The sequence below is a fragment of the Ascaphus truei genome, chromosome 4, assembly GCF_040206685.1.
Source record: "Ascaphus truei isolate aAscTru1 chromosome 4, aAscTru1.hap1, whole genome shotgun sequence".
In the NCBI taxonomy this organism is placed as follows: Eukaryota; Metazoa; Chordata; class Amphibia; order Anura; family Ascaphidae; genus Ascaphus; species Ascaphus truei.
This window is the reverse complement of record NC_134486.1, coordinates 295078136-295222314: the sequence shown is the minus strand read 5'-3', so window position 1 is coordinate 295222314 and position 144179 is coordinate 295078136. Positions and strand designations below refer to the sequence as shown.

The following is a 144179-nucleotide window of genomic DNA, read 5'->3' as shown; positions in this document are numbered from 1 at the left end:
ACTCGAATACTTATATTAGATATCCAAGATTTTCCCAGCGTCTCAATGTGGAAATTCATTTTAATTGCTTTTTTAAATTTTGTTGTGTCCGATAATTGATCATTTTTTTTTTAGTTTTGTCATTCTGATTAGTGGCAAATTATATGACGCCACAATACTAAATATACCAACCTTCTGCAAATTCTGACCACCAATTAGCCGAAAACATGCGTTGGGTGGATGACATGTGTGCCATTTCATCATAGAGGTGCGGTCATAGAGGAGAACATGCGGTACAAGGCTAAGACACTTTGGTTAAACATTCCTCCAAAGCACTGATCAGCAGAAGGTGGTAATGAAGGACATATGCAGATGACCATATTAATAGAAGGTGTGATACTGATCTATACAGCTCTACAAGCAGCATTTTAACTGACTAAGAGGACTGTATTTATAATTATCATCTATCTATTGCAAGACTTTTTCAGAAATATCCCCCGATATAAATACTCTTTAGAAATAGGCCAATTTATAAACAAATTGTGTAATTCTCAGCGTATAAGCAAGTATATTCAGTAATGATAATTAAAATTCTGAAGCTGGAGTACCCTTAAAGTATCAACAAATGAGGCAATCTCCTATATAACCAATCAACTGGTAGTATCCCACATGGCACTGTAGTAGGGTATACACACCATATAAAGTGTCCAGACACATATATAAAATGATATAGTGTAATGAAAGGTAACAGAGACATTTCTCATGGACTCACATGTAGTGCAGCATCATTGGGTGGTAATCCACGTCCTCAGGTACAGGTGTGCTCATGTCTTTTATTCAGATGCAGAAAAAGGAACCAAAAAAGAACAAGCGCTACTTTCCAGCAGGTAGAAATTATCAAAAAAGGAGGGAGAGCGTTGCCAAAGTGAAAAACAAAGCTAATTTATTAGCAGCATGAACAACCTACAGCATACAAAGGCAGTGTGCCCCCACCTACGTGTTTCGAGCGTTAGCTCTTTGTCAAGGTGTCACCTTAGGTGTCACGTGTAGGTGGGGGCACACTGCCTTTGTATGCTGTAGGTTGTTCCATGCTGCTAATAAATTAGCTTTGTTTTTCACTTTGGGAATGCTCTCCCTCCTTTTTTGATCATTTCTACCTGCTGGAAAGTAGCGCTTGGTCTTTTTTGGTTTCTGTTTCTTTAGAAATAGGGACTACCTGGACTGATATATGAAAAGCTTTGAAGGACCATTTTTATTCCATTATTTTTCTGAGCACTTTACTCAACTTGTATTATTCATCTGTGCATTATATAATAAGCTGGAGTTTTGAACTACACTGCTCATGCTTGATTAAATTTAAATTCATTGTACAAGGATTACTCTAGAGTAGGATGTGGACCACTATATGTCAACCACTGCTTGTCAGGTCTCCTAGACATCCTACTCCTAGCCATAGTTTCTTTCCTTGTCCACCAGGTGTGCTGCTGCTGCTGCTTTCTGTCTGCTCTGGGGTTTGTCTGTCTGTCTCCTCTTGTTGCTCCTGTTCTCTGTCCTTATAGTTCCTGCTTCCTGTTTGGGTTTTCCCTTTGCTTTGTTTCAGACTTCATGCCTATGCTCCTGCCGCAGCTTGTTCCTGTATCTATTCCTGTACCAGTCCTGTTCTGTATTCGAGTCCTGTTCATATTAAAGGCCCTTGCTATTTAACTAGATTGCCCCAGTCTGTTTCCTGCTGCAAGTCCCAGACCTGTTCCTGCTCCCCTGCCCTGTTCCTCCTCCCCTGTCTTGCTCCTGCCGCCGAACCTCTGCATGTTGCCCACAACTATCCTGCTTGCTGCCGGCCAGCGACCCCTGCTTGTCAACGACTATCCTGCTTGCTGCCTGCCACCGACTTCAGCCCGTGACCCCAACAATCTTTGCCTGCTCCCGCTGTTCCGGCCACCAAGGTCCTACCCGCTCCTGGAGTCTCCCTCGTGACAGAAAGCAAAGGCCACTTCTGGACCTCACTGGAACAGACCCTTTCCCTGCCTGCACTCTCTCCTGCCTGCTTCAGCAGACCCCTCCCACTTGCGTGGGGGGGAAGATAAGTACTTTTTGTTAATGTTTGGGACCCTGAAGTTTTTTTTTGCTGCAGAGACCAGTGTACCTTTCTTTGAGGTTTTTTTTTTTTTTGCAGTGCCTGGGTTAAGCCCTGCAGTACCTGTTATCACCATTTTAGACTGACTTTCATTCCTGGACAAGACTTGTTTTTTCTTTGCTTACCCTGGTTGGACCACTGTTTCTTTACAGGGTTACATTTCAAATCAAGATAACTCATTGCTTTATTGCTTATGTTGTGATTTCTCTGCAACCTGTGATATTTCTATGCCTGATTTCTAAAGTTTCAGATTTAACTGCAGGTTTCTCTGTCTATGACATTCCTATGCTTAATTCTAAAGTTTCAGATATAACTACAGGTTTTTCTGTCTATGTTTTTATTTGCAATTTATGATCTCATGTGACTGATGCTAAGGTCTCAAATCAAAAGGTCAGCTCTCCTATCTTTGTCTCCCTGTTGTGTCAAATATTTCTGTTGTTCATTCCAATGCTTCTGTTTAAAGACACATTTCCTCTTTACTGGTTTCTTGTGAAGTTTGGTTTCCCCATGTCTGAAGCTCTGGCTTCCACTGTAATAAATGTGAACACAGCACCACTGATTCTTTAGAACGTCTCAAAGCAAAGAGAAAGAAGAAAAGGAGAGGAGGTGTTACAGTGGAATTAAGGATGAACCTTTAACCTCAGGAAAATCTGCATTTGATGAAAGGATAGGCTGCAACTAAAGGCAACTCACAGACTTATCCCAGGAATAGTGGAAGAGAAAAAGGATGTCGTTAACCAAGGAAAAGATGCCCTAACTCAGGCTCTTCAGTCTGCATGGAGAGAGATTGATTGCCTCCATGAATGTGTAGCCCTTGTACCCCCGGGGTACTACAACTACGCGTGCTGCTGTCACCTGTGTGGCTAACAGGAGGCCTGAACCTCCGCTACTTAGAACGTGGGGTATACTTATACACGGTGCAGCGCCTCCACCGATGAGGGAGCCCAACGTGGTGGGAGTGTTCCCTCACCGGAACCAACATACACAGTAAATACACACAGTTGGATAAGAACAGAATTTACTAAGCATTGAATATAACTACTTTACATATGTTTCATTGCATCATTCCACATGTCAATCACGGCATCAACCCACATGTCCATCATTGCATCACCCTTTAATCATTGCATCACCCTTTGTCCTTTCAGTAGCAATGTGCCTGGGCACTTAACCCCTGAGTGTCCACAAAAAATAGTGTGAGTGTGAGGGATAGCGCTTCCCTGTGTTGGGGCCTGGTGGTGCACTTATAATACCTCCCTGGTCATAGTCCTGACCAGGATAATCAGCAACAATCAGCGGCTTTGCAATGGGGTCCTGCTGCGCGGAGCGCTGCTCCTTGCATGGATGATTCCACCTTCTGACTCCTCTGGGGAGGGACCCCCCCAGCCGGATGCCTCCCCCCAGCCGGATGATCCTTTGGGAACAGTCTCTACTATTGAGTCCAGATCTTCTTTCAGCTATCAAGCTGCACTGGGATTCAGACAATGTCCTGCAGCATATCTCTCTCTCTATTGCTATAGTGAAAAAAGTCCCTGTCTTAAGGCCTTTCCCTATATCATGCACATAGAACACTTCTACTGTGGCTCAGGGGACTAACTGGGCCCTAGTCCCTGGAGCACAGCTCCATGGACACTACCTGCACCTTCAGGGTCCAGGTCTTGACTGACTACTTCCTGTCCCAGCATGCAGTACTCTTTCCTGATCCTCCAGAGGAATCTTGCAGCCCTACTGGCTCCTTGGTGTCAGGTGGTGTATCTCCCCCTGAGCATCATGGGGCTTGTAGTCCTGTCTGTAGCCTATACCATTATCGGCCTTGTGCTCTCGCTCTAATGGCCGCTGCTGTGCATCTTGCACGACCCTAGTAATGGCCATTTTGATTCCCACTGCGCATGCGCGAGTCCAACGAGTGCGCGTGCAACCCAACATGGCGGCGCCCTACAGAGGGAGCCGCCAGCGAGTCAGTCGCCACGCCTGCAACACCCCCACTGTAACGAGGGTAAGAAGGGGAACGGGAGAGCGGTGGGACCAGAGGGGACCTGGCAACAAATGCTTAGATAAAGAGGAAGAGGCCAAAGCTGCATTATAAAAGTGTCTGTCCTCAGCAATTGCTAAATGCGTATTACAGGAGAAAGAAAAGCACCAGTTGGAGAGTGACCTGGTTGTCAAGTCAGGTGAGCTGGAGAGGGCATACGCTGATGCTGCCGAGGATCAGCGCCTCGCTACTAATAGTAACGTATTCCTGGAAATCTTTATGAAGGAAATTGACAGGCTTAATACAGAGCTTGAAACCTCTCAAAAGGAATTTCACGAGCTTAGCACAGAACTGGGAGTCTCTCGGGAGGAGAGATGCTGCTTGAAAACAGAGATACGTTCTGTAAGAGAGGACTTCGAAGGGTGGAAAAGTGAGTTTGAAACTATAAACCAAATGTACAAGACCCTCTCTGTCCAAGCCAGTGAAGGAGATAAGAGACTTCGTGAATTAGAAGAGGAAAAGAGACTATTCATAGAGGAAAAGTCAAGGATGCAGTTGGCACTGGAAAAAGCAGAGGGTGCCTTGGAAAAAGAAAAAGATCAGTTGGAAAGTGACAAGGTGATCTTGTCAAGTAAGCTGGAGAAGGCCTATGCTGATTCTGCCCAGTACCAGAGTTTCATGGATCAAGTTGGTGCAGCGCTAGAAGCATCTCAGAAAGAAGTTCACATGCTAAACACAGAGCTGTGAACAGAGGGATGCCTATGAGATGGTCCTAAGGGTCAGAGTCAGTAAAGCAAGAGAACATGTCTGAAGGAAGAAAGTTTCCAGACTGCTAGCAAAGTAAAAATGCTGCAAGAGCATTTGAGTACCCAGTGTGTCCCCAAAGAGCAGCATGAGGAGCTCAGGGCCACACTGAGCATAACCAGAGCCTCGCTGGAGGAGGAGCTTAGAGGCCAGGTGACTCTGTATGAGAGGGAGCACAAGGCGGTCCAGAAACTGAAGCAAGGGTTAGAGGAGCAGAGACACTACTCCATCCCTAACAGTCAGTACACCCAGGAGAAAGAGACCTGGAAAAGGCAAGCTGCTGAGACCCTAGCAAAGGAATTGGCAGAGCTCCAAGACATAATGAGGGATGCATGGAAGCAAGCTCAAAATGATCACAGTGAAGAGAGGAAAGCTCTGACGGGAAAATTGCAAAATGCACTCAACCAGGGGTCTCTCGCTGAGGAGTGGAAATTGCAGCAACACCTAAAAATGGAAGAGCTAAAGCTAGCAGCTGAACACACATCTCAGCAACTCACAGCATTGCAGGCGCAGATCACTGAGCTCAAGACACAGCTTGCCAAAAAGGAGGAGAGAGAGGAGGTGTCCATCTGTCAATTGGCTGGCCTGACACTGCGCTATGAGGTCAAAATGGCCGATGCCTGCAAATTGTGAGACCACACAGCCCGTGAGAAGGCCCGGCTGCAGCTGGACAAAGTCCAGGACGAGTACCAGCAGCTGCAGATCAGAAATAAAGAATATGAAAAACATTTAAGCTTTGCTCTGAGTCAGCTGGGAGATATGGAGTCGTGAGTCAACTCCAAAGAAGCTGAACTGACAATTGCATTGAGTGGGAAAAGAAATGCAGGAGGACAGCTTCAAGAGCTGAAAACTCCAATAGCTGGTCTTAATGAGAATTTAAGTGAAACCACAAAATGGTAGTCACAAAAAGAGACCACGGAGAGTGAACGTAATGTCCCCATTGACTCGTAGGGAGAGTCTCATGCACCCATGCCTGAGGCCCATGTTCCTGATGTCCATGCCCTGTTATTGAGTTGGTGCAGCAAGTTAACACTATGATGGTGCAGGTAAGTCTTGGCTCTGATAGAATGCCTACTTACAACAAGTAAGTGATAAAGCAGCAAAAACATGAGTTGAAATTGATGATGATTCGTGAAGACTTCCACTCCCGTTGAATTTCATAGAAGACAAGGAAAAACCATAGTGTAGATCAAAAGGTATCAGGTTTATATGTTAAAAACACATAGGAAGCGAAAAGCTTAATATGTGTCACATTGAAGGAGAACGCATATAAGGTCCTTATGCGGTGGTACCATACCCCAGCTAAATTATCTAAATTTGTCAGGGGTTATTCGCCGCTCTGCCCTAAACAGTGCGGGGAATTACCTGACCTTATACACATGCTGTGGTCGTGCCCAAGGGTGGCCCAGATTTGGGAAAAAATTCGAGACTGGCTGCAAGGGATTCTTGATTTAGAGATCCCCCTGGACCCGTGGCTGTTCCTTTTGGGCAGGCAGCCCCAGGACATGTCTAGAACGACACACAAATTGGTCATGCATTTCGCGACCGCCACCCGGTGCGAGATTGCAGCATTGTGGAAGCAGAATGAGATCCCAATTATCCCCAAAATTAGGAACCGAATTTGGCACGTTTGCCAGATGGAACAGTTGACGAGTTGGGTCAACGACTCTGGCACTAAATTTCTTAAAGTCTGGGACCCATGGCTAGAACAAACCAACATCCCAGGGTTGGACGCCGCCTCAATTTTGCACTAATAATACGAAAATGCGTTCTCCTTGGATGGGATAGACTGGACACGGACGTAGGGACACGTTAATTAGAGCCACCCAACAGTTACACTGAGCAGCAGGTACATTAGAGAGAATACCCAGCCACTCGAGGTCGCTTAGACCCTCCTCCAGAGCCTCGCAAGATCACCCTCCCCTCTCCCCCCCCCCACCATATGTGTCCCCCCCCCCAGTCCTGTAAGTCGCGTACGTCTTGTCTTAAGTCCCTTTATGTGGTTCGTCTGGTGCTGTTAGTGTCGACAGCTGTTTAACACAAAAAAGTGGACTGACTGTAATGTACGCCCATGGGTGGTGCGTTTCTGTAGATCTGATTTCCACAAATAAAAATGAAAGTTGAAAAAAAAAAAACACATAGGAAATGTACTCACAATATGTACATAGAACGAATTCACATAAGGATTTACTTGAGGCAGTAGATTAGTCTGCAATCAGATGGTAAGTTTGCAGCCACTTCAGAGTTCCCCTCAAGAGTTCCCCCTCGTCAGATCGCGATGGAGAGCGTCTGACGTCACGTCCGGGCAGGGACTGACGACTTCCAGTTTGAGCGAACCAGGAAGTGGACGGCAAAAACACAAGGCAGACTCGGTGCCTTCAGTTGTGGAACAGCAACGAGACTGTAGTACAGCTCTGCTGTGAGAGGCTCTACGCGTTTCGCTGTACTACGACAGCTTCCTCAGGAGCAGTATCACGCCCCTAGTGGGTTCGCACTATAAATAGTGTGTGAGATTACGTAATCAATAAAAGTCAATAAACAAATCAATAAACTAATCAGTTTAACACAGGTTCTTCCCCTTAAAGGGTACATAACACTGCGATCAAACATGCGGCGCACTAATTAAAATAAATAGAATAATTAAACATAATGATCATAAAAAAAGGGACAAAACATAGGACAGTATAAGTCAATTGGCTAATGATTATGGGAGAGCGAGAGAAAGAATATATCAATTAGTAAATAACATTACAACAAGATCAGAGAACGTATATTAGATAATATAACAAAAAAATCATAGTAGGGGATAAGTCAGATCTTATAGGACATGGTATTAAAGTTACAATTAGATAAACATAATTAGATCAGTAGCATAATGTGGGGCTAAAGGAATGGTGTCACTTCAAAATCGGCATTTAAGCCGTTTGGTATAAGGGTGTTCAATCTATGTATCCAGTACATCTCCCTTTTGCTTAGATCCAAATCCCTACTACGACCTCTCCAGTGCTGTGTTACATTCTCAATTGCAGTAGACATCAAACCTCTAGTGCTGGACGTTTGCAAAGTATTTAGAACATTTAAGCAACATTAGACGAGGTGTATTAACACATAGTGTTTCTAAACACTTTGCAAACTTTCACAATTCCAAGACAATATTACAAGACAACTTGACAAGACAATATTACCTAATATACGTTCTCTGATCTTGTTGTAATGTTATTTACTAATTGATATTTTCTTTCTCTCTCTCTCCCATAATCGTGAGCCAATTGACTTATACTGTCCTATGTTTTGTCCCTTTTTTTATGATCATTATGTTTAATTATTCTATTTATTTTAATTAGTGCGCCGCATGTTTGATCGCAGTGTTATGTACCCTCTAAGGGGGAGAACCTGTGTTAATCTGATTAGTTTATTGATTTGTTCATTGACTTTTTGATTACGTAATCTCACACACTATTTATAGTGCGAACCCACTAGGGGCGTGATACTGCTCCTGAGGAAGCTGTCGTAGTACAGCGAAATGCGTAGAGCCTCTCATAGCAGAGCTGTACTACAGTCTCATTGCTGTTTCACAACTGAAGGCACCGAGTCTGCCTTGTGTTTTTGCCGTCCACTTCCTGGTCCGTTCAAACCGGAAGTCGTCAGTCCCTGCCCGGACGTGACGTCAGACGCTCTCCATCGCGATCCGACGAGGGGGGACTCTCGAGGGGGAACTCTGAAGTGGCTGCAAACTTACTATCTGATTGCAGACTAACCTACTGCCTCAAGTAAATCCTTATGTGAATTCGTTATTGTGAGTACATTTCCTATGTGTTTTTAACGTATAAACCTGATACCTTTTGATCTACACTATGGTTTTTCCTTGTCCTCTATGAAATTCAACGTGAGTGGAAGTCTTCACGAATCATCATCAATTTCAACTCCTGTTTTTGCTGTTTTATCACTTACTTGTTGTAAATAGGCATTCTTTTAGAGCCAAGACTTACCTGCACCTTTATAGTGTTAACTTGCTGCACCATCATTGTTTATTCTTCTTTTTTGGGTGTTCCTGATACCATCACTCCCTTCCTACCCTGGATCCTAACTACTTGTAAGGGAATCTGTACATATTCCCTGTTAAGGTTGAGAATCCTTTCAGTTATACCTTATATTTCACTTTTATTTATTTATTTGCACTATCACTGTTGTTTAGCGCTGTTCTAAGTCAGTGGGATTCATAACTGTTATTGAGTTGAACATACCCATTGGGAAGTTCTTCATTCCAAAACTAAAAGAGGTATGTTGGTCACAAAAAGTGACCACGGAAAGTAAACTATATGTCCCCACTGACGCATGTAAAGAGCCTGAGTATCCATTCCCGATGTGCATGCCCCTGCTATGATGTTAGACGGACCCCTTGTGAAGTTCCTTGCAATGCCTAATGTACCTGATGCTGATGCCTACGTTCCTGTGATGAGGATAAATGCACCTCTCACAGATTTCCCATCAGCACTTGACATACACATTAAGTTAGCCTTCCATCAAGGTTTCCCTGAAGAGCCTGGTGTGTTGTCCAGAGTCGTCACTGATTCCTATGTTCCTGCAAAACATGGAGTGTTTTCCGAAAGCCATCGTGATTCGGCTTCCCATCAGGGACACCCCGCTAAACCTGGAGGGGTGTCAGGAGGATCTACTGGCTCCTCTGCTCCCGTTGTGAAGACAAGCGCACGTTCTTCCATTTATCTACAAGTATTTGATGCGTCCCCTGCTGAGCCTGGGACTTACTCTGCAAAATCAAGCTTACTGCTCACAGATTCGCTTTGGGTTGATGCATCCTGACATTCAACTGTTCCGAGAGAGAATTGAATTTCTGTCGGTTTTCTGATGGACTTTTTCAGTCTGTACCTGTGGTATACCCTCTACCCGCTGACAAACCATCAGAGGTGGGTCTCCTTGAGTCCACTTTTCATCAAGGCCTCCGGGAAGAGCCTGGAGGATTGTCCGGAGAACGCTCTTGAGAGGGGGGAGTCTCCTAGACATAATGCTCCTAGCCATAGTTCCTTCCCTTGTCCACCGGGTGTGCTACTGCTTTCTGTCTGCTCTGGGGTTTTTCTGTCTGTCTCCTGTTGTTGCTCCTGTTCTCTGTCCTTATAGTTCCTGCTTCCTGTTTGGGTTTTGCCTTTGCTTTGTGTCAGACTCCATGCCTATGCTTCTGCCGCAGCTTGTATCTGTTCCTGTACCAGTCCTGTTCTGTATTGGAGTCTGTGACAGAGTGAAGTCAACTCCTATCAGTTACGCCTGGGAGACATATGTCTGAGTGCTTCATCCAGCACTCATAAGGGTTAACTCAGGTGGAAGTTAGGTAGTCAGGATGTAATCTGACACCTGAGAGCCAGCAAGGTAGAAAAGGATGTTGTTACTAGCAGTAGCTGGCTCTCTCAGACCAGAGCACATGGATAGATGTGCTGCTAGACAGACGGATACAGCACACTACTTACTGCAGCCAAAGTAAGATGTGTTTCATTTGTTTCATGACTGCTTAAAAGACTCTGAAGGTTTGGTTATGGTTTAGCCAGCCAGCCTGCTAGATAGGTCTGCTGTGTTAGTTAGTTTTTCTCCCAACATGGAGCAGGATTTATTTGTTTAAAGGGACAGTGTACCCGCATGTTATGTTGTAATGGAGAAATAAAGCCATTGAACATTTTTCATTATCCTGAAACTACACGTGTGGACTGTTCCCTGACCTCGGCTACAGGCAGTCCTGCCACAAGTGGTGTCAGAAGTGGGATGTCGGACGGCCCCTGTATCTGAAGGGCCACACAGAAAAAAAAATGGTGACAATTTTTTCTCAGTTCCTTGAGCAACAGCTCCAGCTAGCAGAGAAGCAAGCTGAGCGACAAGCCCAGCAAGATGAGCAACAGGCCCGGCAACAGGAAAAGCTACTCCAATTGCTGGCCGAAGGCCCAGCCCCAGGCAGACCAGGGATTCCAAATAACCCACCGGTGATGCTGCCTAAATTGAAGCCAACCGAAGACCCAGAGGCATTTCTACTCACTTTTGAAAGGGTAGCCACAGCCGGACAGTTGATCGCTGGGTAACGACTCTGGCTCCACTCCTCATAGGGTAAGCTCAAGCAGCCTACCAGGCTCTTCCAGTGGACGAGGCCATGGACTATCAGAAACTAAAGGCTGCTATTCTGGATCGCCTAGGCCTCACGCCAGAGACCTATCGACAGCGGTTCCAGACAGTCAAATATACAAACAGAGACAGACCCCGGGTCGTAGCCCACCGCTTAGTAGACTTATGTACCAGGTGGATACAACCGGAGAAGCATACCAAGGCAGAAATCCTTGAACAGTTTGTGCTCGAACAGTTCATACAGATACTGCCCCCCTCCTCCCGCTCCTGGGTAAAAAGACACGCTGCATTTTCCCTGGAGTCAGCAGTCCGCTTAGTGGAAAACTTCCTGGGCGACGACACCCAACAGGATAGCTGGGAACGGCCGGTGCAAACACCAGTTGCTTCCGGTGATGCTAGAGGCAGGAGAGCAGACAATCGAGGGGTCTACAACCCGCCAGCTCGAGAGATCCAGTCAACCCGATCGGAATACCCTTTCCCATCTCGGAGGGTTCCTGGTACAAACTCCCGCAGAGACGCCCGTTCCAGGTCCGAGGCCACTGGATCACTCAAGGGAGGCCGCCACCCACAGTATTCCCAGAGAACCTGTACTCCTGTCACCCACCCGGTGGAGAGGATAACCCCACCAACCAGAAGGGAGGATCCCATCCAACAGCGGAGAGGTCCAAACACCGAGCCCCGTCGAGAGCTTCCGCTGACGACCGAGGTTGCGGACTCAAGAGATGATGAGATGGACTGTTCATATGGCAGAACCACTGCCACAGCTTGTCTCCGAGGGGACCACAATCCGTGGTTAGTCCCAGCATCTCTGGAGGGGACAAAAGTAAACGCCATGCTGGACTCAGGCTCTGGAAAAACCATGATCCTAGAGGGCCTAATTCCAAGCAATAGACTATCTTATGACTCTCCTTGGAATATCGAATGTATCCATGGGGATACAAAGAGATACCCGACGGTGAACGTTCTACTGCGTATCCAGGATCAAGAGGCTAGCCTACTAGTGGGAGTTGCTCCCTGGCTATCTACTCCTGTTCTACTTGGCCGAGACTGGCCCAACCACGAAACATTGTTGGCTCCTACTCCTACGGAGCCTACTTCTCTGGTACCGGAGAAGCCCGGAGACTTGTTCCCTTTTTCCCCAGAGATTTTTTCCCGTAGACACCATGTCCCAAAGACACGTAAACAGAGACGTGCGGAAAAAGAGGACTGGTTAAGAAAGACTGGGACTCTTGGTAGCATTAGTCAGCCCAAAGGACTGCAGGTCATGGCCGGGGATGACCAGGGTGGTGAACAGATAGATACGGGAATGTTGCCAGACCTGGATTTTCCTGCCTTCCGTCAGAGGCAGAGGGAGGACCCAGCTCTGGCTAGACAATATGAAAAGGTTGTACAGGTCAACAACAAGATAATGGATGAACAAGGTGTAAAAGTGTTCCCACATTTTGCACTGTTGAATGACATCCTATATCGTGTGAATAAGGTTACACAAACAGGGGAGGTCATTCGACAGATGCTAGTCCCTAAAGGGTTAATTAAAACAGTGTTCACCCTAGCCCATACTCTCCCATGGGGTGGTCATTTGGGCAGAGATAAGACCACGGACCGCATCTCGTCCCGGTTTTACTGGCCAGGCATATATGTTGACATCATGAAACTATGTGAGACATGTCCTGAATGCCAGTTAACTAGCCAAAAAGGACAGAAGCCGGCTCCCTTGGTTCCTCTGCCCTTGGTAGCCGTCCCATTCGAGAGAATTGGGGTAGATCTGGTCGGACCTTTAGAACCCTCTGCGAAGGGACATAAATTTATACTCGTTGTTGTAGATTATGCCACCAGATATCCTGAGGCCTTCCCTCTGAGATCAGCCACTGCTAAACAGGTTGCTCACAGGCTGTTAGAACTGTTTTCTAGGGTAGGACTTCCCCAAGTAATGTTAACTGACCAGGGAAAAAATTTCATGGCAAAGTTAATGCAGGATGTCCTGAAGTTATTGGAGGTAAAATCCATCCGGACCTCGGTCTACCATCCTCAGACTGATGGATTGGTAGAGAGGTTTAACCGTATTTTAAAAACCATGCTTAGGAAGTTTGTGGACACTGAAAAGCGAGCTTGGGATGAACTTCTCCCTTTCCTGTTTGCGGTACGAGAAGTTCCCCAATCATCCACAGGCTTCTCCCCGTTTGAGCTCCTATATGGACGCCAACCTCTGGGTATTCTCGACCTACTGAAGGAATCCTGGGAGGAGGAGCCTTCCCCCTCCAAGAATACCCTTCAGTATGTCATAGACCTTAGAAACCGCCTAGACATGATAGGTCGGTTTGCTAAGGAAAACCTCAAATCTGCCCAAGAACGTCAAGAGAGGCAGTACAACCAAAATGCTCGCTTGAGGGTCTTCCAACCTGGGGACCAAGTGATGCTACTACTACCGACATCAGAGAGTAAACTCCTTGCGAAGTGGCAGGGTCCTTTCCAAGTTCTCCGCCGCACCTGGGAGGTGAACTATGAGATCTCTCAACCAGGGTCCAGGAAGGGTAAACAAATCTACCACGTGAACCTCCTGAAACCCTGGAAAACGATGAGATCGCTATTCATTCACCCTCGGGAAGGAGAGACGGATTTGGGTCCACAGCTTCCAAAGGGTAGTACGTACAATGACCATCAGGTTCCCATGGGAAGGCAGTTAACAATGGAACAAAGGTCAGACCTACTAGAGGTATGTGACAAATTCCCAGATGTTTTTTCTGAGCTGCCAGGGCAGACTGATTTAGTGTCGCATAGGATTGAGACAGAACCTGGCGTAAAAGTACGGTCCCGTCCCTATAGATTGCCAGAGGGCCGAAAAGACCTGGTAGAGACATGTTGGAATTGGGCGTGATCGAGGAGTCCCACAGCGAATGGTGTAACCCTATCGTGTTGGTCCCTAAACCAGATGGGAAGGTGAGGTTTTGCGTCGATCTGCGAAAGGTAAATGCTGTATCCAGATTTGATGCATACCCCATGCCTAGGGTGGATGAATTGCTTGAGTCGCTTGGTAAAGCAGAGTATATCTCCACCCTAGATCTCACGAAAGGATATTGGCAGATACCTCTAGCGGAAGAATCCAAATGCAAAACTGCCTTCGCCACCACCCTCGGTTTATACCAATTCGTCACTATGCCATTTGGTTACATGGGGCTCCAGCCACGTTCTAAAGGTTAATGGACAAGGTACTACGACCCCATAGGGCATATGCCGCGGCCTACTTGGATGACATTGTCATCTATAGCAGACACTGGCAGTCGCATATAAAAAGGTTAAGGGCAGTCCTAACGTCCTTAAGAGAAGCAGGGCTCACTGCAAATCCAAAAAAATGTGCCCTGGGTAAATCCACTACAAAATACTTGGGCTATGCCGTTGGGGGAGGGATAGTAAGGCCACTAGCTAGCAAGGTGGCCGCCATAAAGGCAGTCCCCACCCCACAGACAAAGACACAGGTCAGCGCCCTTTTGGGGTTAGCAGGGTATTACAGGCGGTTTATCCCCAATTTTTCATAAATTTCTGCACCCCTAACAGATCTGACAAAAAAGAGTGCCCCGACCCAAGTTAAATGGTCTTGGGAGTGCCAAGACGCCTTTGACATGCTTAAAAAGTGCCTGTCAGAGGGCCCCACTCTTCGGAGGCCAGATTTTAAAGAGCCCTTCATCATCCAGACGGATGCCTCAGAGGTAGGACTGGGAGCAGTGCTGTCCCAGCAATTTGATGGTGTTGAACATCCCATACTGTTCATCAGCCGGAAGCTGTTCCCAAGGGAAGTGATGTATTCCGTCATTGAGAAGGAGTGCCTCGCGGTAAAATGGGCAGTCCTGTTCTGTATTGGAGTCTGTGACAGAGTGAAGTCAACTCCTATCAGTTACGCCTGGGAGACATATGTCTGAGTGCTTCATCCAGCACTCATTAGGGTTAACTCAGGTGGAAGTTAGGTAGTCAGGATGTAATCTGACACCTGAGAGCCAGCAAGGTAGAAAAGGATGTTGTTACTAGCAGTAGCTGGCTCTCTCAGACCAGAGCACATGGATAGATGTGCTGCTAGACAGACGGATACAGCACACTACTTACTGCAGCCAAAGTAATACTATATATTTCTGAGACAGCCTATTCTTAGAAATAGGGTATTTATTTTATTATATCTCTAGGGATTTTTGTTTTTGTGATTTGCGGCAAATGTGTTATAAAGTATTAATCTAAGGAGTCCACCCTGTTTATGGACTTTCATTCTCTTCCATGTGACTTAAGGAAGTTTACTATTGTTTGAATTTTAAGAAAACGCTGAGACAGTTTTAAGAAAATGACATTGGCAAACATCAGTAAAAGCCCAACCTCCCCAAAAAAATATTTTCTATTTTCTATCACTGTTGCTGTAAGAGAAAATGTTTATATAATTACACAATGAACTGTGCGATATGATGAAAAATACTTTTTCGGACAGTGAAGTGGAACTAAATCTTTATTTACAAAATGTCAATGAATATTTTTACTTTTTTAATATCAATTTGCCATATGCAACCACTAGGTGTCACAATTTCCACAAAAACAATATTTGCTGAAATGTGAAATTAGATTATAGTATGAAAAAAGTGATACAAAGCTCCAGGGCAGGGCTTTTCATCTTGCAGCTCGTAAATACAAATATACAGTAGATGATACAGATATTATATAGATTTTAAAATATTAAACATACATCTTACAAGCATCTACATTATATTTAATGGCATTACAATGCTCTTCCTATTCAGAATTTTTCTCTGAGCTGGCCCCCTTGGAAAATAAATTGAAGAGCATTGCTCTAGGGTAGACATGTCATAAAGTGTTGAATGTGGTAAATCTGGGCACGAAAAAACTGGGGTATATTAAATTAGAAGACGCGACTCTGGAGTTGGATCTAGAACTTGAACAAATAGATAAGTGGGACAAGATCCTGATTTTTTTAGATTTAGAATCAAAATTAAAGAAAAATATGAAAAAATTGACTAAAGAAATTAAAGGAAAAAAAATACCAAAATTCACAAGAGATGTAAATGACTACAAAACGGGGAAAATCTACAGAACCAATAAACAAATACTCAAAGAGTATCACGATTCCTCTATGGAATGGTAAAATTCTGATACTGATGACAATAACCACCTCAATCCCATTGGCGTAGAGAACTTCCATGGTAATCGTTCTTTTTTTAGAAACACAGAGTGGAGGACGAGGGGGAGGCCACAGCGGCGCAAGACCAGATGAAGCAAGGGAAAGGCTAAGAGACAGAGAGGTATGGGAGATACAGAGGCAGAGGGAGGCAGGAGGGGGAACCACCGGCAGTCACTACATGTGAGCAGAATGAGCTGCAGGTGGTCAACCTCACATACCCGGTCCTGACACCTGTACAAGAGACAGTCCTAAAAAAAGGCTATCCTCAACCCCATCATGTAATTTAAACCTTTTTGACTGGATCAAAGATATAAATCTTTTTGGCCACAAGCTAGGATTACATAAATTGCATAGAAGAAGAGAAGCGTTTAACACCTCCATTGGGCCTAAAAGCTGATTAACACTACAACTCAGCTCTAATACCAATATAGAGATGTTCCTTAGGTTGGTGACTAATGATCTGGAGCATCTACCTCACAGAGGAGGACAGGAAAATATGACACTCTCGTAGAGGAAAGCTCTCAAAGAACTAATTGACCTAAAGGGAATTCTTATAAAACCCTCGGACAAGGGAGGAAATATTGTCCTGTTGGATGAGGAACAGTACTGTGCAGGAAACTTGAGACTTCTAAATGACCGCTGCTGCTTTAAGGTCCTTCAAAAACACCCGACAATTACCTACAGTATTTTAAGATCCTTCAGTCAATCCTAAAAAATGGACTATTGAAAAAGGTCATTTCAGAGCAGGAGTTCAAGTTCATGCTAGTGGAGAAACCCAAAGTAGCCACATTCTATAGCATACCTAAATTGCACAATAATGACCAGCACCAATATTATTGAGTATTGATTCCCTGAGTGAACATCGCAGCACCAACCTTGATAAAATTCGAAGACCTTTTGTGACCAGCCTACCGTCACATACAGAGGACACCACTGATGTCCTAAGGAAGATTGATGGGGTACAAGTGTCAGCTGGTATGTTTCTAGCATCATTAGACGTAGAGTCCCTGCATACGAGCATACAGCACCCAGTGGGTTTAGCGGCGGTTACCCATTTTCTACGCGCTAAGAGTATAGAACATCATGATCATAACCTGCTCTCTATAGAGTTCTTAGAATTTGTATTGATACACAACTTTTTCCTCTCTAAGGGGAACTACTACCACCAGCTACAAGGAACTGCCATGGGCACTACCTGTGCACCGACATATGCGAACATCTACTTAGGTTGGTGGAAGGAGACAAAAGTCTTTACTCCTGACATGCAGATATACACACAGCACATCGATCTTTGGTCACGCTACATCGACGAATTGCTGGTGGTATGGAATGGCACAGTACAGGAGTTCCACTCATTTGTGAATATCCTGAACTGTAACAACCATAATCTCAAATTGACCAGCGAGATTAACCAGGAAAGAATTACCTTCCTGGATTTTGAAATCTTCAAATATAATGAAGGCCATCTCCCATCTATAGTACACACCAAAGCAGCAGCAACTAATAATCTGCTATTATCTTCCAGTCATCACCCTAAATCACAGGTAGAAGGGATCCCAATAGGACAATTCCTTAGGGTCAAAAGGAATTGTTCAACTTCCCAAGACTTTGAGAAAGTCAGAGGGGAATAGATTTTCTAACCGGTGTTACAGAAGGTAGTGTAATAATAAAGCCTACAAACTTGCAAAAACCACGGACCGCAGTGCACTACTCTGACAAAAAAACTGAATCAGTAGGGACTAATCCGATTAGAATAATTGGAACGTACAATAAACAGTGGAGGGCAATCAAACGGGTACTAAATCAACACTGCCAATCCTTTTGGTTCATAGCCATTACCAGGCCCATCAATCAATTACTTGGCTATCTAACAAGACGGTAGACACTTACCGGTGTGGCACGTGCAAAGCATGCATATTTTTTAGCCCCTCAAAGGAGTTCAACAACTGGGACAAGACAAAAACATACACCATCAGGAGCTTCATCAATTGTAAGACCATTGGTGTGATATCACTAAAAGATATCTGGGGCACTCCCTCTAAAACGTGTAAATGTCAGATTTAAAAAATGTGCACTAAAAAAACAAATGGTACAATATTGGCCCGAATAGTGGATGCTGCTCAATCAAAGAAGGATCCTCCCTTGATGATGGTAAACAGTGATTAATATTACACGTGCTATTCAAAGTGAATCAGATCTCTTTTGAGAGGAGGTGATGGGGGGCACGGGGAGATGAGTGACTGATGGATGGAAATATATGTCAATGCTTTACTCACCCGGCCGTGTGCGAGAATGATGCTCAACAATGAGATCTTTATACACTTCTGTGCCTCCTTCCGTCAGCGTCTGGTTCTTTGTATCTCTATTGGGTGTATATGCAGAAGCCCAGCGTCCTCGCGATGTACCCAGAATGGATGACAGATAGCCACAGATACAATGTAAAATGATGCAATTATTTATAAACAGAGTATCGAGTTACTCACATATAGTACACTCGGCTACACGCAGCCACTCTCGGCGATTTGGGACAGTGTATTCCCGCTCCTGCCTCTGGTCAACGAGACTGTAAGTAGGGCCCATTTGGAAACTACGATGGCTGTTGACTGACAAACAAGCTCCACGTCCAAGCTCTTAACTACGCATTTCGCATTCAACAATGGTTCGTCATGTTCCTGTGGGATCGTGTCGCAGGCGTGCTTTTTATACCCTTCACTGATACATATGTTTTTCAATAAATCAATAATTTCAGTTCATTGGTGTTATATTGGCTACTTGTCGGTGTGGCATTATGTATGTTGGTAAGGCATCACGCTAACTCTGGTGCCGTATTCTAAAGCATGCCAGTGCGATCAATAACAATGTAGACGCCCTGGTAGCAAGACATATTAATCTTGTCCACAAAGGAGATGTAAACCAACTGTCCTTTCAGGGAATTGACCACATGAGCTTGGGTTATAGAGGAGGTGACCTCGACAATGCTGGGTACTTTGTTTCCAAAAGGCCTGAATGAAGGCTTTGTGTATTCTGCCTTCCACTAGCTCTTTGCTATAATAATCCCAATACACACAAAAATCTATGTAAGATTTCTATCCATTTGCCACGATTGACCTGCTAAAGTAAAATCAATGCAAAGTAGTTATAAGCTAATTGCAGTAGGCTTAATTATCAGAAATGTATTTAATGCATAGATATCCCTAACAACCTGGCTATTACTGGTATGTATGATACTGGGCATTCCCTATAATTGACTAGTGGTAGAAAGGGTTCAGAATTATCTCAAATAACCATAGACGGACACATGGGATTCTATTACACCCTTACTATTTGGCTTAATATCAATAACATAAGGGGCATGAGCAGAGTATAACTATCTGTCTGATTCTATGTACTTAAACCCAACATGCAATAATATGTATGAGTCTACAAGTATCTAGGTTACATTTACAACTGGGATGTAGAACCCGTTTTTATTACTCTTTTCTTATGTTTTGCACTTACCATTTTTTATCAGAAATATAGATTGATCGGATTACAATATCTCCTTTTTAGCTATGGGCTTACACTGCAACAGCTGTCAGTAGCTTTGTTTACATCCGCGCTGATTGGCGCGAAACTGCTAGCCAAACACAGGTTTAATTGACTTGTATATTGGTAACCATGGCAACCGCTGGAGTTAAATAGCTAATCCAAGCAGTGACCCGCCCACCCCCGAAGAAGTTCTGAGTACAGAACGAAACGCGCGTCGGGTACAGCAAGAGAAGTATCCAGCAAGGGTATCAGGGCTGTGTAACCAGTGATCGCTCAGTACTATTACAAACTAAAAAGAAAATTAGCGACACAAAGATCAGATTTATTGGGACCTTTAATGACAGGTGGCGGGATCTCCGTTTGATTCTTCAAAAACATTGGCCAATCCTGTGTACCGACGGTGAACTTAAAGACACCCTCGGGGAAAAGGTTAATCTGACAAGTAGACGCTCTCCGAATTTACGGGACCGTCTGGTTCACAGTCACTATACACCTCCTGTTAATCAGACATTCCTTCCCGTTAGAAGGAAGGGTTTTACTAAATGTGGCAGTTCTGCTTGCAGGTTCATGTTACAAACTGATATCTTTTCTACCAGTGACGGCACAAAAATTTTAAGATTGGTTACCCCTTAAACTGCAAATCCAAAGGGGTTGTTTATTGCCTGACCTGTCCTTGTAAGTTTATGTATAATCGGCACGACAAGCCGTGAACTTAGGTTCAGAATATTAGAACATTCGCAAAATATCAAATTTGCTCAACGTGATCTTGATGCTTTTAAAAGATTACGTGCGTTGCAAGGCATTATTTGAAGCATCATGGGGCAGACAATACGCTTATTACCGCATTTGCAATAGACAAAGTGTCACTGGGCATCAGAGGAGGGGACTTGGAAGAAGCCCTTCTCCAAAAGGAATGTAGATGGATTGTGCTCCTTAATACCATGCAGCCCAAGGGACTTAATGATTCATTGGGTTTTGCAATGTTCCTTTAGGTTTCTCCTTCCATTTGTCTCTTTTTCTTCATTTTTCCCTCTTTTCTGTTTTACTATTTATTGTTTTAAACTAAATATTTTTCAGTCTTTGTTTTGCTCAGTCTTATTCTATATATTTTTATCTTTTTCTCTCCCTTTTTTTCCCCTCCTCTGTTTATCTTTATTTGTATTTGAGAATATTGATTTAGTATATATTTTGTTATTGTAACAACACTAATGATATTGTGTCTTCAGCACTCTTTATTTAGAGCTGTTGCTGGATGGACACTGCTATTCTCACTCCAGCATCTTACAAAGAGAGGGGTTAAAACATCACGCTGCAGATGACGTCATCTCAGCCGTCCCGCGGCGATTCCTACAGTCTGCTAATCTATGTGCAATTGAAGAGCTGCTGTCAGCTGTGATTGGCTCTGGAGTAGTGATTTGCTATGCTCCTTTTCATTACACCTATATCTCTGGCAACTGCTTTGATGACGCCTATGCTCCGATGCAACTTTGTAATTGGCTGACAATCTAGGGAGGCAGCACTGCAACTCCTCCTGTTCCTGTATAAATATCTGCACACCTCCACTAAACTTTTTAATCACTCCGGGATGAAGCCCCCAGCTGGCCGAAACTAGTAGAGTGTGTCTCTTGGTTACCCCCATGTCACTATTTGTTGCAAGATGAACTTTTTTTGGTGCACCCCCTGTGAATTTTATTTACCATCCTGACATATGGACATTTGGAGGAAATCTCTACCATCAGGATTCCTATGGACTGATCATCTCCATGAGGAGCTGAGTATTTCCCTGCTTGTCATTAGGGGTTTTATCTTTATGGGACTGGTTTTTCCACATTCAATTTAGCACATGTTGCCATCAGTATTTCTTTTGGATCCACTCATGCACCTTCATTTGTTCATGGATATGTGTACTATGTTTCTCATGCTATGTTTGTCCAGGGTATGAGGTTTTTTTCCATCTTTTTTCTCCCCTGTGTCCCCCCCTTGGTTACATATATTTTTTCTCTGTACTATTGTAAGGAATCTGCTCCTCGGTTTACTGGTTGCCTTACCTTGCAGACAAGTGCAGTCCTGGAGCACCTCTCCTGATGTTTGCTGCAGCCTGGATTTACTCACCAAAGCAATACACACTCCCTCTGGTATCTACTACAGCTGTGCAGCCTATCACTGCGGCATAGCCTTGTGTTCACTCGTTGGAGCAGTGCCTTCACACCCCCTCCGGGGATTGGCCCGCTGGCCTTTAAGTACTGCTTTCCCACAATGCTCCCGGCCGAGCATAGTCCTTTCCGGATGTCTTTCTGTTCTGCCACAAGCTCTCGCTTGTTCTCCTGTGCTGAAGCAGAGGTTTCGCCCTGCGTCCTTCAGCTTCCTTTCTCCTGTGCTGAAGCAAAGGTATTCCCTACGTCTTCAGCTTCCTGGTTTCCTGCACTGAAGCAAAGGTATCCCCTACGTCTTCAGCTTCCTGGGTTCCTGCACTGAAGCAAAGGTATCCCCTACGTCTTCAGCTTCCTGGGTTCCTGCATTGAAGCAAAGGTATCCCCTACATCTTCAGCTTCCTGCTTTCCTGCACTGTAGCAGCTCCCTGGTTCCTGGGGTCTACTCTTTCCCTAATCTAGAGAGGCCGTGTCCTGGTTCCTGCGTTGTAACGGAGGATTCCCCTACGTCCTTCAATCTCCTGATTTCCTGCACTGAAGCGGAGGTTTCCCTGTGTATCTTCAGCTTCCTGGTTCCTGGGGCCTACTATTTCCCTAATCTAGAGAGGCCGTGTCCTGGTTCCTGCGCTGTAACGGAGGATTCGCCAGCCCGCTCAGGACTCTTGCGCTGTAGCACTGGTTCACCCGTGCAGCAAAGCGGTGTGCTACTCTGGTCTGCCTACCATCTCCTATGACCAGTACCATGGGCCATGGTCGTCGCTCGCGCAGAGGCCAACCCCGCGCTCTTAAGCTGAAGCGGGGCTCTCCTGACTACCTGTTGCCGAACTCTTGCTTGAACAATGTTTATCCTGATGTCTCCTGTCCTGACCCTGGCTTGTACAACGACGATGCTGTCTTCTCCTATCCTGATCCTGCTACGTATGACTACGAACTGCGCAATCCGGATCAGCCTGCGCGGTCTAAGGTCGGTGCTTTTACAACCCTACCTCAGCCACGCGGTCCGACCCTGGTTTGTGGCGAGCAGAACCCTGACAGTATGCTCGGCCCCACAAACTCAGACCGCCCTGTGGTGAGGGTTGGTAAGTTTCTGTCTGAAAGCCTGTCCCGGCCTGTAGACCAGTCCCAGTTTGAAAATCCATATCTGTGCAAATGCTACCCCTGATTGAAGATCAGATTGTGTTTAAAGGTTTAACTCCTCTGCAAAGTAAATGCCATAATGATCTCATGATGAAGGTTTACTGCCTCCAGGACTTAAAACAGTCTCTGGCCGCTTGTATTTGCTTTCCGGATTCCCCTTTGACCTGGGATAACGTGTACCCTTTGGAACTGGCCGACGCCCAAAAGGCACTCTCTACCCTGGCCTTGTCTTTGGGCATTTACATAGGACGAGAGGACCCTCTCTTCATGTTGGCTCACGCCCAAAAGACGCTCCATGTTCTTTCCATAACATTGGACATTTGCATAAAGGAACAGGACCCTCTCCTCGCCAACTACGCTGTCGCTTGGCTATCTCCCTGTGCTGCCAGTCCTGTCGGTAAATCTGGGGACGTATCTTCCTCTCCAGGAAATGACCAGACTGAACCACTATCACCGTTCCCCAACGTAGTAACTGCCACGGTCCCTAGCCCTGATTGTATGCCCGGGGTCCCTGACACCAATGATATGTCTACATTAACCCCTGTCGATCAGGTCTGTGAGGCTCCTCTGGAGTATACGTATGTTTCTCTAACCAACACTAAGGTTCTAGTATCTGAGAATAAGTCCCTTAGTCCCTCTATTTCTAACTCTGAATCCCTCACTCTAGCCCTTGAGGGTTTTCCAGCTTTAACCCCTGCTTGTCAGTCCTGGGAGCTTTCTCCATCAGAGAGGGAATCCCTTTTACCTCCACATTCTAAGTTTGAATTCCTAAGTTCTGTTCCCTGGGTCATTTCTGTATTAACCCCTGTGGGGCAGCTCTGAGTCTCCTTTGATAATTCCCTGTTCTCTGCCAGCCATGGTCATGCCCCTAGCTCCAGAGGAGAAATCCCTTGTCTCCCCCAATTCAGAGAGAAGACTCCCTATGTTCTACTCTCAGGCACTGTCTGCATTAACCCCTGTAAATTCTTGCTGTCTCCAAGTTAATGCCTTCGTTTTAGCCTCAGAGAATGAGTCCCCAAGTCAGACAGCAGAGGTTGCATTGAAGGATTCCCCTAACCTTACAGAGTCTGTAGAAATTCTTTGCTATAAATCCCCTGCTTCAGCTCAAGTTTCCGCAGTTTCGCCTCCGGAGACTTCGGCTAAAGTTCTGGTTCCTGCTAAATGTATTAAGGAGTCAGGTTTTTCCCTAAGCTTGGTCGCAGAGTTCCTTCTCCCAGGTATTTCACTGAACCAGCCTGTCGCCCAGAGAGCGGTGATCCCTGCTTCAGCGCATAGTTCCCACATTATGGAATCTGCAGTCATTTCTGGTTTCCCAGACATTCCTTATCAAATACCTACTTCAGAGACCAGTACAGTTATGTTTAACCCCCATGTACTGTTTGAGTTCTCCTCTTCTTTAAGCTTAGGGTTAAAAGCATACAGTAGTCTGTATGTCCCTCCTGGGGTTCATGTTGTGTTCCCAGGAATGTTTGCTGACACACGGTTTTCTCTCAAAAGTGACGCTTTTTCATATAGACTAGTAAGAAGCCTACACACTGTTTTCCCTTTCGCTGAATTGTGTCTTACTGGTTTTGAGACTCTGAGAGGTAGTGATTCTCCTTCAGATTCTGAATCTCTTCCTACGATGGTTATTCTGGCTGAGGGTCTCCCTGATTTCTCTCTCCAGGTTAATCCTCCAGAGATCAGCATATCTGGGGTCACTCCCTTTGTACTGTCTGAGACCATCATGCCTATATTACAAGTCCTGGGGTTTAAATCTGAGCTATTTAGCTGTCCTGCCTTTGCTGAAACTCAGTCCCTCAGTACTGTGTCTAAATTTGCCCCAGCAACCATTGGGTTACTCTGGGAAGAAATTAAAGCTCCTGTCTTAAAGGGTATTTTTTCTCACATGTCCAGCAAATCTAGAACCTCAGTAATTGATTCTAAATCAATTATCAATACATCTGATTTTTTCACTAATCAAACCCAGACACCCTCACTACCGGTTAGGAGTCCTGTGATCAGAAATTTTGCACTAGAAAACACACCTATTCATGTTTTTGTCAGGTTAAGTACCCCTGTGGTTAGGGCTCTTGCAGTTTCAGATATGACTCCCTGTGCTCCTAAGGTGTCTGTCATTAAGAGTTTCCAGGGTTCCCACTTGCCGCTTGTTGTCTCTCAGGTCCCTGTCACTGAGGTACAGACTTCAGCTTCTGATGTTAGCTTCCCTCCCGCCACTACCCTGGCTCTGCCTTTTTCTCAAGCTCCTGATAGGAAAATCCCAAGGCCTATTCCTGATTCCCTGACAATACTATCTCCCACTGAGGATTTTCCAGTATTTGAGAGCTCCACTATTGTTTGCTTCTCTGCCCCTGCTAAACCATGTTTTTTTCCCTCAGAAAATTGGTTGCCCCTGTTATTTCCTCTCAGTTGGAAATACTCTGTATGTATCCCAAGATTTCGGTCTCTATGCCTGGTTTACTGCTTGCCTTGTCACCTTCCATACCAATACCGGGAGATGCTTCCACCCAGCCTATACCCTCATTAACCATTACCTGGGAGACTTCTGGAGGAAAAGTCCCGCGCAAATTCCAACATGCAGTGGTCAGCCAGGACTTTTTCTGTCCCGAAGTTCCTCCTGGTGTATTCAATCAACTATCAAGACCGCTTATCCTAAAGTCTGGTTCCTTTACTAAAGACTGGTAGAAAAACGGGGAAAATCCCCACGTGGAAGCTGCAAATATGGCAAGTGCTGTGTGTTCAAAGAATCATATGAACCGGCATAGAGATAAATAAATAAAGTATTGAGTGTCCCGTAATGAACCAGATGTGATGTGTGGGTCTATGAAACACCCGCTTCACCTGTAAGATGTCAGGATAACAGCCTGCATAACCGATGGTCCCCACCCCCCGAGATGATAAAAACAAAACTCCTCACTTTGGGACTGCGGTACTGGCTCCCCGGTTAACAGGACTGGCTGTTGGTAGTAGAGACCTCTGCAAGCAGAGTCTCCCGCCGCCTTACCGGGTGCACGATGGAGATGCCGCGATGTCACATCCAACGGAGTCTGGGGGGTGGTGGTCAATGTAGGAGAAACGGGGAGCAATCCAGGGCCATGGCCGCTTGTCCCCGTCAGCTGTAGTCCGTCCTGAGGCAGGTGAAGGATAAGGGTGTAGACCGCACACAGGTTCCAAGACCAGATCCTCTCTGCAGCTCCTGGAGGAAATCCTCTGATAGCATCAGCTGATCTGCAGAGATTGGTGCCGGGGCGTGCTGCAACACCACTTGAGCAGGATAGAGAAAAAAAGAAAAAAGCGGAGCACTGCCAAAAATTAAATTAAAGACTGGGGCAAAAAAAATTATGTTTAAAGATTATTTATTGGGCATAATGGCCAAAAAACAAAAACAAACACACAAGATTAAAACTCTGACGCGTTTCCCGCCGTGGAGGCGCTTTATCAAAGAGTTACTAAAGACTGGGCTTCCAGTGGGGGTTCTTCTGCCATTTCTGCTCCGGAAACCCCTGGTTCTTCACAGCTCTGGATTCCCAAGCCTTTTCACGGGGCGAGCCACGTACTAATGATGCCTCTTCCACCACTCTCATATCCTAGAACAGTACTCACCAAGGAACTGCTCGTTTACGGATCCCCTATCCACCTAAAAAAACTTTAGGAACAACTCAGTGTCCCCGAGACCCATGGATGGGCCTGTCCGGCCGCAGTTCTCACTGGGGGGGGGGTAAACAGAGGAGTGACCATGACTCTACCCCCAATCCTAGACGGTTCAGGAATAATTCCTGGTTCCCCAACTCTATGATTGGTCATGTTCGCCCGGAGGTCTCGCGTGAAGGGGGGGGGGGGGTACTGTAAGGAATCCGCTCCTCGGTTTACTGGTTGCCTTACCTTGCAGACAAGTGCAGTCCTGGAGCACCTCTCCTGATGTTTGCTGCAGCCTGGATTTACTCACCAAAGCAATACACACTCCCTCTGGTATCTACTGCAGCTGTGCAGCCTATCACTGCGGCATAGCCTTGTGTTCACTCGTTGGAGCAGTGCCTTCACACCCCCTCCGGGGATTGGCCCGCTGGCCTTTAAGTACTGCTTTCCCACAATGCTCCCGGCCGAGCATAGTCCTTTCCGGATGTCTTTCTGTTCTGCCACAAGCTCTCGCTTGTTCTCCTGTGCTGAAGCGGAGGTTTCGCCCTGCGTCCTTCAGCTTCCTTTCTCCTGTGCTGAAGCAAAGGTATTCCCTACGTCTTCAGCTTCCTGGTTTCCTGCACTGAAGCAAAGGTATCCCCTACGTCTTCAGCTTCCTGGGTTCCTGCACTGAAGCAAAGGTATCCCCTACGTCTTCAGCTTCCTGGGTTCCTGCACTGAAGCAAAGGTATCCCCTACATCTTCAGCTTCCTGCTTTCCTGCACTGTAGCAGCTCCCTGGTTCCTGGGGTCTACTCTTTCCCTAATCTAGAGAGGCCGTGTCCTGGTTCCTGCGTTGTAACGGAGGATTCCCCTACGTCCTTCAATCTCCTGATTTCCTGCACTGTAGCGGAGGTTTCCCTGTGTATCTTCAGCTTCCTGGTTCCTGGGGCCTACTCTTTCCCTAATCTAGAGAGGCCGTGTCCTGGTTCCTGCGCTGTAACGGAGGATTCGCCAGCCCGCTCAGGACTCTTGCGCTGTAGCACTGGTTCACCCGTGCAGCAAAGCGGTGTGCTACTCTGGTCTGCCTACCATCTCCTATGACCAGTACCATGGGCCATGGTCGTCGCTCGCGCAGAGGCCAACCCCGCGCTCTTAAGCTGAAGCGGGGCTCTCCTGACTACCTGTTGCCGAACTCTTGCTTGAACAATGTTTATCCTGATGTCTCCTGTCCTGACCCTGGCTTGTACAACGACGATGCTGTCTTCTCCTATCCTGATCCTGCTACGTATGACTACGAACTGCGCAATCCGGATCAGCCTGCGCGGTCTAAGGTCGGTGCTTTTACAACCCTACCTCAGCCACGCGGTCCGACCCTGGTTTGTGGCGAGCAGAACCCTGACAACTACTTTTTTAGTATATAAGTTTATTGTAATTTATATTTTTCTTCTGTTTCTACCAGTTTTTCGTGCTTTGAATATTAGTTTAGGAGTTTAGTATTTAGCTTTTCTTCTTTCTTATTTTCTGGTAGTTAGGATTATTAAGGGGTGTCTGTTCTTTTTTGGCTGATTTGTATCTTTCCATTTATTTATTGGATATTTACTGAGATGTTTTTGGCTCATTAGTTCAGGTTTTTTCTTGGCATGTGTTGATATATACTCATATCGTTTCTTGCCTTGTTATTTTTTGTTAGGTTACCATTAGTTTATGTATGTTTTTATGTTAGTGTTTCACTGCTTCTTATTAAAATCTTTGACGCATTTTCACTGCTGACTCATGGTTCCAGGTTTTTTGTTTTCTTTTTTGATTTAGTTATTGCAGGCTTATTGTCGGTCTTTTTTGCGTGTTTTCATATTATTTTTTATCCCTTAGCACCCCCAGGATTTTTACTATATTATTATTGGTTTGCTTAAGTTAATCTTTAAACATCAATATTATATTTATTTTTGGGTCCTGGGTTAGCCTTTTCTATTAATATAGTGTTAGCGACTTTTCCTTTTTGTGTGTATATATATATATATATATCAAAATGTATGACTTACAACAAACATATAAAAGAAATCTATAAGAAAAAAGAAAGATGGAAACTTTTACATATATCAAAATGTGAATGTACACATGATATATTACCTAGACAGCACATTAGCATTAACATGGTTAAAATAAACTGTTATTGTAGGTACCAAATCGATAACAACATGCTTGATCACTATCATGTTTTACATTCTAGGTCAGATGTGAATATCATAGTATACACAGAATATATTCTACATGTATCATAATGTAATATCTTTCAGGGATATGTAAAAGGGGGAGGGGGTGGAGGGGGGGGTGAGAAGGAATTAAACATATCAGTACCAAAACATTATGGGCAATCTACACATATTTAGTCCACTGAAAACAGTTGAGATCTATATAAATATCTAAACCTTTTGGACCTCTAGTCTTAAGTTTATAGATCCAAAAGGTTTCTTTCTATGACATGCATGGCCGCTGACAGGGGGGGGAGAGCCAAGACAGGTGTTCCAGGCCCTGTGGCTGCAGGGGGCCTGGCCGGAAGGTGCTGCAAGTTGGGCCCCGCTGCCAGACCTCTCGCTGCCGGGCCCCGGTTCTGCCCCAGCTGCGGGCCTCCCTCAGTCTGTCCCCCGCTGACCTTGTGAAGAAAGTGCGCGCCGGGCCTCTCTGACGTCGACATGCGGCAGAAGCAAGCTGAGCTGGGGGGTTCTTTTACATATATTTTGACGTTTCTTTAAAATATGTATTTGGTTTTTTTTTTATGTACTTTATTTGGGGAGTGTTTTTTTAAAATATGTATTTTGGGGGTGTGGTGTATATGTATTTGGGACTTTTTTTATATGTATTTTGGGGGTGGGAGAGTTCTTTTATATGTATTTTGTGGGGAGAATTGTCTGTGTCGGGTGAGGAGGGAATGAGTGTGAGGAGGGAAGATTGTGTGAGAGTGGGGTAATTGATGGAGGGGGAAGAAAGTGAGAGGAGAGTGGGTGAGTGAGGAAGAGAATGAGTGAGACGGAGGGGAGAGAAATACATGGGAAGAGGAGCGAAATTGTGGGGGCTCGTGAGGTGTGAGACTGCTGAGATGGGGGGGGGGGAGGTGTCGGCCCCAGTCGTAACTCCCGTGCCCCAGAAAATCTGTTTACGGCCCTGGTGACAAGGTTTGAGTTCTATTTCTCCCTCTTATATTTATTGGTATGTGATCAATTTCCATATACTGATGAGCCCTGCGTTAGGGTGCTCTTGCCTCGCGGGTCCTGCAGGGCCTCCCCGCTGGCGCCGCATGCATTCAAATTTCACGCGTGATTTGCCATTAAGCCGGCAAGTTTAAATGCCAGCGTAGGACAGTACACGCCACGGATGGGCACAAATGTTCCAGCAGAGATTGAACGGACTGCTTAGGGAGCATCTGTGGGGCTGATCAGAAACCCAAAGGCTGCATCTATACAATAAGCCTGTAAAATCAAAGTTGTGTTTGATCTTAAAATGTTGTGAGACACTATCAGGCCTATTCTAGTAACCTAAAAAAAATCACTACCAAATTGAAAGTTTGGCATGACCTATCTCATGGTCTAATGTATGTGTTATTACGTTATTCAGAAAGAGTTATCACAAGTCAGATACAAGTCAGAAAATGCCATAGCGCTCTGGATAGTAGTGCCTTTATCTCTGTCTTTTTCAAAGTTCTGCCCATGCGATCTGCATGCAGTCAGTAAAAGCTGCACAGAGAGCTGCATCTACCTGCACAGCTCTTACTGGCGAATGTATTGATTTTTTTTTTATTTTAATAACACAGTATTGTCAGGGGATCTCCGGTGTTGAACCGCATTGACTGTAACTCAGGAAGCAGGCGGTCCCAGGGGCTGAAATTAATGTGATACAGCTCTGGAGATCCCCGGCTTCAAAACTGCGTCATTAAAATAAAATAAAAACAGCTTCATTACCTTAGCGGCTAGCCGCTAAAAAGTAATGAAGGGGTTATACCAGAGTAACTGGTTTGTTGGGGCTAGAGGTGGTGGGTGAAGGGGGTAGTTGCCCGCCCTAACCCACCCCCCCTATCCCACAATAAACATAAAAATACAATACAACAAGCAATACTATTCAATACACCTATTGATTGACAGCGTAGTTACCTATGCCCTCAATGGGAGCAAAGATAACCCCAGTAGTAATGAATGGGCACCCTACTACCCACCTCCTCTCCCCCCCCCCCAACACATACAGTACAGTAATGATCAAAATCCCTATTATCCAGATTTGGGCATTTGGCCATTAAAAATAAAACAGTACTCAGCCATCATATAGTAAATTTAAGGTGTACTTATCTCTGCCAGGATAAAGGCCACCTCCATCCTCATCTCTGTTCTCTGCAGGCAGCAACATTACAATTAACAAACTAACTACTGTACTGGCCACTAACCCCTTAATGGTGAGTAGCCGCTATTGTTATTAAGGGGTTATCCATGCCTGCTTCCCACTCAGGAGGCAAACCACCCTCCCTGGGACAACTAGCCCCATTCCCCACCCCCTCTACCTCCATCCCCACACATACAAATGGGCAAAGGCACTAGTAGCCAAAAATGGCTAATAGAATGTTTGCCCATTTGTTAGCAAAACAAATGAAAAACACAATAAAATTACAGAAGTAACGTACAATACATTACACAGTAGCCAATAAACCCATTGATTGTGACTGTGGTAAACCATGCCCATAATGTGGCAAGGAATGGTCAACCTTAAAAAAAAAAAAAAAAAAAAATACATGACAATTTAATTAAAACAAACATTTGCTAAATAATGCATTGATTGTCAATGTGTTTATCTATATCCTGAAAGTGTCATAGATAGACACATTGCCAGTCAATGGGCATCCTAAAAAAACAATACACAATTAAATAAAAATACAAAATCGGTGTGTTTCTTAGATTTCCCGTGATGAACATTCACCATTATCCAACAGAGGCACCAATTCTTGCCCCACGATGCAATGATCCTCATCAGCATGATGCGAAGAATATATTTTGTGTATACTATGATATTAATATCTGACCTAGAATGTAATACGTGCTAGTGATCAACCATGTTATCTATTTTAACCTACAATAACAGTGTATTTTAATCATTTTAATGCTAATGTTATGTCTACGTAATATATCACGTGTACAGTACATTCTCATTTTGATATTTGCTAGATGTAGAAGTTTCCGATCTTTCTTATAGATTTTTGAAGTGAAACTTCTTTGCCGGCACCTACAGAGTTTTGATGGGAAACATCTCGTTTTGTAACAAAAATCCGTGACGAAAGTGACATCACACTACTGATGGTCACACGCGCATCATTCAGCCTTCTAAGCCAAACGGAGGTGTTAGGCAGTGCATGTACAGAAGAGGAGGTTGCGCATGCGCAGAAGCCCATATACATTATCCCATCCGCATGCTCACTAACAGTGCGGCTGGTGCCGCATACTAATAGTGCGGGACCGCCCTGAGCCGCATGCATGCTTAGGACACAAGACGTTGAGCGCAACTTCCCTGATCAGCCGCCTGGTGAACCACTTCCGATGCTGGCCTCACACCGAACTCTCTGTAGCATAGGTGGGCCCCCTCCCTCAATAATAATGTCGCTGGCACAACCTTTCCCAATGCTATACAGTCACAGACACACAGTCACATAGCGTCACACACACAGTCAACCACACAGAGAGAGACACACACACAAACACGGGAAATTCACAGTTACACAAATTGCTTGCTGGGTATCTGTGTGTTTGTTTACTTTGTCCAGCTGGTCTCAGCTGTTTTGGAGGTTAGTGGCTCCTCCCACCCAGGGTTTAAAGCTCACCCCTCCCAACTGTACAAGTAAGCAGGTTTTCTTTTCATGCAGCTGGTTGCGACAGGTTCAATGCCAGGACCATCCTTCCCCTAATTATAGGGGTAAATAAGGATTTTAATCAGTTAGTGTTAGGACCTGCGAAATTATGGTCATGCTTTGAAAGTGGCTCGCAGGCTTATACGCTTTGGCCAAAGGGTTAACTAAATTACCCTTTTTCAAGAGATATATAGGTATTTCACCGTGTATATTTGTCACACTGGATGTTGCTCTGGACTTTTTTGTTTCTTGTTTTATACCCATTTAATATACCCAGTTTTTTTGCGCCCGGATTTACCACATTGGATACTTTTTCTACAGACTTTCTGGATAGTCTGAACATTTGAAGCTACGTCTCAATGTAGGGGCTGGAAAGTATATATATTTTATCAATTTAATTTCAGGAGACAGGAGAGTGTAAGGTTCTTGCGCTTAATTTTCTGTTTTAATAAAGTGTAATTGAAAGGTACAGATGTAGCAAGATAGACTGTCTCTGGAACCGCGTCTCCAGAGACAGTGCAGCCTTGGTCTTGCAGTAGGGGTCCTTGCTTCCGAATTGGACCCCCACATATATAATTCTCTGGCACCAGGGCTGTCGCACCCACAGTTCTGTGGTTTTCCCTTGTGCCATAAACAGTAAGTCTTCCTACAGTACATCAATGTGCACACATGGGTATTTTATCATTACTGACATAGTAAATAAATCCTTAGACTACCTAAAAAAAAAAAAGTCTTGCCTCTTATTAAGCAGCTTTAATAGCTACTATTTTTTTGATTACATCATTCATTTCAATATTAATTTCTTTATTTTAAATACCCTATAAATATTTCTTTAAACATAGGAAAGGAATACTGTACATGCTTAGAAATATCAAGGACTCCTTGGAAATGCTGATGCTGGTAGAAATTAAGCTAGAGCTTGTTAGATGCTATTGCAATGTGAAGAAGATGCTGGTGTTGAGGAAAAGAGGGGGGAATATAGAAGAGATTGTGGGTACAAATTCGAGCTTTTTCAACATTTAGCCAAATAAGAGTTGGTGAAACTTTCCTACGTCTAAGACGAAAGGAAAGTTACTGGATCCACTCTCTGACCACCCCATCCCAACATGGTTTGAATGTAGCGGCTTTTATACAATAAAGGAATATTTTACAAATTGTCAGCTCTTAATATTATCATTTATATGAGAGCTGACATTTCATCACTTATACGTTCCCTTGATATTCATGTTCTTGAGAAATTTTGATTGTTAACTACATACTGCAATATATTTTAATGTCAAATTAATTATGACTATTTTTATACATTTAACTTAAATTCACTGTCCCACTGCTCATATTTCAGTTATGCACTTTAAATCATTAATGTTTGGGCAGTTGCATATCTGTGGAACATTTATGTAATTTATAAGCTTGTTCTGTTTACATATTAGATATTACAAATTCCCCTGGTAGACATACTTGAGTTCCCAAGAAAAACTGGTAGATGTTTAATTTAATAACATCTCATTTAACTTGTATTCTGTTCTGCGGTTACCCAGTACTGGATCCTGGTCCTTTTGAACATGTAGCCCATATCCCTGTCCCCCCCCCCCCCGGGACACAGATTGTACCCCTAGGGTGCAGTGAGGGCTGGCTACGGGTGTATTGGTGGTGCGTACCTGCTTGAAACAGGAGGGCCTGAGTCTCCCGCGGTGATATTGGGGACAACAGGGCCAGGCTTCTGGGGTAATTGTCTTCATCTTTAGTGGTGGTGCAGTGCCTCCATTCTCTGGCGAAACCTAGGGGGTAGGTTGGAATCTTCCCAGAGAAAGCCCTGGTCCCAGGGCGAGAGATTCCAGTGTCATACACAAGTCCTTTGATAAAACAGCAATGTCTTTATTGTCTCTTATCTCTCACACAGCAGTTCATATAGCAGCACACTTGACAGCAGTACTCCCAAATGTATGGACAGGATCTTGTCCTCTAATCTCCTTTCCTCCAGGAATGCACCCCAGCAGGATGGTCTGTGGGGGGCCTCAATACCCCAATGCCCACCTCAGAGGGTATCCTCTGGGTGGGGGTAGATTCTCCCCATCACCCCCTCAACAGGGTGAGGGGCATTGGTCCACTACAGCTGGTTCAGCTCTACGCACACTCCAAACTCTCAGGACAGTACCCTCTCAGCTCCAGCACTAGACTAGCTCTCACTCCTTCTGTTCCCAGGACAGAACTACTTGTCACTCACAGGAACAGGCAGTACTAACTTTTGTCAGCCCCACCCCTCATGATGTCAGCAGGACCTACCCTCTGTCTCAGGCCTGCAACAGAGTCAGGGGCCTACCTCTATCAATCAAGGCAGGGCTTGAAGGGGGAAAAACCCATGATTACTACTGGCGCCTGCCCTTAACAGGACTTATGTCAGTAGGAGAAAGATATGTAGTCCACTATTTCTTACAGGGGCTACATACAGTATATAGCAAAGGTGTCACGAAAACCTTTTTTTCTTTATAGACACGCACAGTTACCATAGCAAGAGTTTTGGATATTTAATGGTGGGCAAAGGAGAGGACAACCTATCCACTCTTTACCCCTGAAGAAGTGGGAGATCATACGAAACGCGAAGGGTGAGCGAGGCAAGTTTGGGTGATCTGTTAAAGTCGAAAGAGTGGTGATGTGATCATTCTCCGACTTCAAGCTTCTTTTGGAGGGTATCCCTGACGACAATATGTCAGCAAATGTCCACCACAGCAGGAGGAATCTACTGTTCTACTACTACGGCGGAACCCAGGGTGGACAACCTTTACGCCTAAATATCTTACGGACTCTGAAAAAATTGTCAGTGAGCAAGTTTAAAACGTTTGTTCTGTACAAACAAATAAATGCGTTTATTATGCCATAGGTTTTTTGCGCTCTTACATTTTAGAGATAAATATCTATATATCTTATCGTACCTTTGATAGATAAATTAGATAGACTTTATACACAGACACACAGTGTTCAGAAGAGACCACTTATTTTTTGCCATATCTTGCAGACAAATCACTACATTTTCATGAAAATATGAGCAATTATAGATCTCACAGAAGATTATTACATTAGAATCATTTCATAATATAATGTAACACCCCTATCCCCCTCCTTAAGGGATGATCTGTTGTTATTGATAGTGTCTTGGTGCTTTGGTGCTCACCTGTTGCTTCCAGGAGGTCCGAGTCTCTGCGTTGGTATGGGGAGTAGACAACAGGACAGGCTTTTAAGATGGTGCTGCGCCTCCATCCTGCAGGGCTCTGCCAGAGGCACAGACTCACCCCCACAGGAACCTTGGAAGTCATTCCAGTCCCAGACCAGGAATGGTACAACCGGATTTATTAGCAGACCGGCTCACACTTCATATTCCTTTCCATAGTCCTCCCACGCAGGAGATGTGGCATTCCCTTGACTAGGCCCCCAGGAGATTGAGGCCCTCGGGCTAGTCTTTACCCCACCCCCAGATGGGGCAGGGTAGAATCCTACCTTTTCCCTAAGGAGCAGGCTACACTGGTACAGACTAAATTTAGAAGGATGCCATGTTTTATACCAGGGAACATGTTGTGTTGGCAGATAGATCTGCATTACACAAAGCATGTAGCAAAGACGATTTGCAGGCTATTGCCTATTTGTTTGGACAGTGATTTTCTCTCAGAGCCACCAAACACACTGTTAAACTTTGTGCCTGCATAATTGGCCCAAGACTGACTTGCCACTGTCACTGCTGTCAGTTGCTTGTGTGCAGCCACCATCACTAATGCAAACCCTGTCATTCATCAAATCAGCATCATTGTTTATCTCACTGCCATTGCTAAACCAAAATAGTCAAATATGCCTCATGAATGAGCATTGTTATTTTTATTTTTTGGACCGACCAATTTAACCATGTAATGGGAACCCAACAAGCAAGCACCCAAACAGCCATGCTATGCCAGGCAGTTCCACAACATTATATCAAGGGTTGAATTTATTGCCGCCTGGCATGGTCTGCAGGCAGGCCAGCAGTCACCATTACGTAACATCTAGGTTGGCAAGTCATCATAGTGCTTGCTTGGCTTGTATAAGGTTGGTAGGTCCTAAAACAGTTACTGCTTTGTCAGTATTGTTGGCATTTGGCACTTTGGCAGCACTTTACAAAGACAGAGTTGTGTGTTGTCAGAGTGTTTAGTGCAGCTGGTGCAATTATAACCGACCACCAGACGAAACTGTCCTATTGTAGCATTGAAAGGTTCCCTTTTGTCAAGATGAATAAATGTCTGATTCCTCAGAAATATACAGCCCCTGCCAACACTACCTGTACTATAGCACTTTAAAAAGACAATGCAACAATAGCTGTTTGCCTGGCTGTCACCAGTATCAGTTCCCACCATGGCAGAGATGTAAATTAGCACACCTACAGTACTTCTATAAGTGGTGATGCTGGCCAGTGTGTGGCATTGGCAGGTTGACATTGGCCCTGCACTTGGCTTGTGTGACATCACATGCCACGAACAGCCGTGAGCGGCCAACAGCAAGGAAGCACAGGAAGTGTCTTTTCAAACAAGTCAGTGTTCAAACAGCTGATGCACAACAGATACAATAGCATGGACCATGTGTCAACAACTCCTCTGCAATGTTGTATCTCCCGTGGATCCACTACACCAGCTCCTTAGGCTTTGTCCCCGCTGGCGCTGAGCGCGCTCATGCTTGAAGAGCATGTGTGCACGCACATCGCGCGAGCAGGGACTTGTGTATATATTATATATATATACATGCAAGTCACCTCGCCAAGCGCCACCCGCTCAGCGCTAGCGGGGACGCAGCCTTAGGCCGGGGCCATAGAGGGTTCAGCAGAGCGGAGGCGCACTGACGCTGAGGCTCGCCTGCTGAAGTCAGCGCGATTCCATGGACTTGCAGGCGAGCCAGCGTGCGCGAAGGGAGCCGGGGGAAGGTGTTGGAGGCGGGGCAGTGACGTCGCTGGGCCAATCGCCCGCGACGCACTGACGTCAACGTCGCGGCGCCGACATCACGGCGCCATGACGTTGACGCTGCTTCAGGCTGATTGGATGTTTTCAGCCGACAGCGCGCTGAAAAACAGCTTGGCTGTCGTCTGAAAATTCCAAAGCCTCAGCACGCCTGCGGACGCTCGTGTGAGCCCCCTCTCGAGGCATCCTCATTGAGGATGCAGGGGCTCAGCGCGGAGCGTCCGCACGGCTCAGCACTGCTTGTCCTTCTATGGACGCAGCCTTATATGGCACATAGGCTTACCCTACTAGCAACTTTGCTAGCACAGACATCAAGAAACACTGAACGCTGCTGCCACCCTGTGGATTTATAAAAAACTGCAGAAAGATTCATTCTGCCTACTAATGTTCCTCTCTACATCTCACACTTGGATATAAAACACTGCAAACACAAGGTAAGGTGCAACAGCTACAGATGCAGTCACCAGTATTAGAACACTTGCCTTGGAAAATCTGGGGCAATCTCCCAATAAACTGCAAAATTTCTGTGAGATTTCTGCAGCCAGACTAATGGCCCATCGGATTAACATAGCAGGGGTCCCTGTAGTCCCATTCAAACGGAATGGGACTGAAGGGACCACTGCTGTGTTAATCCGATGCGCTATTAGTCTGGCAGCAGAATCTCACAGAAATGTTGAGGAATTTACTGTGAGATAAATATATAATCACTGTGCTTCTCCATATAAGGAGCATGCAGCTAGTGAAGGAATTGGCCATACAAATGTGCAAAACAAAAAGTGAATCCCTGCGCCTCTCCCTTTGGGATAGCAATCAATGGGGAATATACATATATATATATATATATATATATATATATATATATATTTATTGCAACACAAGAAAACAGTGCGTCTCTCATAGCGTAATTCTGTAAATGATTTTAATATAGGCTCAATGCTCAGATTACGGCCACTCACAATGTAGAAATAAAAACAAGCCAGGGTCTCAATTAGTCAGGAACTTCACCCGTTACTCCGTCACGAACACACCGGGTCCACGAGGTCCCAGGAAGATGTTAATGGGTATCTTCAGTACTGGCTTTGAATATTGTATGCATGTCTTTATTTATATAGCGCTATCCATGCACATAGCACTTCACAGCAGAAAGCATTAAAGTAATTATTATTACTGAATTACTCAATGCAACCGGAGACAAATGAAAAAACAAAACAAAAAAAACGCTACACACCCCAAGTACATGATGAGCAAGAGGGCGACTTAAAAAAAATAAAAGTTTATTGGATCAACAGCAGTAAGACCAACATGTTTCGAGCAGACTGCGCTTTCTCAATGTCCTTTCAAAGTTAGTCCCCGTTCCCGAGCAAAGCTGGCAAATCACGTCATCATGTGGGATACAAAATCTTTAAAAAAACATTAAATATATATTTTTTTCATTCAACAACTTTATTAACACAAACATTTAGACTAAAAGACTATGGGCCTCATGCAGAGAGCATAGAATTTTAAAAATGGCGAATTTCATAAAAAGTAGCTTTTTTGGAGAGTTTTATTCTCCATATGCAGAAAAGTGCGAATTCTGCTATGTTTAACATGGATGCGTGTGGCGAGTTTAAATTGGCGAGATGCGCGCTTCAGAAACGTGTAAAAACAAATTCGCGCCTTTTTTTTCCCCTTTACTATAGGCGGCGAGCGCCATCTTGCCATATTTTCGTGGCGCGGCAAAAATGCGAGAATCGCGCCTTTTTTGGCGCGAACAGCCGCTACTTGCCGTTCGCACCTCTCTGCATTCGGAGAGTTTTAAAAATGGCGCGATGGAGGTTCTCGCCAGCCGCGAGGCGAGTTTTAAACATAGAAATAAAAAAATGGCGCGTTTTTCGCAACTCGCCATTTTATGCCGTTTTCTGAGGGAAATTGAACAAAAAATGGCGAGTTTTGAAATAACGATGCTCTCTGCATGAGGCCCAAGATCTGCTACATCCATCCACACAGCCTTTTCTTCATTAGGATTGCGATATACTGGCTGCAATGTGGCAAGATCAAATGTTTGACGACCCAATAAAAACCTTAACGTTAGAAAAAAGGCATAACTTCATAGAACAATTGCCTTAACACACAAAAGCCCACCAATAGTATATATAAAGATAGATATAAAGGGAGATAATAACTTTGTACAATTGTTGTCATGAATATCCTCTGTATTAATTGTGCAACAATCAGGTGGACAATTGTATAGGAGGCAGATTAAGATTTCCAATATATTAATTTCTAAGGAATAAGAAAATATACATCCCCTATACTTATAACTCTAACAGTCACATTGTCCACCTGTAGAATGCACTAAATACATAATTAATAATCAATTTCATTTATGACAGAGCATTAGACCATAGGGAAATAAATAAATATACATATAAAAACACAAATTAGATCCATTATCATCAATATTAATATTAATGTGTTCAAAAGAAACCTAATATATTCAGAAAAAAATGAATCAAATGAAAAAAAGGGGAGGGATAAGGAAAGGAGGGGAATGAAAAAGAACGGGGGAGGAAGGGAAAGGGGAAAGGGATATGAATAATAACAAATAACATATTCAATAACTTATAAAAAAAATTGCTCAGATCCAAGTCTGAGTTAAGTCCCCTGGGAATTCTGGTTTGTAAAGTAAAAATCCAAAACATTTCCCTATGGTCAAGCTTATTGACCCTATTGCCACCTCTGGTCATAGGTAGGACCAGCTCGATGCCTTTGCATGTCAGTTTAGTTAATCCAGCCTGTGGACACAGACATGCTTGGACACCGGGGGGTTTTGGTCACCTTTCTTAATAAACCTCACATGCTCTTGGATGCATTGTTATAAAGACCTTATAGTCCTCCCCACATATTGCTTTCCACAGCCACAGGTCAGAAGTTAACCTACAAATTTTGTATCGCAATTAATGAATGACTTGATGCAAAAAATTCTATATGTGACTGTAGAAGCAAAACTGGGGGAGGACTGCATAATTGCACAAACGTTGCAGTGATGGCAAAGGAAAAACCTTTAGGTCTAGCTATACCACACTGTTCATCTGATACAAACAGACTAATAGAAAGGCTATTAGCAAACATCTTAATGGATGGATCTAATTGGAGTATACCCCAGTGGTTTGTTTAACAATTTTTTTGTATCAATTGTGCTTGCACACTATATTGTGTTATAAGGGGGGGCTCATTTTTGTTGTTATTCTCTTTCTTTTTTCTCTTTTTTTCTAATCAAAGTGGATGCTTTCTCCACACTGCACATCTCCTCCATTGATCTACCTAAATCAATAGATATATAACCCCTCTGTCTGAAATTTTGGTACACTTCCTGGGATTGTTTTCAACAATCTTCCTCCTTTGAGCAATTTCATTTTGCCCGAAGGCACCGACCCTTTGGGATTCCTTTAATTAATATCCTAGGGTGACAGCTGTCCGCATTAGACCGTAGGTAAATGAAGAAATATACATATAAAACACAAAAATTAGATCCATAATCATTAATATTAATGTGTTCAAAAGAAACATAATTAATTCAGAAAAAAGGAATCAAACGAAAAAAAAGGGGAGAGGGAACAGGAAAGGGGGGAAGGAAAAAGAAGGGGAGAGGAGGAAGAGAAAGTTGTTTTTGTTTTTTTAAAGACTTTGTACCCCACGTGATGACGTGATTGCCGGCTTTGCCCAGGAACGGGGGTATTTAATTGTCCCTTATGGAGGCTAACTCTGAAGGGACCTTGAGAAAGCGCAGTCTGCGCGAAACATGTCGTTCTTACTGCTGTTGATTCAATAAACTTTTTTATTTTTGAAGTCACCCTCTTGCTCATCATTTACTGGTGGTGCATTGCAGGTTATTTTTTTTTCATTTTTCTTCTAAAGCAGCCTCATCGTGGACAGCACACCAGAGGACCCCAATCCTGCACGGACAGCACACCAGAGGACCCCGATCCTGCCCGGACAGCACACCAGAGGACCCCAATCCTGCACGGACAGCACACCAGAGGACCCCGATCCTGCCCGGACAGCACACCAGAGGACCCCGATCCTGCTCAGACAGCCCACCGGAGGACCCCGATCCTGCCCGGACAGCACACCGGAGGACCCCGATCCTGCTCGGACAGCGCACCAGAGAACCCCGATCCTGCTCGGACAGCACACCAGAGGACCCCGATCCTGCTCGGACAGCGCACCAGAGAACCCCGATCCTGCTCGGACAGCACACCAGAGGACCCCGATCCTGCCCGGACAGCACACCAGAGGACCCCGATCCTGCTCGGACAGCACACCGGAGGACCCCGATCCTGCCCGGACAGCACACCAGAGGACCCCGATCCTGCCGGGACAGCACACCAGAGGACCCCGATCCTGCTCAGACAGCCCACCGGAGGACCCCGATCCTGCCCGGACAGCACACCAGAGGAACCCGATCCTGCTCGGACAGCACACCGGACGACCCCGATCCTGCACGGACAGCACACCGGAGAACCCCGATCCTGCTCAGACAGCGCACCGGAGGACCCCGATCCTGCTCAGACAGCGCACCGGAGGAACCCGATCCTGCCCGGGCAGCACACCGGAGGACCCCGATCCTGCCCGGACAGCACACCGGAGAACCCCGATCCTGCTCGGACAGCGCACCGGAGGACCCCGATCCTGCTCAGACAGCGCACCGGAGGACCCCGATCCTGCCCGGACAGCACACCGGAGGACCCCGATCCTGCCCGGACAGCACACCGGAGGACCCCGATCCTGCCCGGACAGCACACCGGAGGACCCTGAACCTGCCCGGACAGCACACCGGAGGACCCCGATCCTACATGGACAGCACACCGGAGAACCCCGATCCTGCCCGGACAGCACACCGGAGGACCCTGATCCTGCCTGGACAACACACCAGAGGACCCCGATCCTGCCCAGACAGCACACCGGAGGACCCCGATCCTGCCCGGACAGCACACCGGAGGACCCCGATCCTGCCCGGACAGCACACCAGAGGACCCGATCCTGACCGGACAGCACACCGGAGGACCCCGATCCTGCACGGACAGCACACCGGAGGACCCCGATCCTGCACGGACAGCACACCGGAGGACCCCGATCCTGCCCGGACAGCACACCGGAGGACTCCGATCCTGACCAGACAGCACACCGGAGGACCCCGATCCTGCACGGACAGCACACCAGAGGACCCTGATCCTGCCCGGACAGCACACCGGAGGACCCCGATCCTGCACGGACAGCACACCGGAGGACCCCGATCCTGTCCGGACCGCACACAAGAGGACCCCGATCCTGTCCGGACAGCACACCGGAGGACCCCGATCCTGACTGGACAGCACACCGGAGGACCCCGATCCTGCATGGACAGCACACCGGAGAACCCCGATCCTGACCGGACAGCGCACCGGAGGACCCTGATCCTGCCCGGACAGCGCACCGGAGGACCCCGATCCTGCACGGACAGCACACCGGAGGACCCTGATCCTGCACGGACAGCACAACAGAGGACCCCGATCCTGCATGGACAGCACACTGGAGGACCCCGATCCTGCACGGACAGCACACCGGAGGACCCCGATCCTGCCCGGACAGCACACCGGAGGACTCAGATCCTGACTGGACAGCAGTAGTAACTGAAATTTGTGTTTTAACCCACTTTGATTTTTTTCTTACTTTTTAATTTACTACAAGCAGCAACAATAGTTCCACTTCTGGTGATATGAATCTACAGTGTTGCTGTACATTTTCTTTAACTTTTGCCAACATGACTAAATCTTTACAAAGTCATTAAGGAATAATTAAATGTTAGGAATTATCCCACTGTCACGTGGAACTTTTAAATAAATCATCCTCAATGAATGATGCACATTATGTACACGTTCCATGTATTTATAGGACTACATTACATATTCACAAGCTGGTCTCCAACTTTGCAAACAAGTGGCATTAGTTCATATTATTAGCCCTGGAAGGCAGAAACTATTTCAACTGCATGTGCAGTTTCACTTACATAAATGGTGCATAAAGTGAAAGCAGGCATCAATTTTAACAGGTTATGAAACATGTTAGAAAGTTACAGATTAATATTTGTAATACTGGTGCTTATATATTGGCATCATAAGGTGCCTTACCAAATATACAGTAGAAGAGAATTCTACAGATACCCTCCATCGGGAACCTTCCTAGAGGAAGGGTTTTTCCAGTAGAATAACATTGGCATCATTAACATTTTAATATATACATATCTTAAAATAATAATTGTGGCTTGTAAAGTTTAATATTAATATATGTATTTTGTATGTGTAGTGAAAAGCCAAAACAAATTGTTAAAGGAGCAGGTGCCATGATTTATTTTCTTGCAATGTTTTTTTTTACTGCTCACGCATGTCAATATGAAGTCCTCCAGTAGTTTTTTTACGATGGAAAAATAAGATATTTAAATGCAATTATTGAGGTGGCAATTAAAAAGGACTGCTTATGTGCAGTCTAAACAGAGTTTTATGACTCAGCCTGGGTCACTGCCACATGGGACAGTATAATTTAGGTCCTCGTCCTCACGATCTACTAACAAACAGCAGCATGCATTTTATATACCGGAATATATGCAACTAACTGAAAGTGCCTGGCGCTGCTTGGTAATTCAAATAAATAAATAATAATGAGATTTATAAAATGGATAATTACATTTTTTAGTTACTTAAGGAATTTTTTTAAATGTATTTTTAATTATAGTGCTGTGTACAAAACATACAATTGTTTTTCCAGTTCCCACTCTGGAGCATCCAACATAAAGCCAACCCTGTGCAAAACATGGATTTTTCGAAATTCAGTCCAGCTACTTACAATCCTGACGAATTTGGTTAAAATCAGCGCAGTTTTGAAAGGTTCAGTCCGCCATCTTGATTAAAAATGCAATCCCATTGTATCTAAAGAGACAAGAAACTGGTTCCTTGATGTCAGGAACCATCATGCTAAATGTGGTTACGATACCTTAAAGAGGCAGTCTGCGCGGCACTTTAAAAATGTTTTTGTTTTAATATATGCAGCCTTTGATTGCCTTTATTGAAAATTAATTACCTAAGCTACCAATCAATTAATTCTCCTGTGATTGATCAGCAAAGATCCTGCTTCCCAGGGTACACTAAATGGCAGGTTATATCCACCCTTCAGTAAGTAATACAAGAATACATTGTAGCGGAGTTACACTAAAGGTAACATTACCTATTGTTACCGTTTGCAGCTCAAACTGCAGGGAATATTGGCAACACTATCACAAACAGGAAAGTGTTACAAATATCTTGCACTGCTGGCAAAGTCTGTTAAAACCTGCTATAGAAATCAAAAGATGCTCAGTATTTTAAAACTAATTAAAAATGGCATTAAGAGTTGAATTTTTTTTTAAGTGCTAAATATTATCTAATACTACAGAACTGATTAAAAAAAAACACGTAGGATATAGTATTGAGGTGACCAGATAATACAATATACAAACAACGTTTCAAAATATATACAGGCATACCCCGCATTAACGTACGCAATGGGACCGGAGCATGTATGTAAAGTGAAAATGTACTTACTCGCGAGTGTACTTAAAGTGAGTGTCCTTAAAGCGGGGTATGCCTGTAGTAGATTGTACTTTTTGCAGTTTAAGTTAAGAACCTAAAAACTGTCACATGAATTAATAACCTACATTTAAATACAACCACTGAAATAGCAGAGGACGTTTGAGTGAGAGGTTTTCCCTTTTTTTAAACTCCATAACATTTTAGTTTGTGGCACTAAACCTGTGGAAATACTTGGTACTTCAGACATAAAAACAGCATGAGTGAAAGTCGAATATCACAATGCTCAAAGTAATTATGTTTCATACACCTCAGCATATTTCAGGAAGACAAGTGTACCAATCCTCTATATTTAGTCTAACCCTGTAGCAGAGACATGTTACAGAACTAATCAGTACAACTTACCAAGTATGAAAAATACTGTGTATGAAATATATACAGTCAGTCATTCTTGTAGAAACCGCAGTGTTTAAAATTGCTATGTATATTGAATTGTTGCTTGTATATAGAATAAACACTTATGGAAACTCAGAGAAACAATGTAAACAACATACCATTTATTTCACAAAACGTTTTTGGTAGAAAAAGTATTTTCACTTTGAAAAATAAAAAATATACAACGATTGACTAATATTTTGGAGAAAACCCAGGAGTCTGGTGATATTTCACTGCTGGATTAACAAAGGGGAGTCAATTTAGGTGTACAGTATGTGGAAGTGGGCTATGAAGAACACTTAATTTATTTTGACCAGGAGTAGGTATGAGGTATTTTCAATACTCAAGTAAACATTCCTAGTCACTCCCTATTTTTTTTTTTCTTAGAGTTTTTCCCTTTTTGAAAAAATATATGAGCCGTCTGGATCTCTGTACTGCAGATATGACAAAATTCCCATTTTGCAAAGAAAAGCATGGGTACTTGTAACTCATTCGTTGTTGCTGGTGTGTCCTGTTTTTGCATAGATTGGCAGCCACACAGAGCCTGAGGAAGTGCCGTACTTGTTTCTAACATTGCGACTTATAACAAGATGAATACAACCACAGTAATATACAACAATCAACAGAAAGTATGGCATAGAGAAATCTTTTTCGATGCATACTCTTAGTTTTTAGAAACCGAGATAGCTGCAATGCTAACAGAACTATAAAAATGGCAATGTTTAGGATTAAAAAAAGTTTAGTGTAGGAGGCAGAAATTGATGTGGACCCACTGCGAGTTGTTAGCATGTGTGGGGGCACATATCTACTTAATGAATTGCTTTTGTGCTTTACATATGGTTCATCTACAAAATCCAAAAGGTCTTTCATTTCTTCATCTTCATTGACTGGCTGTTCACTCTGAGCACGAGCCATAGCTTTTTGGCGGGTCTGCTTCTCATTTACCTCTATTTGTGCAAAAATGTCTGGAACAGCATTAATAAACTTGTTTCTTGTTCCCTTTTTGATTTTTTTGGTCTTGCCTTGCTGCTTCTGCTGCTGAGATATGGCAAATATCTTTTCAATGGCCTCCTCTGTGTTTCTTTTATCTGAAAATCTAAGCAGCCGCTCAGCAGTCTTTCTAAAACCTGCTGTATTCCTGACATGAGATAGGATTTGTGTCTCCATTTGCTGAAAAACAGGCTTGAAGTGCTGCAGATTCTGTTCAACAATTGTGACATAGTCTTTAACTTCCATTGGTGGGGAACTCATGACTGAAGAGCTCTTATCAAACACTATTTTCTGTCTGTCTGCAACTACCGTAGCAAAGATTGATTGGCTGGGCGCTTCTCCTGTGAAGAGATAAACAGCATATGCATGCTCGCTGGTTGCAAGGTACACATCCACTTGCTGGTAATCTCCATGGACACTAAAGCTCTGAACTTCAACAGAGGGTCCAATGAAAAGATACACTGCTCTTGTGATTGGTTTCCTGAGATGGGTTGTGACATTCACATAATTGGTTCCATTGTATGGATAACCCTGTGGGTATGATCTTGATGTAATGACAGCTTTCTCACTAATGCCAGTGTCATCCATCCAGTACATTTTATACATTCCGTCTTTGTGCCTGAGAATTGCCCCATGGATACCATCAATAGCGGTCTCCTCAAAAGGCATGTCCACATTGTGGAAAAAGCTGGATGTCGCTTGCAGAGTGCTACCATGTTCTAGGTGAATATGGTCTACAAGAAGTAACAGCTGTGGGTGGAGTAGAACCAGATTTCTTTGAACACTTTTCAATTTCAAACCAAGACTGTAGGCGCCTACTCCTTCACCCCTGATAAAAACAACTCCACTTTTCTCCAAAGCTGCAACCACTCTTCCATGAGCGTCTGCAGCCTCACCATGCTTATATTTTAACCACTTAGAAGTACAGTCTTCCATAACTTGACCTTCCCATGGTGCAAAGCAGCTCTCGGATACAGATGGTGAAAACATTAAAACATTGTTTAAGAAAGTATATTTCGGTCCATACAATGCTTCTGTTATAAAAGGAAAACCATTAGGGGCAAACGTGAAGGAATTCTGATCTGGATGTTCATGCCCAGCATTGAAATTCCTCCATCCTTTGATCCAATCTTTGTACTTGTTGTTGTGAACAATGTCAAATATTGCACGTCCTCCAAGCTTTCCCGACTTGAAGGAAATAAACGGCCTGTTAATTTCAGCTGGTAGAGCACTCCCATAAGTCACCACTCCCCAGTCCTCAAAATAATGCAGTCGAGGAATGCCAAAATCTGGTGGGGGTACAGAATGCAAGGTTGCATCATACCTGTTAAAAAGAATTCAAAATTCAGCAAATATATCATAATATTCTACATATGTATGTACATAAAAACACAAGATCATCCATGCTTAATGAAAATCTGTACAAGTATAAAATATTTAATACAGTGCTCAATCATATCAAGATTATGGGCATATAAACCCTCATAGTAAGAGCGGTTTTAAGTAAACAGTGGTAACTGCCTTACAATAGCTACGCGAGCTTATGTGTTTCATAGGATTTACTAAAAAAGTGAGGTGATTTAATATAGCTCAAGTTTGCAGAAGTTTTACTGCAACGCAGGTCAAGCAATTTGAAAACCTATACGACATTGGCCTAATTGAAGTAGAAACGTTATTCAAACCAGATTTACAGTAAGCAAACCGTCTTATTTATCAAAGTTTACAACAAGTTTTCATCCTAAGAAATCTTCAACGTTCCAGTCCCATCAGGCAGCAAAATAAGCACATTTCAGAGATTAGTATCTTTTCTTTCAACCAAAAAACTAATTCTATAGTCATGTTTTACTATTTTTAAAAAAAATTATTATTAAGAAATGCATTCATCAAACTAAACATCATCGCCATTAGGTTTTCTTGCAAGTCAATCTTAAATTATTTTCTGCAAAGACTCTACTGCCATTTGTATTCATATACTAAATGATTTAGCTAGTTTATAGCCAACTTGTAAATAGAATATGATAAAATGTATTCATCTTGCTCTTCAAATTAGTTTTCCAAAGGGGCTGAATCAATAATCAGAAGGGTGACAAGCTTATTGTAATTTAATGTGTGTTGCATTACAAGACTTTTAAATTATTATATTACAAAACATTTATAAGATCTGTACATATATTTTCATTACCTTAAGTGAGCATCAGTGTGAAAATTATAAGTTAGCTACATAAGCAACTGGTATGAAGTTGACAGGGGCAAAAAGTCCAAGGGCCACATCAAGTCACTTTGCAAGCCACATTTGGCCTGCCATTTGAGTAGCCCCAGTGTATTAAAAACAGTTCCCTTTCTAATTTCTCTATCTACCCATTCTGCTCTCTGACCATCACCCCTTATCATTCACCACCTCCCATTCCACTCATTCTCCTCCTACCTATTCTACTCGCTACTTGAGACATTCGCTCCATTGCCCTCTCTGCTATGGCATCTATCCTGAACACCAACCTCTCCTTTCCGCTCTCTCTCCTTCCTCTGAACCGAACAATCTTGTCAACTCTTAGAAAACTATCCTCTCCGTCTCTCTTGATATATATTCCCCTTCTCATTTCCGACACACCATCCCTCTAACGCACAGCTGTAGCTAAATTAACAAACACGCTTCCTTTGCACTTGCACTCACTTCTCTGAACGCCTTTGGAGGATTGCTCACACTCGGGCTGATTTTCTACACTATAAATTTCTCCTCTCCCGTTTTAACTCTGCTCTCTCTAAGGCCAAACAACACTACTTTTCCTCACTCATCAACAATCACAAATCCAATCCATCTTTTTCTCTGTATTTGACTCCCTCCTCTGACCTCCTCCTATTACTTCTCCTCAGGCCTTTGCTAACCATTTGAAAGGGAAGGTGGATGTTAACCACAGGGAGATAACTTCTGTCCCCTCCCCCATCTCTCTGATTCTATCTAAACATCCAAACTCCACTCTCTTTTTCTCCTGTTACAGAGCCGGAAGTTTATAAGCTAATTTTCTTTTTTCTCTCTACCACATGCCTTTTGATCCTATCCCTCCCACCTCATCAGAACACTTGCTCCTGTCTAAGTCCCACTCATATCTTGAATTTCTCCCTGTCCCCTGGCATTTTCCCCTCCTGTAAGCATGCAGTGGTCACACCTATTCTCAAAACACCCTAGACCCTACTGTACTGTATGTGCCTAACCAACGCATCACGTCACATGACCCCGTGGCATCATTTTACGCCATGTTGCCATGGCGACGCATCGCCGAAGACCCGGCAGAGAGCAGGTAAGGGAGTTAGAGGCATTTTATTTAAATGCTTTGGGGAAGAGTGCGGGGCCTCAGTAACCGCTGCACCCCCCTTCCCTACAAATTCTCGCACCCTTGCACACTGCTGAGATAGAGAATGTGAATAGAGGATGTGTGGGTGCTTTATTAATATTTTTATTCTAAACTCCCTTAGTATCCGTAAAAAAAAAACTCTCTACTGGTTCGCATTATACCTCTCCCATTGCACATTTCCAGTCTCTGTTGCCTTCGTGTCTTTATCTTCTGTTGATGTACCTCATGTCTCTGTTCTGGGACCCCTACTATTCACTATCTGCACACTATCACTTGGTGACCTCATCAACTCTTTTGGCACATGATACGCAGATCTATCCACTCCTACACCTGTAAGAGTCCCATGTCTCTGAATGCCTCCTGACTATATCCTTGTGGGTGGCACTCTGCCACCTTAAACTTAATATGGCTAAACCTAGCCCAATATCTCCCTTTTCCCTCACCGTAAATGGTTCTACCATCTATCCCATCACCAAAGCATGTTGCCTAGGAATTACATTTGACGCCTCCCTTTCCTTCTCCATTCACGACATAGCTAAAACTGGTCGCATCCTCCTCCATAGTATTGCCAAGATTTTCCCTTTGCTGTGTCAAGCTACAGCTAAAATGCTAATGAATGACTACCCTTTCCCGTGTGGATTATTGTAACACTGCGAAAAGGCATCCCTGCCTCATAACATTCTCCTTTGCAATCTATCTAAAATTCTGCTGCTAGAATAATGAATGGCTCATTCTCCCAAAACAGTATCTGCTCATCTCCTCCTTAAATCACTCTCCTGGCTTCCCATCAAGTTTTGGATCATCCACAAAAGTTCTTCTCCTTGCCTTTAAGGCTGTCCACTCATCTGCTCCTTGCTACATATCATCTTTGATCTCTCGCTATGCCCCTGCGTTCTACCGATAACTGTTTTCTTTTCACCTTCACTGCGCTCACTCGCCTTAAAACCTTTTCCCTCACTGCTCCTTACCTGTGGAAAACCCTTCCCCTCAGCATACACCAAGCACCTTCTCTCCCCACCTTTAAGACAAACCTTAAAACTCACCTCTTAAATTAAGAGCTTCAATAGCCTGCACTCATGGCTACTCTTCCACACCTACAGTCACTTCCAACAGCCATTGTGGCCAAGCATAGCCATTTACTGCACTTATTCCCTCACCTGCTGGTAAGTCTCCCATCATACCACTTAGATTGTAAACACTGGGGACGGGATTTACTTTCCTACTGTCTGATTTTGTGTGTTGCACTATTATATTGCATATATATTGTTTTTATTACAATTCCCTGCACTGTATTGTCTCTCTTGTAAAATGCTGAGTACAGCTGTGGGCGCTATATAAAGACATACCATACAGTATGCGGTGTAGCACTGAAAACAGACAGCAGATGCAACAGCCAAGTTAATTGCTTTACAAAAAAACTATTTGAATGAATTAACATTACCAAATGTGAGTCACATTTCAGTTGAAAAATATTTATTGGTCAGAGATAATTGAAATAATTAGAATCAAATTTGTTAACTTAAATAAAAAGGACTTCACAATGATGAACAGTTGGCATTGTGTAATTATCAAATGAAACCATGAGATAGCAGCAAAACAATGATATCTAATGCAGAGAGCCACATACAGTAGATCTCCAGTTACACCTCTGATGTAAAGAGATGACACGAGCAATAAATAAAGGTTTCACTTCCTTATATGTGTAACGGGTTTTCTGAACCGGCCTGACCCACCCAATCTCATATTGGCCCCTGTGGTCTAGCCAGTCCCCATTACAGTGTGATGTCTGGTGGTGCACCTGTTGGCAACAGGACTCCTGAGTCTCCCGCATGATGGTGTGTGGGGATTGGCCAACCCAGACAGGCAGCTGAGGCAGTGTGCTGAGTCCTACCTATATCCAGTGCAGCGCCTCCACCTCATCAGGATCCCAGCGTGAGCTTGTGGATGGTCCTGGTGAGGAACTCCTCTGTGGTGCAGCCCCCTGTGTAATCACTCCACACTTACACACGAGGGTTTCTTTTATCAGCAACATCTTTATTGCACGGTGGGCAAGCTGCCCTCCACAATGGGTGTTCTTAGCCTCCCATGTTCACCGCACTTCCCTTTGAAAGGTATGTCTTCCCTTAATTGGTGGATTCCCTATCTCCCCTTAGGGAGATAGTCCCTGTGCCAGGTCCCTGGTCACAGTCTTATAAGCTGTCTCCTCCCAAGCCTGCACTCAGACTTGCTCCTTGTCTCATAGCTCTTACATAACTTTCCAACAGCTTCTGAACTCCTCCTCTAACAACTAACTTTTGAACAGTGCTGTGCCTTATGTATCCTCTGGGGGCTGACACATCTCTGACATCACTAATCATGGATGCAGAGCACGTGACCACTCCCATCCATACATAGGGCACCTCACCAGGGTGTGAGGGCAAACCTCCATACTTACTGCTGGCATGCCCATAACTTACCAGGCCTTACTGTCAGCAGGAGAGATGACTGCAGCCATTTTACAGAATGGTTACATTCTCCCCCTGGTGAATCCCACCGTCCCCGGCTGGGACCTAAATTTAAAGTACCTTTCTTCAGGAAGCACTGTAAATGAATGACACACATAATTAGTCACAACATTACAGTACATATCTTCATCATACATAATAACAGATACATCCTAACATAGATGTATAACAACCAGGATTACTCCCTTATGGAGTATCCATTAGAGGTACTACCATACCCTCTTAAGGTGGCCTACGCACAGCATGGTCCACTGGGTTTAGAGCAGCAATGCTGTAACACTCTGGGTGACATACCGGACACCCACAAACAGCCCATAACTCTGGCCTGGATGCTAGTGGACTGAGAGGATCATGCCCATACACTTCCTTAAGGCATTTCCTGGAAATGTAAGACCTCTTTTCTTGATTACACCACTTCTCATCTAACCCACCAGGATCCCAATCCTCTAGAGAGCTATCAGTATCCCAATCTTCTATGGAACTATCAGAATCCCAATTTTCTATGGAACTATCAGAATCCCAATTTTCTTCCCCCTCATCGGTACTATATCCCCTATCCTCATCAGTGGAACCCATTTCAAACTCAATTTCTCCCTCCATGAGGGGCTCAGGGACGTATGGGTATTCCAGGCCATGCGAGTGTTTGTACTTGGCTATAATAGCCCTCTCAGCCCGGCTGCTCCTAGTCAGCTCTGCGTTCCCTGCCCTCCCTGGCAACACCCATGACAGGGGCTCATCTGTGTCCACGGGGTCAGATAATATCCCAGGCCCCATAGGCTCTATATTATGCTGACATATCTGAAACCATCGTTCCTGCATCTCCCTCTTCCTCTGGGCCGGTGTAAATTCCCCCACCGCCCACCAATAGTCCACTACGTCCTCTTTCTGTAGTAAGAACCGTGTGCGGTCCATCCACCCCACGTATCCCTCAAATAAGGGAGCCCACCATCGGGTCTCCTTACGTTCCTCAGACCCCCACTCTAGTGAGTCCCCCTCCTCTGTATCCCCCCAAGAAGATACCCCAGAGGTCCATGATGAAAGAGGCCTAGACCACCTCTCTTGTTCGGAGCTATCCTGAGACTTAACTACGGCCACACTGGGTACCCATCGGGACTCGGATACTTTTCCCAACTGCCCTCCACCCCTCGACCCACCATCAGAGGCATAGCTGTTCAGTCTCTCCCCAGTCCGTTCCTCACCGATTCCCTGGGACCCTTCCGACACTCCCAAACTGGATGTGGACCCACAGGAAAAGGTGACAGGGACAGGGGCTTTAGCTAGGGCATGGGGTTGGGTATAGGGACAGGAAATGGGCATCCGCGGGGTTCCGTCCCGCTCTCTGCCTTCGGATAGTACCGTATCATTGTGCGGACGTGCCGCTGGTTGGGCCTCACCCGTCTCAGCTCTCCTCGCAGCCTGCCAGCTCTTTGTTGACACAGGTGATCGGGAAGCACTGCCCGATCGCCGAGGCGTTGTGGTTCTCTCTCTGGTCGTTCAGTTACCTCCGCCGGAAGTGACGTTATCACCGGAACCGGATACTCCGCCATCTTGCGATGGATCCCCATGCGGGATCTCTTCCTCCACAACGACATCCGCCGCCGGAAGTGATGGTTCTGCTCTCCGCTCGGGCCTGGGCTAGGCCTTCCTCCGCCGTTGCCACCACCGGCGCCTGTGGAGGGTAAGGATGTGTCTCACCGCTCCGTCGGCTCGGGATGGTTCTTCCTCCTTCCGCGCTGTAAGTCAACATGGCCGTGGGACTCCGCCGCTCCGGTTGTCTCCGCACAGGCGATCTCGGCACCTCGAGACTCCGCTCCGCTGCGACACAGGTAAGTGCTGGTTCTTTTGCAGCAACGCTGTATTGGTCCGCCGGTAGGCGCATCTCCACCGTCGTTAGAGTCGCTTGTTCCTCTTTCGAGGAGCCGAACTTCGACTCGGGGAGTGGCACTTCCGCAGGGGACCAACGGCGAGGTTCCGGGTTCTCACCGCGGTTATAGACCCCTTTCTCTCTAGGCTCCGTTGCGATCATTAGGAGCGATCCCCATTCTCCGGGATCAACTGGTTCGGTGCAGGCCGCACGCGGGGCTTCAGCCGTCAGCATGGCTGTGTCCGCTCCCGCCTTGACTACCAGGGAGCCTCCTGGCAATAAATAGGGATATACCCCAATGTCCATCTCGCTTTTGGTAGTGCTGGTTACAGGAGACACTTTGCACAGTGGTCTCTCCTGTTCACCAGCTCCTCGCAACTGTGGGACAGGAAGCTCACATCCAGCTCCTCCCTCAGACAACTCGGGTCTTGCCTGGCAGAGATAGAGACCCCTCCCCCTGGTGAATATTTGGGGAGGGTCCCACAACGGAATAGGATGCCCCGGCACAGGGGCTGAACTTTTCACAGTCCTGGGGGGCGTGGCCTCCGAATTCGCACCATTACCCCCAACAGGGTGGGGTTCCTCTTTCGCCGCCAATTCCAGATGGTTTCTTTCAGCTGCCTTGCGTGCAAAATACCCTTCCTTTTTGCACACAACTCCAGCTGCCGGAACTATTTCTGGTAATTGCACCGTCGGCTCACCAGCTCCTGGATCCACTGGACCCATGCCCACGGGGCATAACTGGAAGCCACCCCCCCTGGTTGAGATTAGGGGAGGGTCCCATAGATTTATCGGGTGACCCAGCACTGGGGCTGAATTAGTCACTGTCCATGAGGGCGCGGCTGCAGCTTTCGCGCCATACCCCCCATCAGGGCGGGGTTTCCCTGTTGGCGCCACTCCTGGCCAACTCTCTGCAAGTCCCGAATTTGCAGAATTTTCTGCAACTGGCCCACGCGGTCTCCCAGGGAGGCGGGAGCCTCCATTTTGTAAATCCTGTTCTCCAGATACAATCTCAACGTCCTCGCTACTATCATTCAGGGTAGCACCCCGCGGCCCTAGGCAGGGCCAAAACGGTGTGGCTACAGCTTTCGCTCTACTCCATAGCAGGCTTGTAAAAGACATTTCAGCAACAGCTTGCTCTTCAGTGGGACGCACGCCACGTGTGCTTTCCCCGTCAGCCTCCGGTCGCCATCTTGGACTATCTGCACCGCGTGGACCCTCCATTCTTTCGGTCGCCATTCTCTCGTAGCAGTTATCGTACATGGGGCTCCGCTCTGCGGGGCAGCCACCACACCGGTACAATAAAGATTTCCCTGATGCACCACCATGTGTACCTGATGTAGGCTGGACTCGTGTATGCACTACCTCAGGCTAGGCTCACTCTCTCAGTGTCTGCTGTATCTCCTTCCTCCCAGTCTGTGCTCCTTTCGGTAAGTGGTCTGGAATGGGCTAGAGTACTCTGGGGCTTCCATGCAGTACTGGGGCGTCTACCTGTCTTGGTAGCCTAGCGCAGACCCTCTCCAGGATTCCTGACCACGTTAACAGGCTATCCCTTCTGGCATCCTACCAACTAGCACTACCTCAAGGTGACTAGGACAGCTATAGCCTGGCTCCAAACCCCCCACTCCTTTCAGGCCCCTAGGTCATCCCTGTGAACTGACATACGCCATCAGCCCCCTGACTACCCCTAGGTCCGTCCCAACGCAGCACAGAGTGGCAGCAGACACTTCTCCCTGTTTCCTAGTGTGCCTAGCAAAAGCCTGTCCTGTTGACAGGTCATCTCAGCAGCGCCTCCAATTGTAACGGGTTTTCTGAACCGGCCTGACCCACCCAATCTCATATTGGCCCCTGTGGTCTAGCCAGTCCCCATTACAGTGTGATGTCTGGTGGTGCACCTGTTGGCAACAGGACTCCTGAGTCTCCCGAATGATGGTGTGTGGGGATTGGCCAACCCAGACAGGCAGCTGAGGTAGTGTGCTGAGTCCTACCTATATCCAGTGCAGCGCCTCCACCTCATCAGGATCCCAGCGTGAGCTTGTGGATGGTCCTGGTGAGGAACTCCTCTGTGGTGCAGCCCCCTGTGTAATCACTCCACACTTACACACAAGGGTTTCTTTTATCAGCAACATCTTTATTGCACGGTGGGCAAGCTGCCCTCCACAATGGGTGTTCTTAGCCTCCCATGTTCACCGCACTTCCCTTTGAAAGGTATGTCTTCCCTTAATTGGTGGATTCCCTATCTCCCCTTAGGAAGATAGTCCCTGTGCCAGGTCCCTGGTCACAGTCTTATAAGCTGTCTCCTCCCAAGCCTGCACTCAGACTTGCTCCTTGTCTCATAGCTCTTACATAACCTTCCAACAGCTTCTGAACTCCTCCTCTAACAACTAACTTTTGAACAGTGCTGTGCCTTATGTATCCTCTGGGGGCTGACTCATCTCTGACATCACTAATCATGGATTCAGAGCACGTGACCACTCCCATCCATACATAGGGCACCTCACCAGGGTGTGAGGGCAAACCTCCATAATTACTGCTGGCATGCCCATAACTTACCAGGCCTTACTGTCAGCAGGAGAGATGACTGCAGCTATTTTACAGCATGGTTACATATGCTTTGTTACTTAAGAAATATTAGTGATAATGAAACTCAATACAACGTTACACATTGAAAATTGAATCTACCGGGGACTAGTGAAATGACACGATAGCCATGCTCCCCTCTGGTGTGCAGCAAATTTTAAAAAGTGCTCGCTTCTCCTGCTGGCGCAATGTGTAATGTGCAATGTGTATGTCCTGCTGCATCACGCCACGGGTTGCAATAACGTTGACTACATCTGTAACAGCAAATGCATTAGAAGATCTTGGATAAAGTGATTTTCCCCAGGACTATTTGCTTGAATGGTGTCGCTTAGAAATATTGTATTATGGATTTACCATCAAACTGTTAATAACGGGCGCTACATCTCTATTCCAAATTATTTTTAGGAACAATGTTTTGTGCTACCTCCAGTTTGCCAATGTTATAGTGACATCTCGGGATGGGCAGTTGCCTACTGGAAACTGGGAAGTAATGTTTAATTTACAAAAATGGATGTAATCTTTTTGAGAATGTGCAGAAGATCTGAAAAATCAGCACTTTGATAAACGGTGGTTTATATTTAATGTGCTTTATTTATACAAAATCTTTCCTTTACTCTTTAGGTAAATGCTGATACCACGTAAATTAATTTGAGTAAATCATGAATATCCAATAGTTTAGAACAACTGAATCATAACCCAAACTGGTTGCATAGGTATTATCGAAATAATAACTGCACAGAAAGGAGACAACTAATGTCATGCTGGGATAGGACATTTCTAAGCACAAATATTAAGAAACATATTTGTAGACTATTTCAAGGAGATAGAATAGTAGAAACTTCTTTATACAGTGGAGGTACATATGGGTCGTACATTTTTAAAAGTCCTTGTCAAACAAGTTTCCAGTCTACACAAGACTAAAACCAGGGTATGACTGATTAAGAGAATGGCAAGGGTTACTTGGTGACTGGGATAGCAACTATAGGGAAAAACACTTTTTTGTACAAAAGGAAGGCGACTATAGCTTTCTTTTTGTCCCGATGTCTAAATCAGTGACTATGGTGTCTAACAGGGTTTATCAAACAGAGATTTGGATAGATCCAGTGACTGCATGTTTTTATCGGCTTAGCACCTTTTACTTGAATCCTCACACAAGCAGTTGGATTAGAGAAGTGTACATATGTTGTGCCAATTAATCATCTTCTTACCAAAGAAACTCTGTGTGGAGTGTACACCAACGCTGCCCTTTGGCTGCAGTTCCAGGCCCTTCCTGCACCCGGTTTGTTTGGATCTGTTCAGCCAGCCAGTTGCCACTTCCATTTCGCAACACAAATTTGTCCAGAAACACCAACTGGCTCTCAGGGCCATAGAACCAGTTGTAATTAGAATCTGCGATGGCTACAGATCTCTGAAACCCTAAAAATGAAGTAGAGAGAATACATGAATAGAACAGACCGGAGAACATATTAGTTAAATGAAATCAGAGTGTCACATAAATCCAGTTCTATGAATGTAATTATCTTTAAATCAATGGCCAAGTGTGATTGTAAAATATATACAGTATGATGTCTGTAGAAGTATCACTTGTGCAGGTTGATACAAAGTCCCATTATATTGTTCTTTTATGCGCATCTCTCTTAATTTTACTAATTGTAAAAGAAATGTGTAGAACGTTTAGACATACCGGCTAAGTAAGCGGAAAACCCAAACCCACTACACATACACACACTTGTATTATTTGGAGTGCTACTGGGTTTGCAACCTAATGTATACAGTACAAGAGACAAAAACGGCCCAATGCTACATCCAATGAGACACATTTAGTACATTATGTATTTTATATAGATTCATTTCCCCAATAAATATAGGTCATTTACTGTAGCTCAATACTTTGACCAAAGTATTTTAAGCCTGCAACCACGTCACGGTAAACCCATTTCAGCAGGTCCTACACTACCAATATTATACTGTCATATGTATTGTTTTCACTGCAAAGAGACTTGGAAACAAAATGCTGCAGCCAACAGCATGAGGTGCGTGACATATATGCCATGTCATAAACCCAATGCTGTTGACTGACGTATTTTGTTTCTTCTCTCTATGCAGTGGAAGAAATACATGACAGTATAAAAATAATAATAATAATAATAATAAATAGCTGAGGGCTTAAAATATTTTGGCCAACGTATTGAACTAAATGACCCATATTTATGAAGACATAGATAAAATACATAATGTACTAAATAATTTGTCATACTGGATGTAGCATTGGGGCCTTTTTTCCTCATGTGCAGAACGTGACAGAGGTGGATGAGTGAAAGCAGTCTACAAACAAAATAGCTGTAGTTCCGACATGCTCTGTTCATTGTAAACCACAAATTACTCAATCAGAATGTAAAAAATGTTTTAAATTCTGGTGTAAGTCATTTTATACAAACCATATAGGGAAAATGTATTAGGCCATACCTTGTTTCTTCCCAGATGAATGTTTTTCCCAACTAACCTTTTAAATAAGTCACAAAATGTATTTAGAACCCAATTCAGTGTTTCTGTAGGTATTTGTGAATAGTGAATGAAACCACTTGTAAGAACTGTTTCTTTTAGAAAGATGAATGAATTTTCTGGCTAGAGAGCCAGATACAACTGTGCACTTTAAAAGGTATCCTGAACAGACAACTACAGTACAAAGGTATAGTTTATCAGTCATTGAATGTGTCCACATAAACATATCAACTGTTACATTTATTTTCCAAGATGCCCAGCAAAATAAATAAAAAGGATTAAAAAAAAAAGAAAGATACACAGAAAGATAAACTTTCCACCATTCAGATCAACCTATTTTGCCTTCCAAAAACGTACTCTGCAAAGTATGGGGGAATCCACAAAAGGTGATGAATTTAATAATACAGACACAAGAATAATAATACACAATTAAATGTATTAAATGGAAGCAAAAATAAGTCATAGTTGCAAAGTCCCAAATTCTGTGAGAAATGCAGATACAGTATATATTTTTAGAATGTATAAAAAAATTAGGAAACCACATGCAGGCATATGAAGAAAAAAAATGAACGTAACTTCAAATGCAGATGGACCATTTGATTTTGCCAAAATCCCTTACCTGGCAGGACAGTTCTGTACATAAATGCAAAGTGCTGTTTCAGCCACGGGTGGTTGAAGTGATTGATGTCAAAGTGCCTTTGGACAAGAAACATGTACTGAAAGAGAGATCTGGTGGTGTAGCTGCCATAAGCCACTCCTTCATACAGGGACCCATCCGTAACATCATTTAATAGAACAATAGACTTTTCCATGATTGTTAGAACTTGTTTTGTCCAGAAGTAGGCTTCTTGCAGATATCCTAAGAAATATATACAAACATAAAACTTATGTAATCACAAATAAGGTATCACAACAAACTATAGACGTCATACAGTAGAACATTGGCATCACATCTCCCCCCCACCCCTCCTATAAATATTGCACATATTGATGTACTTACAGTCCTTTTTTATTTCTTTGATAGCGGTTCTTGATTTTATTGACGTTAGTACCTTGTTTTGCACACACAGTGGAAGAGAAACCACAATTCCACTTCTGTATTTTACATTAAGTTTGTTCCAATTGTATTTGATTGGGGATATAAAAAGGTATATTTTATGAGAGCTAGTGTGTAAATTGAGACGGTTATACAAACGATAGTATAACAAGTCACAAAAACATTTTACCAGCCTAATCGTTAAGTGGCAAATTACAAATATATTAGGAGATTGAAAAGTCTTCAAAGCATAATTTGTTACTTTGGGCTGCTAATAAATCACAACTGCTAAATATATAAAACTAATTTCTGAAATTTAAGACAGCATTGTGGTGATAAATACGGTGATAAAAATGTATCTGTTTACTTTTGTTTATAACGCACAAATTCATAATTAAGACTAGATAGACCAGCAGATTCCATCAGAGATTAAGAATGTTCATAGGAATAAAAAGAATTCTCTAGATTTATGGGTATATCATGTTATTGCAGTGTCGTCGTCTTTGTAAGGTTTTCAATAGCAGATGTGATATACTGTAATCTGAAAAGCAAGGGTCCAAAATATAAGGCCTGTGTGCAAAAAGTTTGTTGTCCGATTATACATTAAGAGGGACACGTTGAGAAATGTATAAAAGTTTACCACGTCTGAATACATTTGCTAGTATTTATTAGACATACCAAAGACCAGGAAACACAATCTATTCATAGAGTTTGAAGGCTTGTGAACTCCCTTGGCAGAGGTGGGTTGCTCTTGGTTTCCAAACAGTTAAACAAATGTTTTGTAAGGTAAAAGATTGCTACGTTTCATTTATAACTCCTTGCTTATAACAATATCTTTCAGCCTTACGTGAAACTACTTACTAATACATCTTAGAAATGGTTGTAAGAATGAACTACATTATCTGACCTAAAATATTCCCATTGGATTTCCCATTCAGCTGACTGGTCTAAAATGGATTTCACCTTTTATGTAAATCCAGCATCATGAAGAATTGAGTGGACATGAAGTGTTAGGTACTTATTCCTTTGGAAATGGCAATAATAAAAACTTATAATTCTGCTATGCAACACGTCTTTCTGCTCAGTGTCTCACTAAACAATAAGCCCTGCTGCTCACTATTTGTTGTACCAGCTGAATAAAAAAATAAAAATAAAAATTCGGGTAAAAATATAAGCTGCTGTTAAAAAAAAAAAAAAAAATCCTCTACCAACATGCATTTTTTGTTGATTGCACTGAACATGCATTTTGTATTCCAACAGAGAGATTGTTGTAGAATGTAAATGGCCATAAGGTGTCTTATGGAATGACACCTCTTTGTAAATATGATCCTCCATCTCATACGCTCCATTGGGAAAAGATGAAATATGTGTTCTATCAAGGTACAGTATCAAGGAAACACAAATCAAGTGTTTTGTGTTTCCAATATCACTGAAAACTAGGAGCTGCATTACAAAAAAATGGATAAATACAAATGTTCTGCTTACGTATATTTAAAAAAAATGAATTCAACTTTAAACTGTTTCCAGTATGAAATAATCGCAAAGAAGAATCCTAGGATTAAAGCGGAGCACAGCGAGAGGAAAAGGGACCAGCAAGTTGTGGGTTAAAAATATTATTTATTAAAGACCCTGGTATCGGGAACAAACACCCTGACGCGTTTCGGGCAAAAAAGTGACCTTTATCAAAGAGATGATTCGCGTCTCCTCCCTCTCAGTGTCTTATAGAAGGCTCCCCGCCCACATAGATTCATGACACTGCGTCAATTTGGCGCTGTAAATCAATATCATTGGTCAGATTCTCCTCCAATAGGATCACTGAATTCAGTAGGAGCGTCTCATGTGGAAGAGGAGTGACGCGTAGACCTTGCAGTCTCACGAGCAGCTCCCCGCCAACAAGCAAAGGTGACGCTGTATAAATTAGAAGTGAAAGCATATTACATAGATCTAAATAATCAGGCTCTACTCCAATCAAATCTCTGTAACCAACGAATGCGAGGAGTCCGAAAAAGGCTGGTGATAGGGGTAAAACATATAACATGAAAGAAATATAGACACAAAAACAATAAAGGAAAACAATAACAAATATTAAAAACAGATAAAATAAATCTGCGAATCGTAATCTAGAATAGGTGAGGAACAAAGAAAGAAGAAAGAATACAAAGATGAATGCAACTTATTTCATATCTAAAAAGTCACATAAATATACTTAAGGAATCAGCAATTATTGTAGATGACGCTGTCCTATATGTATCTATCTATTTCAAGTGCATCATACTGACGGAAGGATAGAGGGGGAATGCATATCAAATTGAAAATAAAAGTGATAGTCACAGTATACATTAATATCCCTGGAGAGAATGGTCAATATAAACAATTTACAGGTTAATAACCCACTTACAAATATTCCAAGCATAAAGAATATATTATATATATTATATATATATAAATATATATATATTATATATATATATATATATATATATATATATATTCAGGTATGGAGATTAGCACTCACGGTTTTGTTGCAGGAGGCAGATGCTTGTCCCATAGAGAGTATGTAGACATATGGAAACCAGGGGATCCTGATAGCCAAAAAGAAACAGCACACTGCATGTATGGTATCAAAAAAGTGTATTCAGTAACACAAGGCCGCCAACGTTTCGGTCCTCCCAACGGAAGGTCCCGTTGGGAGGACCGAAACGTTGGCGGCCTTGTGTTACTGAATACACTTTTTTGATACCATACCTGCAGTGTGCTGTCTCTTTTTGGCTATCAGGATCCCCTGGTCTCCATATGTCTACATACTCTCTATGGGGCAAGCATCTGCCTCCTGCAATCTCCATACCTGACTCATATATATATATATATATATATATATATATATATATATATATATATATATATATATATATATATATATATATATATATATATATATATATATATATATATATATATTTTTTTTTTTATATATATATATATATATTCTTTATGCTTGGAATATTTGTAAGTATATAAATACATACCATACTCATACACATACTTTTAATTGTGATTAAACTTGTGATTGTGACATAACTTTTTAATTGTGATGTTAGGGGAGATAATCTGTAATACAGATATCTGATGAGTAAGCATATATATTAAAATGGGACACTATTTCAGAAAGTGCTTAAGTTCCCAATCATGATTCATGCCCTTGGGTGCTAATGTCCCAAGGGCATAAATCCAGAACATCTCCCTACAATTCAGTAAGGCTTCCCTATCTCCTCCCCTGGGATGTATGTGTGCATATTCTATAGCACTATAGGAGAATGTAGTGAATGATCCAAAAGGGCATGTGGTAAAGTGACGTGCTACAGGAAATCGATCATCACGATTTTTAATACTACGAAAATGTTCACTTATTCTAACTTTAAGTGCTCTGATCGTCCTGCCTATATAGTCACTCCCACAAGCACATCTCAGCAAGTAAATGACAAAGTTCGTATTGCAAGTCATGAATGACTCAATACGATATATATGATTAGTATAGATATTCTTCACAGATTTTATCGGTGTTGCATATCTGCAGAGATTGCAATTCCCACACCTGAAGAATCCCTTAGGTAATATTTTCATATCTTTCGCTGAGCAGTATAAACTGGGGGATACAGGATTCCCAATGGTTTTTGCTTTCTTAAAAACCATTCTTGGGCATATTGCAAGTTAGACAGAGACCCTACGCAGTCATATCTGACGGAGATTCGCGATCTGTTGGATCTGGGCAGGGAGCTAGGAGTGCTTACGAATCAGGAATCAATTTATCTTTATAATCCGTATCCAATCGTGCCAATTTTTCACCATCTCCCAAAGATCCATAAATTTCTTGTCTGCCCTCCTGGCAGACCCATTATATTGAGGATTGGATCTTTGGGAGATGGTTTATCTAGGTACGTGGATCATTTTTTGCAGACTTTAGTTAAAACACTTCCCTCTAATTGTAGGGAGATGTTCTGGATTTATGCCCTTGGGACATTAGCACCCAAGGGCATGAATCATGATTGGGAACTTAAGCACTTTCTGAAATAGTGTCCCATTTTAATATATATGCTTACTCATCAGATATCTGTATTACAGATTATCTCCCCTAACATCACAATTAAAAAGATATTGATGAGTATGTGTATATATATATATATATGTGTATATATATATATATTCTTTATGCTTGGAATATTTGTAAGTGGGTTATTAACCTCTAAATTGATTATATTGACCATTCTCTCCAGGGATATTAATGTATACTGTGACTATCACTTTTATTTTCTATTTGATATGCATTCCCCCCTCTATCCTTCCGTCAGTATGATGCCCTTGAAATAGATAGATACATATAGGACAGCGTCATCTACAATAATGGCTGATTCCTTAAGTATATTTATGTGACTTTTTAGATATGAAATAAGTTGCATTCATCTTTGTATTCTTCTTTTTTTGTTCCTCACCTATTCTAGATTATGATTCGCAAATTTATTTTATCTGTTTTTAATATTTGTTATTGTTTTCCTTTATTGTTTTTGTGTCTCTACATTTCTTTCATGTTATATGTTTTACCCCTATCACCAGCCTTTTTCGGACTCCCCGCTCCCATGAGACGCATTCGTTGGTTACAGAGATTTGATTGGAGTAGAGCCTGATTATTTAGATCTATGTAATATGCTCTCACTTCTAATTTATACAGCGTCACCTTTGCTTGTGGGCGGGGAGCTGCTCGTAAGACTGCAAGGTCTACGCGTCACTCCTCTTCCACATGAGACGCACCTACTGAATTCAGTGATCCTATTGGAGGAGAATCTGACCTGTTCGCGCCAAATTGACGCAGCGTCATGAATCTATGTGGGCGGGGAGCCGTCTATAAGACTGTGAGAGGGAGAAGACGCGAATCATCTCTTTGATAAAGGGCACTTTTTTGCCCGAAACGCGTCAGAGTGTTTGTTCCCGATACCATGCTCTTTAATAAATAATATTTTTAACCCACAACTTGCTGGTCCCTTTTCCTCTCGCTGTGCTCCGCTTCAATCCTAGGATTCTTCTCTACAAAGACAACATCAGCGTGATGCACGCACCCCATGAAGCAGCTATTCTGTGAGTATTGTCTCTCCCCTATTATCTATGGGGAGTTGTTGACCAGCAACAGTGTAACAGTGAGAGACCCCTGTTCTGTGGAGTACTGCAAGAAACTGGTATGTTTAACCCTTTAATTGTCTCCACCATATGGACAGTTATGTGTTATTGAAGAGTCACTGTTTTTTATACACTGGGTCCAATACTCCCTTTAGCCTAATGTGCTTCTGTTTACACCATGATATGTGGACTTTGATACTTTGATATATGGATTTACATTGTGTCTGATCCGGACTGAGCACTGCTATTTGAACTTGTGTCCTAACTACCCATTTGAAATAATCGCAAGATAAAAAAAATATATATATTAGTCCATACCATGATACTATCAGTGACACAAAGACTCCCATGTATGAAAGACTAATTGCTGCAAAACTGGAGCAAAAAAAAACTGCACCATACATGATTATCAAAGCAAAATATCCCATTGCGTTCTATGGGATTCCTTTAGTTTGATCAGAGGTGAAAGTGGGACCGATATGTACCGGCATGAATTATTAGGGATTTCGGATTTTACTAACCTGCCTCTCTCTGTCGTCTCCTCTTTCTCTATATCCCTGTGGTCTCTCTGCTCTCTTCTCATGTCTACTCCAACAGAGCCTGCTCTGGTCAGTGACCAAGGATGTCCATATATGGATATGCCAATATTAGGGCATCCTACGTCAGCTCTAGAGGAGGCACGGGGAGAGGCAGAGAGAGAGAGAGGCACAAAGGAGCAGAGAGACAAGGAGTGAGAAACAAATGCACAGAGACGGAGAGGCACAGCGACACACAGGTTAGTTTTGCTATTTGTGGGGGGTATTGTGTGTAAGAGGGAGTGTGGGTCCAGGAAGAGCAAGCATGGGGGAGGAAGAGTGAAAGTGAGAGGAAATTGAGGGAGGAAGAGCGGGGGGGATGACGAGTAAGACACAGCGGGGAGAGGGGGGAATTAGAAATACATGGGAAGAGGTTAAGAGAGTGTTAAGGATGGGGGGCTCGCAAGGCATCCCTGATGAGCCCTGTATGCTTTTATGCCTTTGGCGCACAGGCGGCGTAACATACCCTTCACTGTAACACCGTCTCCAGCAGACTACTGTCAGACGTATATTCTGTGGTCAATTAGTTGTTCAGTATTATGGATCTATTTACGTGTGTGGTGTTGGTGTAAATTTGTAAAAAAAAAAATACGTTGAAACAAACCATCATTGATTTTATTTTTAGCGATAATAGATGGGCCGTTCAAAATGTCCATGCAACAATCGCTAAAAAATGTTCAAGCGTAAAACAGAGGGTACATGTGAAGTGAGTGGGACCTCCAAAAAAACGAATACTGAGTTACAGACAATGCACGAAGTCACAGAAAGGTCCAATTTGCAGCTTGAAAACAAAGGACAGACAACAGCATCACGGAATGAAAAGCATTATCCGGCTGTATGGTCAAGTACTTAATTCGATGAAATCCAAAAGAAAATAAATTGGCCGTTTGCCTTGAATGGAAAGCTTGGTTGTAAAACATGTAAAGACATTTCCAATTTAAAAGTTCACTGCAAGAGGTGTGAATTTCAAGTTACATCTTACGGAAAGAACAAGAAAACGTGGCCCTCATCACGTCGAAAAAAAATAAACTAACACAAAAAGTCACTTGCTCACACAGTGAAGCCATTAACGTTTTATAAACGGCTAAAAATATATATTTTGCTAAACATTAACGCAATGGGTGAAGAAAAAGCATTTGAAACCAATGTTCATGTGTTTAGGACAACCTATTATAGTCTGAAAATGAATCAGCCTTATGCGGACTATGAAAATCTAATTGACCTGCAAAAAACTAAACAGTACTCAGATGGGGCGATTACTTCACAGTACTAATATAATGTTACATATCAGCTGCAGCATTTCACTGACTGCAGCACAGAGTCAGAAGGTGGCCATTCAGTAAGGCACACATTCAGGATATTTACAGATTTAGAACAGGAGCACCAAACATTGCCAGCTTAGGTAAGCATGTAGAATAATACATGGTCACATGATTTACATATAAAAAGAAGAAATGTTTAAAAAAAAAAAAAAAAAAAAGAAGGGGGGGGGGGGAATATAATATTGCTGCTTTAAATGCCTGGGCGAGTATCTGTAAGTATTAAAATCTACTTTCACCACTGAGTTTGAAAAATAGGGTTCTGTTCTTTTAAACCAATTCTTCCCCAGTTTTACAGCTGGGAGACTATAGTAGACATACCCCTAGTGCAGGAGGAGTGTGCAAACTGGGGGGCACCAGATTTTTTTTTTGGGGGGGGGGAGGGGGTATGGCGGTTACAGAGGCCCCGCGCTCTTCCCCAAGGCCTTTAAATTAAATCCTGGAGGACCGCACGAGGCTTCTGTAATTCACTTACCGTGATTCAGGCGGCTTCGGGCAATACGTCACCATGGTAATGTGACGCCACAGGGTCATGTGACCCCATGTGTCATTTCATGCCTGTCGCCATTGGCAACACAGCGTCATTTCACGTAATCTCATTTGACGCCGGCACACAGGTAAGAGGGGGGGGGGGCAGAACTGGGGGAGAGGAGGCACGGTGGCGCAGCAGCAGAGGTTTGCGCACCCCTGCCCTAGTGTATTATTAATATTATTTTTAAACTCTGTATTAAAGCATTTTTTGTTTAGAGAGACTGTTTGCGATGCACGCAGAGGTTATGACAGGAGACTTGCGCATGGAAAAATAAAGTAAACGTAGGCTTTTATACAGCAACTCAAAATAGAACTCTTTCCTCAGCTCCAGCAAGTAAAGTCTATATATACAAACATAACATGGGACTGTACATCAGTCCAAGTGTCCCTCCGCAGTCCAGGAACAGCAACCTGTGGACTGGATGCCACTGCTTTTTAACACTTTACTTTCCTAGATGTGTTCATTAATCCTTCTGCCACCTCCAGCAGGGATTAACTACTTGTCAGTCGACACCCAATAGTCCTGTTGGTAGCAGGCTTGCCCCCGTTATAAGACATTGTCACATTTCTCAACAACATTCATATTTTTGTTTAGTACCATGGTTTAGTTTTTAAAAATCTATTAACACAAAATATGCAGCATAATTAGGTTTGGCACGGCCACTGGTGTTTTGGTTTAAAAAATAATTTGGTGGTATGGTTTTGCTGGAACTCTATTGGTTTTGGAGATTTAAAAAAAATAAATGGAAAAAAAAACCAGACATTTTTTTTTTAAAATCGATTTCCGAAATTAAAAAACAGAAACAAACAAAATTGTAGGAGAAGCCTTTTTTTAAAAAAGTTCATTTAGAAGTTCGACTCAAACCCGCCTATCATTAAGCGGAATCTCATATGCAATCAGAAATGATGAATGTTACCTATATGTTTTATGTTCTGCTTTAAAAAAAACCACATATTTTATAGACTGAGTACATACCTTGATTCATCATCACCAGACTTCCAGTGAGTAGGGCTACACAGTTAGTGGGCTGGTGGTTGTGCAGGTACTGAAAGCCCCATCCTCTTCTGTATGAGGTTTCATACATGATTCCTGAAGCATTGGCAATCACTTCAAGAAACCTCTCCTTTTGGTGCTTGGTAAAAGAGTCGTACAAAAAGTCATAAGCGCTAGCAAAGCCAACCAAAGAATGTGCCAAGGGGACTTCATCCCATGGAGCATCATTTACTAACCTGAGGAAAGAAGGAAGAAAATAAAGTATTTATTGTTCACCTGATCCATCAGGTTATTTTTTCCTTCTGTAAATCACGTGGATGCAGATAGCAGGTGATTGTAAAGGGGATGACCATTCATTCTTAATCTACAAATATGTATTTATATACATTTAGCAGAAAAAAGTACTGTACATTTGCCATCATTTTCAGGGAATAGCGCTGCAACAAATATATATGTCGTCTCCCTAGTAAGGAAAATGTGAGGCTTACTAAAAAAAACCTCAATGAACACAAATAGAATCAAAATTTTACAAAAGGTTCAAATATTAAATGGATTGGAAATCATAAAGTTTTAAAGATATTCTGCTACTACACACATTGGCAAGAGGCCGAGAGCATTGTTGTTTTCTTTTTTTTTAAAGGAGCAATCCACCCAACTAACCTCCATTCTATTTTACAGGATTGGAGTGGGGAGTGTCTGTGTCTTCCGGAGTTGAAGTGCACTATTTTGAGCTATGGGACCTGCCAGGTCCTGAGATATTTACTGAGGAAGTTACCGGTACTACTTCCTGGATTTTAAAAACGATTTAAACAGCCATCCCATATGAAGGACGCAACTGATGATGTTGCAGCTTTCTATTGGCCTGCGATTTGGCAGCCATTTTGTTTCCACTGAGGGAGATTTAAACTTTGTAACCATCTCTGGTACTGAGGGTTCGGTTCAGGAGGAAACCCCCCCCTCCTATTTCCCACACTGTAGAAATTATGTGGGGTAAAAATTTAAATCAAGTAGAAGGAACTGCTCTTTTAAAGATCAAATACATTTTGGTTAAACGTCTATGAAATGATATAAAAGTGTGAAATACAGCTATGTTAAAGATGCAACCTCCCCACGCCTGAAATAGCAATTGTGTGTTTACCCTGTTTAAATGCTGGAGGTCATACACAGGTCAACAGAGTTGTTCCTTGCTCCGGTAACCACCGACAGTCAGGCAATTAGACTTTTTACTTTTAGCCAGTCTCTTGATTATAAACGTTCTAAGGACTGGTTGTGACAGTGAGGGGGTAACCAGGTCAATAATAAAGCTACTATGCCTGGCTGGTTATCTCTGAGCCACATTGGGGAGTTTGAAATATCAGCTCTTGAACACAGTTATGGCATGTGCACTGTAATGTAATAAAAGATTTGTGTGTGTTTTGCCTTTCCAGGACTGCTAACCAGTGGAGATTCACAGGGTGCGAGTTTCAGGGGGGATTTTACAGTAAAAGTGTGTTGTCGGATTGTGACTAGGTAGAAGGGGACCAGACTTGCTGGCCACCCCAAAAATGTATCCGATAATCAGGTTAGATTCCCGTGGACATGTAGGCACAGACCGCCGGACAAAATCCTCCCTAGGAAGCAGTTACGCAACTCACCGCCAGGTCTCCCTGCTTCAGCACAGACCATAAAGGTAAAACGGGCACTTTCAAGGGGCCCCCAGTATAGAAAGGGTCCCCTTCAGTATATGCCCCAACCCCCAGCACCCGGTATGAGGGTTCGGAATACCTCCCACCAGCAATAAGGTGGCAAGGATGGAAATATTTTCTAATTCCGGCTCCAGTGAAAGTATAAGGAGACTGTGTCTAAGCATTTTTTGAATATATGTGGAAGAAAAGTGACCCAAGTGAAGCACTCAAGCTCACACTCTGATGATGAATGTAGTAGTTAAAATGTGATCTTTATTGAGCAACAAATGAATAAAATAATGGGTATTAAAATGACGGGCTGGAGATGTGCTGGATCTAATAACGGATTGCCATATGGGCTCAGGATCCTGTGATCGGTAGTGGGTCGGTGAACTGGTGCCAGGACTCCACTAAACAACAGTCCTTGGGGAAGATCTGTTTATGGGAAAGACGTACAGGGAATTCTCAAGCTAGTAAGCAAGACAAAGTGTGCTGTAAATCAATATTCAGATGTACCAATGAACCACACAGAAAGTTAAATAAATATGGTTTGATTTACAGCATCTGGTGTGAAAGTGATGGATCAAGACTAATCTGAATCCTCCAAATCTATGAGAGTGGGGGGCTGTCTACACAGCCACAGTAGCAGGTTTGACCTCAGATAACCTTTGTTCATGGAGTACACAGCGAGGTATCCAGACAGATAGGTAAGTACTGGAATGTGTTGTTACCACATAACTGCGTTAGCTACACTATAGTATATAGCTTGTGTGGATAAGCTGTAATAGTATGATTCCTGCTAGGGTGAACCTCTTAGTAATTGTAGGAGTGTGAAGCTGTTAGTGCAGCCACAGTAACAGGTATGATCTCTGGTGACCTATAGATCTATAGCAGAATATCTGGTGTAGATGTAGGTGGAGTACTTCATAATAAAATGAACACAGATCAACTGCACCGGTAGAACAGTACAGTATATATAGGAATGAATATATGGTCACTGGTACAGTAGCCAACAGTGTAGTGGAGCTTTCAGAGAATGTCCTATAGTAACCCTGTTAGGTCAGAGGGAATGGAGTGTAATCTCCTTTCATAATTGGAGGTAACGTATGATTGTAAAGTATTATTGATCAGCTGTATATAGGCTGGTCAAGTGGTAGGCAGATGTATTGATCGGTGATACTTAATGTACTTGCAAATAGCAGCCCCTTAGAATGAGGTGCTCACATGAAATTTTATTAACTTAATGTGTAAAGGTGCATATACAGTATTTATACATTGTTTATAAGCTGGGGAATTTCCAAGTACTTGATTCAGAGAGACCAGAGGGTCACCAAGTTGGTGCCGCCGAGTCAGCTCGTGTCCAGGACTTGAAAGTCTCAGAGATGCCCAGGTGTGAAGGCAGGCGGAGTACCAGTGTTAAAACTCAAGTACCCACGTCTTGGCTTTCAAGGGGGCTATCCGGCAACCATTTGCCCAGTCCAGACTCTGAGGAGCCCGGCACAGCAGGAGGGTTCTGCATAGCAAGTGGCAGAGGTGCCAAGTTAGCGCATGCTCATTGCAGAATCCAAATCTGTGCTTGCCCGGCTTCAGAGTGCCGGCAAATCTGTGATAGGCTGGTGAGGAAATTCCTACGTGCTGATTGGGACGGAGAATCCTGTAAGAAACCCTGCAGCCAATGAGGTTGAGAGATTCTAAGCGCCAAGACAGCAGCAGCAAATTTGAACTGACCAAATGATGATCTGAGAGAAATAGACGTGAGCCGACTTCAGAAATTTCAAGGCAGGACATTTTTTAAGTCCCTCTTTTCGGGGCCAAATTCTGAGAATAGAACATAGCGGTCGTGGCTGGAACTACAAGCCGAAAAAGAGTACCAGGACGTTTGGTACTCGCTCCCGGTAAAGGGATTTCAGCACCTCCAGGACGGAAAGAGCGGTGGCGGCAGGAACTGCATGCAGAGATCAGTTCCAGGACTTTTCGGGCTTAGTCCCGGTCATCTTAGGAATGGTTAGTTTTGTAGCCCAGACCCCCAGTAAATGTGTTTTCCTCTGTATAATTGTAATCCACTTTTATGTTTCTGTTTTAATGGAATAAATGACAATTTGTTTTACTTCTTGGTTTTGCTCAATGAATGATCCCGGTTTAAAAGGTGTAATTGCCTTGTCTCCCGTGACACTGGTACCTGCATGACATTTGTAAACATCCTCCTCCTTCCCACAGCAGGTGGGGCTTTAATTTTGACGCAACTGGCTGCATTTGCTTTTTTGGACTTGGGGGTTAGTAATTTCAGACCTCATTGGTTGTCAATGGGAAGGAGGTGCTCAGTTAGGGCAGGGATGGATAGAACGCCAAGTCCTCATCAGTCAACCTCGACATTTGAGCATGTCAAATTGTTCCCTAAACACATTGTACGTACATTTACAGAGATTGTGTTGAATCAAATCTATTTAGCAAGATCCCACAGGGACTTTTTTTAATTACACAAATATAGGGTTACCTTTGATTGACATTGGTAGCACCCTCTCTTATTAGAGTATCACCATATATGTTCCCCTACCTACCAATTAGACTGTAAGCTCCCCAGAGCAGGGACTCCTCTTCCTTAATGTTACTTTTATGTCTGAAGCACTTATTCCCATGACCTGTTAAATATATTATTTATATGATTACAACATGTAGTACTACTCTGAAGCGCTATGTACATTTATGGCGCTATATAAATAAAGACATACAATACAATATTTGTAGGAATAAAACTGCCATGGTGGTGCGGACTCTCGTGAATCAATCTAGGTAAAAAAAAAACCTGCAGTTTTAATTGGTTAGAAGATTTCCTCTGGTTTTCTGGGTACATGCCCACATGTCAGCCTGTGACAGTGATCACATGGCCACAACCAGGCCCCCAGTGAGCTAATGGAAGTGGGGTGCTGAAAGTGATCACCCCATTAACAAGCAAAATACCATACATACTGTATGACATGGGGTGAACAAAGATTTTCTTTATTTATATAGCGCCATTAATGTACATAGCGCTTCACAGCAGTAATACACATTACAATCATATAAATAACAAATAATACAAATAACACAAAAGGGGAGAAGTACTTCAGACATAAAAGTAACATTTTGGAAAAGGAGTCTCTGCTCCGAAGAGCTCACAATCTTATTGGTTAATAGGAAGAACGAACAGAGAAAGTAAGAGTGCGCAGGTAAGTAAAGGATTGGTAGAACAGCAAAATCCAAAAAATGAGCACCAGTCAACTCAATAGGTAGGTAGAAAAAAAAAAAGTTTTATTAGTTTACATATTAAAAACAAAAAACACTAAGCACAGAACAGGACAATTCTCCCACGCGTTTCAGGCTATGCAGCCCTTTCTCAAGGAGTGTAGGAGAGTGTTCTGGTAAGTGCGTCTGCAGGGGGGGCAAGGTTTATGTATGAAGTATAAATTATCAGCCATGGAGCTACTCATATGCTTCCTTAAGCAGGTGTGTTTTGAGGTGGGTCTTACAAGGTAGATAGTGTTTGCAGCATCCCTCTCCCCCTATCTACTGGACATGTTTAATTCCTTCCTGGAAGGTGAGCCAATCCCAGGTACAATCTCGGCCGCCAAGCTCGCCATCATCCATAAGGAGGGAAGGGACCGCTGCAATGCGGTAATTATAGACCGATCTCCCTACTTAATACAGACCTCAAACTTTTCAGCAAGATTTTAGCAAACAGACTGAACCCGATTCTCCCCAGACTAATTAATATAGACCAAGTGGGATTTGTGTCAGGAAGACAGGCCTCTGACAACACCTGCAAAATTATTGATATTATAGACCACGTACATCTCAACAAGATCCAAGCCATGATTCTAAGTATCGATGCCGAAAAGGCATTTGATCGAATCAAATGGTCCTTTCTCGACCAAACTATGCTTAGATTTGGTTTCTCAGGCCCATTTTTAGAGGGGGTGCGAGCCCTTTACAATAACCCCACCGCTTTTCTAAAACTCCCGGGTGGACACTCAAACCCAATCCCAATCAAAAACAGAACCAGACAGGGATGCCCACTATCCCCACTACTATTTGCCATCTCTATCGAGCCCCAGGCTGCCCGAATCAGAGCTTAACCCAGCATAAAATGCATCTCAATTGCAGATACTGAATACAAAATTTCCCTTTTCGCCGATGACATCATTCTGACCCTGGCAGACACGCATATCTCCCTCCCCAATCTACAGAAACTATTAGATCAATTCAGTCTGGTGTCCGACTACAAAATAAACGTGGATAAATCTGAAGCGCTCAATCTCTCCCTCCCAGATCCCATATGGAAACTATTATAGTCCAACTATAAATACAAATGGAATACCTCCCATATAAAATACCTAGGAATAAAAATAGCTAACTCATACAGCTCCCTATAACAAGCTAACTACCCCCCCTGTTCCGCCATATCAAGAGAGACCTGGAGGCTTGGCACGCCCACAGCTTTCCTGGTTTGGTAGAATAGTGTCCACTAAAATGAACATCCTCCCCCGTTTACTCTATTATTTCCAAACTCTTCCAGTCCCAGTCCCACTATCAGAACTACGGAACATACAGTCACATATCCTCCGTTTATATATGGAAACATCGCAGACCGATGGGTACCGAGATCAGTGTTATTATCCTCTAAGGCGAGAGGGGGTTTGGGGGCCCCGGATGTGGTCAGATTTTACCAGGCAGCCCAGCTGAGGCAGGCGGTGGTCTGGAATAACTCCCGACCTCTAACTGCTGGTTGGCGATAGAGTCCCACCATGCTGCCCCCACCCTCCTCCCGGTCTTATTATGGTCCCTGACGCACAAAGAGAGGAGACCCCAGAGATTCGAGCTTGGGGCGATGAGATGCACGTGGTCTACCCGGATTAAAACCAAAGGTAAACATGGCCTAGCTTTACCCCCATTTTCGGAAATCCGGATTTCCCGCCCGGATGCGCCCGTAACCAATTTGGTCAATTTCAGGACCTAAACATCAGAATGGTTGTGGATCTGCTGGAAAGCGATGAGGTACTGTCCTTCCGAGAGCTCAAAAGTAAAGTTTCCTCCCCCGGCCTCCCCATTTTCAAATACCTACAGATAAGGCACTTCCTGCGAGCTCTATCCCAATTCTAAATTCCCAGCCCAGACCAGATTTGAATCCCTTTGCCTGAAAGGGGAATACCAGAGAGGATTAATCTTTGAAATCTATAGAACGATTGAGGCGTCCCACCCCCCACCCCCCTTTCATACATATATGCAAAAATGGAGCGCCGACTTAAACCTACAAAATCGACCTGGAAGACTGGGAGGATGTTTGGGAAGCTGCTTCCAAAATATCAATTGCTCCATCACAAAAGAACAATATATAAAATCCTATTCCAGTGGTACCTAACCCCGAGTAGACTGAGCCAGATTTTCCCCGGCACAACAAACTTGTGCTGGAGGGGATGTGGTCAAAGGGGGGACATGACTCATATCTGGTGGTCGTGCCCAGAGATCCAGAGGTTCTGGACTAGGATCCAGAGACTCTTGATTGAAACCCTAGGACTGGAGATCCCCCTGGACCCTCTGACATACATGCTGGGAAAACCAATCGAAGACCTCCCTGCCCCATTAGCCAGACTGATCTCTGCGATCCTAACGGCTGCAAGATGCTGTGTTGCGGCGGCTTGGAAGCAACTGAAGGCTCCCTCCAGGAGAACAGTAATAAATAGAATAGACCCGGTCATGAACATGGAGAGACTCATAGCCATGCTGAAACAGAAAATGCACAATTTTTACAAAACTTTGGAGCCATGGCCAGGCTCGGGTGCTCCGTCACTACTACAAGTCCTGGTCCAGGCATAACACTCTGTGGCTCAGAAGGGACCGGAGACCCACCCAACCCATTTCTGTTCCTTTCCCCTCCCCCCCCTCTTCTTCCCCATGTCGTTCCCACCTATCCACCGGCCCCTCCCCCCCTCTTTTTCAACAAAACAGGAAAAACATTTTTTTTTTGAGTATCTCAATCCGCCTCGCAATCATGTGCCTATGACTTATTCCTACCTGTTCAGCTGTGACTGTTACTATCTGTACTTACCTTGCAAGATACCAATAAAGGAAAAAAATGGTTAAAAAAAAGGTAGATAGAGAGAGGGTCAGGCTAGTCAGATATTGGGAGGAAGGGCATTCCAGAGGTGTGGGGCAGTCATTGCAAGGTTAAAGGCAGGAGAGGGATTTAGATACAAAAGGGGTAGAGAGAAGACATCCTTGAGCAGAACGCAAGAGTTGGGATGATGTATAGCGAGAAATTAGGGCTTAGATGTAAGGAGGAGCCGAAGAGTGTAAAGCTTTAAAAGTGAGGAGGAGAATTGAATGTGTGATACGGGATTTGATGGGAAGCCAGGAGAGGGATTTCAGCAGGGGAGACGCCGAGACAGATTTTGGAAATAGTAGAGTGATTCTGGCAGCAGCATTTATGGGAGACAGGTGAGTGGCAGGAAGGCCGGACAGCAGGAGGTTACAGTAGTCGAGACGGGAGAGAATTAGGGTCTGTGTCAGAGTTTTTGTCAAGCAACAGAGGAAAGGGCATATCTTGGTAATATTGCGAAGGAAAAAACGACAGGTTTTAGCTACCTTTTGAATGCGTGAGTTTGGGTCGAGTGTGACCCCTACGCAGCGTGCTTGGGCTACTGGGTGAATGATAGTACTTCCAACAGTAATGTGGAAGGAGGTAGTAGGGCCAGGTTTGGGAGGAATTATGAGGAGCTCTGTTTTTGCCACGTTAAGTTTAAGTCGGTGCAGGGCCATGCAGGATGATATAGCAGAGAAACATTAAGAAACTTTAGTCTGTACAGCAGGTGCAGGGTCAGGGTTTGAAAAGTACATTTGTGTGTCATCAGCAGAGAGGTGATATTTGAACCCAAGAGATGTGATTAGTTCCCCTAGAGAGAGTGTGTACAGAGAAAAAAGAAGGGGTCCCAGGACAGAACCCTGGTGTACCCCCACAGAGAGATCGATAGTGGAGGAGGAGGTGTTAACAAAAGAGACACTGAAAGTATGATGGGAGATGTAAGAGGAGATCCAAAATAGAGCTTTATTACAAATACCAAGAGTATGGAGAATGTGAAGGAAAAGAGGGTGGTCCGCAGTATCAAATGCTGCAGATATGTCAGAAGAGGACTGGCATGTTGAGAAAGACAATGGTATAGCAGACCATCTTAATTATTTTTGCTCTGGCTTCATAGCTGAAGGTGAAGTGGAGGGACCACAGGTTACCGTAATATAAATGGAAAGGAGCTAGACAAAAGTACATTTACAGAGGAGAAATTCCTACTGGAATTTTAAAAACTGAAAGTTGACAAAATCAATGAGATTCCAGGTAGGAAACAGCTTAGGGGAGTTTTGGCAACACCATTAACAGAACTATTTACTAGTCACTATTAAACCAGGTCCAGTTTAGTTCCAGATGAATGGACTAGAGCAAGCGTAATCCCACTTCACAAAAATGGAAGTAGGGAAGAGGCAGCTAACAACTGGTCAGTGAGCCAGCTGCGAGTATTCAAAAAATTAATTACAAACACAACTAAAAGAATTGTTGAAAATACAAAGTCCAAGAACTTACAATATCCCAGGCAGTATGGATAACTGGGCAGAGATCACAACATACTTGAAAACGAGAAGAAATTCTCAATGTATTACTTCCTGGTAAAACATTTGATAAATAAAAAAAATGTCAAACAAAAATCGAATTCATTTTTTTGACAGGGTGATATAGGTATTAGATCAGACTGGAGCAATGGATGTAGGCTAGATTTTTAGCAAGGCCTTTGATACTGTCCCAAAGGTAAATAAGTTGCAAATCTTGTGATAGTCTACACAGTGATTGAATTGTTGGCAAATATTGTATGCTAAGGTGACATAGTAATGGAGTCAATTCAGTGACATTATATGACCAACTTAAATACATAAAAAAGGGAAACAATAAAATACAGGCAGGAAGCGTGTTTAAGAGAACTGTAAATGCTACAACAAGAGGCCATGCTCTGAAGCTGGAGGGTGGCAGGCTCGGGGAAATGTGAGGTAGTCCTTGATCATGGAAAGGGTGGCGGATTTGTGGAATAGTCACCCAACAGAGACGAGTACAAACATGCTTGTGCTAGACAGAAGACTCTTCTAAATACATGTAATCTCCTTTCGCTTGGTGGGGTTACTAAAAGCACACTAGGAGTTAACCATGGAGTAGAAGGCAAGCTCCACCCAGTGATGACAACAGTCTGTGTCGGAGGTATATAAGAAAGAAGGATGGGATTCTGGGGGAGTTCCAGAATAGCAGTAACCCAGCTCAGAGATAGGGAAGGCTTTCACCACAGTATAGTTCAGGACCCCTATTATTGTGTTCTAAGACAGGGATAGTACCCCATGAGTTATGTTTGTATATGGCCATAAATACAAGCATGTCTTACAGAAGGGAATGTAGACATGCCACTGTGGGCCATGCAAAAGGCAACAGGATGTATGAGTGATCAGCACCCACAGTTTCAGCCCTGAGGAAGTTGCAGTTCCCAAGCAGTGATGGGGGAGTAACAGTAAAGTTACACAGACAAGGCCAAGATCACAGAAGGGGACTCAAAGTAAAAGGGATTCAAGCAGATCAAGCCGTAAAAAGGGGGGGCCTGATCCACCATGTGGGTGTTACCACAGGGAGAAGATGCACCTCTCAGGTGTGTTAAAACTGCAGTTCAAGCAATATCCTACCTGTGTGGTCAATTTATACAACACATTTATTTTGTTGATCTGCATGTTTAACAACCTAGCATATATTTGAAAGACTGTGGGACAATTATAAATATATAAGGCTCTATGTACTGTATCAAAGGGCAAATTCCGTCGCAAAGTCATATTTTTGTCGCAATCCACACTGAAATATACCTACGCCAAGCTACGTAATTTTCAGGTATCTGTCTGCAATGAGATGAATGATGGAACAAGTAGGACGAGTTAGGGTGACGTTACTTTTACACATTAGCGCAGATCTATTAAAAAAAAAATGTATGGCTTGCGTTACTTTTCTTGATGGTGGTGCAAGTCTTTTATTTTAGTGCAGAATACTAGCACAGAATACACCAAATTATAAAACCGTAGAAATGCACTTCACACTGTACATTTCTTGCGCTTCAGAAAGGGAAAAAAAAATCCTTTGTAACGCAAGTACTGTAAATCAACACACACGTAGCTCTTGATACATAGAGCCCATTGTAACTTATGTTTTTAACATACAGTTACATTTCTGGAGAGGAAGACCTGCATCATTGTTTTTCAGTGAAACCTGCCCCCTCCTATATTTTAATATCCAACAAGAACACCTTCACAAGCAGTATCTGATCCACTTTTAGTTAGGGGGTCTTGTGCATTACAAGGCACCAATGAAGAGAAAAAAAAAACGTATTCAGCAATACTACAGTTCTGTGTTACGGTTTCATATTAGAAAGCCTCAATTCCTTCGTACCACAGCAATGGTGGTACCTGGTCTTGTTTAAATGACCTATGGATACTGCATTTCTGAACCCTTTGATCTCCAGATACTTATTTGCAGCAGTAAAAGTACATAGTAGTAACTGAATGTGAACCAAATCAGCTCAGATGTAATATGCATTTCTGCCAATAAGTCATAATAAACTCAGTTTAGCAGATGTTGAAGTTTAAAGACAAAGAGAAACAGACTATATTTTTCTCAGTTTTCCAAATATGTAAATTCTGTCCAGAAAATACGCCACAGAAAAATTGGCAGAGATAACTAAATATGGACTCGCTCTTACGAAAACACCTTGTTCAACTTTCATCACTTAAGAGCATTTGCTACTTAAAGCATCAAACCGCCCCACCTCTTTGTCCCCTTTAGTGCTCCACGACCTTTCTTGCATGTCATAAAAGGTCGCATTTTAAAGGCCCGATTGTGTTTATGGTACACATACCTTAAATACTAGTTTTTTAGGGTGAGATCTCATTCAATGCGCCAATGGAGTGGTGAACACAATCCAAGAAGAAGTTGAGTATCCTCCACTACCATTCACATCCTGGGCGGCCTGCCAGGAACCATGTGATATCTATACCAAGTGATGTGGTTAAGTGTTGGAAGACCAGATGCAGCCAGTTTTCCAGCACTCAAAAGTCCATAGGTCATAATATTTAGTATTTTAAAATGTTGGAAACAAATCCTCTGCCACTGCCTGACAGACTTTTTACTTTTTTCAACACAAACATGTAGCAACCAGAAAACACTGAATAATGGATGTTCACGATGAACACAATGGATATTCTGTGGGGTCACGTTTTATATTCACTATAAATCAGGGATGGAAAAATCCCAGGCTTAACATTTCCCCCCTGGCGCATTGAGGACTGACCTGTCAATCAGCGCAGCCACCGACGACAGCACTCCCCAGCTACATCAAAGCCAGACCTGGAGGCGCTGGGACCGACAGCGGCGGTGATTGACAGGTCAAGTCCTCACTGTGCAACTCACTGAAGGGAGCAGAGGGGAAGAGAAGAGGTAAAATCGGAGAGCAGGAGGGAGAGGCTGTGTGACAGCTGGGGGCGTAGCAAGTCAAAGGGTTGGTGGCAGAGCAAGTTGGAGCCCTCCTGTACACTGTCCTCTGCTCCTGCTCCCAATGGACACTGCGGCAAGGGGGAAGCGAGTGCATGTGAGACTGTCACAGATACTGCACACCGTGACAGGAAAAAAGTAGCAAGGGATAGGCTTGACTGCGTACCCATAGAAAGAGAACTCAACAACTCACAGGAAGGTATGAAAAATAAAAAATATTTATTTAACTACATGGTAAAAACAAAAAACATGATAAGGACAAAACAGGGGAATAGCACTCCCACGCGTTTCACGCTTAAACAGCGCTTTCTCAAGGAGCACACCGTAACAGAGCTGTCGACGAGTGGGAAGCGGGGTTAGTCTTAACAGCCTCGGTGCCTAACAAAAACGCCAGCTCCGAGAATTATTTCATGTTTATCCACCCTATTATAATACATATTGTGTCGTTTTCCATAAAGTAGTAGCAGCACTTTTGTTCCCCCTCTCTCATTTTAATAGTATAATCGTTCCACAAAAATAGCCAGAAAGAGGTTGTCTCTAATGTTAATACAGTTAGACACAATACCACTACTTGTTTTAAGCCACTTTGACCACTGATTTGTATGCAGACCAGTCTATGAAAAGGTAAAGAGGAGAACTACCGTTACCCATAGGTTTTCATGCCACAGATGCACATTGAGCCAGACAATCACCGTTCCTGGATAAATATGTAGACGAATATACACAGAGAACACGTCGCTACCCCAGACACACGTACATAAAGTCTTGAAAATAAACAACCTGGTGCAAGGGAGAGAACACAATAGTAGACACACAAATAATCAACCAGGATTATATATAGCCCCCTAATATTGCACTCAAGGTTGGTGACAAAATAGGTACAATGTCACACTGTAGGAGGCCACAAAATAACCTAATCCCAAAATAGGGTAACCGCCAAAGATCACATACAAAAGAAAATAATAAATGCTTTAATCATATATAATAAAAACGACGAAACACAATAAAAATGCACCTGAGTGCATGGATAAAATCCCCAAATGTGTGGAGTCATGGAACAAAAACAAGTACTGTTCATTTTCTGTTTACCTGCTTAACATTTTCACAGTATATAGTGACTGTGGACGGACGTTCACAGAGGTACGCAATTAGGAGGCTTTATAATGTGAAATTATAATAAGGCTTTATTGTGCCTTTTCCTTTTTATCAGGAAAACATCCAAACAAGGGGGGGGGGGGGGGGACAAAGCTTCCATTCACTTGGGAGTATTTCTAGTGAAAACACTATGCAATCAATTCACATCTCCCTAGTCTAGCATTTCTCCCCAGCTCCAAAACATAGCATGCAATAAGCAGATATAAGCAGTCTCTTAAGAATAAAAGTCTTATCTGTTTGTAAGCTTCTCTGCTCTCCTGGAACCGCACCCATGCATGCACAGAAAATATTAGCATCAAGGTTTTAGAAGTCTTATTTGGTCCTTGTGGTTTGGAGGGAAATATCTTCACTGTCCCTGCTTCAGCTCCCTTCAGGGTTGGTCAGCATACAGGTTTAGAAGTTTCCCTGTGTCTTGAAAGCAGCTCTGCTATCTTTTTGGCAGAGCTCAAGACAAGTGTGTGTCTAAGTTCAGCTCAGGTGTCAGCTAAAGAGTTCTCACTTCCTGTTTGAACAGACAGGCTTTTGTAAGCCATCTCAATCAGGCAGGTGGTGTTTAGTAATTAACTACCAGAAGTTAACCACCACACTGCTAGATTAAAGGCACATTACTGAACAGGGATAAGTCCCCTGTTACAGTGACTCATTACATATGGGCCTCTTATGTGATTTTTTCATTATATGGTGGTTTGGCTCATGTCTGCTATCATATTGTTTTTTACCTTCCCTCCAGTTGTTTTCCCTTCCCCTCTCCTCCCCCCACCCCCCCCCCCCGGTTGATTCATTTATGTTTTTGTTAGGGTTTATTTGTTCCCTAGTATGTCCCTTTAACGGTTCACTGACATACGTCATCCGCCGCTCCCCTCCAGGGAGGTTTATAAGGTCTGAACACTCCTCCCCTTGAGAAAGCGCGCGGTTGACGCGTGAAACGTACGTCGGGGAACGCGTGATGTCATTACGCTGACGTACACGCGGCTTGTGGAAGGAGACAAAGCAAGCCCTATACTCCTTACGGGGCTCCAGCTGCTGCTATACTCAGACGCAGGAGACTGCCGATCAGGTTGTATGTTATACGCATCACGGCAAGCTCCAGAGCACTCACGGGGCTCCAGCTGCTGCTACACTTAGACGCAGGAGATTGTTGATCGGGTTATGCGTGTATACTGTGCAGCGGGCTCCAGATCATTCACGGGGCTCCGGCTGCGGCTAGAATAGATGCAGGAGACTGCTAAGTAGGTTATACTTGAACGCATCATGGCCAGCTCCAGATTATTTGCGGGGCACCAGCAGCTGCTGCACTAGACGCAGGAGACTGCTCTACAGGTTATATGTGAACACATTGTGGGTTCTTTCATACCTATTCAACGTTGTCCCTTATTTATTTATCTTGGCATATTGGTTTACAGCCTTATATGTCTGTATGGGACTTTGTTTGCAGCTAAATACAGCTTTTGTCAGATTTACAGCTGGGTGTTTTCTAAACAGTACTTGTTCATGTTTTTGTTCCGTGACTCCACACATTTGGGGATTTTATCCATGCACTCAGGTGCATTTTTATTGTGTTTCGTCGTTTTTATTATATATGATTAAAGCATTTATTATTTTCTTTTGTATGTGATCTTTGGCGGTTACCCTATTTTGGGATTAGGTTATTTTGTGGCCTCCTACGGTGTGACATTGTACCTATTTTGTCACCAACCTTGAGTGCAATATTAGGGGGCTATATATAATCCTGGTTGATTATGTGTGTCTACTAAATATGTAGACGGTAACAAAAATAGTATCTTATTTGTTTAGATAGACCAATGTTTTTGACAAAAGATCCATACTGAGACCGAAACGTCGATAATTCATAAGTGGGTCATCCATTTCAACTTTATCCTGTATGCAAAGCAGACATGACAAGATTATGGTTGATAAGAAACAAGGGAACCTGAAAAAAAGAGAGCGAGAGCGAGGGAGATTTAAAAATCTGCGGTCCCAGTGCGTTCTGTGCACGCGCACCCGGCGAGGAGGCGGCGCGTGCACAGCGCTTCACCGCAGATCGCGGTCCTGGAAGAGGGAGAGTTTGCGATGGGAGGGGGCGTGGTGGGGGTTTTGCGGTGGCGTTGCCATGACCTCACGCGGCTGGTTCGCCCTCATTGGCTGAACCGTCGGCGAGGGCGTGGCCACACCGCCGTCTCAAGATACACATAAAAAAATTTTTGTGAGAAAACTTGCAGTACAGCGCAGCAGCTAAATGCACGCCGACACATGTATTGGGCCTGGATAGATTGGGGGTCGCTGCCTTAAGCAGCGTCCACAATGCAATTGAGCGCGACTTCAGTTAAAAGCAATCTGTACAGCCATGCTCACGCGGCGCGCGCACACATGCACGTACGCTCTCCCAAGCTAGGATCAAATTGATTTTGAAGCGTGCTGAAGGGTCACATGACCCATCAACAACCAATCACCGCCAGTCAATGCACACTGCCACACACACACACACACACACACAGAAATAGCCCTGATCCAGCCAATGACACGCCCCCCCTGCTCGCGCTTGCAAAATTATGCAGGACAGCCTGCGCTCATGCCTGGAAAGTTGGTGACGTCACCGCTCTCAAGCATGCTCAGCGGCATTAGCCTTAGTCCTGTCCAAGGTCCTGGTCTGGAGATTAGCAGGGACTCCACTCCGCTATTCTTGGAATAACAAAGAGCAACTTTTTCCTTTGCACACATTTTGTTTTATAAATATATATATATATATATATATATATATATATATATATATATATATATATATATATATATATATATAGTAACATCGCCGAAGAGATCAGTGTATCTCGAAAGCTCGCACAAATAAAAGCATTTCGTTAGCCACAGAACGGTATCATCTATTTATTTTTTATATATATATACATATATACATACATATATATATATATATATATATATATATATATACATATATACATATATATATACAGTGTTCGACAAACCTATACATTTACACGCCCCGGGCGAGTGGATTTAACATCGTGGCGAGCTCCTATTGGCCCAAGCAACACATGTGTGGTACTAGGAGGCGAGTAGATTTTTTGGTGATTTGTCGACCAATATATATATATATATATATATACATATACATATACATATACATATACATATACAGTGTTGACAAATCACCAAAAAATCTACTCGCCACACAAACAAATCTACTCGCCACCTAGTACGAAACGTGTGCTGCTTGGGCCAATATTTACTCGCCCAGGGGTTAAATCCACTCGCCCGGGGCGAGCAAATGTATAGGTTTGTCGAACACTGTATATATATCACCATTATTGGTACTGTACCTAATTTAAAAAAAATGAAACGTAAAAAAAAAATAATAATAAAGTGCGCGCAGGAGAAAGTTGCCTTTTGTAAAATATGATATACACAAACCAAGTTCTTCTATTCCTTTGTGGTATCTGAAGCAGACCAGCTCCTTTAGGGCAGATGTTTTGTGTTGGTTTTGATTAAAGATTAAAAATGTCTAAAAACTCTAAGCTAATCATCACATGAAAGGTGTAGCAAACAGCCCAGAATCCCTGGTGCTCACAGAAAATACACATAAGAATGAGCAATTGCTCTGAATCGTAATAAAAGCCTACAAAAGGTAAGTAACAATAGTATCTCCAATAAGGAACCCCGTATCGTCAGTATTGAATCATCAGGCTCTGCATAGCATGAATGCCTCCTTCCATATGACTCATGGCGAGCTGGCTGCAGTACTTCATTCAGGGACCCTTTGAAAACACTGCAACGCATTGCCAGAAATCATGCACAGGAACACCAAATCAAATAAAGTCTGTTAGTTTTTAATTATGAATCAAACCTTATGTTCTTACATTTTTGATAATCTGGTTTTGCGGTGCATTATTTACTGGAAGAGCATTGCAGTGTGTTTGCCAAGTATTCCTGAATATAAAGTGTGGCCCTGTTTTTCAATTCCAAAACATTTTTTTTTGAAGGGTTACCAGAGATACTGTGGTTTCTTCCATACTATAGGAGAAAATTATTTTACTCCTTTGATGTCCGAGGCTGCCAATGCATTGTAAAGGAATGTCTTCAGGCACCAAAGACGTTAACATACAACAATCAGCCCACAAATAAAACACAAATGTATAAACATCCATATGTGCAATATTAAGCCTTTAGTAGTCCGAGTGGCCAACTAGTTGATCATGACTAGCTGCCCACTTGTAACCAATGGGTCAACATATTATGTCCTTCAATGTTATTTATTTGTATTACCTATTCTAGGTTGGCTAGTCTCATCTTGCCCATGTATATATTGAAACCATTATTAAAGATGGTATAGAAGGTTTTACATGGCCAATTGCAGTCCTACTTATTACAGTTGCAATCTGAGTTTGTGTATGTCCATGCGCTTTAAATAGGAGATGTGTGAACATTTTGCATGAGGTTGCGAACCGTGCGAAAGAGTTATTTAAATAAATATACTTTGCATATCCTATTAGCATATATACCAGGTTTTCTCCTTTTTGTGCACAGGTGTCTCCACATGTTGTTTGAAGGTGTGCTTCAGGGAATGTAGTATTTGGGACTAGTAAAATTTGACTCTCTCTATTACCCCCATTTTTTCAGTGTCAGGAGGGGGAGAACACCAACTGTAGGTAAGACAGTTGTAACGCAAGTCATGTTAAGCTAATGCTAGGTGGTGCCAACTTAACATGCCGGTAAGGCAATTCTAATGAGATCAGCAGCGTTTCCAGTTCTCGGGATCAGCTCACCGGAATCAAATTTCAAACACTGGGAAATCGGAACAAAGTGCCATCAAAGTCAGGGGCAGGCAGAGTGGTGCGCACGCACTGTCACTAGTGTGGTAATCTGGTCCAGACCAGAGCACTCCTCGTCGGTACAGGGCTGGCCCGATGTGCGCATGGCTGCTTCGCTGCGCTGCTGCTGAGAAAAACAGGCTCCACGTGGGGTTGGAGACACGAAGGAGGACAACATCGAGAAGGTAGGGATCACCTACTCTTCAATTGTAGGTGAAAAAATAGGTGTAAAATCAGCGCTTATGCAAACAACAATAATAAACCTTAGATACAGTGTCCAATTGGTAGTCCTGGAGCTACCTTGAAAAGATTATTCTGGTATCTTCTACACAGAATCGGATTGAAGGCTGGAAATTATCTTTTCTGGCACTGAGGTGAGGTGAAGAAGATTGTACTTGAAATTTCTTCTCTGTTGAGCTGTGACCTCAGGAAAAGGAGAAAAAGAAAAGACAAAACATGCAGGGAACCTGCAATGGTGTATTACCCAAGGGATAACAAAATTATATAATGAAGGAGCAATTTATTACAATGTTAAAATAACAAGGTTAAAATAACCATGGATAACAATTAATGAACATACATATAATAATACACATAAATATAATAAAAATGAATGAATAATGGACAAGTGCCTAGGCACTATCTACACTCTTGCACTTCGGAACTTAGTCCAATAGTTCCTTTCTTTGCTCCGCCTGGTTAAAATTGAAAACCTACTCACCAAAAGTGAATAGGAAATAGGCACTTGGTTTATTGGTCTTTGCCGTTGATATCACCGCTCGCCTGGTGGTATATTCGTCTCTGCAGCCGGGGATCCGATTCAGCGTTCCTGACGAAGAGAGACATAATTTGTGCTTTCGAAACGCGTTGGAAGGTTTTTTGGCACCGTTGAGCCACCGTAGCAGAGGACCAATACTGGTGACGTCATCACGCCAGCGGATCGTGTGTATTCCAGGAAGCATTTCATGCAGGAACACTGAATCGGATCCCCGGCTGCAGAGACGAATATACCACCAGGCGAGCAGTGATATCAACGGCAAAGACCAATAAAACCAAGTGCCTATTTCCTATTCACTTTTGGTGAGTAGGTTTTCAATTTTAACCAGGCGGAGCAAAGAAAGGAACTATTGGACTAAGTTCCGAAGTGCAAGAGTGTGGATAGTGCCTAGGCACTTGTCCATTATTCATTCATTTTTATTATATTAATGTGTATTATTATATGTATGTTCATTAATTGTTATCCATGGTTATTTTAACCTTGTTATTTTAACATTGTAATAAATTGCTCCTTCATTATATAATTTTGTTATCCCTTGGGTAATACACCATTGCAGGTTCCCTGCAATGTTTTGTCTTTTCTTTTTCTCCTTTTCCTGAGGTCACAGCTCAACAGAAGAAATTTCAAGTACAATCTTCTTCGCCTCACCTCAGCGCCAGAAAAGATAATTTCCAGCCTACTCTTTAATTGTGCCTTTTTTTTCCCTTTGTCCCCTTACAACCTCCCTGTAACAGGGGAGTAATCCCTGTTCAAGTAATGTGCCTTTAATCTAGCAGTGTGGTGGTTAACTGCTGGTAGTCAATTAATAAACACCACCTGCCTGATTTACATTGCTTACAAAAGCCTGTCTGTTGAGACAGGAAGTGACTCCTTAGCTCACTTGTGAGCTGACCTTGGGAGATACCACATGTCTTGAGCTCTGCCAGAAGACACAGCAGAGCTGATTTCTCGACACAGGGAAAACTACTAAACCTGAAGCTGACACACCCTGAGTGAAGGGAGCTGAACAAGGAACTGAGAAGATTTTCCCTCCAAGAAACAGATAAGACTTTCATTCTTAAGAGACTTCTTATATCTGCTTATTTCATGCTATTTGTTTGGGGCTGGGAGAAATGCTTGACTAAGGGAGATGTGAATTATTGCATAGTGTTTCACTAGAAATAATCCCAAGTGAATAGAAGCTTTGTTCCCCCCCCCCCCCCCCGTGTTTGGATGGATTTCCTGATGAAAAGGAAAAGGCACAATAAAGCCTCATTATAATTTGACCTTATAAAAGTCTCTAATTGTGTACCTCTGTGAACGTCCGTCTACATATGGTGTCCGAAGTGAGATGAGAGGTGTCTTTGTAGTTAAAAAGGACCGAAGATTTTTTATGTGAAATTTTTTTATGCTTTTTGCCTACAAACAAGTCTGAGCAACTTAGAATTTTTTTTTTCTCATGCAGCAGAGATCAGAGTTAAAGGGATACACACACTGAAAACTTACAAAACCACAGATGGACTCTTTGCCCCAATCCCAAGAGGAGAGAGACTGCTGAAACAGCTAAAACCTTATTTGCCTATAACAAAGTGTAATATGGTCATTGAAATAGGGGTTTTGCCTTCCAGCCATAGTCAGGGTTCAAGAAGTGAGTCAGCCCTTAAAAAGGGATAGGTGTTTGTTGTTTTCAAAAGTTTCGCTGAAGCAGTGAATACAGATGGGGACCCACGAGTGGTACTGATTTTGCAAATAAAGGTTGCCACACCGCATAGGGCTACCAGCTGTGAATGGAGTATATGCAGAAAAGTGTGAAAAGGGGAATTTTTAGCAAACAAATGCCGAGTGTAAAATTGCCCTATAGGGGAAAAGGGATTTCTGAACTGTGTAAAAGGTTTTTCAAAGGCAATTGCTGAGTGTTGAGTCACCCTGCCGGGAATGAAAGAAATAGTCCACTGCAAAGAATGGTTTTTTTTCTGCAAGTAAAAAAATGTCTGCCTATATATATCTTGGGAGCAAAAACGGACACCCAAAGGGTAAAGTGTGAATGCCATAATACCCAAAGATGAGACTGAAAATTACTGAACTCAGAAAGAAAAACAAATTCTGTTGCTGAAGCGGAGAGATTGCACCAAGCAAGTAAATGGTGTAAAGCAAACAGAAGATTTTTCCTAGCAACTACACATTCAGCATACCTAATGAGAGATTACACCTAGCAAGAAAATGGTGTAAAGCAAATAGACGTTTTTACCTAGCAACTGCACATCTTGTATACCTTATTAGCGAAAATGCATGCACATGACTGCTGATATTGTAAAAAATTACCCAAGAAAGAAAAGTCTACAGAGATGCCTGTGAGAGCTACGACCTCTACAAGCAGGGTATGACCACCTGTAGGACTACCCCAATTGGGGGTTCTAGCAAATACAGTGGCAACAGCTGCAATAGCGCCTCCTGAGGTCAGGAAGAAAATTACACCTGATAGCCTAAAAATGGAGGACAAGATGCAGCGTTCCTGTAATGAACCCTACCCCACGGAAGAGTGGCCCTTCCAGTCCAATAAAGAGGAAGACTTCTCTTACGGGGAACCCGAACCGAGTCACACCCACAAAACACCCCAAGAATGGTGGGGGTGCCTGAACTCGGCACGAACAGAAAAGATCGCTCGCTTTGATGACGAATATGATCAGCAGGAGACAGAGCGGGAGCAGTGGATCACCGAATATTTCCGTCAGCTATTACAGTTGCAAGAAAAGCCGAGTGAATCCAGTGACGCTGCTAAAATTTCAAATAAAGGAGACCCCAGTATTCCTGATGGGACGGAGTCATCCAAAACAAAAAGGCGGAAAAAGAAAAAGAAAAGCGGTTCTTCACTTACCGTGGAAGGAACAGACACATCCGCAGATCCTGTGGAGAAAAAGGGGGACCAAGTTGCCCTGCAGCCTAGAGAAAATGGAGAATTCGTCCCGCGGTTAACCGAATATCCAGAGGGCCCAAGGCAGAAGTCGTGTACCCCAAAGAAGTGTCTGTCCGGTGCCAACAGTGAGGAACCCTCAACCAGTCATCCCAGGGAAGCGGAGCCGGAACCAGTGAGTGACGATCGCTTGACCAGCCCTGAAGACGCCCTGAAAATTGCCAGGCGTGACTGTGATCTACTTCGAGAACAATTGAAACTTGAGAGAGCAGATAATGCTGAGTTAGAGATGACGGTGCTCGCAATGTACTCTGAATCTGGGACAGAATTGGACGATCTCAAGACTGAGCTAGATACTGCAAATGCTACTATTTCCGCCATGGATGAAAAGCAGAGCCAATCTGATAAAATGGTTGCTACGCTAAAACGGAAGTATGAGGAGGCACTGAAGCAGATGAAAGTCTTCCAGCAACAGGTTCCCACTCTTCGCATAGAGCTGAATGCCTCGCAACAGGAGGTCAACAGTGTCCGGATAAAGGTGGACTATCTCAGAAAGGAGGTTCAGACACTCCGCAGAGCACTGGATGCCTCACATCATGAGACCAACAGCTGCCGCACAGACCTGGAAGTTTCCAGAAAGGAACTACACAGTCTCACTGAGGAGCTGGACATTGCTAAAGAAACTATTACCAATCTTAATACAAATCTCCAAGTCTCCCAGAAGGAGCTTCAGACCCTCAACCTAGAGAAGGATATCTCACGCCAGGAGACTGTCTCAAAGCAGAAGTGCGTAAATGGAAGGAGGACTGGAAAGAGGCCCTGAATAATACAGAGACTGAAAAAGGAGAACATTTAAGATTACAAAGAAAAAACGTAAAACTCAAAGAAGAAAATTTTAATTTGACAAACGACGTCAAGGAAAAAAATGAAAAGCTGGACGAGCTTAAAGAAATAAATAGACTTTTGGAAGGTGAGAAGTTTGAAGCAGAGCACCGACTGCAGAACCAACTGCAAAGTCTGCGTACGCACCTCGAGAAGGCAGAGGAGAAGCAGCGAACTCTGCAGGATGACAATCTGCAGGCTATTAAAGAAATTCAAGTGCTGCAGAAAAGTCTGATGACCCAGTATGTCCCCGCAAAGCAGCATGAGAAACTGAAGGCTACCCTGAGCATCACCAAAGCAACGCAAAAAGCCAAGCTTAGAACCCAGGTGACGCGGCACAAAAGGGAGCACAAAAAGGTCCAGAAACTGAAACAAGTAACTGTGGCCCAAGCAAAGAAGTTCATAGTGCTTCACAATGCAATACAAATGTGGAAGCAAGCTCAGAGAAAGCAAAGCATGCAGACAAATTCGCTGAGAAGAGACTTGCAAGACGCACTCAAAAAACAGGGATCTCTCGCGGATGAGATTACAGTCCTACAAGGACAAGTATTGACCCTGACTAAGCGTCAGTATCCCACAACATCAAAAACCCATGAAGACAAGGGTACAGTGAGAGCTGGGAATACCGCTCATCTAAAAGACAAGGTAGCACTAGCAAAACTTCAGCCACCCACCAGGCAACAAAAGAAGGTACACGTGCTGAATTAAAACCAGAAGAATCCTTAGCTGATGAAGCTGAAGAGATGGGACATTCTCTGGAAGTGGGTGTGGAATTGCAACTTAATCTAAAAGGGGCTGTTTTTAAACGCTCTGCAACTGCTGCCATACAGTATGCCTACAATAAGACGAGCACCCGACGCGAGGGAAATCTCATGACTGCGCACGTAGAAAAAAGACTATACTTGGAAAAGTCCTCCTCAAACGACTGAGGGGTGCTGATCTCAAGCACCTTCAGGAGGAGACACGAATAAACTGGAGAAAGGGCTCCAATCCCAGCAGGACTGAGGGTTCTCTTCCTCCATCCACTCTCATTCAAGTCACAGAGATATCTAGAATGAGAGTGGAAGGATGGGCTTTGGCCGTGGCAAGCCCGAGCTTCCCACAAACTGGGGAGGTATGTAACAGGGGAGTAATCCCTGTTCAAGTAATGTGCCTTTAATCTAGCAGTATGGTGGTTAACTGCTGGTAGTCAATTAATAAACACCACCTGCCTGATTTAGATTGCTTACAAAAGCCTTTCTGTTGAGACAGGAAGTGACTCCTTAGCTCACTTGTGAGCTGACCTTTAGAGACACCACATGTCTTGAGCTCTGCCAGAAGACACAGCAGAGCTGATTTCAAGACACAGGGAAAACTACTAAACCTGAAGCTGACACACCCTGAGTGAAGGGAGCTGAACAAGGAACTGAGAAGATTTTCCCTCCAAGAAACAGATAAGACTTTCATTCTTAAGAGACTTCTTATATCTGCTTATTTCATGCTATGTGTTTGGGGCTGGGAGAAATGCTTGACTAAGGGAGATGTGAATTATTGCATAGTGTTTCACTAGAAATACTCCCAAGTGAATAGAAGCTTTGTTCCCCCCCCCCCCTGTGTTTGGATGGATTTCCTGATGAAAAGGAAAAGGCACAATAAAGCCTTATTATAATTTCACCTTATAAAAGTCTCCAATTGTGTACCTCTGTGAACGTCCGTCTACACTCCCCATCACCATCATTTACTTATCCCCCTCGGGCCAATAGGAATCCGTGACATCATGCGGTACGGCTTCTTATTGGTCCGTATGACAAGGGGTTTACCGGCACGTCTAAGGCTGAGATTATACTGTGTGCGATGGCACTTGCACACACGGCAAGTACAAATTGCAAAGTCCCTTAGAGGCCGCCGCTAGTGCACGGTGGTGTGACCGCGTTTTGAAAAAACAAAAATATGGTCTTTTGAAGTAACGGCCGCGTCATGTGAGCAGTTCAGACAATCACGGCAAACCAATTCCGTGACCTCATAGCCATGCCTCCCCATCGCCTGAAACCATATGTGCAGAGATCGCTTGAGCACGCACTTTAAGCTCAGCCGTCACTGTTGCCACCAGCGAAAGTTATAATTTCATTTTCAGCGACTGTCGCCAGCGACGTCACAAAAGGGGGCGGGCCACGGTCTCTGATTGGTTTAGAGACTGTCACGTGGCGACTGTCTCTAAAAAAAATCAAATAGACCCGGCTTCAAAATTTTGGGTTGCAACATCGCTCCGTCGCGCTTACTATAAGCGCTTGCAATGGAGCCAATGTATTTGATTTGGAGCGACGTCGTGTTGCCGTCGCAAGGCACTATAAACGCAGCCTAAAACTGAGTCCCTGCTGGCGCTGAGCTCGCTTGGCGCGCTTACCTTCTATGTGAATCAGCACATCCCCTCTCCCGCTGTGCTCGCGAGCTTATGCGCGTGCACACGCTCTCCCAAGCGTTCTGCTTGGGGAGACAAGGGAGAGATACTTTCCTGCTGAGAGCAGGGTCACATGACCCTGCTCTGACAAATGGGAAGAGAGAGGGGGCGTGTTCTACTCTCCTGTCACACACACACACTGACACTGAATTCAACAGAGAGAAGTGGAAGGAGGGGGGGCAAATGGACAGAGGGGGGGGCAAACGGACAGAGGGGGGGCAAACGGACAGAGGGGGGGCAAACAGACAGAGGGGGGCAAACGGACAAAGGGGGGGCAAACGGACAAAGGGGGGCAATCGGAGTGCTGCTGTGTGGTGGGGGGGCAAACGGAGTGGTGTGGTGGGGGAGAAGGGAGAGAGAGAGAGAGAGAGAGAGAGAGAGAGAGAGAGAGAGAGAGAGAGAGAAATAGAGGGGGGGAGGGAGAGGGGGGAGAAAGGAGAGAGAGAGAGGGGTGGGCAAACGGACAGAGGGGGGGGCAAACGGACTGAGGGAGGCAAACGGACAGAGGAACGGACAGAGGGGGCAAACGGACAGAGGGGGTGGAAAACGGACAGAGGGGGGGTAAACGGACAGAGGGGGGGGGGCAAACGGAGTGCTGCTGTGTGGTGGGGGGGCAAACGGAGTGGTGTGGTGGGGGAGAAGGGAGAGAGAGAGGGGGAGAGAGAAATAGAGGGGGGGAGAAAGGAGAGAGAGGGGGGGAGAAGGGAGAGAGAGAGAGGGGGGAGAAAGGAGAGAGAGAGAGAGAGAGGGGGGGCGAGAAGGGAGAGAGAGAGGGGTGGGCAAACGGACAGAGGGGGGCAAACGGACACAGGGGGGGCAAACGGACAGAGGGGGGGCAAAGAAGGGAGAGAGAGAGAGGGGGGAGAAGGGAGCGGGGGGGAGAAGCGAGAGAGAGAAAGGGGGGGAGAAGGAAGAGAGAGAAAGGGGGGGGGGGGAGAAGGGAGAGAGAGAGAGAAAGGGGGGGAGAAGGGAGAGAGAGAGAGAGAGAGAGAGAGAGAGAGAGAGAGGGGAGAAGGGAGAGAGAGAGAGGGGGGAGAAGGGAGCGGGGGGGGAGAAGGGAGAGAGAGAAAGGGGGGGAGAAGGAAGAGAGAGAAAGGGGGGGAGAAGGGAGAGAGAGAAAGGGGGGGGGGAGAAGGGAGAGAGAGAAAGGGGGGGGGGGAGAAGGGAGAGAGAGAGAGAGAGGGGAGAAGGGAGAGAGAGAGGGGGGAGAAGGGGGAGAGAGAGAGGGGGGAGAAGGGAGAGAGAGAGAGGGGGGAGAAGGGAGAGAGAGAGAGAGAGAGAGAGAGAGAGAGAGAGATGGGGAGAGAGAGAGAGAGAGAGAGAGAGAGAGAGAGAGAGAGAGAGAGAGAGAGAGAGAGAGAGAGAGAGAGAGAGAAAGGGTGAGAGAGAGGAGAGAAAGCAGGGGGGGGAGAGAAAGCAAGGGGGAGAGAATGGGAATGCCCGTGAGAGAGAGGGGGGCCGGGAGAGATAGAGCGCAGGGGGGGGGGGGGGGGAGGAGAGAGCGCAGGGGGGGGAGGAGAGAGCGCAGGGGGGGGAGAGCACGCAGGTGGGGGCGGGAGAGAGAGCAATGGGGTGGAGAGAGAGAGAGCAAGGGGGGAGAGAGAGAGCAATGGGGGAGAGAGAGAGAGCAATGGGGGAGAGAGAGAGAGCGCAAGGGGGGGGGGGGGAGATATATATATATATATATATATATATATATATGAGAGATACACAGAAACACAGACAGCCCCTATACAGCCAATGACACACACCCTCCCATAATAGCCACGCCCCCCCCCCACCCACTCCTGCTCTAAAAATGTTGCAGGACAGCGATCGCTCATGCCTGAGAGCTGGTGACATCACCGCTCCCAAAGCATGAGCGAGCACAGCAGCAGCGGGGCCGCAGCCTTAGAGCGCGCTGGCGCTCAACACTCATTCTGCTTGGGGGCTTTGTGTCCTGCTGGTTGCGTGCGTACGGGAGCGTATCAGTGGGTGCGGCCATGACATCACAGAGCTGGTTCGCCCTCATGTGACGCACCAGAAACTAATTTCCTTGTCTCTGCAAGCTGCTGAGCGTCGTGCGCTCACGGTGGCCAAACACATTTTAGCAATGTGTTTGATCGTGCTAAGCGCGAGCGCCCGCTCAGCGTCAGCCTGGCCGCAGCCTAAGAAAGTAAGTATCTCAAGAAGCAGGGCTACCTGGAACCATAATGAATGGGATTAAGCTCGGGAGACCCCGTTTCAATCCCATTTTTTTTTTTTAAAGCTGCAGTTCAAGCTGCCATTTTTTCCATTCAATATGTGCATGAATACAATCTGCACTGACAAGTGATTAGCCAAGTTACCGATCGATCCATTCTCCTGTAATAGATCGCTGAAGATTCGCCTCGGGGGTTCTTTAAATAACCGTCAGTGCTGCAGAAGAGTACCCAAGATGCAAAGTTCTGTGTGGAAGATCATGTGAGCAGGCAGTCACTAGATACAATTAGTGCACTGCTACAGAGAGAGGGCAAAAGGGGTGTGCCAGAGCCTGTCTCGGAAGAGGAAGGGGATGTGAGTTTGTAAATGGTTGCTATAGAAACAAAAATGCTTCTTTATATTAGATTACATTAAACATTTCTTTAAAAAAAATTGTTTTTCTCCACCCCAAAAATGCTACAAATATTTTCTCAAAGTACAGAACTGATTTGTTTTTTTTTTAAACCACACATGTAGGATATTATTTGGACTGCAGCTTTAACACAAAAATAAATAAATAAAGAACGGGCCACTTGGATTGCTACATTAAATACTATGTACAGAAATCAAAAATTGCCAGGCTATATAAAATAAGGAGAAAGAACATAATGCAACAACGCAAAACATTAAATCAATATGATACTGAATGTGAATCATCCCACCTCACGTGATGTCAAGGATAAAACCTCCTTAGCTAGGCAATAGATCGTCAGATGTATAGGATAAATACTCCCAATACAGACATACCCCGGTTTAAGGACACTCGCTTTAAGTACACTCGCGAGTAAGGACATATCGCCCAATAGGCAAACGGCAGCTTGCGCATGCAACTGTCAGCATGTCCTGAACAGCAATATCTGCTCCGTGCCTGTACCGAAGCTGTGCGCAAGCGGGGAGACTATAGAGCTGTTACAAATGTGTTTATTTACATCAGTTATATGGACATATATGATTGCAGTACAGTACATGCATCGATAAGTGGGTAAAAAAGGGAGTGCTTCACTTTAAGTACATTTTCGCTTTACATACATGCTCTGGTCCCATTGCGTACGTTAATGTGAGGTATGCCTGTACAGGCATACCCCGCTTTAAGGACACTCACTTTAAGTACACTCGCGAGTAAGTACATATCGCCCAATAGGCAAACGGCAGCTCACGCATGCGCCTGTCAGCACGTCCTGAACAGAAATACTGGCTCCCTACCTGTACCGAAGCTGTGCGCAAGCGGAGAGACTATAGAGCCTGTTACAAATGTGTTATTTACATCAGTTAGGCACGTATATAACGATTGCAGGACAGTTCATGCATCGAGAAGTGGGAAAAAGGTAGTGCTTCACTTTAAGTACATTTTCGCTTTACATACATGCTCCGGTCCCATTGCGTACGTTAATGCGGGGTATGCCTGTATATAGAAATAGAAGAGAACAAAACTTAGTGCAAACATGCTTTATAGTATGTTTGAGCAAAGTTTAAAAAGTATCACACTCCAATTTTACTCCAATTTCGATCAGCCACATTCTACCTCCATAAACGAGCAGATAGAATTGGCCCCTTTCTTAAAATAATGTCTGGTTCCTACAGTGTACTAATATGACATGTTTTTTTTTTTTTAATTACCTCTATACGTTCATTAATATCCAATAGGTCATTCACTTTTGGTGCCAACACTGTCAGTTGTGATGGTCTTTTAGTCACTTGACAGTAATATGGATCAGATTCTGATATATGTTATATTGGGTCTTGCGAGCTTAGCTCTGACCCAATTATTGAATTAGTAGGCTGCGATGTTTCTATAAGCACATAGAGTTTATAACATCTCCTACTATGGTTCTTTTTACTATTAGGAATTGATGTACTGTATGATGTATTAATTTTGGAGTATTATATAAGCAATTTATTGTGCAAATGTATGAGTATATTGGTGTTCACATATAATTCACCCTTTATGACAATCTTTATTTGTCCATATGGTTTGCTTTTAATTAGGTTATGAGGTGTTTTTTATCCCCACCTACCTATAGGGGTCCTGCGAGTTTCACTCTGACCCTAAAGGGTTAACTATGACCAGCTGCGACAAATTATTATCTTCTGTTTTTGATATGAGTATTATTTATCTCGTCTTTTATATATTATATCATAATTTTAAATAATATGGACATAGGGTGTAATTGAAAGGTATTTAGAGTGTCACAGCCCTGATTAATTTGATTGTTTCAGTATGCTGTGATATGGTTAACATTAGGCTAATTAGTAGCCATTATAAATTGTGTTTGGCTATGTTTTTTATGTATACATATTTTTAATTTTTTTATTTTTCATTATGTATTCATTATTTTTATTTTCTGTACTTTGTTAGTGTACAAATTCATGTTGTAATGTTATGGTGTTCTTGATTGGATGGTTGATTGCCAATACCTAGACAAGGCTTTTCATTGGTTGATATGTGAACCATGGGAGGTTTATCTGCGCCCCCTTGAGAGCTGATGACCAACCCCTGATGAAGTGTCATGTGACACGAAACGCGTTGGTAACGTCATTACGCAGCAACGCACGGCCGTGACGACGGTCTGTTTGTGTTGCTGTTCGAGCCCAGCCTATAACGAGGAGTACACGGAAGTGCCTAAGGTCTGTTTTTCTTGTGCTATCTAGCTTTCCTAGCACCTCGTCCTTCCTGTTACAACTAGGGCTTGTGTACATGGGTGTTTACACCCCTTACTCCTAGGTGGCTAGGGCTCTGTTGCAATATATTAGTGTCATTTTAGACAGGTTTTATTATGTATTTCTGATATATGTATGTTTGTATGATGAACTATTTTCTTTGATATAAAATATATGTATTAATTTTGGCTTCTCTTGGTTTCATTTTCATGCGCTCCTATTTTTGTTTTTTTGTTTTACATTCTACCTCCATACTTAATACTCCTCTTTCCCCCCCCAATCACTTACTCTTTCCAACTTTCTCCCCCTTCTACCCTTCTTTTCCTATAACTCTTTTCTCCGCCTATCCTCTACCTATAATTAAAAACAAAAATTGGTGTTGTATTAACTGAGTGTTATGTATTAAAACTTTTACATTCACTACTATATGTATGAAAATATATGAAATGATATAAGTATTCCATATAAAATGAAATTGTTTCTGAGATATATATAGCTATATATATATATATATATATATATATATATTATACAATAATTTCTGTTTGTAAATACATTATCAATATATACACTGATATACTAGAAATCTGTATGTTTATAAAACCCTATTAAATAAAATGTAAAAAAAAAACACAATGTATCACACTCGTTTTCAGAGTGCGATAGTTATTAAACTTTGCTCAAACATACTATAAAGCATTTTTGCACTGTTTTGTTCTCTTCTACTTCTATATACAGTGTTGGGAGTATTTATCCCTATACATCTGACGATCTCTTAAAGATCTATTGCCTGGCTAAGGAGGTTTTATCCTCCACACGCTTGTATTGATGCAATGCCAGGTCACATCTGCGGCACGCAGTGGTTTGTGCGGTACAAGCTTGGTCTGGCAGCATGGTGCATACTAATGTACTCCACCACCAAATCAAAATGTCCTACAGCTACAGTCCTGGCTACATCCCTGGATATATTTATTATATATCACCATGATGAAATGGGGCTAGCATTTGCATGTCATTCACTTTAAGTTAGCTGGCCTCGCACACGGTTAGTAAGTGCAGGACAACACACAGAGAAGGAAATCACACACAGTCGCCTCTTTTTAAAACAGCTATTAAAATCGACTTATCTTTTTAGCATATTTGTTGACAGGGTAATTAGACCAGGAACAAACAGGAAAAGTAGGGTTTGGAGCAGGAAATCCGAAATGGAAATACTGGAGATAACGAACGGCTGTTTTTGCATATAATTCGCTATGTGGGTTGGCGTTAACCTCGGGGAACAGAATGTCTGATAACAATTTTGATAACATGACGTTGTGCCCTGACTTAAAGCTTTGTGGAGATGGTTCTGAATGGTATGGAAACCAGTGGTATGCCAGTAATGCAGAGCAATTGCAAACTCTTCAAACTGGTTCCATAGTTCGCTGGAGGTGGAATAATCTTTTTCTTTATTACTTGAAAGGTTTGGGAAGGAAAACAAGAGAGCAAAACAGTCCTCTTCAGTGCCATGGTTTATATTGTGCCGATCTGGACACTGCTTTCGATTTTTTGCCAAGTTTAAACCTATTATTTAATATAATAAGTAACCTAAATTATTTTAATGGCACCAGCTGGAATGCTCTGTTCTTTTAGTGTGTGTGTGAATGGCAGCAGCTATTTTAATTTGCCTGGGAAGCAAACGTCTTCAGAATGCAACTACGGAATTTAAAAAGACTGGGTTTGATCAGCACAGTAGCAAAAGGGCTTTATTAAAAAGTACTTTTTTTTTTAATGGCGTAGAGGGGGTCGCGTCTATAAAATGTTACAACATTGGAAGCTTAATGTTCATCGAGTTAACACAGGAGGCACATGGAGGGTTGCCACATTTACACATTTAAGTTTATATAATATGGGACGCTGACATCCAGTATGAAAGTGTAATGTCATAATGAGTAATGAATGATTTGCAAATGCTTCAAACTGAATGGTAACTCCCGCTACTTTATATTCTTTGGTGTTTTTTTTTATTTTCATCTCTGGGCTTGGCCAGGCAGGGAAAGACGCCCACTGAACTAACAATTAGCGGTGGGAGTCATGGTATTAGGAGATAACAAGGCAGTGTCCTAACTATTATTTTACTTATTTAGTGAGGCGCCATCTAAAATCTTAAAAGGTAACTATTACACTCAAGTACAAATTACGTTATTATGACTGATTTAATTGTAATAATTTAACGTTCAGGCATTTCACATACAGGCACTAAAATATGGGACAAATGTGTCCCAACAGACCTTTCTGGATAATGGGATAAGTCAATGGAAGAAGGGACAAGCTCGTATATACGGGACGTCTGGCAGCCTGTAGCCCAAGTAAATAAAACAATTTGTTCAACACATGATATCAATGGCAGGAACAAGGATAAACACAGAATGCAGTAGTGCTGGATAGTTCCATTCCTGCCCAGAGTTCTAAATCCTCCAAAGCTACTCACAGAGGCAGAACTTGTGAGTTTTGTGGGTCACTAGGACATGGTTAATACACATTATTATGCTTAACTAAAAAGCAGCATTTTGACTACTGTAATTTAATAACCTAAATTATTCTCCTTTGTAGACTACAGATACCAGTTATTTTTTCCCTAAAGTGATTAAATAGGAATTGGCAAACACATTATTGAATGGCAATAATTATATTTTGTAGGCTTGAAAGCAGTTGTTAGCAGGAGCGTGTATTGGTAATGCATCTGGCATTTATAGGATTGTTTGATTTTGCACATGTGGTCACACCAAGTTACACTGTAGGTATTAAATGTACTTCAATAAAAATGTCATACTGTACATCAACCCCACATTTTAACCTGCCTAAAACCTTTATTTGCAAATGTTTGCATTTTATTTTGGATTTGCAGACTGATCAGGCACAAAATAAGTTAGGGTGAGTAAAATAAATAAATAAAAAAATAAAAACAAACCAGTGGCACCCAACACGATAAGTATTATGTAACCATCTGTAATCCAAAACATAACAAAACCATGCATTAAAGTGATCAAAAGATTAAGAAATCTACCAACTAGGCTGAGCTGCCATCCTTTCCATATATTCTCTGGCCAGGTTCAGTGCTTCCGTATTGTCAGGATTCAAGACGCAGAACATTGCCAATGCCCCAAGGTTATTGCCATAAATTTCATTCCATCTGGCAGCAAACTCTTTTGGGTCCCAGGGTGGGAGGTACTCGTTGGGGTTGGACAGCATAATATGAACCGCCTCACTTATCCGAGATGCAATGTGTCGATGACTCCCCGCTGCCCTGATACGCAGCTCCTCCACATCGCCCTTTGAAAAGTAGAGCATGGGATAGCCATCGTATTTTGCGTTGAGGAATGGGATTTGTGCGTTTGTGTTCTTCTCTGTGCCATAGACCACAATGCAACAAAGCAGGTGTATGAAAAATACACTGGGGGCACCCCGAGTGTGAGTCCTCATCTTGACATCAGATCTTCAGACGGGCTCTGCCACACCATCTTTGATAGAGCCTAATGGAAAACACAAGGAGAAACAAAAACAAATATATCAGTATATCAAACACATGAATAGTACTAGCTACAGCAGCAGTCACACATAGTACCAAGTTGAAAGGCCATAAAACACTTTAACAAGTTTAACAAGTTAAAAATAAAAGACTAATGGCATCTAAATCATTAAAAAAATATATATATATTATTTTTTTTACCCTGTCAATGTTTGTAAAATAATATTTAGGGTATGCTTTGCTGCTCTCCACTATCATTGCACCTTTTCCTAACTGGCCAATTACAAATTCCCAGTTCAGAAGTACTGCTGTTACGGGAAACAAGAAAACATTTCCATGAGAAATTTTAAAATGCTTATACCATTCTCTTTATGGTTTCAATCATCAAGTTTTATTCTTCTAAACCCATCACTGACAGTTGTTCATTTTTCCCCAAGTGTGACTGCTTTCAAAGCGGCGTGGACAACTTATTTCTTCAAATAAAACCAGAGGACAACACGTATTTTTCACTACATTTAAAAGTTTTGAACAAGTGACTTTGTTTTTATTTGCAACAGGAACAGGGGGGGGGGGGAGGGGGAGAACATTTGTCAGGCTTGTTGGCTACACCTCAGCTGATAAAAATACCTCGCCCTACTGAGGTGACCAATCAGGAAATGTGATCTGATGAGAGAAATATAGGAGGCAGAGATATGACAGCAAAACGTACCCTAATTTTCATCTTATAATGTTCGCAATGATACATATTCTGGATCCAGGCTCACTTGTAGCATGTGAGAAAATTCATGTAGCTTAACTCATCCCCTTTTTAAAGCACACAAAGTCCTTCTATTTTCTTCAACTATATTGAGTGGGGTTAACAGAAATACAAAAGTACTTGCATGTAGTTTGTGGTAGGAAATGTCTCGTGAGGAGAAGTATCCTATTTGAGAGGTTGTGGCTTTGGTATCAGGGGAAGTGCTTCTCGGGGGGGGGGAGGTAAAAAGGAACCCCTTTCTAAGGGAGCAGTGGAAGATGTGTCTACTCACTTTGGATACTGTTGACAAGAGAGAGCACACTTTCCAGACAGGAACAAGCCAAGGGGCATAACAATATACAGAGAATGTCAGGGGGAGAGGGCTAAACCAATCTCAACTATGAGCATTGGGAGGTTGCCAGGGCAACCGACTAGTGGCATGTGGAAAAATTAATATTGTACAAACTATGTTGCAATTCACACAGCAGCACTGACTGCTTGAAAACAGGGAAACATTTATCTTTCCCTGGGGAGAGCTGGCAGCCTGAGAGCAGAAAAAAATACACCGAAAATAAACAATCTTGTTCAGTACAATACATTTGAAAAATTAAGCTTTAGGCTGCGCTCACGTGCTCATTTTTTTTAATATCTAGAATTTACAGGATGGGAAACGTAGTATGCCCCCGCAGCAATACCGTGCTATTTTTAGCTCTGGGTTCCTCCCGGTTCCATAGATCCAGGGGAACAAAATGACCGCAAAAACACAGGCCAATAGAAAGGTGCAACACATCAGTTTGCAGGTTCCCTTTAGACCTGGAGTGCGCAAACTGGGGGTGGGCATGTCAGTTATAGAGGTCCTGTGCTCTCCCCCAAGGCATTTAAATTAAATGCTGCAGAACCGCACGAGGCCTCTATAAACACCTTACATTCCAGCGACACGCCGTCATGGTAACCCGGCGTCAAATAGCGCTGCGGATTCACGACGACGTCACATGACCCCGCGCGTCATGTGACGTGGGTCGGGGGGGGGCACGAGCCACAGAGGAGAGCAGGCAAGTTTGCGCACCCCTGCTTTAGACAACCATTTAAAATTTCCTCAGAAAATATTGTCCACCAGTAAGGATCTCAGGAACCCACTTTAGCTTTGGGGAATGGCAAGTCTCCAATAAAATAAAAAAAATAGCACTTGCATTAGTGGGATTGCAGCTTTAAAATGCACGTAATCAAATACCTCACATTATATTTTATCTTTTTTTATTTAGAAAACAAACATCCCTTTTATTTTACAGAAAAGGCAATCTATTGAACGTGTCCTTTCATACTCTTAAAATGTAAGGAAATCATGAAGCTTTAAAAAAAAAAAAAAAATGGTGTCTAAACCGGTTTATTACAGTGTTTAGTTGGATTATGCTCTCATGCAATGATTACAGTGTTTCAGCTATGGCATTATGACCACTAACTGGATCTGTAAAGCAGACATAGAAATCATAGATAGAACACAAAAATGAAATGAACATAAATGCCCATAGCATGAGACCCTCACACACGCCAGGTTAAAACAGCATCACAAAAATGTACCTGCAAACACAGAGGCGTATTTATGAAACAGAGCAAGCTGTAGCAATAATGGCTATTCTGTTCAAGTAAATGGAGGAAACTGCCCGGCCCCCAAGCAACAGCCCTGCTCAGGGAAATCCTGTGGCCCCCCAAGCTGGTCAGATCACCAAGTCCAGAGCAGTAATACTGGGGACACACAAATGTCCAGTATTACCTCTAATTTTTTAATGGACAGATTGATCCAAATACAGGACAGTTCGGTTCAATACTCGACACCTGGCTATCCTACTTGGAAGAGGCCCCAAAATCTGATGTTTTTGCGGCAACTTATTTGGTCGGTGGATTCTGATTATTCTAGTTAGAAAAGAAAATTAGGAAGTGTTTCATATTTAAAAAGGCAGCGTTTCGCGGTGACTGATTAATGTGTCCCCTGCACCAGGTCAGACAAAGCCTGGACTGGAATTGCTACTACCCCACGCAAAGGCAAGCTATACGCTTCCAATAATTACGTTCTTACATTTGACAAACTGGTTAGTCACACAAAAAAATCATTTTCAGAATTGCTTCATTTACGCCCTTCAGCAACCCTGCTACTATGCCAACTAAATGTACCCATAGTTTATTTAGATTTTTTTTCTACAACCTGTACACATACTGTACATCCCCTATGTCATAACAGCGACACTTCTGTCCACCATTTAGAAAAGATCCCAGGTGTCAAGTGAAACATTTATTGTACATTAATGTAGTATAAATTCAGTATAGTAATACCGATTAGTAGGGTGACCAGACGTCCCAGTTTTAAGGCCTCTCTCTCGACTTTTTGGGCCACTGTCCTGGTTTTCTATCGGTGCCAGTCACGCATGGGCGACCGGCAAGCTCCGATCGCGCATGAGCGGTCAGCAAGTGCCGATTGCGCATGCATAGTCGGTGATCACGCGACATTTGTCCCAGATTTTGCCGGGATAAATATGGTCCACCTATCAATGAGTGTCTTATTAGCTATCTGTCCTTGTGTCTGGAGTTTGGAACCCCTATGACATGTATGTTCTGACAGGTTCTAAGTCCCCTGAACCAGAACACTTTAGTTGCCAAGTAGTGCCTTTGGATTCTGAAGCTTTCTTTTGTCTAAAATTTCTATTTTGGTGCCCGAGGCACAGGGAGATAAAGTGACTTGCCTGAGACCACAAGAAGCTATCACCAGGAATTGAACCAGGAGCCCTGATTCAAACTCGGTGTCATTGTTCAGAGTCAGTACCTTTATTCACCAAGCCTCTCCTTTACTCTAATGCCTTGCAGTCTCTTGTCCCCTCTTCCCCACCTTACCCTGCTCATCTTTGCAGTCTATTTCCTCCTCAGTCACTTTGCTGTCTCTCCTACCCTCTCTTTGCACTCCCTCCTGTGCAATGTGCATACAGCTCTCCATTTCATTCACAGAGGGGGAGGGATGTGCAGTCTCATTGGCTGTCCCTGGGTGAGTGACAAGCCATTCAGCCAATCACAGAGGGATGTGCAGACATCCTTGGATAGATATAAACTTACGCTTAAGGAGCTCTTCCATAATACTATATAGTAGGGTGACCATATTTCCCCAGTCAAAACCCAAAATGTCACGCTTGCTCCAGAATTAAAAAAATAAAATAAAAAATGTATTTTTTTTTTTTGTCTTTTTTAATGATTATTACGTCTGGTCACCCTACTCTATAGCCAGTTTGTCATGATAGGGGCAGAAAATATGGCAATAAAAGTCTGGCCAATCTAATTCCATAACAGACGCTGTGACCACATTCCTATGCAAAGTTATCCCAAAATTAAAATTTTAAATGTCTTTAAGCCAGCCCATACTTTTGTTAGTACAAGTTGTTGGGGACCTACGTTTGGAGAAGCTATTAAATATATTGTAATCGATTTTAAAATGAGCACCGTCAGACCTGCTTGGTTAATTTCATTATATTGTGAGGTTGTTTTTTTTAGAACTCATGTTATGCATGTAAATCATCACTATCAAAAAAAACAAAAAACGTCAGCCATGTTTATGCCCCCCAAAAATAAAATACCACTTATGAGCACATTCACCTCTCAGTCAGGTCCACAAACACGAAATTGGACATTTGGTCGCGGAAATCCCACGTGCTTCAATGAAAAAGGTAAGTTTTAGGGTAGGGTGATAACTATAGGGTTTTAGTGGTTAGGGTAAGGGCTTAAGGTTTTTAGGGTAGGGGATAGCGTTAGTATTAGGGGTTAAGATTAGGGAGTTTTAGGGTAAGGGCTAAGGTTAGGGACTTACCTTGGCGGTGAAGTAGTGTCCTGCGATGAGACCCCTAGCAGCTTAAACGCTAGGGGTCACATGGCTGCGGTGAATCGCCGCCCGCACAAACCTGCCTTTCCCCATAAATCACCCAGCATGCAATGCTTCCACTAATAACATACAATGAGCACCCACAGTGCATCACTTTTTGCTTCTCATCTATTTTAATATGTATCCCTGTAAACTCATGCCTGTGTTCCTCCCAGAACACACACACACACACACACGTCACTCAATAAAAGCACACACAGATTTATTTAGTATTACTCAAAATGTGCATCATTTCACTAAGATAAAGGCATTTTTCCCTCCCAAAATGCCTCATTAGTGGCGTTCACATTGTCACGTATGCTCAATGTTTTCTATTTACCAGACTCTGATGCACAGCTACTCGTGAACCTATTCCACTTCCCCAACAAGATAACCTGTGATCTTTCTGCAAGAGAAGGTCAGTGCTTCAAATATGTTCTATTGCTTCCTGTGCATGAGCTCATACTGTGAAACAAGCGGGTAAAGAAATCCTTATATTTATAGTTAGTTATGTAATAGGTTCCCTAATCAAATCTGGATATTTTCCATGTTTAACAGGAACTCTATGATAGGGGTGCACACACTTTCCTCGCTGCGCACCCCACCCCTGCCACTCTACTCCCCTGCTAACCCCCTCCCCCCCCCTCCTTACCGTCGGCATGAAATGACACCTTGGGGTCATGTGATGTCATGTTGCCATGGTATTTTGACATCTGTGTTGCTTTAGACAAGGTAAGGGAAGTTGCAGAGGACTCACGCTATCCCCGGCATTTAATTTAAATGCTTTGGGGAAGAGCACGGGGCCTCTGCAACCGGGCCCCCCTCCCCCCGTTAAAAATCTTGAACCCCCCAGTTTGCGCACTTCTGCTCTATGGTATAAGTGCGATTGCCAATCTTGTTTGTTCCACCCGAATAATAAAGCAATTATATTGCCACACACAAATAACAATAATGTGTTTCTTATATAGCGCTGACAGTGTATGCAGTCCTGTATATAGAATTTTGCTTGCACAATGAGTGCCTGAGGAACAGGGAGAGAAGGGGACTTGCATACGTCAAAAGGCGGTGACATTACCACTGAAACTAATCCTTCAGCTCATAAGAAACAGGGCATCCAACAAGGGAGAATTAAAAAGGCATAAAAAACAGATTTAAAAAAAAAAACACTATGTTTTTAATGACATTTGAAAGGGCAATCCCTCTTCATTCCTGTCTTCACTTCCTGACCTTACTTGAACCTTTCTAATTGGTAGAAAGTCCCCATAAAAACGCCTCCTGCCTAGGATTCAACAATATGGCAGCTGTAACTCCAGTCTTACAAGGTCAGTGGCTGCCGTCGCTAATAAATAATTATCTTTATTTCAGACAGCTTTTTTCTCCCAATGGGACTCAAAGCGCTTCCCAATTATAGTACAGTGCGCAGTACATAGGAATTTTACAAACAGGCCCTGCCCAGGTGACCTTACAATCGATGCCACGAGGTCTAAGGTCACAAGGAGCACATACCAGGAATTGGACCAGGTGCCCCAAATTCAAAAAACGCTGAATCAGCTTACCGAGTCAGTGTGTTTACTGATCGAGACGCTCTTTCTCCCTAAAGAGCAAGGCCATGATTATACCAAAAAACACGCACCGCGACACTCCGGAGCGACGCAACGGCAAAACAAATAGTATGCATCCCCGCAAAGCGCTTATACCTAATGCGACTGTCTCGTCGCTTGCTACTGAAATGCGGGCGACAGTTGAAGCGTTTTCCAAATTAGTTTTCTGGTTGTGACGGCCGCGTTTTGCGACACAGCTGTCCAATCAAAGAACAGATTTCAGCCTCGTCTCTCCTACAGTCACGCGCGCAGAAGAATGCCGCTCTGCGACGTCGCAAATGTGACGTCACAGATGCGCGTGCACGCATTGCAGTGCATCTGTATAATAGGAGTAACTTTCATATGATGGTATATAGGCTTCTGAGGAGGATAGCTGCTTGAAGAGTGTAGTTGGTAACCTGCTCTCTGAGCACATCCTGTCCTTAAAAATAATATATGATAATGTAATAAAAAAAAATTTTGTGTTAACCATCAACATTTTCCTAATCTCTGGTATCTGTGGTAACCTATAGCATGCACTGGTTTCTGGGGGCAGCTTCATTTTAGCCTCACGGGACTTAATATTTAAAAAACACATATCTTGCGAATGGAGCATCCAATTTTAAAAATTAAAACACTGTTGGAAAGGGCAAAACGAGATAAAAATAAAATGCAAACAAATGGCAATCCGCTTTGGCTGCCGCTTGAAATTTAAAGTTGATTTTGAATGGGGTTGCACCCATCAGGTTTACACACACAGACACACGCAAAATATATAAATCGCTGGGGTAGATTCACTTCGGTCCATTGCAGGGTAACACACCTGACTTGGAGGGCAGTTAACTCCGGATCAGGTATGCAAGCCGTGTAATATAGTCCTTGCTGCTGCGCGAGCAGGCACATGCCTGGCGTTGCGCGTGCAAATGGCATGCGCGTTTAGTTGTTAGGGTGCAAGCATTGACGCGCGGGACTCTGACGTCACAGCATTAGGCTGCGCTGATATTGGTTTGCGGCGTGGAAGCAGCGCGAAAATACAATTTTATTATTTTTTTCCCCTGGTCTGCCGCTCCACCGCTCACGGCCGTGCGCGCGTCCCAAGTATATCAACATCTGCTAACACAGCCAATGATAATTGACGCGCGCGCACAGCAGCACATCCGCGCACATTATATTACACGCTTAACCCTGCAACAGACCAATGTAAATTTTCCCCATATAGATGTAGCCTTTTAAAACATATCAGTACCATTAGTTCAATCTGGTCCTAATTGGGGCTGGACTTGTCCTTTCTCCAACACAGTGGCCTGTAATTAAGGGCTGTATTTACCGATTTTCATTTGAATGGGCTGTAAAGGTGTCATCTGCACAGTAAATATGGCCTTACAGGCCCTGCAGGACCCTCTGGCATAACAGGTGTAAAATAGTTAAACGAGCAATTCCAACATTAAACTAATCACATTGATTGTATATATATCTACACCTTCTGTTTTTCATCATATCATATTTCTCAATCAATCCATCCCCATGAAAATTTCCACAATTGTACGTCTGTTATATAGATTAACATTGTACAAGAAGCCCAACGTAGACAATCAACTAATGTTAAGAAGTATAGCACGGTCTCTACCCGGTCCCCTGGTTTCCCCCAGTTCCCCACTCACCTCCGCTATAGCGGGGGAAATTGTAGGCGTTGTGGAGAGGTGCGGGGTGCCGCCATATTGAAGTTGCGCGGGCATGCGCAGAGGAGCGGTTAGGCACGTGAGAGGTGGCCATTAGAGACAGAGGTGCTCCGCGGGGACTACAATGCCCAGCAGCCCCTGGGGCTGCTAAATAACATGCCGGCCAACAGCCAATAGGGCTGCAGCTTCCCCTGCAAGGGAAGATTGATACATTTTGTGCGTTTGCAGCCACACCAGTCGGAGCTGGGACAGCAGAAGGGTAGGTTGTGCGTGTGCAGGGTGTCAGTGGCCCCTGCACTAGGCCAGAGACCCCTTAGGCCGAAGCTAGGCCCGACTCCCCTTAGCTTGTGGTTGCTGCAGGGACAGGCCCATAGATAGGGACACTGCCCTGTAGTGCCAGTGTGAGGGACACAGACGGGATGCAGCTGTGTCCTGGCATCACGTGGTCTGGGACCAGATCACCACCTATAGCTAAGAGACATTCTTCATGGTGGCACCGTCCATGTGGGATACCACCCAACGGGAGGCAACGGTACCATCGCTGGGACAAGTTTCTTCTTCTGGGCTTTCCCGGGTGCAGAAGCACCTGGGCAGATACTCCAAGTGCACCAACTGTAAACACATTAGTGGGGTAGCGCTGTCTCACACTTGGGTGGGTTGACTCTGTGGACACCAGGGTTGGCTCTGTGGGGCACAGCAGTACTTTGAGGTAAACCCCACCGGGGTGTGGACACGGTGTTGGGGTGGCACGGTGAAAGGGGGGTACGGCCCTGTGAGGCCTGAAAGGTTCTGTCTCATTAGTCACGTGTTCAGTAACACCATTACATCAGTGTGTATTTCTTGTATTGTCCTGCACGGAGTTATCCCACACTGTTAGGATCCCGCGCAGGTGGAGGCGCTGTCACCCGACGGATCAGGTACACCCCAGGCTCCAAGCAGCGGAGGTTCCGGCCTCCTGTGAGCCGCAGGTAACACACCACACATACCGTAGCTGCCATATCTTCCAAGGGGTGGGGGAAAGTGCGCTACATTAACGTCACTAGTATGTCAACAAGTACCAGATACACTGCGGTGGGTTCGTGTTCATTAAACAAGAAACAGGAGTTTTTCCTTTGTAGATCGTAAATCTACAAGAATACTGTTGTATTCTAATCTGAAACACCAAGGTTAACAAAGTTTAGGATCAAAGTATGGGTCAAAGTGTGTGTTCAAGATGTCCTCTTTCTGTTGAGACACACGCCCGAAGACGAGAACGCCACTGTCCGATTGCATGAATCGATAACGCACTGGTCCAACTGCTCCCAATCCTGAATGATCAGTTTTACGAATTTGTTTTTCAGTCCGGCTAGCAACAATGCTTTATCAGGAAACATTTTGTGTAATCGTTTTGGACTATAATTTTTGCTCTCTCAAGCACTTTATAGCATGCTTATCTGCTTTGCTGGACACCATTTTGTAACTATGCACTTGAAGAGGTAGTCAATAATGCTAAATAATATTTATTAGATTATCAAATAATTCTAAGTGTAATCTACTGTGGCAGACCTATAATTGCTCACATTTTCATAAGAATGTCGTGATTTTTCTGCAAGATATTATGGAAAAAAAAGGGCTCCTATTTTTTCTGAACACAACACACCTATTTGAAACAAAATAAAGGAGTTTAAAAAAAAAAAAGTTTCATTATTAAAGCTGTGCCTTTGTGCATTCACATAAATTCACAAAATTATATCGTGCATAATTCACTAATAAAAACACATATAGAAATTATTTCATACAGAACTGTCTCACTTTTCTGTTTTCTCTAACCTTTCCCCTCTTAAGAATGTCAGGAATTCCCCAGTCTTTGCTCAAGGGATTTCTGGAACCGTTTTAACTCAGACAAAAAAAAATGAACTGATCAGTGGCTTCAACAAAGGCTTAATAGCCCTAACACACAAGAAAAGATGCTTGTTGACCATACTGTAGATGTATTTTATTTAAACATTAACTTTGTAGACAAAGAAATAATAGAATACCCGTAAGGCATTTGGTCACTATCAGTAGCTACTCTGCTTTGCTGATACAGACGTGTCAGAACTAGACCCAGTGATTAATACATAAGACAGTGTGCTTACTGTACTACTTACAGCAATAAGGTTATAATTTCAGATGTATATTAAACGCAGGAAACTAGTGATGTGATCAGCATATTCAGGAAAAGTTCATGAACTTGATGTTACTGTAAGTAGCCACCCCCTCCCCCCATCACTCAAGGGAGTGGTTTACTGCAGCAGCAAGGAGCATGGATTTAACCTCAACACTGCCTGCGCTAGTACCAGGGCTTACGTGTTGGGTAGAGGAATTAGTAGCCCAGGGAGTACCTGGCTACAATAATAAAGATTCCTGAGGAAGCTATTGAACGTAGCGAAACGCGTAGAATCGAGGCGACAGCAGAGCGACATTGAAGTGGACCAACGTAGAGTCTGAGTGTTGTTTCTTGCGGCCGCATTTGGAAATACCCCTGCGAGGCGCTTCCGGGTTCCACCAAGCACGGAGCGGACGTCTTCGCTCCATCTGATAACTCTCACATGCTGCTTTTTACTTGTGAAATTTTAAGTGCGCACATGTGAAGTGCTTCTTTATTAAAGTGCATTATATACGGTCTATGCTATGGTGTTTCTCCGCCTTCTGTCCTAGTACACCCACATCTATCTCCTGCACCCAGAGGGTCCACTACGCGGAGTCTCTGTTTCTACACACCATTAAGTGTCACACGCTTGTTTGGCTCACACGTATGTGAGTATAACATCTACAGATTTCTGTCTACACTATCATTTTTATTACTGTGCTGAACTATTTGCATTCTTAGCTTTGTTAACATGTGTGATCCCGCTCCCTCATCCCATTCGCCCACTGTTCACCAAGGAATAAGAAGACTTTTCCTTACATGAAGGTTGAGTGGGATCACTTTGTATTTTTTACCATTTAAAGTTTATTGTTCACTGGTTTTTATTTTTATAGTGTGTTTTAATTGTACACCTTGTTCCATCACTGGGAGTCACTGTATATCTTATCCTCACCATCAGAATACTTTCCTGAGCGCCAGTCCTGTTTTTTTGTGTTCTACAATAAGAAAGAACAGGACATGCTCAGTGGGCAAAATACTAACATTATACATAGTTACATAGTTACATAGTAGTTGAGGTTGAAAAAAAAAGACATAGGTCCATCAAGTTCAACCTATGCTAAATTTAGACAAGAGATACTTTATTCTATATCTATACTTACTTATTGATCCAGAGGAAGGCAAACAAAAAACCCCATTAAGGGGAAAAAATAATTCCTTCCTGACTCCAAGAATTGTCAATCGGATTAATCCCTGGATCAGCATCCTTCCCATATATACTTATTTGGTATATCCCTGTATACCTTTCCCATCTAAAAAGATGTCCAACCTTTTTTTTAACAAATCTATTGTATCTGCCATCACAGTCTCCATGGGTAATGAATTCCACATTTTAACTGCCCTTACTGTAAAGAATCCTTTCCTTTGTTGCTGGTGAAATTTACTTTCTTCCAACCTTAAGGGATGGCCCCGAGTCCTTAGTACTGCCCGTGGGATGAATAGTTCTTTTGAAAGCTCCTTGTATTGTCCCCGAATATATTTGTATATAGTTATCATATCCCCTCTTACACGCCTCTTTTCTAATGTAAATAAATCTAATTTAGCTAGCCTCTCCTCATAAATTAGATTGCCCATCCCCTTTATTAATTTGGTGGCTCTTCTCTGCACTCTCTCTAGTTCCATAATGTCTTTTCTTAGGATTGGTGCCCAAAATTGTACTCCATATTCAAGCTGTGGTCTTACTAGTGCTTTGTAAAGGGGCATAATTATTTTTACTTCCCTTCCATCCATTGCCCGTTTGATGCAAGATAAGAGCTTGTTTGCCTTTGCAGCTACGCATTACATTGGGCACTATTGCAAAGCCTGCAGTCTACAAGCACTCCTAACTCCTAAATACACTCATATAGGCTTCTTGAGGCTTGTGCTTTAAAGGAGCAATGGTTTGTATAATTACTTCTATGTTTCATTGTTGCAACTTTTTTACGCATCTTTTCGGCCCTCCTTCAGCATCGCTTTCTTTTTCCATCTACTGTAGTTCGCTAAAGAGGCAATTCATTCCATTTTTTTTCTTCTTTTTTTTTTTTCAACTTCAAATTTTTATTGGAGAAACAAACTCGTACACTGTAACACAGCCCGTTGCATTCAGTCTCCAATTTTTTTTGCTCTAACAACGTATCAACTATACATATACTAGTTACTACCACGTACAGTACACGGACAGACCAGAAGAACCAGACCACGGACAGGGGGGGGGGGGGTCGGTGGGAGGGCCGAGTGACTTCCAATCGCCGAGGATTCTCCTGTTCTAGGAACCTTCAGCCGTCCTGTCGTCTTACATCCTTTGCTTCCGCCATGGCTCGCTCAAGATCTTCCCTGCAGCCGGGGGGCTGTCTCTAGTTGGGGCTGTCCACTACCCGTACGTCCCTAGGTGGTGTTAGGTCCCTGCCCCGCCAAAGGAGAACGCATCTAGAGCTATCAAAGAAAGATTGCCTTGGCATCTACCCCTAGGATGTCTGTCTGTGCCAACCACGGCGCCCAGACCTCTAGGTAAATTTGTGCCGGTGTCGTTGACTAGACTTGTCAACTGTTCCATCCGACAAACTTGCCAAATTCTGTTTCTGATCTTGGGTATAATTGGGACTTCTGGTTGCTTCCATAATGCTGCGATCTCGCATCTTGTGGCGGTTGCAAAATGCGATCAATTTATGCGTCGCATTTGACTGTCCCTGGATCCGCCTGCCCAAGAGGAACACCCACGGATCCAGGGGGATCTCCCAACCGAGAATCCTCTGTAACCAATCTCTAATCTGTTCCCAAATCGGGGCCACCTTAGGGCAAGACCACAGCATGTGTCGCAAATCTGCCACCTCCCCGCACTGCTTTGGGCAAAGCGGAGAGTAGCCCCTAACAAATTTAGCCAATCAAGCTGGGGTGTAATACCTCCGCATGAGGACCTTATAAGCGTTCTCCTTTAGTGTGGTGCAGATTGAGCTTTTCGCTGTTGCTTGGATAATCTTATCCCAGTCCTTGTCCTCTAGCGTCTCCCTAGGTCTATCTCCCACTGTCTGATGTAAGTCAGTATAGTCGCACTAGCCGTCTCTGGACAGATCACTTCCCTGTACATTCTAGATGTGAGTTCCCTCGTGTCCGTATCTCTGGAACACAGCGGCTCAAAATTTGTTCTCGCTGGTCTGATCAGGGATTTTTATAACAAAACACCGATCTGGAGGTATCTGAAGAATTCTTTATTTGGGATGGGCTTTGAGGCCCTAATTTGCTCAAATGTTTGGATATATTTCCTACCCTCCAGATCTTTGAGGCGGTAATCCCCGACTGTGTCCAAATTAATAGATTATTACCATTCATCCCTGGAGCGAAATCTGGGTTACCTATGATTGGCGCCATGAGTGATGCTTTAGTGGTAAAGTTACAGCTCAATTTAGTGGCCTCCCAAACTCTTAGAGAATTGGCAATGGTCTGAAGCGGTATTCCCATCTTGCTTACCCCTATTTTGGGTATCCAGATCAGGTTTGGGATTTCAATTGGTGCACAGCATGTTTTCTCCAGCTCTACCCATCTCCGTAAACTTGGGTCCGTGTGCCACTGGAGAATTTGAGCCAATTGGGCCGCTTTGTAATAGGCCAACAAACAAGGTACCACTAATCCTCCTCGTACCGTGGGTCTTTTTAGAATACCCTGATTGATTCTTGGGTTTTTCTTATTCCAAAAAATGTCATGATTATTGACTGTAGGGAGAGGATGTCTGAATGTATTATAGGGATAGGCAAACTCTGGAACAGATATAGCATCCTTGGGAGGAGGTTCATCTTCACGCTATGTATCCTTCCAATCCACGAGATGCCCCCTTTCATCCATATTCTGAGATCATCCCCCAGCGCCTTAATCAACCTGGGAAAGTTTGCTTTATATAATGTTTTGTAATCCCTTGAGAGGTATACCCCTAAATATTTGATAGCGGAGGTATGCCATTTGAAATTAAAGTTAATGTCAATCAGTTTTTCTACATTTTTAGGTAGGTTTATGTTGAGGGCTTCGGATTTGGACTGATTGATCTTAATGCCCGAAATTTGATTGAATTTGCTCAGGATTCCAAACAAGTTGGGAAGGGACGCGAGAGGTTTGGATAATGTTAAGATGATGTCATCCGCATATAATGCTGCTTTGTGCTCCTGATCTCTAATGGGAATCCCTGCAATATCGGGAGCGTTTCGGATGTGTGCCGCTAGTGGTTCTATACAAAGGGCAAACTGCAACGGCGACAGCGGGCACCCCTGTCTCGTTCCGCTTTTTATGTGGAATTGATCCGAGGCAAAGCCCTGGTGCCTCACCCTTGCTGTCGGTCCCTCATACAGCGCCAAGGTGGCTCTCAGGAGGCATCCCCCAAAGCCAAACGCTCCTAGTGTTTCTGTTTAGGGCCAGTCTATCCTATCGAAGGCTTTCTCCGTGTCCAGACTAAGCACCATAGAATGTATGTTTTTCTTTTGGGCCAAATCGATCAAATTAATGATTCTCCTGGTGTTGTCTGCCACTTGTCTACCTCCGATAAACCCTACCTGATCCGCATGTATTAACCTGGGAAGAACACTACCCACCCTGTTTGCTATAAGTTTGGAGTATATTTGTATGTCTGAATTAATCAGGGAAATCGGTCGGTAGCTCTTGCAGTCTGCCGGGTCCTTTCCAGGTTTGTGGATCACAGAGATTGAAGCATGGAGCATCTGAGCTGGGAAGGAGGCCCCCTCTAGAATTCCATTAAATAGTTTTAGCATATGTGGGGCTAACGTTTTGGCAAACTTCTTATAATATAAATTAGAAAAGCCATCTGGTCCCGGTTCTTTGGCCGGTTTTAATGCTTTGATGACTTCCGATAGCTCTTCTAGTGTGAAGTCTGCCTGGAGCACCTCTCTTTCAGCCCTTCCCAAGGTAGGTAATTTTGCCTCTTTCAAGAAGGAGTTTAACATTTTCCCCGTTCTAGTGTTATGGACGACCTTATCTCCATGGTAGAGTCTTTCGTAGTACATTTTAAATTCCTCCACGATTTTCCCAGGTATGGAGGTGAGGTCGCCCTTTTGATTCCGAATAGCGTGAAGGTGGTAATTTGGAAGCTTATTTTTTAGCTTATTGGCAAGTAGTGTATCAGGTTTGTTAGCCTTTTTGTAAAATTTCCGCCTAGACCATGCCATTTCCTTCTCAGCCTGGGAGGAGAGGAGAAGATCGAGTTTTGTTTTGGTGTCTAATAGTAGTTTCAGTGTGTGGTTCTGTTTTTTTTTTTTATGCAGCGTAGAGTGCTCCGCTAGTTCTCTTTCTAGGTCCTTAATCTTTTTTTCACGCTCCCTTTTATGTTTGGCGGCCAATTTCATTAATATCCCTCTGAGGGTAGCCTTATGGGCCTCCCACAGCGTGGAGTGCGACGTGACACTCCCCTCGTTCTCCTCAAAATATTCCTTGATTTTGTCCTCTACCTCCTTCCCCAGGTCTGGTATTTTTAAGAGGATCTCATTTAGCCTCCAATTCGCTCTAGGTCTGTCTAGCGGAACGAGTGTGCACCGCAGCTCTATTGATGCGTCTTCGGACCATGAAATATCATGGATCTCTGAGCAAGAGACCCCGGGAACCAATCTGTTAGACACAAGTAAGTAATCTATCCTGCGTAACTGTTGTGGGGGTGAGAGTAAAACGTGTATCTCTTATTCTCTGATGTTGCTCTCGCCATATGTCAAGAAGCTGACAGTCTTTTAGTCCCCTTGTTAAAGTTAGCACGTCCTGTCTGTGAGGTTTGTTAGTGGGCGTACATCTGCTTGGGCTGGATTTAGGGCTGTTTAGGTCTCCTGCCACTATAGTGTTACCTATCGCCACCTTACGGAGCTTGTCAAAGAATATTCGGAAGAAGTCAGTCGCATTTTCGTTAGGAGCGTATATTGCTGCGAGGGTTACAGGCAGTCCTCGGTTATCCGACACAATGCGTTACTCAAAATGGCGTTGGATCGCGAAACGTTGTAAGGCGAAACACGTTTTCCCATAGGAACACTGTTTAAATGAAAGGTTCTGTTCCTGAAGGCATTTTTAAGACTAAAATACACAAAATATTTTACGCAGGCAATAATATATGCAGCATACACATACATTATATAGTGTATATATTGTATTATATATATATATATATATATATATATACAGTGTTCGACAAATCACCCAAAAATCTACTCGCCCAACCCAAAAATCTACTCGCCACCTAGTCCCGCCCCCAACCCCGCCCCTAGTCCCGCCCCAACCCCGCCCCTAGTCCCGCCCCCAACCCCGCTTTAAAATAAAATATATAAATAAATACATTTAATAAATTCCTAGTCAGAACAACATTCGTTTTTGACATAAATGTATTTATTGTATTACATTATACTACAATTAGTCCTTGTTACATGTGTGTGTGTAAATGTCGGATCTAGAAATAAAAGCCAGGTGTGAATGACTAGTTTCCTGAACCCCTTAACCAATGTCTGAATGTCCCCGCTTCACAATATCTAAAGCAGCAATCCCACCTGGGATCTTACCTGATCCGCAGTCCCTCAATGTCCAGGTACGCTCATTCCCGCAATGTTATACATTGGGGAGGTGTTCATTACCTGTCTTCTGGGTTAGGGGGGGGTTCCGATGTCTTCCGTGTGAAGCTTGAGCCAGATCTGGAAGAAAGCAGTATAGGGTAGTTAAGATTTCGGTGTAGTATAGGGCAGTTAAGATATATAGGGTAAATAAGAGATCCAGAGTGTGAGTGACAGAGAGAGAGAGTGTGGGAGTGACAGAGAGAGAGAGTGTGGGGGAGAGAGAGAGAGAGAGTGGGGGAGAGAGAGAGAGAGAGAGTGTGGGGAAGAGGGAGAGAGCGTGTGGGGAGAGGGAGAGAGAGTGTTGGGGAGAGGGAGAGAGAGTGTGGGGGAGAGAGGGAGAGAGAGTGTGGGGGAGAGAGGGAGAGAGAGTGTGGGGGAGAGAGGGAGAGAGAGTGTGGGGGAGAGAGGGAGAGAGAGAGTGTGGGGGAGAGAGAGAGAGAGTGTGGGGGAGAGAGAGAGAGTGTGGGGGAGAGAGAGAGAGAGTGGGGGGGGGAGAGAGAGTGGGGGGGAGAGAGAGAGTGGGGGAGAGGGAGAGAGAGTGTGGGGAGAGAGTGTGGGGGAGAGAGTGTGGGGGAGAGAGTGTGGGGGAGAGAGGGAGAGAGAGTGTGGGGAAGAGAGGGAGAGAGAGTGTGGGGGAGAGAGGGAGAGAGAGTGGGGGAGAGAGGGAGAGAGAGTGTGGGGGAGCGAGAGTGTGGGGGAGAGAGAGAGAGAGTGTGGGGGAGAGAGAGAGTGTGGGGGGGAGAGAGAGAGTGTGGGGGAGAGAGAGAGAGTGTGGGGGGGAGAGAGAGAGAGTGGGGGGGGAGAGAGAGAGTGTGGGGGAGAGAGAGAGTGTGTGGGGGAGAGAGAGAGAGTGTGTGGGGGAGAGAGGGAGAGAGAGTGTGGGGGAGAGAGGGAGAGAGAGTGTTGGGAAAGAGAGAGTGTGGGGGGGAGAGAGAGAGAGTGTGGGGGAGAGAGAGTGTGGGAGAGAGAGTGTGGGGGAGAGAGAGAGAGAGAGAGTGTGGGGGAGAGAGAGAGAGAGAGAGTGTGTGGGAGAGAGAGAGTGTGGGGGGGAGAGAGAGCATGTGGGGGGAGAGAGAGCGTGTGGGGGGGAGAGAGAGAGTGTGGGGGGAGAGAGAGAGTGTGGGGGGGAGAGAGTGTGGGGGGGAGAGAGAGAGTGTGGGGGGGAGAGAGAGAGTGTGGGGGGGAGAGAGAGTGTGTGGGGGGAGAGAGAGTGTGTGGGGGGAGAGAGAGTGTGGGGGAGACAGAGGAGAGAAACGGTGGGTGACACACACAGAGGGTGGGTGATACACAGAGAGAGAGGCTGGTGTGAGTGACTGGCTGGTTGAGTGGTTTGCTGGGTGTAGAGTAAGTGGCTGGGTGGGGCAGGGGTGACTGGGTGGGTGAGTGACTGACACTGACTGGGGGTGGGGTGGTGACTGACACTGACTGGGGGTGGGGGGGTGACTGACACTGACTGGGGGTGGGGGGTGACTGACACTGACTGGGGGTGGGGGGTGACTGACACTGACTGGGGGTGGGGGGTGACTGACACTGACGGGGGTTGGGGGGGTGACTGACACTGACTGGGGGTGGGGGGGGACTGACACTGACTGGGGTTGGGGGGGGGACTGACACTGACTGGGGGTGGGGGGTGACTGACACTGACTGGGGGGTGGGGGGTGACTGACACTGACTGGGGGTGGGGGGGTGACTGACACTGACTGGGGGTGGGGGGGTTACTGACACTGACTGGGGGTGGGGGGGGTGACTGACACTGACTGGGGGTGGGGGGGGTGACTGACACTGACTGGGGGTGGGGGGGTGACTGACACTGACTGGGGGTGGGGGGTGACTGACACTGACTGGGGTTGGGGGGTGACTGACACTGACTGGGGGGTGACTGACAGGGGGGGGGGTGACTGACTGACTGGGGGGAAGGTTACTGACTGGGGGGGTGACTGACTGGGTGGGGGGGTTACTGACTGGGGGGGGTTACTGACTGGGGTGGACCTCTGGTGTCACACACATACACATACTCCCATACACACATACATTCATTCACACACACACACATTCTCCCCCACACACATACACATTCTCACACACACACACACAGGGGAGGAAAGGCCGCTACCAGCACCACGCTCCTCCCCCACCCACCCGCGCCCATCTCCCGCTCGTGTGGGGGGCAGGCCGACACCCCCCCCCAATCAGCAGGGTGGGTGGAAGGCACGTGGCGAGGTATCCCCCACTGGGCGCCCCAGGTGACAGTCAGCCCCGCCGTGGCCGCCACTGCCCTGCTCCCCTCGCCGGCATGTCACAGTGCCTGGCCAAGCTGCAGGCTGCTTCTTCCCCCCCAGCCCGCGGCGGCATGATGCTCGTGGCGGGGGGGGGGGGGGGGGCAGGCCGACATCCCCCCACCTCATGCGGCGGCTGCGCCATCATGAAGGTAGGGGACGCATGGGAGGCACGTGGTGAGGGCCCCTGACATCGATCGGTGGATCGAGGGGAAGGGGACAGGAGGAGGGGAAGGGGACAGGAGCAGGAAGAGGGGAAGGGAGCAGGAGGAGGGGACAGGGGACAGGAGCAGGGGACAGGAGGAGGGGACAGGAGCAGGGGACAGGAGGAGGGGAATGGGACAGGAGCAGGGGACAGGAGAGCTTCCGCGGTGGGGAGTAGGGAGCCATGTGGGGACCAGGGGGATCGCAGGGAAGGAGCAGAGGGGCCGCAGCATGGAGAGTACTTACCCTCCAACAGAGCTCCAGGCAGAATGGCCGCTCGTTGGGGGCGGGCTCATATAGAGCCTCGCCGCGCGCCCACAAAGCCTGGAGCGCGCGCCAATCAGGAGTCAGGTAGGGGAGTTTTTTTTTTTTTTTTTTTTTTTCAGCGCGAGCAGGGAAATTTCAGCGCGAACGGGGGAATTTAAAAAAAAAAACACGTGTGCTGCTTGGGCCAATAGTTACTCGCCCGGGGGTTAAATCCACCCGCCCCGGGCGAGTAAATGTATACAATTGTCGAACACTGTATATATATATATATATATATATATATATATATATATATATATATATATATATATATATATATATATATATATATATATATATATATATAATATAACATAATAAATAATATATTATATAGTATAATATAATATTATATAGTATAATATAATATTATATAGTATAATATAATATTATATAGTATAATATAATATTATATAGTATAATATTATATAGTAATAATATACAATAATATATATATATATATATATATATATATATATATATATATATATATATATATACAGTGGTTGACAAATCACCAAAAAATCTACTCGCCACACAAAAAAATCTACTCGCCACCTAGTACCAAACGTGTGCTGCTTTGGCCAATATTTACTCGCCCGGGGGTTAAATCCACTCGCCCGGGGCGAGCAAATGTATAGGTTTGTCGAACACTGTGTGTGTGTGTGTGTGTGTGTGTGTGTGTGTGTGTGTGTGTGTGTGTGTGTGTATATATATCACACAATTAAGGTTATAGTGGGTAAAAAAAGTGACAAAAACCCTCCACAGCAAAGCATATAGCAAATGGAAATATTACTGTATATTCATTTGCATGTCTTAGACAGGTCTGCAACCCTGTCTTTCACCATTATCACCCAGCACGCAGCACTTCCACTGCAGCAAGGGATTCTGGGAAATGATATGCAAATGAGCACACATGAGCAAACCAGCATAGCCAGCACAACCAACCTCACACTGATGATACCCATCAAGCGTTGGATAAGCCATTTTGCCGTTGTAAAAATGAACATAGGTATGCATTGCATAGCGTTGGATAAGCCATTCGTTGTAAAACGAAGCGTTGTAAAACGAGGACTGCCTGTATAGGGTTCTCGCGTATAAATCCCGTCACTATGAGAAATCTGCCTTCCTTGTCACTGTATGTTTTCTCCTTAATGAACGGGATCCTGTTATGGAACAAAATGGCTACCCCTCTTTTTTTAACCCTTGAAGAGGAAAGAAAATGTACCCTAAAATCTTTGTCAAAGTATTTGGGACAGTTTGATTTAGAAAAGTGTGTCTCTTGAAGGAGTAATATCTCTGCCCCTTTGCGCTTGTAGTCCCTAAATGCGACCCTTCTTTTTGCCGGGCTATTAAACCCCTTAACATTATGGGATACAAACACAATTTCCTTACTCATTTGGAGCGGTACAACGTCCCTGCTGCATCCCCTTGCCCGCCTCTTGATGGGCCATTTCACGGTTAAGGTTACCGCTCTCTCTTGCTTCACACATCTCTCTGCACTCGCCTGTAGGGGCAAAGGGAGTGGGGCACACAAGGGGGAAGACCGGGGTATACATAGACAACACAACGTTTAACGAATTTTGACAGTTCTCGACGTCTTCTCGCCTCCCTCCTCTCGTCGAGCCCTCCGCCTTTGGGTCCTTGTTTCCTGCACGAGCTGTCCAGTCTTGGGTTGGGGTGTGTTTCCCCTCGTCCAGGCGTGCCGACCCAAAGGGCTTCGCTAGGGCCCTGAAGAACTCCACTCTTCATCCCCAGCGCGGGGCCCATGCTGACGTCCGAGCAGGTCATCCTCTCCTGCTCCTACCCCGCTCCTGAACTACCCTTCTAAGAAGGGATAAAACCAACTGATTTAACTGAGGCTCACCCATCTCCCATTGTCTCCGGAGTCCCTTACTGTGTGGTTCCCCCAATAATACCTAGCTCCCAGCTATACTGCCTTCTGTGCCCCCCCCCCATCCTGGGTCGTATTCGTGTCTATCCACGTCCTTCTTGTTTCACCCTTCCACTCCGCGCCTGCTCCCTCTGACCCCCCTTACCTTCCCATACTCCACCTCTCTCCTCCGTAAGATCCTGCCCCATTGATTCCACCTACCGTCCCCTCTAGTCTTCTCTTTGCCTCCGTCCTCCCCGCCTGCTATGTGTGATGTTCCTTTACCTTCGCCCCTGCCATCTCCTAACCCCAGCACCTCTCCGTCCCTACCCTTACGCGTTCTCCCCTTACAACTACCTCCATCCCGCTCTTTACTCCCTCATTCGACCTCCCCCGACCAATATTCATCAATCCGAAACTTGCTCGCCCCTCCCTATCACTTCCCTAGCCTCCATCCATAACCTATCGCCACTACTTCCTCTATACCCACTTACTCCGACCTCCCTAACTTAACCTACCCTATCCCTCAACTCTCTCCATCCACTCTGGTCCCTCATCCTCCTTACACAACTACTCACCCTGCCCTTCTCACTTTCTAATCCCCTTCTACTCTTAACCCCCCCCTTCACTACTCTTCGCCTTATCCCTCGATTTCCCCCCCCTTCCCTCCGCAGTCTTCCAATTCCTTCCTCTCCACCATCTGTACTTAACTTCCGCTGACCTTCAAACTTCTTAACTTTCCCCCACCCTCCACTCATCCCGTTCTCCCCTTGCGCTTCTTCCCCCCTGTAACTCTTACATTAGCCCTCTGCATTTACGCTGTTCGGTTTAATCGGGCCGCCGGGACCTCTTGCGGCATCTCTGCCACCCTTTATTTAAACTTTCGCCTGGGCCGCCGGCTGTCTATCTTTCTGCCTGCCGGCTTTTGGAGGCTGCACGCAGTCAGGCGCACCTCCGCTGCCTCTTGGGTCCTTCCGGTCCGGCCTTTGAACCCTGTGACGTCATCATTTTGCACCTGCCGCGTATCCGCTGCTTGCCCCCTCCAAGATGGCGCCTGCTCACCCGAGTCCACTTCTGCTCGGTGACGTCCTTCCGGGACGCCGCCATTTTGGATCCTGTGCTTCGCCGGATCAGAGGTGTGCGCGCTCTCTCCCGCTTCCCGCCTTCGCCTACCTTCCAGCTCCTGCGTTCCAGCTTGGTCTCCAGCTGCCTCGTGTCTCCTCGGCGCCATCTTGAGCCATGGAGACCAGCTTTTGGACACAGGACACAGGAGGAACCACACACATCAGCAGCAATCCGGGATTTCTCCCTCGGTGTCCATATCAGGTAAGTGGGGGCATTCTTTTCGCAGCTGACAGTGTCTCTATCAGTCGTGAGAGCGCAGTCACGTGGGGCCCCTACTGCAAATAGTCAATGGGATTAGGTTGAACCTTTACATCAGTGTAACCGAACTGTAGCACAACTTTCAACTGTGGAAGTTTCCCCTAGACCCTCTCTTTCTGTGACCTGGAGGATCTAGGGCTTTGCGACCAAATGGGGTCTGGGGGTGAGTTTTCCAGTCCTGCCTCAGCAGGGGCCTCTCCCAGGCCGAGCTTGTGTAGGAAGGCGGGACCTTCCTCTAGTTCTCTCACCGTGAGAGCTTTGCCTCCACGGGCGACCAGAAGGCCGAAGGGAAGGTCCACCTATACCTGACCCCTTTCTCCCTCAACACCTTGGTAATAGGCAGCAAGTTTCTTCTGCGGGCAAGTGTTACTGGGGACAGGTCCTGAAAGATTGTCAGCTGCGACCCCTCAAACTCCACTGCTGTGAGGGGTCTTGTTTTTTGCAGGATTGCTTCCTTAGACCGGTAATAGTACATACGGAGCACTATATCTCTGGGTTGTTCGTTCTGAAGCGGTTTGGCCCGCAGGGCCCTGTGACATCTATTCATGGCTAGACTTTCTTTTGGGCAGTCAGGTAGTAATGTTCCCAGCCATCTTGCGATGTATTCCTCGCAGTCCAGTACGCTCTCCGGGACCCCTCTGATTCGAAGGTTATTCCTCCAGTCCCTGTTCTCAGAGACCTCCTGACGCTCTCTGATCTCATTTATTTGATCTTGAAGATCTGCCGGTTTTTTGTCCTGTCTCTTGATCGCCCTAATGGAGTGGTCCACTTTAGTTTCCAGGACGCCTGTTCTTTCCCCCAGCCCGGTCACTTCTTTTTTTAGTTCCCTGATCTCTGCCTGCAGTAGTGACTTGAGGTCAGTATATAGCCTTGTAAAGTCACGTTGTCTGACTGGCATGAATGCTTGGCTATCCATGTCATCTTCGTCCTCGTCTGGCTCCGTTTCCGATCCAGCATTTGAAGCAGGCGCCATTTCTGAGCCTGCACCTCCCGGCTGGGGTTTGCCGAAATATTCCGGTAATCCCTTCTTTTTGGCTGATTTCGTGCCTTTTTTTGACATCCTGGCTGTTGGGGTATATTCTAGTGATGTTTGGTTATGTTTTCGCTGCACTTTCCGTGGTTTTGCTTGTGTTTTATTTAAAGCGGGGCAGGGAGCATTTGTCTTATGCGACCATACTCCTAGCCGTCGCGCATGCACCCTCTTTCTTCTCGTTTTTAATACAGCATTTAAGCAGGGGGTCTCTGAGCTGATCCCCATTAATTTCAGCCCTGGAATCCATCAGAGAAACTCGCCTCTGAAGGGTGTGCCGGTATCTCTGAAGTTTACTCCTGTGTCACATGGGCCAATAGGATGCTGCACTGGTTGATGTCACAGCTTCCTATTGGCCTGCAGGGCCTCGGAACTTTGAAAAGCAAAAAGGAATGAAGATGGGGCACACGGATTTCCAAAATAAAGAGATTAAAGCATACACATTCCTTTTTGTATGCCGTGGATTGGATGCAGCCGATCGTACATTGATGGGAGCACCGGTAATTGTATCACTCTATCATATTGTGGTGTGCAGCATTTACTCATTGTTATATAACTAATATATAACAGGGTGAGGGAACAAGCCTTAGGGTGAGGGTACACGGGCTACATTTGGAGGCTCTGACGAGATCTCCATCAGGACAGGCTTTGGCAGCGAGAGGAGGTTCTCTCTTATTATGCTATGATAAGAGGGCCCATGGGTGTAGTGTCCAAAGGGGACTGTATGGGACCTTAAGGGCCAGACCCACTGCTAATGAAGCTATGACATGGACCCCTCCACCTAAGCTACAATTTCCTTAGGTGTAGTGTCCAAAGGGACTCTTGCCCAGCAAGGAACCACCTTCCCGCCAGTGGTAACCGCAGTAAATCTCCCTTGGGGTGGGGGAACATGGGTTACAACGTTAAAAAACAATTTGTTAATCTCTAATCTAATCAGCTTTGGAAATGACAAGAGGAGATCTCTTAATATAAGAAACAGACAAAATGCACAAAACAAAAAAGGGGGGTCACTGTGGGCTGTCGCTTTATCCCTTTGCATAGTGTAGAGGTTGCGGTTCCCTAGCCCGTTCAGCACATCTCGATCACGTGACTGCTCCTCGGAGTAATCACAGCGTCACAGATGATGCAAACAGAAGAGGGAGTCGTCCTCTTCTGTTCCTGCTCTGTCCAGATCCTATTCAACGTTCTTCTAGAGCACAGAACAGTCTCTCCTAGAAAAACGAGAGCCAGACTCCATAAACACAGTGACTGTCAAAGGACAAGCAAAGGGTTAACAGGCAAAGGGATATTTAGTCTCCTTGCTCCAATACACAGCATAAGAGATTGTTCTCTGTTTTGACCCTGGCATTGCAGCAGGAAGACTGAAATATCTTCTGTTATGCTTCCCCTGATCACCTTGTTATGGTTTCACTTCTCCTTTGGACACTCTCCACACTTCCCGTATTTTTCTTCCAAAAAAAGGGTGGATCAAACTTTCCAATGAAAAACACTGCCAACACTATGTTTTGTAACTAATTGAACTCCTCTCTTATACAAATACTCAGAGCCCAATAAAAACATCCAACACTGGCGTTCAACTCAAAAGGCCATCCACGTCCATTCAGTGAATGCATTTACAGATCTTTCTGTGATCTTAGATTTATTCTTCCTTACATTGCCTCCATTTAATTCACTCCCACTTCTGTTTACATTCCCTTTGGTTTTTCAAAACAGTTAACCATCATGTTCCCATCATTAGTATAAGCTAAAGCTGTGTTTGTTTGGGATTAATGAATGAGGACGACTATATTTGAAAATATTTTGGCTAAGGAAAAACAAAAAAAATCCTAATGCAAAATCAAAACACCACATGAGGGGGGGAGGTGGGGGTGGGGGTGGAAAGATTACATACAGCTTTCTATGCTCCGTAGTTTTAAAAATCCCAGCCACTTCCTACAAATCTAAACCTCTACTGTGCCATGGGTTCTGTAACACATGGCTTTGCATGCGGTTAGATCCATGCTACAGAACAATACTGTATATGGAATGCTTTACAACCAACTATGGTATACAGACATCACAAAGGTACTGTCTGGCAACATGTATTGGTGTTGCAATAAAAAGGGGAAAAAAAACAAAAAAAAAAACACTTTTAATTTCATTCTTATAATAGAAGCGTCTTGGATTTAGATCTGCAGGTCTAACTAAACAATATGTATGTCTTTATTTATGTAGTAGAGATATGGGTGTGTAGCACTCCAAAAAATTGCAAATAAATGCAAATAAATGCGATACTTGCGCAATGCCGGAGCTCCTGGCTCCGGGATGGCAATCTGCAGCAATCCAAGTATATAGCAACAAGAAAGATGATCCAGGGCTCCACGGGTTTCTTTAGGAAAGAATTTATTCAAGATACACAACATTTCGGCCTCACTTAGGCCTTTGTCAAGTTACTGGTAATGAACAAACACAATGTCCATCTATATATCCCTCCAAATTAGTGAAACAGGTGAGCAAACACACCCCCCCCACCGCAAACGCTGATCACCCCATGTGTGTCCTATAAGCATCATGTCCATCCTCCATTGATAATCCAGCGATGTCATCATTGCGCATCCATCTTGGTTGAATCCTGTGGTCTCACGATATCTGCATCATCGGTGACATCACAGTGGGCGGTCCTTCCAGTGCCTCTGTGGCCGTAGCAGCCTCCTCCTATGGTTGTCTCGGGCATCCCCCTTTCGTGATATCGAGGGCGGTCCTAGATGCTCCCTGGAGTTTAAAGCTGTATCCTCCTCTGTCCCAGCGCCGTGAAGCATTGAATAGATGCTAATTCAGGCATGAATAGCTCCTTGTAGTGTTGAAGCACATTGGGGATCTCTTGGGGGGGGGGGGGGGAACACGGCTGGTCAGCTCACGAGGTTAATGCGGCACATGTAAATAATGGAGGAATAAAGGATTAATAGATGGATGAACAGTGAAATAAAACATCTATAATATATACATAACAATGGAATAGATCTGCAAACACACTAAAGGCAGCAACAGCAGTATAAAGGTAATAAGCCACCAAGTGTCATCTCCTATCTAGAAAGCAGTTTAAATAATAAAATAAAAAAATTTAAACCCCTTGGGAATAACGTATCAAGTGTAAACATCCAGTACGCCTCTCTTTGTAGGAGTACCTTGTCTTTCTCTGACCCTGGATGAAACTTAGTAACCTGTTCGATCCCCATTAATTTAAGAGATGATATGTTATGCTTAAACTCAGTACAGTGTTTGATGAGTGCAGTTTCCTCTTTCTGATTTTTAATTTTGCTGCGATGCTCAATATATCTGGTTTTGAGCATTCTGCTCGTTTTGCCTACATATAAGGCCACAGGGACATTTAATGATGTAAATTACCATAGTTGAAGTACATGTAATTCTTCTCGATGTTATATTTGAAACCTGTGTGAGGATGACTAAACGTGCCTCACCCAGCTTGGACTAAAGAGTTTCACCCAGCTTATCCGGTCTGTCCACTATGCGAGTTGCTCTAACCTTTTGAGACAAGGGCAGCATGTTTTTAAACGCTTAAAAACATGCTGCCCTTGTCTCAAAAGGTTAGAGCAACTCGCATAGTGGACAGACCGGATAAGCTGGGTGAAACTCTTGATGACATCAAGCAACATTTCATATCACGGGGACACAAACTGACTGATATAACACGTTCTTTTGAGAGGGACGCTACTCCTAAGCCACCCAAAGATACCTCTGAACGCATCAATATTGTCAGTAAATATACAACTCTAAGCAGACATATACAGAATAGTATCCATAGACATTGGGGCATCCTGCAGATGGATGAGACCCTTAATACTATCTGTCGGTCCAAACCGAGATTTGGTACAAGAGAGGTTCTAATCTCCGTGATATGCTGATTCGTGCTGATGATAGCAAATATTACACCAACGCACATTTTCTCAGTTCCAGCAAACCAGGTTGTTACAAATGCCATAGCTGTTAAGTGTGTAATAGCTTAAACACAGGAGACACGTTTAGTCATCCTCACACAGGTTTCAAATATAACATCAAGAGAAGAATTACATGTACTTCAACGATGTTAATTTACATCATTAAATGTCCCTGTGGCCTCATATATGTAGGCAAAACGAGCAGAATGCTCAAAACCAGATATATTGAGCATCGCAGCAAAATTAAAAATCAGAAAGAGGAAACTGCACTCAAACACTGTACTGAGTTTAAGCATAACATATCATCTCTTAAAATTAATGTGGATCGAACAGGTTACTAAGTTTCATCCAGGGTCAGAGAAAGACAAGGTACTCCTACAAAGAGAGGCGTACTGGATGTTTACACTTGATACTGTATTCCCACGTGGTTTAAATGACTTTTTATCATTAATCTGCTTTCTAGATAGGAGATGACACTTGGTGGCTTATTACCTTTATACTGCTGTTGCTGCCTTTAGTGTGTTAGCAGATCTATTCCATTGGTTTTGTATATATTATAGATGTTTTATTTCACTGTGCACTCATTTCATCCTATGCATCTATTAATCCTTTATGCCTCCATTATGCCCTAGACAACCATAGGAGGAGGCTGCTACAGCCACAGAGGCACTGGAAAGACCGCCCACTGTGATGTCACCGATGATGCAGATATCGTGAGACCACAGGACTCAACCAAGATGGATGCACAATGATGACATCGCCGGATTATCAATGGAGGATAGACATGATGCTTATAGGACACACATGGGGTGATCAGCGTTTGCTGTGGGGGGGTGTGTTTGCTTACCTGTTTCACTAATTTGGAGGGATATATAGATGGACATTGTGTTGTTTGTTCATTACAGTCACTTGACAAAGGTCTAAGTGAGGCCGAAACGTTGTGTATCTTGAATAAATTATTTCCTAAAGAAACCCGTGGAGCCCTGGATCATCTTTCTTGTTGCTTTATTTATGTAGTGCCATAAAATGTACCTAGTGCTTCACAGCAGTAATACACGTGACAAAATCTAAATAACAAAAATCACACATAATGGGAATTAGCGCGTCAGACATAAAAGTAAAATTAGGAAAAGTCCCTGCTCCAAAGTGTTTACAATCTAAGTGGTAATTAGGAAGAACGTACAGAGACATTAGGAAGGTGTTCTGGTAAGTGCGCCTGCAAGGGGTCATGGTCGATGTATGAAGTGACAAACACACAGATCCCCAACAAGTTCTGAGAAACCCCAAACATTACCACACACACACACACACGTGTGAAAAAGAAAGTACACCCTCTTTGAAATTCTATGGTTTTACATATCATGACATAATAACAATCATCTGTTCCTTAGCAGGTCTAAAAATTAGGTAAATACAACCTCAGATGAACAACACATGACATATTACACCATGTCATGATTTAACAAAAATAAAGCCAAAATGGAGAAGCCATGTGTGAAAAACTAAGTATACCTTATGGTAAAAGGGGACGATAGACAGCACTCTGATAGTGTTAAATTTATGCAATTGCAGCGTGCACGGAACAAAAAGGGGACCCTTATTCCCCTGTATAGTACTAACAAATCTACGTAAGTACCAGCACTCACTGTCTAATAGCTAAATGATGAAAACAGTTGTAATGCAGAATAAACATTTGTGATACTGGTTTCTGCAAACACATTTGATTTATTTCTGGTTCGTTTTATTATTAAATGGTTATTCTGCATTACAACTGTTTTCATCATTTAGCTATTAGACAGTGAGTGCTGGTACTTACGTAGATTTGTAAGTATACCTTATTATTCAATAGCTTGTAGAACCACCTTTTGCAACAATAACTTGAAGTAATCGTTTTCTGTATGACTTTCAGTCTCTCACATCGTTGTGGAGTTATAGTCAGTCTGAGTCTCTCCTAGCTGGGATTGAGACGTTCTCTCAGCCCCTTAAGGGGTTGAGGAGAATAGATCCTACAGATTACAAGACCTCAATTCTGAGAAGAGGCCTGGCACCATCCAGAGGCCTGGGATCCTATTCTGAGATGTATTCGCTGTAATAACACTCGCAGTGGATGCAATAAAAAGGATCCTGTTTTATATACCCCTGCCTAAGTCACAGTCTATTGAGTAGGGGTATGAATGATGACTTTCACAGTCGGGACTGTCTCCAACCACGCTGGAGTCTGCTGTGAATGGAGGCGTTGCACCAGATAGAACACAGCCTGAAGACATCCAAAAGCCTGTTCTGTTTCCCCAAACCAATGCTGACCCATGGCATCTCCTGGAGCCTAACAGGTAGGAAGCACCATGACATCAGTAGGAAAGGCCAGATCTCCCAGGGGGGGGGGGAGAGACAACCGCGCTGTGATTGGTTGACGGCGTGGCAGCAGTGCAAAAATACAATTTTATTGTATTTTTCCTGGTCTGCCGCTCCACTGCTCACACGCGTCCCAAGTATACAAACGTCTGGCTAACACAGCCAATTATAATTGACGTAGGCACGTAGAGTAGTGCCCGCGCACTATATTACATGACAACTCATCTTGACATTGTTGCCTTGGACGCTGCTTGCCCAGTCCTGGCTACTTCTTTGGGGGTTAAACAACCTGACTTTTTAATACCTTGAACTCGATTGGAAATTTATGTCAAACACCTCACCACATCAAGATGGTGAAATACATCCTTCTTATTACCCGGTTTTGGGCAAAATGAGGGAATTACAATGTCATTGTTAATGTGAAATTGAGATACCACTTTACCATTTTTTGCCTAAACTGGTCGCATGACTGCCTTAGGCCCGGGCCATAGAGGGGTGAGGAGATCCGAGCCGCGCTGACGCTGAGGCTCGCCTGCTGAAATCTGCACGATTTCATGCCCATACAGGCGAGCCAGCGTGCGCGATCGGAGCCGGGGGGAGGTGGTTGGAGGCAGGGCAGTGACGTCGCTGGGCCAATTGCCCGCGACGCACTGACGTCGACATCACGGCGCCGTGACGTTGACACTGCTTTGCTGTGATTGGAGGTTTTCAGCCGACAGCGCGCTGAAAAACAGCTTGGCGCTCGGCTGAAAATTCCAACTCATCAGCACGCCTGCGGACGCTCGCGTGAGCCCCCTCTCAAGGCATCCTCATTGAGGATGCAGGGGCTCAGCGCTGAGCGTCCGCACGCCTCAGCACGGCCTGTCCTTCTATGGACTCGGCCTTATCCTGGTGAATGACAAGGAACAGTTCTTTTCAAGACAGAGCTTGTAATTCGCCCACTCTCCTTGCTGACGTTATGGCTATGAGGAATGTCATCTTCCATGACAATAGTTTCAAAGGTATTTGATCTATAGGTTCAAAAGGATGTACTGTCAGAACATCCAGAACCAGTGATAGGTCCCATGACGGAACTCTGACCAAAAATCACGAGTAATCTTTTGACTGCTTGCAAAAAACGAATGAGGAGTCTTTTCGCTGTAAGATTTTTCTCTAGTCGTGCTGATAATGCAGATAGTTGCACTTTCATAAACTCGGACCGAGTCGTCTGTCAAATCCTTCTTGTAGAAACTCTGCCAATGTCACAGAGGTTGGTGAGAAGAACTTTTGATTTTGTTTCACATACCAGTCCCTGAAACAGTGGTAAAGAAGGGGGTATGACCCCAAAGAGGTCCTGATGGTACCAAAACTTGCTATATGAAATGAGCAGTCGTAAAGTTCCTGTGTTCCTCCAAAAAACGGAGGTGACCGGCACTATCAGCAATAAATTAAATAGATAAATCACAATATAACAGAAACGCACCTGTAAAGGATTAACCGGGGTGGGGGCTAAAAAGGCAGTAACTGTTTAGAAGTACAGAGCTACACATAGAGATACTGAGAATCTGAGGAACTTCTGATGTTTCTTTGCTACAGGAATGTGTAAGTAGACCTCTCCAAGAAGTTTGTCTCGAAAATGGTCTTCCTGGATGGTATGACCTTGCTTCTCTATATCGTGTTCTCTCTGATTGATGAGATATGGAAAAAAAAAAAAAAATCATCTTTTCTTGGGGCATAAGTAATTTTACCTCCTGATGATTTGGATATAATTGAATTCAACTTCTTCCTAAAAGGGCATTCTCCCTTAAAGGTAAAATTACACATATGGTTCTTAGATGCTGAATCCGTCACCCACTGTCTAAGCCACAAAAAGGTCTTCTTGCAGTTACAGATTATGCCATTGATCTGGCTGCTAAATTTACCACATCAAGTGAAGCTTCAGCAAAGTAGTCGGCCGCACACTTAATTTCTGATAGAGCTTTTAGAATTGAAGATTGCTTGACTCCTTTCTCTAATGCTTCCTCAATATTAGAGACCCATATGCGCATAGCTTTTGATACCAACGTTGTTGATATTACAGGTTAGCACTCTGTCCCTGCCGCCAGATACGATTTCCTCAGAATGCTGTCCATCTTTCTATCCATCACATCCCTTAATTATGCAGCGTCATCAACTGGTATGGTTGTCTTTCTTGTAATCCTATATATTGCTGCATCAATTTTATGGGGTTACTTCCCAGATTTTCACGTCCTTGTGTCCAAAATGATACATCTTGTTGAACTTCTTGGGACATTAATTTTCTATTAGGTTGAACCTATTCTGTGTGTACCGTATCCTTAATTAACTGATGGATTGGAAAACACCTGGTCTTTCTTTGAGTTCCCCCAAATAATTTATCTGCTTTCGGACGTTCTCTTCCATATCCTCTAACTCCAATGTTTCACTCATTGCTTTTTATTAGGAGGTTCCACCATTTCCAGGTTAAATTCAGATTATTTTGTCGGAATCATAGTACTTCTGCTTCCGATATATGCCTATATTGTACCTCCGATTCGCCAGAAGAGGACTCCCTCACTTTATCCAAACTGGTTTGAGATCTTCAGCTCTTTTGTGCTTGTTTAGTCGCTTGTTGTATTGCTGACTCCACACTGAGTTACTGTATCTTTCATCCATGACAGAAAACGATTAATCTGTTGAGTTGTATGTTGAGTTGCCTCAATGGGCAAACCGCTTACATGACCTGGCCGTCGCGCAGAGGAATCAGATTGAATGGATTCCTCGCGCACGGTCTGTGGGCACGATCATTGCGTTAAGGCATTGTGATCGTGCCGCACGCCTCTGTGCGGTCTTCAGCAGCATGGACGCCGCCTTAGAAAGCAACCCTTTGCTTGCAGCAGCCTCCATGCTGATTTCTTCGATCCTTTCAGCCGATTTAACTTCTTTTCTGTGCAGCGTTCCATGCTGCAAATTGCTTAAAATGTTCTGAGGCCGTTGCCTCTCTGACGTCTGCATCAGTTTGCCCAATCAGAGTGTTTGAAGGCATTCCTACGCCTGTGTGTTGGTGCATGCTCGTGTACGAGGGGGACGCCATGCCAGCCATGTCCCACGCTGCGTACTAAGACGCATCCGTGGCCTGCCCGGCCGCATGGGCCTCCGAACCGCAAACCCCCACGGTGCTATATGGTCGGAGCTGCAGGAAGAGAGAGGCTGACAACCCCCTGGAATCAACTGCACTAGCTGCAGTCTGGAGAGTCCTTTAATCAAATAAAAAAACACTACTCTTAGCTGCAAGACAGGAAAAGACTATCTGCAGGTAGTAGCCTTTTATGAGACTACCTACAGAATTAAATTTCCTGTCCTACTCAAGCTAAGGGTGGACTTTACCCTACAGTGCCCACTGCCATAGGGAACAGGAAATATTTTCTATGTTTGATGTCAACATTACTGGTTATCAACATTTTAAAGTTCATTACCCAATATACCCTAGCTCATTTTATACAGCAGATGCAGCCAACCTTTTTTCCCCCAGGCACAATTTTTTGGCGGGCCACTATCCTACTGCTCCTCCTCTAATTCCCCCACTGCTCCTATCATGCAGTTAGTCCCTTCTCTTACTACTGAATCCCCCCTCCCTGCTCCTATCATTCTATTCACCCCACCCTCAATACCACCACCCTCCTCTAAGAATTTTACCTTGGGGTGGGGGGGGGGGGGGGAGGAGGCCTCCGGTCCAAGGGCCATTTCCAAGAGATGGAAGCGGGCCATTTCAAATGGTGTGTCAGGCACAGGCTGCCCCTCCCCCCCCTGCTGTATTGGATCTTGAACCATTTATTTTGTACACTGAAACCTTCCAGGTTATAAGTGGCAGGCAAATTAAAAGAAAAACCCCTCTACGGATACAAATATTTACCAACTTCTATCACCGAGTGAATCAATGCGGCATATGTGGCAAATTCCATCTGCCAATGCAGAATTTTTGGCACACTCCTACTACCACTATCCATCAACAACTCTAAGGGGCCTATGTACTCAGATCATATTTTACATTTTTGTATGTCAACATTTTAGTGATAAAAAGTAGTACAAACCTTATGCAGTGTCATACTGTATGTATTAATCTCATTATGTGACTTCATACAGGACACATAGTTCGCTGTGTAACATGAAGTTTGACTTATTGACTTATTGCGTCATGTTGAATGCCTGATAAATACAATTCCAATTAAAAGAGAACTGTGTATTTTATTTTATTTAAAAACTAGGATTAGTAAATATAAATGATTCGCATAGTATCGCATATTGATTAGCACCATACTGTGAAAATACATTTTATTAACCTATATAATGAGACATCTGTGCTGCATCAAATACATTTTTGGTTGATAAATACATTAGCAATTTAATTCTGCACTAATACCAATAACAGAGTTTAGATTTTACATCAGGTTCATGTACATTTTGGCACATACATAAAAAGAAAAATATTTAGTACGTGCAATTTACATCTGCGCACCAAAATATCTGACGCTTAGGAAAAGAAGGGTAGTACAAAGGCACACACAAGTGCAATAACTTTTTAGATAGTACATCAAATAATCATATTTATATAATCATATTTAGCAAAATGTAAAAAAAAAAAAAAAAAATGTTTACACGTCTCCAAAATGTGATATTTTACAAATTCATTTGTAATTACCATGCAATATATTTGCAAGTAGAAAAACGGATGTGCTCATGGTGAAAGGCCATGGGAGTTGATCAGTTAGCAACAGAGGCACATCAAGAAAACTCCCCGTGAAAGGTAACAATATAACAATGACATATAGGGGGCTCCACAGTTCATTTATAAGAACAGTGACAGGGGGTTCGAGTTCATGATGAGTCTCCAAGGGGTTTGCCTAAAAAAAAAAAAAAAAAAAAAAAACATGCAATGGTGGGTCCCAGGCAGTATCGGGGGGTTCCTGAGCCCCTGTGGGGACTGAGCACTTAGTAAGGACCCAAAGTGGGGGTCACAGCTGTCAGTTATAGCAGGAGACTCAAACAATTAATTTACCAGTTGTCTGATGAGTAGGCAATACGATTTCTAGAGTGTCGCAGGACAAATATTTTGTAGCAGAGGGTGCACAATGTTAAAAAAAAAAAAAAAAGTGGGGACCCCCTGATGTACAGGAGCAAACTATACCTGGCTGCACTTTTTTATTTACCAGTGTCCCTGGTGGAGGTATGCTGATACGCTACCTTTAGCTGTCCCTGGTGGAGGTATGCTGATACGCTACCTTTAGCTGTCCCTGGTGGAGGTATGCTGATACGCTACCTTTAGCTGTCCCTGGTGGAGGTATGCTGATACGCTACCTTTAGCTGTCCCTGGTGGAGGTATGCTGATACGCTACCTTTAGCTGTCCCTGGTGGAGGTATGCTGATACGCTACCTTTAGCTGTCCCTGGTAGAGGTATGCTGATACGCTACCTTTAGCTGTCCCTGGTGGAGGTATGCTGATACGCTACCTTTAGCTGTCCCTGGTGGAGGTATGCTGATACGCTACCTTTAGCTACAGTAACATTGATCACTTTTTCCCTGAAGGTTAATAGTACCTTATTAAACTCCATACTACTGTATTATCTCCAGTTCTGTTTTTACAGCATAGGCACAATGAAAACATACCAACAAAAAAATACATTACCTATTGCTATTAGGGATATAAAAGGATATAGACCCCTTTTAAAATAGAAAATATATTAAAAAGTAGAAGTTGAAAGTTCTAAATAACAAGTACTGTTACTTCATAGCACCACAGCTAATCTGCGATGCAAGCATTGAAGACACCTTCAACAGGGGCAATGGTTAAAAGTCCACTTTAAGCTTTCCAGTATTTACACCGGGGGGGGGGGGGGGAGATAATATTTACGTACCCGGGGGTCTCGAACCCAAGTCACCGCAGCCCAGGCACCAGGATACAATCCACCTGGACACTCAGTCCCCCTCCTCTCCTGCTAGCACAGGACCGCTGCGTGCTGCACCAGGCGGAGGCGGCGGCACGCGCAGAGCATCCTCAGGCTGGATCTGCCCACCTCCTGGGTCATGCTCGGACCCTGAGCCAGCGCCGAGGAGGAGGAGAGGGAGGGCTGCTGCGGCTGCTGCGGCTGCTGCGGCTGCTCCTCCGTGAGGTCCCGGCGTGCCGGCCAGGAAGGGGCTTCACAGAAGAATGGGGCTGCTTGTAAAACTACAACTCCCAGCATCCCACTAAGAAAGGGGGGAAAAGAGCAGTGAGCACTGTATTATTCAGTACTGCAATGCTACTATTTGCTGCCTGCCGACCCCTGCTGCAGTCAGGCATGAGCCGCGTTGGCAATGTAGCCCCACCCCAAGCAAAGATTTAACCCTTACAGCGGAAGGGAGGAGGGGAGCTCTGCATTTTTGTGTTATGCTGTGCAACGTCAGCACTTAAAGTACCAAGAACTCTTTTAAACTGCTCCCCTAAATTTCCACTAGGAGGGACAAAGAACAAAATTTGCTATTTCTTGAGTCTGATCAAAACAGGAAGATAGCAGTTTCTGGGTGAGGATCTGGTTCTAGATTACCAGGGAGCTGTAGCCAGGTGAACAGCATAGAGAATGAGATACCAGCAACAGAAATGCACCAGGCTGTGTTTAGCCCTATAGAAAGGGAGTGAGAGGAATGCAAAACCTGGCTAAAATGTGAGACGTATTCCCTCAGGTCATTCTTTTTTAGCCTGGGAAAAATGCAAAGGGGGTTTCCTACATAAATACTAATTCCACAAGAACGCAAGATCCACAGCAATTATTAGTTCAACTGATAGCCAACAACCTACAGCTCAGGTATCTCCTGAGAGCAGAATCATAGAAGACACAGTTATTGCAGAGGAGAATCAGGTCATACAGTGATATATACAGTGACATTGCCTCCTACTTGCCCATTTTAGCTTAGTAGCTACATTAATAGCCAGTTATCTTAAAGTGACAAGTTTCAAACTAGTGCTCCTCCCAACACAATTTTACAAATTGATGTTGGTATTTAATCATGATAGAAGGGCTTTTCTTATAGAAGTATTCATTTTGCACTGAAAATGCAGTATGAGTGAAGTGCACACACAGTTTGAGATTTAATTCAGGTCAGAAATGACCACTATATAAATTTTCAGCAATGTATGTATATGTGAAAAAAGAAACAGTCTTATATCATTGAGGACATCCTTTAAAGAAAGACTGTTAAAATGTTCTGGTCCGAGGTTCGTTCATAGCTCTTTATCAGATATAAAGACACAGCGAAGGCTGGAGGTGTATGTGGTAATTTAACTAAATTAAGGGAAAATAAGCAGTGACAGATATTTAGAAAATGATTTGCAAAGTACTTCTTGGTTTGAGTTCTACTCTGATTTCAAGCAGCAATCACTATTAATATACAGAAAGTCACAGGTTAGGAGGTACAGCACTCAGAATGCAATTTCAAACGTCACTGGATATATCAAAGAAGCAAAAGGTAAACTCTTACATTGTAAAACACTACGGACTTTAATTGGACCAGATGAGGCCAATAGCATATATTCAGTCTGTGACTGAAGCCTATCCCTCCCCCTTGTGTCGTATGTGATTTATGACTTAATTAAATGGTCCCTGAATGATAGTGATGTAAGAGTGTGTATGTATGTGTATAAATATAAATTTATAAAGCGACCACATTGTATACAGTGCTTTACAAAAGGTGTGTGTGTGTGGAGTGGGAGTGTATACCAATGGTGTGGGTAGGTGTAGAAATGTAAGAGGGTGTTGCATTACTATTAATGTGTGTAGATACTATGTGGTCCCTATTGGTATATAGGGATAGAATTACAGTGTACATTTGTATGTGTAAGAGACAGCTGGGTGTGCATTCATATAGCGCAGTATGTATAGACATGGCCTTGTGTGTGTGTGTGTGTGTGTGTGTGTGTGTGTGTGTGTGTGTGTGTGTGTGTGTATATATATATATATATATATATATATATATGTAGCCTGTGGCTCCTGGAGACCCCCCTCCCTTGTTGCAGCGCGGTCGCGGGTGCCGACGGACCCGACGGCTGCTTCCAAGGGTGGGGGCCGGAGCAGGGAGCAGCGCGGCTTCCCCCACATGCGGCCGGTTGCCGGGGACGCGATCTGGCCGTTGCTAAGGCCTTGGTCGCGTCGCTAGGGTCCCGGCGGCTGGCGAAGAGGGGGCCGCCATTGAAGACAGACTCGCGCATGCGCAGTGATCGCGCAGGCGCAGGTAAGGCCCCAGAGCTAGGGAAAAGTCACGCGAGAGTAGGGAAGGTAGTGAGAGAGTCACGGCAGCCCCCTATAGCTTGCGCAGGGCAGTGGATAGAAAGCCCACGAAGCCCTAGCCTATTAGGAGAGGCTCTGAGCAGGGACTACAGATCCCATGAGCCTCTGTATGCCCCATGTGACACCAGGGAGCCAATAGGGCTTAGGAAGTCTCAACAGGCAAGTGGATACATTTGGCGGGCTTGGAGCACGTTAGTCAGTCAGAGACCGGAGCAGCCCAGGGAAGGAGGTAGGGTACAGGAGTCAAGGACTCCCTGTACTAGACCAGCATCCCCAGGGTCTGAGGTAGCTAAGTACCCCCTGAGAGAGAGTGTTGCCAGGGACTGCTCTAGAGAGAGGGACCCTGTCACTCAGGATAGTCAGTTGGAGCAGGGGAGCTGTGAGGGAAGGAAGGGTGCGGGGAGCGAGTGCAGCTCCTGCGGCCCTATAGGTACCCACACCCCAGGTAGGCCCCAACCCCCCACTAGGTAAGTGCTGAGGGAGGCCCAAGATAGGGACGCTGCGCTTAGTGTTGTTAGAGTGCTGCCTTGTCAGACTCACGGCTGTCAGTGCTGTGAGGTCTGACAGGCAGGCACCTTGTTGCGCAGCACGTTTGGCTGCCAGCACCCAGTGAGCTACAGCTTGCTGCTGTAGGCGCTAGGACTCGTAGGTATTAGTGAGGCTGAGGGGACCCGGAGAGTTAGGGGAGTGGGACAGGTCATTAACCCCCTGTAGGCCCCTAGGAGTTTCCCCAAAGCCACTACAGGTTGCTGTGCTATAGGGACGGCCTATAGTATAGTGCGTGCCACTTAGATTAGATAGGGACACAGCGGCTGCTGCTGTTCCTGTGAAGCGGTTCGGACCCACGTTGGGGTCCGCAGAGACTATTCCAGAGTGGGACCGCCCTGGCGGTCCGCGTGCCAGGAGTTCGGTTGGAGGATCAGAAGGAGTCATCGCCCGACTGATCCTTTGTGAAGTGTTGCTGACCCGAGCACCGGAGTGCTCGGCAGGTACCTACAGTCATAAGTGCACCACCGGGCCCTTAGCGTAAATAGTGACTGCGCAGTCACCCATTGACTCTGTCTGCAAGAGTGTGAGACATTGGGTGGGGTTCTTTGGACACTGGGTGGAATCACCTGGTGTTGGGGAAGCGTCCTGCGATACGTCGCAGTTAGTGTCTCCTCGTGAGAGGGACACAGGTTATTATGATATGATATGGTGGTCTTGCATGTTAGTAAAAGGTTATGGTTAATATACATGCTGTCTATGTGATTATTGTGTTTGTCCTGCGAGGAACCACTCCCCCTCTGGTGGGAGCCATCGCAGGTGGAGGCGCTGCATCGTTGTAAGTAAGTACCCCTAGTATAATTGCCCCAGGTTCCCCGTGGCGGAAGCTCAGCCCTCCTGTGAACCAACAGGTATAGCACCAACACCGAGTAACACTATATGTTCCTTGCACCCCCACACTGTATCTGCGATTGGGGGGGGGGGGGGGGAAACCCGTTATATATATATATATATATATATATATATATATATATATATATATATATATATATATATATATATATATATATATATGTGTGTAACAAAGACAGGGGTGCCCAATGCTACATCCAATTGACAAGACATATAAAGTAATAAGTATAAAGTTTAAATACTTAAATAATAATAATATTTATTGGTTATTTAGTTAAACCCTTTGGCCAAAGCATCATAAGCCTGCATACCACGTCAAGGTATAACCAAAATGAATGCAGGTCCTAAACTACACTGTGAACCCTTCCCTTTACCTCTGTATGAGGGGAAAGAACCGTAGTAGATCCTGTTCTTTGCAGCAAAGTGAAAAGACCTCCCAAGTTAAAAAGGTGAGGAGGATATAATTTTTTTTTTTATTACTGGTTCAACAAACAAAACCACTTTGTACAATATTGTATGTGGTCTCATTATCACCTCTGTGGCTTATAACTAACTGTGTTATTGTATTTACGTACCCTATACTTTGCAGGAAACCTCTACCCGGATAACGCAATGCATTTTGTAAACAGAAAAAAGTCACCATGCTTTTGGTTCTCGTGGTTTATCACTGCCCATGCTTCAGACCACATAAGTACAGTGCATGCACGGTCTGAACCAAAAAGCATGAATTAAAGCATTGCCAAGTGACTGGACACTTCAGTGGAAGTCTGGAAGGCAATTCAATGGGAATCTTTTAGATGACTGACAGTGGAGTGAGGTAAAAAAAGGATAAAGGATCAAATGCAACATGTGCTGTGCAGTGAGCCTGCAAGGACCCGTAACCGGCTGCTGATACACTAGTTCTTCTGTGTAAACTGGCTATAGTAGTAGGCAACCAAAAAGTAATCACGTCTAACTACTCAAAAGAAAATAATCTGTGCTTCCTCTATAACTCAATTAACTGTGCACCAGTATATAGAAAGAGTTCACATAATTGAACTTAAAAATAATCAGTGAAAAACGTGTTAAATAAAACTAATCAAATATCACAAATACCAATAATTGCGAAAAGCTATAAAACAACACATAAAAAATGAAATATAATAGTTCCATCAATTTTCTAATTCAACACCAAAAATAAGTGTGTGAAAATCTATAGCTACGAAAAAAATGGAGCCCTTTCTGTCCAGAATTATATAAAGAGTATCAGAGAGACGCAATATAGTTTGCAAAAAAGCGATAAATACACTCAGGAGCTAGTGGGTTAAATATCAGTGGAACGTAAAGGAAACTCCTCGCTCAGCTAATTGGTAGTTCAATGAGGATTAATAGCTGTGTGCTAATTGACGGTGCAAAAACAGGGATAATGTATAAAGCAACTGAAGGAGAATAGCACTGTGTGCTGCACTCGGTTAAAAGATTATTTGGTGGAAGTGCTTTTCTTCTTTAGTTGCTTTATACATTATCCCTGTTTTTGCACCGTCAATTAGCACACGGCTATTATTCATAATTGAACTACCAATTAGCTGTTTAATTCGCCCGTGTCAAGGCCCACGTGACTGGGACATTTAAATGTGCAGGAGATACCAGCATCCCATACCGGGCCCTGTATCGGGGGAAGAAGGTGGTCCCCAGGTCTGAAATTAATGCAGTTCAGCTCCGGAGACCCCCTACTTCAATACTATGTAATTAAAACATTTTTTAAAACATTGCGATTCCCTGTTAGAGCTGTGCAGGGAGAGGGGCCGCCTCTGTCTGGTGCGAAATGTATGACTATATGAGGGTCTGTCTTTTAAAATCCTAAAAGCCTCCAGCAAATAATCCTCTCTCTTTCGGATTATAATTCCCCCACCTTTATTGGTTTGACATATAATAATAATAATAAAAAAACATGTTCTTGTATAGCGCTACTAGTTTTACGTAGTGCTTTACCAAATTATCAATATTGGATAGATCTTGCGTATCCAAAAAGTGTTTTATC

The 144179-nt window shown here is 44.2% G+C and overlaps 1 protein-coding gene across 3 annotated transcripts; it reads right to left on the bottom strand.

Annotated features, from left to right (window-relative positions):
• Nucleotides 1–45584: 45584 nt before the first annotated feature.
• DSE (dermatan sulfate epimerase) lies at nt 45585–138818 on the bottom strand. 3 transcript variants are annotated; one of them, XM_075597667.1, is made up of 6 exons: nt 138356–138818; nt 102030–102495; nt 68871–69124; nt 59887–60126; nt 57974–58181; nt 45585–47791 (listed from the first exon to the last, which is right to left on the bottom strand). In XM_075597667.1, the coding sequence occupies exons 2-6, from the start codon at nt 102443–102445 to the stop codon at nt 46045–46047; spliced, it is 2865 nt and encodes a 954-aa protein (XP_075453782.1). In that variant the 5' UTR covers nt 102446–102495; nt 138356–138818; the 3' UTR covers nt 45585–46044. The 3 variants fall into 3 exon arrangements, with proteins under 3 accessions (XP_075453782.1, XP_075453783.1, XP_075453784.1); XM_075597668.1 differs by lacking the exon at nt 138356–138818 and adding an exon at nt 106111–106212; XM_075597669.1 differs by lacking the exon at nt 138356–138818 and having other exon boundaries at nt 102034–102149.
• Nucleotides 138819–144179: the final 5361 nt, after the last annotated feature.

What these genes read in the sequence shown, in the direction of transcription:
- DSE (XM_075597667.1), bottom strand. Translation starts at nt 102,445, where the DNA reads ATGAGGACTCACACTCGGGGTGCCCCCAGTGTATTTTTCATACACCTG. An exon ending in ATGGCAGCTCAGCCTAGTTG is followed by an intron (nt 69,125 to 102,029) that starts GTAGATTTCTTA and finishes TTCTTTCCTCAG; the next exon opens with GTTAGTAAATGATGCTCCAT. An exon ending in TCTGGTGATGATGAATCAAG is followed by an intron (nt 60,127 to 68,870) that starts GTATGTACTCAG and finishes TATATTTCTTAG; the next exon opens with GATATCTGCAAGAAGCCTAC.